Here is a 144,179-nt window from a genome sequence, read left to right as displayed (position 1 = left end):
ACAAGTATAGTCACTAGTATGAGCACTAGCTCAGGTGCAGGTGTTCTTGAAAATTTACAGAGTATGGAGCAGCAGATGCAACAAATTAGGGAGATGCATCAAGAGGATATAGAGGTGGATATTCCATCTTCTACAATTGGAAGGAGGAGATGCAAGGTTCAACATACACTCAGGGATGATCAAGAGTTTGTGGGGACTCCTAGGACGAGTAGGAGAGAGACAACTTGAGAGGTACACTAGGTACATGGAACTGGTCATTCAATTAGTTGATAGTGAGCCTTATAACTATTAGGAGGCCGCACAACAACAAGGGTGGCAGGATACTATAATTGAAGAGTATACCTCAATCATGTAGAACGATGTGTTGGAGGTTGTACCTAGACTAGAAAATAGAGCGGTGGTTGGATCATGCTAGATATTCAAGATCAAGCACGATGCAGATGGAAACATCAAGAAATAGAAGGCAAGGTTAATGGCCAAGGGGTTCTTTCAAAAGGAGGGAATAGATTATGAGTAGAGAGTCACTCATGTGGGCATGTATACCTCTATCAGGGTTGTGATCCCATTAGAAACACAAATGGGATGGAAGATCCATTAGATGGATGTCAAGACGAAATTCCTTAATAGTGAGTTATAAGAGGAGGTATACATTGAACAACCATAGGATTTTGTACCACACAACAGAGAATCCCACGTGTGTATATTGAAGAGAACTTTGTACGAGATCAAGCAGGTTCCCAGGGTGTGGTATGAGTGCATTGACAGATACTTACATGGCATGGGTTTTATGAAGCGTGAGGCAGACGTGAACCTCTACTACTTGGTGATTGGAGGTGAAGTGCTTATTCCTGTTTTATATGTGGACGACTTGTTCTTATAGGTTAACTGGGGATCATAGAGGAGTGCAAGATGGATCTTGCAACTGAGTTCGATATGAAGGACTTGGGGCTTATGCAATACTTTCCAGGAATGGAGGTGTGGTATACATATGGGGAGATTTTCCTTGGACAAGGGAAATAATGCATCAAGAAACTACGCGTGGGGCCATATGGCTGCAAAAGCTACTAGTAGCCTTCTTTGGTCAAAGGGTTGAGATGATGGTGATACATTGTGAAAATTAGAGTTACATTAGGCTATCTAATAATCCAGTGTTTCACAACATATCTAGGCATATAGACATCAGATACCATTTCATCAGGGATTCTGTTCAGTGTAGGATTGTTCAGCTACATTATATACCCATAGATGAGCAGGTAGTAGATATACTGACAAAGGATTTGGAGAAGGATGGATTCATATTATTCAAAAGTGAGCATGGCTACGTGCAAGGCCATATGGCTTCAAAAGCTGCTAGTATCCTTGTTTGATCAGAGGTTTGAGACGATGGTGATACACTGTGAAAATCAATGTTACATCAAGTTGTCTGAGAATCTAGTGTTTCAAAACAGGTTCCAGCATATAGACATCAAATACCACTTCATCAGGGATTTTGTGCAGTGTAGGATTGTTCAACTACATTATATACCCACAGATGAGAAGGTAACAAATATGATGATGAAGGCTTTGGGGAAGGTGAGATTCATATTCTTCAGAGACAATATGGGTGTTATGCAAAACACTTTCCTTGCTAAAAGAGAGTGATATTTTATGTAGCTCAGACAGGTGTGCTAGTCTCAGTTGGTGCCTATGAGGCTAACAAACACAATGGAGTAATTTTCTCCAATACCTATTTTTTTTTTCAAGGAAAATTACCTTAATTAGACTTAATTAGCCAAATTATTAATTTTCATAAGTCTAGCATAGGGAAATGTCTTAATTAATTAGGATTAATTGAGGTAAACCAATTTTCCTGTAGTGACTTCTAGAAAAGTCATTTGACGAGGTCAAGATGATCTTATCCATCAATTGATATTAATAATATCGTGGCAATTGGTTTCTCAACGAGAGATTATAAGAGGAGATTAATCGACATTTGGAGAAAATTTTAGAGACACAGATTTGCAGTGATAGCAAAGGCTCAGTAGTAGCGTGGAGGGCATTAGGAATAGGGTTTCAACAAGAAAATTGAGGAGAAAATTTCTAGAGAAATTCTTCACAAAGATTCCACTATTCCAAGAGAAGGAAGGAGGTTTAATCATTCTGCAAGAGCGAGGACGATTCAACTAGTGTGTGTTTCTAGTTTACCAGTGCGAGTTGCTAAAGCTACAGTTTGATTTCCAGTAGTTGGAGACAGTTTCTAGAGGAAAGTGAGTGAGTGTTGCTGGAGGCAATATATTTTCTATAACAATTTTCAAGAGGCTGAGAAAATTCCAGAAGAGGCCTTGTGCATTTCCAGTGAGTTAGTGCGAGTCACTGGAAGGAGTGTGAGTTGCACAAAGAGGGCCGAGTTGATTTGCAAAAAGAAATTGTTGATATCCAAATCATTTTTTTTTAAATAATGATTGTTCTTATATTAATAAAACTGGATTTTGGCCAAAACAAGTACATTCGTAAGCAACATCATGTTCATCTTCCTACAAAATTTCTCTGGCCATAGGAAGAAGATATTCAGAGATTTCTTGTCTATTTTTTCTAATACATTATTCTTATATAGTCTTCAAAAGGTCCCATTAAACATTACATACTTTCATTGCATTAAAAAAAAATGAGATAACTTACTAGTTTGCATCTTTTGAAACCATTTGTCCTACTTCATCCATCTCCACTGCCGCAAATTCTGCTGGCGTTCCTACATCCTCTGCTTCCAGTTGCACAGTCAATTGCTAAATGTGCAAGTGAACCGTATTCTCTTGAGCAGGAACGTCTTGAGCACCACTGTTGTGCTCATTATCACCATCCTCCCCAAGGCTAAATGCCTCCTTCGAGACAGAGACAGCTGTTATTTCCACCTTTTCCTCTGAGTTTTCTACCCTTCGATCTAAGTTCTTGATTTTGTTCATAATTACATATGAGGCAACCTGTACAATTTCCATTTCCTTCCTCAAACTTTCTAACTGGCTTGTTAAAATAGAGAAATGATATCTAGCTTCATAAATGATATGCCCTCTTGTGCGTGATATCATTTTCTCTATTTCATGTTAGATTTCCATATCGATTTTTCCAATAGAAGTGAAGGATAATAGTGTACTTGCATCTGCACTTCACTCATGACAAGACGACATTATTCTGATAAACCCCTAGTCTAAGATGTTGCATGATGATCCACTAACTGAGCTGGAACTAAGGGGCATGCTGAGGGAGAGGCTCAGGGACCACACAATTACGCATCTCACATAGTGAAGGGTCAGGCTGACTGGGCTTGAGGATTGTACAATTGAGGGATTCTAAGGAGTCGGGATGTGGGCTTGAGCATTGAGATTTCCCACTGCGGAGTGTTGTAAAGACATGGAGGCCGGATGATTGCACAATTATGCAGTTTGGGAGCTCAAGTTTGTGGTTGTAGGATTGAGACTGCGTAATGCACAGTTCAAGTTTAACTGGAGGGGCAGATTGCGCAGTTTTGGAGATCAGGGGTTGGACTTGAGCATTGAGATTGCGCAATGCATAGTTCTGGGAGGTAGAAACTGCGCATTGCGCAGTGCCAAGAGACAAGGTTGCTACTTGAGGGCTAATACTGTGCAGTGCACAATTCATACTGGCTGGAAGAGGCTGAGTGGACCGATCAGGGAGTTTTACCAATTTGACTAAGTGTCGAATCAGTGGAAGGAAGATTAGCAAAAGCATGACTCTAAACATGATTACACACTTAGATCACTTTATGACATAACATGGAACACTCATAACAAATGAAAAACATCCTTTCCTCCATGCAACAACTTTGTGATGACTTACACCGAGTGCGACACCAAAGATACACTTTGCGACAACCATGGCGACACTTGTGCGATAGTGCTTAAAACTTTGGAAATGAGTGCAATACATGTTTACATTGTAAGACCAACTCATTCACACAAAAGTAACCCCTTGAAACCACCAAAACTAGCTTTTGTTGATTGTGCGACACTCCACATGCTAAAAGATGACACTTTGATTTTCATGTAAATGGGACAAGGACACTTAGGGAAAACAAATGGAATAACTCTTAATGCTTGCGACGACATCATGTAAAGTCAAAGTAGGCTCCGAAATTTGGATGTAGGCCAAGATTTTGGAGGGTGTTGTAGCAAGGACAAGTCTTGCATAATATTAACGCCCATTGCCAAATGATGAATTTAAATGGAACATTGAAAAATGTTAAATGATGGATTCAATTTAGTAATTTACTTTTAGATTTACAATTTTAGATTGATGATTGCAAAAATTTCAAATGAGAATTATGATTCATAATATTATAATACGAAATGATGATCATATTTAGATGTACATTTCATAATTATTAAAATTTACTATTTACTAACTTAGTTATTGACGTATTGTTGAGATTTTATTTTTTATTTTTATATATTAAAATTTTAATAATTTTATATTTTTTATGACTCTAACGTCCCCTGTTTCCCCAAAATTTCCCTAAATATTGGGGTTGCTTATATATGTCCTCCTTATTCCTATCCCCACTCCCGCATGAGATCATATATGGCGAGTAGGCAAGCTTCTAGCTTTTCAAGATTGTACAACTGCTCTTTGAAAATCTTCTTGTTCCTGCCTATCCACATTGCCGAGCAAATAAGACTCAACAAATTCCATAACTTTTTGGATTTAGGCTCCTGGCACCATTCTTGCCATGCTTCATTCACCGATCCTCCTCTCCATCTGTACTAGATACCTAGTGATTAGCTCAGTGGAACATTGTTAATAACAAATTGTCACACTTAAAAAAAATGTCACACCGTTGATTGGTTTTTAAAAATAAATTAAATTTAAAATTTATGATTTACTTACACCGTTATAAAAAGTCAAAACAAATAGAAGACTAACATAAAAGTACGACAGAATCGGTCATGTTCATTCACATTAATTCTATCATTTTGTTTTGTAGAATAATTATCAAATTTTACTTTTGTAAAACTTCAAAATTGAACACGGGAGGAGGATGCGACTGATACGAGAGGATGCGCGCTGCTAGGGCCTGTGCAGACAGACAGTGCTGACAAGGGGAAATTGCAGGGAGCAGCCAGTGGAAGGCGGAAGTCGATTAGCTAGGGCAGCGAATCCCGCTGCAAACGCGTTTCAGGTTCCTGAGTTTTCAGTGGCAGAGCTGGGGTTAAACCCTAAAAAAAAGCCCTAAGCGAAATGGGAGAACCAAAGGGGGGGGGAGAGATCCCCTCCTTCAAAAACGTGGTAATAGGCGAGACCAGCGCAGGTGGTGCTCAGAATAATGAGAGGGAAAGTTATGCCCCAGTTATGGGCAATCTGTGGCAGAAAAGGATGAGAGGAAAATGTCTACCTAGGGCACAAAAACAACCAAGGTATGTCATTCCATGCAACAAACTGGAGGAATATAACTGTTACATGAAGGACCATGCCCTAATATGTAAGTTCATAGGATACTGGCCTTCAGAGAAGGAGCTATACAGATGGATCGACCAGAGGTGGAGACCTAGAGGGCATGTGGATCTCAAATTGGGAGCTCAAGGTTTTTTCACAGCGATCTTTACGAATCTGGAAGACAAGAACAGGATCTTTGAGGAAGGGCCATATTTCTTGAACAATGCAGGCCTGTTCATGAAATATTGGGAGGAGAGATACAGCCCAGAAAAGGAAAAACTGCTCGATGCCCCAGTCTGGGTTAGACTGTTTGGGCTTCCTGATGAATTCTGGGACCCTGAAATTTTGGAAGGAATAGGTGACTCAATTGGGAGCTTTGTTAAAATTGCAGAGGCTACAAAACGAGGTAAATATAATGCTTACGCAAGGATCTGTGTCTACATGAATCTGGCAGAACCCCTCCCGGAAAGCATTGAGCTGGAGTATCATGATGATGTTTGGAAGCAGCCAATAGATTACGAACACATCCCCTTCAGATGCCGCAACTGCCATGAATATGGCCATCTATATAGGCAATGCCCGCTGAATAAAGAGGAAGAGTCAAAGAAAGGTCAAGCGGATCATCAGAGGAATGCTGAGAGAATGGAGGAGTCAGAGAGAGGTTTTCAGCAGGTTACAAGGAAGAAGAGACAGAATAAAGAGGGACCAAAAACCTAATCTCAGGAGAAACCCAGCCACAAAAACAATCAAAACAAGTTTCAGGTGCTGCAGAGCGAAAATGAGGAATATGAAATAAATTTGGAGGACGATGAGGACCCTGGGAACACCCCTATGGAAATCGCCGGAGAGGAGAAAGGAAAGGAAAAGAACCCGAACAGAATCAGTAGAGAACGACCGGAGGAGAAGATGGAAGAAACAACAGTGGAATCCCAGATGGAAGTGGAAAACCAAACTGAAAGCGAAGTTGAAGAGGAGAAAATCATGAAAAGGTTAATCCAGGAATGGAAGTATCTTGATAACAGATTCATACCTGAAAAACAGAAACAGCTGTATAAGGAAGTATTCCAGAAATACAAGGAGAGAAAAGGGGAGCACCTGGATAAACAGGTAATGGCAGGAAGTGAACAGGGGACTGAAGCGGCGGGAATGGGCAGCTCTGGCAAAAACAGCAGGAAAAGAGGCCGGAAAACAATGAATGAAACTATCCAGACAGTGGGAGAAACGTTGATAAACTCAGGAAAAGTGATACCTCTGTCCGAGGTATTTTTCCCCTCCTTCCAAAAGTTTTAAATGATTGTAATTGGCTGGAATATTAGGGGTTTGAACAGTAAAGGTAAACAAAGGTATATGAAGGATAAGCTGAAAAAAGAGAAACCTAGCATCATGATTTTACAGGAGACAAAAATTTTGGTTCAGCAGCTTGAAGAAATAATTGAAAAAAGCAGATTGCAATACAAAGTGATAGGGCAAGACGCTATCGGTTCTGCAGGAGGTATTGCAGTTCTTTGGAATCCGAATGAGATCATCTTAGATAGCTGGACCAGCATGAGTAGAGTCGTTACTGGTCTGGGCAGGATAGTAGGAACTAAGGAACAGGTGGTCATTTCAGGGGTTTACGGTCCCCCTTCTCCTGGGGAAAAAGAGAATTTTATAAACAGTATAAAAACCATCCGCAGACTTTATCCCGAAGCTGCTTGGATCATTGGAGGCGACTTCAATTTGACCAGATCCTTGGAAGAGAAAAAAGGAGGGGTAAGGAAGATGGACCACTTCATGGACAGATTTAATGAAATGATAGAGGACTTACGACTAGTTGATATTCAGAACATTAATGGGATATGCACCTAGAACAACAGGAGGGGAGGTAAAAACCAAATTGCATCAAGACTGGATAGATTCCTAGTATCAGAAGCCATCATGAATAAGGATGTTTTTGTGGACGCCAAGATCATACCATCTCTGGGATCCGACCACTGGCCGATTAGATTAGAGGTTGATATTAAAAGGAATCAGGGTTAAAGACCCTTTAGATTTGAAGCCTTCTGGTTGAGGGACCTTGAATTCATCAAGAAAGTAGAAGAATGGTGGAAACAATGTACTGTTCAGGGCAGAGGGAAAATGAATACGTTCCAATTAAAACTGAAAGAGTTGAAAGGGAGAATTAAAAAATGGAACAAGGAGGAGTTTGGTAACATTCTGGAAGACAAGCAGAAACTAGAAGGGGAAATGGAGGATCTTCAACAGAAGATGATTTTGGAAGGTAGAACAGAGGAAAGCATCAATAGGGAAGGGGTAATCCTGGGCAGATTGGAAGAGAGACAGAAGCAAGAGGAAATCTTGTGGCGACAAAAATCAAGGATAAAGTGGCTAAGGGAGGGGGAAAGAAACACTAAATTCTTCCATCAGGCTATGATCAAACATAGACAGGGAAACAAAATTCTATCCATCAAAGACAAGAATGGGGAAAGAGTGGTGGAGAAAGCTGAGATTGAACAAGTCTTAATGGATCACCACAAAGAAATTTTAACTGAACCTCAAGCTGATAGAACGAGAGCCATTCAGGAGATCTGCTCGGCCATCCCCAGCTTGGTTACCAAGGACCAAAACAAGGCGCTGATGAGAGCTGTGACCTTAGAGGAACTTGAGGAAATTGTGAGAGCAATGAAGAAAGGTACTGCTCCTGGCCCGGATGGCTACACGGTGGACTTTTACCAGGCAGGCTGGCACTTCTTGGGGAGAGAGATTCTGGATCTAGTGGAAGAATCAAGGATGCACCAGAAGGTATGGCCTGCTCTTAACTCCACTTTTTATGCCCTCATTCCTAAAGGTGACAATATAGAAGATGCTAATGGCTTTAGACCTATAGCACTGTGTAATGTCATTTACAAGATTATAACATCCCTGATCGCCAAGAGATTAAAACCCCTCCTGGACAATTTAATTTCGGCTGAACAAACAGGTTTTGTGGAAGGCAGACAGATCCTTGATGGTCTAGTTGTAACTCAGGAAGTTATTCATTCCCTAAAAGTTAAAAAGCAAAAAGGAATGATGATCAAATTAGATTTGTCAAAGGCTTATGATAGGTTAAACTGGGAATACTTGGAAAAATTCCTAGAAAGGTTTGGTTTTCACAGGAGGTGGATTGCCTGGATCCACAATCTGATTTCTTCTCCACACTTTTCTATTCTAGTTAATGGAAGCCCCACGAAAAACTTTAATGCCACTAGAGGTATTCGACAGGGAGATCCTTTGTCCCCGTTTCTGTTCATTCTAGCTGCTGAAGGCCTGGGCCGCTTCATCAAACAAGAGAGAGCAGCGAACAGGATAAAAGGTCTTAAAATTTGGGGAAACAACCTGCCTTTAACTCATCAACAATTCGTTGATGATATTATGCTGTTTGGAGAACCAACGGTCAAAGAAGTAAAGCATCTCAGGAGAATCCTGGATCTGTTCGCGGAGGCTTCTGGATTGGAAATCAATAAAGATAAATCTTGTATCTTCATTTTCAACACAGTGGATCAGGTCAAAACCCATCTCATTAGATTACTGGGCTTTAAGAGAGGTGAATTACCTACGAAATATCTGGGTAATGTTTTGGACTTCACCTCTAAAAGGATGAAAAATTGGCAAGGTGTCCTGAATAAACTGAGCAACAGGGTTGCAAACTGGGCCTTCAGGGTTCTAAACATTGCTGGAAGAGTTGTTTTGGCCAAATCGGTCCTCCAGGCCATCCCCATCTACCCTTTATCGATTATGGCTGCCCCTGTAGGGGTATGTGCTAAGATTAGGGAAATCATAAGGAACTTCATATGGAGCGGGTCTGATCAAAAGAAAAAATGGGCCTTAGTTTCGTGGAGTCAATTAATGGAAAGAAAGGAGAAAGGAGGGTTGGGGCTGAGGGACCCTGAAGTTCTCAACAGAGTTTTGGGAGCCAAGCTGTGGTGGCGATGGCTCAGAGGGGGAAATGATCTCTGGAAAACCATATGGAAGTCAAAATACAGAATGCCTGACTCTCTGGTCGAGATCCTAAGACAGAAGGAAACTCCCAAAGGCTCCACAATTTGGGAATTAGCCTGTCAAAACAGGGATCTGGTTGAAAAACATATTTTCTGGGAAATTCGGGGGGGAGAAGAGGCCAACTTCTGGGAAGACAGGTGGCAACAAAGAGAAAGATTGAGTAGAATTCAGAACCTCAACCAGATCCGGGGCAGAATTGAAGGAGACAGAACCTGTGTAAGAGATTACTGGAAGGTAAATGATACGGAAGAGGGATGGAGAGTTTGGGTAGACCCGGTTGAGTGGGACTGAGGGCTTAGCACAGACCTCCAAGAAGTTTACAAGAAAGAAATGGGATCCAGGAAAATCAGAGCTCGTAATGGAAAGGATATCCTCAGGTGGGGGAACTCCATGAAAGGTTTGTTTACAACCAAGGAGGCTTACTACCTAATGGATACTCAAAACAGAGGTGACAGGAATTTGGATTGGAAAACAATATGGGAAAGCAATTGGTGGCAGAAAGTGTCCATCTTTGCTTGGCTGGCTTCAAAGAACAAAATCCTGACTTGGGATCGTATTCAGAAAAAGGGATTCAATGGCCCTTCGAGATGTTACCTGTGCAACAATGATGGAGAGACCAGGGATCATCTGTTGGTCAACTGTCCGTTTGCAGAGAAACTATGGACGAATACCAAACGAACTTTCAATAAATTTGGAATAAATATCAGAGAATTTAATGAGCTGGTTTTTCAATGGAGTAAGGAAACCTTTCAATGTAGAGTAGTCCAGAGGGCATGGAATCTTATCCCTGGATTTATACTCTGGATGGTCTGGAAGGAGAGAAATCGGAGGGTATTTCAGAATTCCGCTAAGGAACCAGAGGTAATCTGGGAACGGGTGGTCGAGATAATGCGAGAAACAATCTTAGTCGATAAGTGGGAGGGAGATGACTGGAAGGCGAACCAGGAAGAACAAGGAATCCTGAGCAAATTAAATTTAAAATTTGAGATGGTCCATTTTAATCATTCGGCTCGTCACGATATGAGGATTCAAAGCCCTGATAAATTCAGGTATCCTAGAGATCACTTTGTTAAGCTTAACTTCGACGGGGCCTCGAAGGGGAACCCGGGTGAAGCTGGCTTTGGGGGTATCTTCAGAGACAGCAATAACCAAGTAAGGTGGATATTCGCAGATTGGGGAGGAGAGATGACTAATAACGAGGCCGAGTTCTGGGCTCTGCATCAAGGATTACGGATTGCTGTTAGGAATGGCTACACCAATCTGGAAATCACAGGTGACTCGCAGATTGCAGTGGACATGTTGAGGAGGCTCAAAAACGGGCGAGGATGGGAGAAAGTCACTAATAGCTGGCGGACTGTGGGCATTGTTCAGGAAATTGCAGATCTTGTAAAACGAATTGAATACAGAATAATAAACCATGTTCGAAGGAGAGGGAATCAGGCAGTGGATTGGCTGGCCAATTGGGGTTGCAGGGGACGTGGCAGCACAATTGACAGTCAGTGGAGAGCCGTGGAGGGGAACAGGGAGTGGAAGGAGTTGGCGGACATCATAAAGGCTGATCATGATCAAGCCACCGATGAAAACACACGGATCAGTGAGCTGGATCAATAGTAGGAAGTGGAGATCCCGAATTTTGAACATGGTTCAATCGGGCGTGGATAAAGATATCATAACAGATTACAGGGTATATGATCAGAAGTTACGAGGTAGTACAGCGACGGCGGGAGGGGCGAATGGTCAGGAGTACACACAAGGTGAGGCAATTAATGCTCGAGACATTAGAGAAGATGGGAGCGGTTCGTCAGACTTCACAGCAGAGGAAATTAATAGAGGAATGATGGTCGAAGGCAGCGGCATACCGGAAATCTACCGGCGGCAATCGGAAGTTGAACCAAGGTGGTACCCCGAGGACAGAAAAATGCTATATATACAAAGCAGGATGAACGCAAAATCATTATGTGATTTTCTAATTTGGGGAGGTTCGGAGATTGCAGTTGAGGGGAGGCAGCGAAAAATTAAGGCCTTTGAAAACCAAGGATTGTTGCGCGACAGAGCCACGGGTAACATGGAAACCAGGCAGAAATTGAGAGGAGCAGAGGAGCAGCATAATGCAGAGGCGGAGAACAGGAGCCGGAAGGGTAAAGGCATTCTGAAGGTTCTGCAACCGTTCAAGATCTGGGATGTGGAAGATGACTCGGAAGAGGATTTGGCTCCTGGCGAAGAGAGTGAGCGCCTTTATCCTCAGGAGAGCTCTGCAGACGATGAGAATCCGCAGATGGGGGAGGACCATCCAGTGTCGTCGGATTTGAAGGCCCGACGGTATGGCTTGAGGAAACGAAGCAGGACTCCCAACAGAGAAGGGGACTCGGAGCGGAAAAGAGGCCGAGGACAGAGGAAGAAAACGCAGGAGGAGGGGGAGAACTCCAGGCAAGACCAGAATAAAGATAAAAGTCAAAGGAGGACTGTGAACCACAAGATTCGAAGGGCTGAACAGGCTTATCACCGCAACTCCAATCCTGTTGTGCGCAGAGTCATGCAGTATCTTGAAGAGGAATCGTTACAGGATCAATCTGCAGAGGAGATGGAAGAGTGGGAGTTTCTGCTCCAGGACCCTGGTCACACCAGGGGGCGAATGTCATTGTTCAAACAATCTCTGCATATATATTGGGTGATGAAGGGGCTAATGGCAAAGGCTCTTGAGCAAGTGGCAAAGGAGATGGTAGAGTTGGCCCAAGGAAATCCTGACATACGCAGAGAATTGAGATTCATACGCATAGCAATGGCGAGGCAGGAGGAGAAGCTGGATGCAGTCCAACAAATGCTGAAGCGGGACCATCCAGAACCAGCGGGAGCAGCCAACCAGCAACCAGATATGGACAACGATTGATATAAGACATGTTTAGAAACTGCAATAGTTTTTTTGGTTATGGCTTTTTACATGTTATAGATAGGGAAAAGCAAGTAGTGCAGATTAGTAGTATTAGTAAGTCACAAGACTGCCTCGTTTATTTAGCTAAGACTACCAGACTGTGGACCTTCTATTTTTGGGCTGCAATTAAAAACTATAGGTGGATTTCTGACCCGGTTTCCCCATGTGGGCGGGCTGCAACATGTTTGAAATGATGTAATGTTCTGTTGATCAAGTAATAGAAAGAGTACCATCCTAGCTTACAAAAAAAAAAAAACTTCAAAATTGAACACGTAAACTATTTGTTAACTGTTATAATCAATGCGCTAAGTGAAACCAAGAATCGCGAAAATATTGTGAATAAGCATCTTCAAACAGAGATTGAATTAAAAACAAACGTCACTCTTAACGAATTTCCGATAGTGTTATTTTCATTCATCCAATTAATTATTATTGAATTTTTTCAAAAATTAAAGTTAATAATAATTATTAATCCCCCCATCTCGCTTTAAATCTTAGAGGAGTTTCGGTGAAAAATATAACATCTCTGCGAATCTTTGTGCACGCGGCTGGTCTTCATCGGTATAATCAGGTTTAAGGAAAAATGTATGTTTTCTTACTTAAAATGCACGGAAATTATTTCAGGAACATAATTAAAATAAATTCCAATTTATTTAAAATATTTTACATTGTGCAAATTTTATGTTGAAATTATGTTTTACAAAATAAGTCTTAAAATTGAATTTTATGTTGAAATTATGTTTTACAAAATAAGTCTTATACATCAATTTTATGAAATTAATAAAAATAATTTTAATATGTTATTATAATTTTGTTTTAAGTATAAGTAATATTATATAATGTTTTAAAATAGTTTTTGTTTGGTTAAGAGTTTATTTTTCTCGGATGTAAAGAAATAGGTCACTGACCGAAGACCTAGAGGTATCTAGCAAGAGTGAAACACTGCCCTCTTACAAACCACCAAGGGGTAAATACAGGGGGCATGGTTTCTCTTGAATAATAATGATGCGTAAACTTGCTATTGTGAATAACCACCAATGATGGTTGTCCCCAATATTGGTTTGATCACTCAGTTATCATAGGTTTTCCATATATATATAAAGTTAGTGGTGATTTTTATAATGAAAAATAGAATATGATTTTTCAAAAATTTATCTATTTTATTTTTCATGATGTTGATGATGATTATCGTCCACTAAAACCTCGGGTGGCAAGGGGTTCTTTATAGCCTTGAAAGAAAATTGAAATAAGGTACTCTCTAGGTCTAGGATGCATGACCAATAATTAGGCCAAGTTACATGGTCTGCTCCTAACAAAGAATACGAGAATTTCTAATATTTTAATATATGGAGACTCGCTTCTAATCATCCAATACCTTCACAACAAAACCTGGCCCAGGGATGAACATCTAAAGATATTTCTCCGTTGACTCTCTCGATTGTTGGAAGAATTCACTCAAAAATCCTTTTATCATGTTCTCCATCGCTAGAATATGGAGGTTGATCTTCAAGCTAATCAAGCCTACCTTCTCAAAATGGGACAAATGGAAGGAAATAACATTCAAGGGTGGCGGACCCTGCCTTGATCCCCCTCCCAAGCTATGTCTTGCATCATTATCACAATGCACTTTGGTTTTAACTATCCACTCATGTGAACGATTAAGCACACTCTTAGAGGGATCTTCACGAGTTATGATAGACAAGACAACCAGGCTACCATGGCAACCTCCATCATTCATCTACATGCATCCCACTCGGTCACATCCTCCTTGCACACTTCAAGTACCATTTGTCGGTGGAGGCATAACCTCAACGTTTGTCCTCCACCTTCGATGGTTTTCATTCACCAATGCTTGACATTTATGTTTAGATCTTGATTCATTTACTCTGGTGCATGTGATCAATGCGTCCTTGGGTATAATTCAATGGCAACCCAACCCTGCAGAGTTCAAGGTTCACCCAAGTCTAGTTTTTGTTGGGTTCGAGCCATTCGTTTGTCTTTGGAACTAGTAAGCTTATGTCCTAGCTCTAGGAAGCATTATTTAGAGTTTCTCTGGTCTAATAGTTGGCTATAATGATCCAACGCTCACCAATTTGGTGTCTTTGAAGTGGCCATGTGGCTTGGTCTGAATGTTAGACTCTTCCATCACATTTCATATTCGGAATTCGTCCTCCAATGTCCTTTGTTTCCTCTTAATCAAAGCTTGTATGCTCTGTCTAAAAGTCTTTCCTCTTGTTTCCTCCTCATCTTCATCTCGCTTGTGGTCTAGAGCAGCTTGCGCAACCTCCTGGTTTTTTTTTCTAACCTCCCCCCCCCCCCCACCTAGGATGGAATTAGGCTTGCCCAATTATTGAATCTCCGTTAAGTTGCCTCTCTAAATGTTGTCCCCCTTTCCCTATCTCACTTTCTTGACACCCCCCTACTCGTCAGTTACTGCTCATTCTTCTCTCGAAACGTTTGAAATGGCCTCCCGCTATCGCAAAGACTTTCAGTCTCACAGTCTTGGCAACAAACCTCTACAAGACCCTATGCATATGGAAATTCTGCATACCAACCTAAAGCTCTAGGAATAATGGAAAACTATAGCTATGTTGCTAGATGAAATACAAGAGTTAAAATGCAGAATGTCTTTCCAAGATGACAAATTGGAAGCCCTCTGAAAAAAAATCACAAAACTTCAGGATCAACTGCCAGTCAATAACCATCAGTTCTCTGATTCTAGTGTCAATGGAAAGTTAACAGGAACCCCCCTTCCTAATCTATATTAGGCTCAGATGGAGTCACTCCTACAATTGTTTAATGGTTTCTTATTGTAAAATTTCATTTCTATTGGGATGTTTTTGCACGGTATATTCATGTTGTTATATATGTTTTTCTGTCTTTCCCAATAGCCTTTTTGATATAGTTGTTTTCCCCTCCCTGGAAAACAAGCTAATGGAAGCAACTAATTAATCAATTAATTTCAATTAACATTCATAATCACTAATATTATAATATATACTTATTATAAATTAAATATATATATATATATATATATATATATATATATATATATATATATATATATATATATATATATATATATATATATATATTCGCTTAAAACGAAAGCACGAGAAATCTCAAAGTACTTCCTTGCATTTCATGGATGGTAAACCATCGATCCTATTTACAAAGCCTCGCCCCAAGGGATTCAAAGAGAGTCAAATTCATGATCAACAATTACTGGAAACAATATCAAAGAACTTCATGTCTGGATCTAGGCGACTTGAACTAACCCTTAGAGCTATATATATACATATATGTAATTATAATATTTTAAATTTATTAAATAATTAAACTCTATAAATATAAACCTTTTGATATATATAATTATGAATATGGTATATATATATATATATATATATATATATATATATATTTGTGTGAGACGTTTTCATTTAGAAATGTGTTTATGGATATGGATTTAATTTAATTTAGTAATGTCTTAAACTTATAAATTTGTGATTAAATTATTTATAATTATTTATTATTTTTATAATAAAATTAGTAGTTTATTATTTATTATTATTTTTATAATAAAATTAGCAATGTTTTAATGTTTAAGGATGGTGGACCTTACCTTGACTCCCCTCCCAAGTTATGTTTTGTATCATTATCAAAATGCACTTTGGTTTTAATTATCCATTCATGTGAATGATCAAGCGCCCTCTTAGAAGGATCTTTGCAAGTTATGATAAACAAGATAATCAAGCTATCATGGTAGCCTCCATCATTCATCTACATGCATCCCATTCGTTTGCATCCTCCTTGCACACTTTAAGTACCATTTTCCGGCGGAGGAACAACCTCAACGCTTGCCCTCCACCTCCATTGGTTTTTATTCACCAATGATCGACATTTATGTTTAGATCTGGATTCATTTACTCTAGTGCACGTAATTAGAGAATCCCTAGGTATAATTCGATGGCAAACCAACGCCAAAGAGTTCAAGGTTCACCCAGGTATGGTTTCTATTTGGTTGGAGCCATATGTTGGCCTTTGGACCTAGTAATATTCTATCCTAGCTCTAGGAAACATTATTTGGAGTTTCTTTGGTTAAATAGTTTGACTATAATAATCCAATGCTCACCAATTTGGTGTCTTTAAAGTGGCCATGTGGCTTGGTCTCAATGTTAGGCTCTTCCATCACTCTTCAAATTTGGAATTCGTCCTCCAATGTCCTTTGTTTCCTCTTAACCAAAGCTTGTATGCCTTGTCTGAACGCCTTTGCTCTTGTTTCCTCCTCATCTTCATCTCGCCTATGGTTCAAAGCGGCTTGCCCAACCTCTTGTTTTTTTTGTTCTAACCTCTCCCCCCAGGCTGGAATTGAGCTCTCCAATCGTTTAATCTCAACTAAGCTGCCTCTCTAAATGTTGTCCCCCTTTGCCCTATTTCGCTTTCTTGACTCCCCCGTACTCCTCAATTATAGCTCAACCTTCTCCCAACAAGTTTGAAATGGCCTCTCAATATCACAAATACTTTCAGTGTCATGGCCTTGGTAACAAAACTCTACAAGTCCCTATGCATATGGAAATTATGGATACCAACCTGGAGTTCTAGGAACAATGGAAAACTATAGCTATGATGTTGGATGAAATACAAGATTTAAAGTGTAGAGTGTCTTACCAGGATGACAAATTTGACGCCCTTCGATAGAAAATAAAAAAACTTCAGGATCAACTTCTAGTCAATAATTATCAGTTCTATGATTCTAGTGCTAATAACATGTTCACAGGAAACCCCCTTCCTGATCTAAATCAAGCTCTAAATGCAGTCACTCTTACATTTTTTTAATGGTTTCTTACTGAAAATTTGCTTTTTGTTAGGATGTTTTTATAGGGTATATTCATGTTGCTATATAAGATTTTCTGTCTTTCTCAATAGTCTTTTTGATATAGTTGTTCTCCCCTCCTTGGAAAACAAGACAATGGAAGCAATTAATTAAATCAATTAATTTCAATTAACATTCATAATCACTATTATTATTATAATATATATTTATTATAATTTTAATAAAAAAATCATATATATATTCTCTTAGAATTAAAGTACAAGAAATCTCATAGTACTTCCCCACAATTCATGGATGGTAAACCATCGATCCTAGTTACGGAGCCTTGTCCCATGGGAATCAAAGAGAGTCAAAGTCATGATCAACAACTACTAGCAACATGATCAAATAATTTCATGTATGGATATAAACCACTTGAACTAACCCTTAGGACTATTTATGAATATGGATTTAATTTAATTGAGTAATGTTTTAAATTTATAAATTTGTGATTGAATTATTTATAATTATTTATTTTTTATAATAAAATTAATAATTTTTATTAATATAAAAATATATGGAGATTATTAAGTTTATAAAATAAATGAAAATAAATATTTTTTTTTTTATTACTTTATTTTTAATGATAAAAATGTAACTTTATTTACTTTATAACTTAATTATTTTTAAAATTTATTTTTCACTTTAAAATGTATAATAACTAGATAGTATACCATAATAACTATAAAATATTTATATTTCTGCTAAATTAAAGTATATACATATTATTAGATGGGGTGAGAAGTGATGCATGAAAGGTGCTCTCACCTCACTTTACGAGTGAGATAGACATGCCACCCTGTTGGAGATGATGAAGATATGTGGTATTTTAATTGAGATTAAGGGAGCAACATGCAAGGTAGTTATAGCTCCTTGTTATGTATATGGATTTCACTGCTGACATGAGGACTAGGTCGGATGGAAGTGCACTCTACTCATTTCCCATCATTTCCTAAGATGTACAAAACGATGACATTCATTGTGATCATTCTCGTGCCTTCTCTCATCTTCAAGCATACCACTCATGTTTTAGTCTAGGTGACTTTTTCCTACGTCAAACTCGCTTACGATCTTTCCTTTATTTTCCTACCATTGACACTGCTATTGGTCATGGATTCTCTGTGTTGTTGACCTGTATTAGTCCTTAAGTATGGGTTTGAGGTCTTTATCATTGAATTGGTAGCTGGTGCATTTTCCTTGGAGCACAAGAAGGTTAGGTTGAGGGTTTGTAGTCCTGGTGGTGTTGGAGGTCAAGGGAGTCAAGGTGGACCCAAATCCCTTTGCGTGCAACTACATCTACTATATTATTCAGGGAGAAATATCTAGTGGAGGTCCAGGATGAGCTTTAGGACTTTGAGGAGGATATTGCTATGAACAAAAACTACTTGTTAGTGTAACATCCCTCCAAGAATCACTCAGAAACAATTATGAATTGCTTAGTAATTAAAAAAAAAAACATGCATTATTCGTCACATCAACAGGATGACCCTTAAATTTTTACTTGTAGATTTAAAACACCTTAATGATTTCCAAAACACTCATTTTGTTTATCCCACATCAAGTAACATTGTAATGTATCTACCTTTTTAAATTTGGCTTAACACTCAAAATTGGGTAGACATTATATTGAAAAATTTACTTATTCACTTATGGACATTATATGGAAACTTTGTTTATCTATTCCCTTGTTGTTCAATGTCTCCTTTGACAGTTTTAGAGCTATGCCTATGCTATATTATTGTTCTAGCACAATCCACACTCATAGCTTAAGGATAAAGGTTATTGTTAGTATTAGTATTTTTAATCATTCATACCAACCCTTTTAACATTATACCAATACTTAATATATATAGTTTCGACCAACCTTATACTACCATATCCTGCACATAATATATATCCTTTGATATTACATTTGTAATGCTTCCCTTTGGTGTGTTATATATTATATAATATGAGGCAATTGTTTTTTATCCATAAAATCCATTACAGAGGCCATATGACATTTTGTCCACGTGAAAGAACTATGTGGAAGGAGGGTCTGCATAGCTCGTTCATACCCTAAGCATGTATCATTTGTTTCAATGGTGGTAATTTATCTATTCTAATCAATGATGGGGATGTACCCATTACCGTTAGGGTAACTACCTACCCTCAACCTCTTCGCCTTAATGGTGCTCTTTGTGTTTGAACCGGTTGAGAGCCAAGCTCTACAACCATGAGCTTAACTTAGTAAAACAAGGGTTTCTCCATGCATTCTAAGGATTTTCCACTGTGTTTTGATTTGTCTTGATAACATTTTGATGAGAACATAGGTTGTTTAGCGACAGAGGCAATGCTTACACACCATGTCCTAATTTCGACCCTGCACATTCTAATTACTTATTTTTTTGTACTATATACCTCTGTGCAATTTTTGGAAATGAATGGAATAGGTTATGAGAATTAATTTTCTTCGGTGTGGCGGTATACTTGTAGGTCAACCATGACTTCTTTTGAAGGTTCTATCATGGCGACCCCCTTTTAAAGAATTCAAACATTGCTACACATTTGTCAAAGGAATTATTTTATGGTAAATCCTCATAAATAAGTCCAGAATTTAAAAACCCTAACTCAGTTATTTTCTTGAAAGGGTCTCTTTCTATATATTTACAATATTGAACATATTTTCTACTATAATAGGGTAATTCCATGGAGATTCATTTACCCACCTCCAAGGTGAGATACTAGTTTGCAATAAAATTCCTTTTTATAATATTTTTATGAAGATATTCTGGGTAACTTGAGACTGGACTAATTTTTTTTATCTTTTTGTTTACAGGTTAGTCTTTGACCACACTTGGGGTTTTGTTCTGACACACATTTGAGGTTAATTACTTACATGGTTATTTATTTCTTCTTCAGACCTTGCAGGTACTCAATTTTTTTTACCCTTTACAAGTTCTCCAAACCATCTTTAGCTTCAACTTTGTCCACTGACAACACAACATTTAATTGTAATTAAGTTATATACAAAAAGGGTCTTAATGGCTAGGGTTTCCAAATTTTGTTGTATAATTTCTTGAGGGTTTCTTTTTTTTTTTTAAATTATTGGGTCAAAATCTTGGCCAATGTAGATGGAGTCTTGTAACATTTGTTTTCAATTAAGTATTTCCCCCTTTTTGTTAACCTAAATATTTCCTTCTCTATGATTTAAGTTGCAGCGAAAACATGCATGATTGAAGATGTAAATTTTTTCTTCCTTATTATAGGAAAGACAATTGTTCGAGGAAAGACACCTATATATTTATTTTCTTTTTGCTAATGTGCATGCTCATGTAATCATAGTCATTATTTTACAATGTTGTTATTTTTATTCCCTTCCTGTTGTAGAAATAACTCGAAATTTGTAGTTGCTAATGAATTCAGACTAAAAAAAATAGACACAAATGTATTCTACTCAATCTGCAGAAGGGAAAACATACAATAGAAACACATGCATTCATTCAATCATAATGAACACAATTTTTTACTGGGAACCCAACATGGAAAAACCCCTCATCTGTTTGTATTATATCAGATGAGAACAATGATCTATTACAATGAAAACTTCAATGCCTAAAGCTCAACCTGCACTGGAATATTGATCTCATTCTCTTGTACCCACACTAGCCAATACTTAGCCAAAATAGGCTTCCTTCTTCCTCTTATTTCCTTGCGCAATTATGAGGAAATTAGCTCATCTGCTACATGAAAACACTGTACACCCACTAGTATACAATAATAAATACATTTATGTCTTTTCCCTCCACTCAACTAGGAAATTTGAATTGCATGCATGACTAGGGATATTTTAAGTAAATTTACTAGTTAACTGAGAGATTAGTGAGTTAACGATAGTTACAACTACTCAAATGAACTACCACTGAATCTATTCATGAATAGAGCTCAAATAATTGAATTTCACTAACTATAACTCCACTAGATTGCTAGATATTAGCTATCAACTCATGCACAACTCTACTGCTTTCCCACAAACTCGAATTGACTGAGTTAACTAAATGACTTGGTCATGTCACTCCTGCTAAATGTAACTCAAGTCATCCTGCTGATGTGTAAATTTGAATTTCTCCTTTTGACCAAAAAATAAGTCAAATGAAGCCTTTTGTTGCTACAATTTAACACTCCCTCTTAGAAATAAAATGGTTTTGCACAACCCCAATCTTGCTCCTATGGAGGAATGTACTATAACACAACTAAAATTCCCTCTCACTATTATTGTTGCTACTACAACAACTACAACTCAGAAGCATCCAAAACAATGAATTAACTATGTCTCTGAGCTGCAACTATCTACTGAGTCTCTAATTGCAACTAGCCTCTGTAGCTGTTGCTCAAGATTTGACTACATCAACTGACACTAATCCTTCTATTATTGAATATTGTGGCTCCTTGTAGCAGGGGTAATGATCCATGAGAAGAGTATACTACAACTGCTACTTCTCTCCTATGGACCCTACCCAAATATTTGTAACTCTAGGACTAAGGTTCTACATCATCCCACCTCACTCCTGGAGGTATAGCCGCATGCATGGTGAAACCTACCTCTAGCTTGTAGATATTTTTAACTCGAACACCGATGTGTTTTAATTTTCTAGTAGAAACATGCTTCAAATATGCCTTCCCTCTATTGAACACCACAACATATCCTATGTCTTCAAGTAAAACTACAAAAACTATATTTTTCCTTAGGCCCGACACATAAATTACATTCTTTAGGTGAAGATGAGAGCCTGACTCCCTCTTAAAGGTGATAGTGTTAATGCCTTTGGTACTGTATCTCCCATCATCTCCAAGCTCTATGGGTAATTGTAGGTCCTTCTCCTCTAGGTTGTTGAAGAACTCCTTATTTCCTATCATATGATATGAAGCACCGGAGTATAGGTACCACTCACTCCCTCTTATTGTGCTTGCCATGCAAGCAATGAGGGTGAAATCCAACTCGAATTTTTATGTGAGAGAATCTCCTGTTGTTGTTGCTGCAGGTTCCTTACTGGATTTATTGTGTGGACACTTGGTTACATATTGTCCATACTAATGGAAATGAAAGCATTTAATTTTACTAAGGTATTTCTTCTTGCCATGGTTCTGGGTAGATTCTACCTCATCGTGGGACTTCTTGCCTTTGGAATTATTTCCTTTTCCAGTTAGAGCACAATCTTCTTCCTCATCAGATCTATATGTGACTCCATCTCTAGTGTTTCTTCTAATCTCCTCCTACACCAAGTCAAACCAAAGTCTCTCCCAATCTAGGAGGTTGTCTCTTCCATTAACTGAATCTTGATAGTTGTGTTGGTAATTCAGAAGACCAAGGAGTGTTAATATCACAAGTTTAGATGGTGACACAATTTCTCCTATTCCTCCAAGTTCATCTTTGACCTGAGTAAATTTGGATAGGTATTAAACAATTTTCAATTTTATTCATTCGAATGTTCTTGAGCTTATCTTTCAAATTATGCAATCTATTGGCATCAATGCTACATTGGAATAGATTTGTTAGGCTTTTCCACATTACATAAGCAGTCTCCTTTCCATGAAAATTCAAACCAAATGGTCTCTAACTCCCTCTAGGATAATCCTCCTAGCTTTTGCATTATCTTTCTTCCATAGAGCCAACTGTTGTGCATTTAATTTTGTTGGTTTTGGAATATAAATTTGTGTGTACTCCAATACTCAATTATCATCCAACACAACTTCCATTTTGTCTTTCCAAGCACATAAATTCAAAGTTCCCTCCAATGCATACTCAAGCCTCCATCCATTGAAAACATTGTTCCTGCACTGAAGAAATTGTTGCACTCAAATTCACGTACTTGTAGAAATCAAATTCCCGCACCACAAATATGCTATTCAAAATTTCTATCAAAGATGATTAGGAACCTGGTTTCTATGTAGTTTTCAATTGCTCTGATACCATGTAGAAATAACTCGAAATTTGCAGCTGCTAATGAATTCAGACATAAAACAACAGACACAAATTTATTCTACTCAATCCGTGGAAGGGAAATCATATAATAGAAACATATGCAATCATTCAATCACAATGAACATGGTTTTTTACTTGGAAAACCTAAATGGGAAAAACCGCTCCTCTTTTTGTATTATATTAGATGAGAGAAATGATCTATTACAATGACAACTTCAATGCTTGAAGCTCAAACTGCACTACACTACTGATCTTCTTCTCCTGTACCTACATTGGCCAATACTTAGCCAAAATAGGCCTCCTGCTTCCTCTTATTTCCTTGTGCAATTATGAGAAAATTAGATGATCTTATACATGAAAAAACTATACACTCACTAGCATACAATAATAAATACAATTATGCCATTTCCCTCCACTCAATTAGGTAGTTTTTATTGCATGCATGACTAGGGATATTTTTAGTAAATTGACTAGTTAACTGAGAAATCAATGAGTTAACAACAATTACAACTACTCAACTAAATGCCTAATAACTCTATTCATGAATAGAGCTTAGATAATTGAGTTTCACTAATTATAACTCCATTAGATTGCTTGATCTTAGCAATCAACTCATGCACAACTCTACTTCCTTCCCACAAACTCAAATTGACTAACTTAACTAAGTGACTTGACCATGTCACTCCTATTAACTGCCACTCAAGTCATCCTGTTGATGTGGAAATTTGAATTTCTCCATTTGACTAAGGCATAATTCAAATGCAGCCTTTTCTTGCTACAATTTAACACTTGTTTCCATTCATGCACACATGGATATTCTTTGCAGATTTAAAATGTGCACTATAACTTATGTATTGTTATGAACACATACTTTTATGAACAATATGGTCATCGGTGTCCATCTAAGGTATTTCTCTAAGGCCTTATAAATAACTTTGAAAGGACTACATAACTCTTGACCAGTCAATGGGGTCTCCCTTCCTCATCTTTGGCCTACAGCATGCTAACCTTTGAATCAAACTTCTACTTCTACTTAACAAGATTATTTACAATCTTATAATATATCTCTTTCTCTATAGTATGTAAATGAATTTAGTTTTTTTATAAATGAAATGTTACCAATTCATATTGTTTATTCACATATTTTTGTTTTCCTTGTTGCCTATGTAATCCTATATTTTGGTCAATCTCTCTTGTTTTTCTTTTCATATCACCCTGTATGATGAATACTAGGGTCGGTTTCAGGGTAGGTTTTCCTTTCCCCATTTTTGTTTCCTGGTAGGGAAATACTTAGTCTTTACCTGTTATAACCCCCATAGTTATTCATCTATTTGTTAAAAATTAGCTTTCCTACAGAAGAACACACACACACACACACACTCACTCACTTACTTTATTCTCAAAAAAATAGTAGGATTTAACCATTCGCTTTCTTGAATAAAACGAGGGAAACACATGTAATCATAATGAAATCCTACTTATTATTTCATAACTCTAAACTACAGAATTAATATATTTAACACATATTTTTCCAAATGTTCTTATACTTATCTAAAAATTCCTGGAAAGAGATTAAAGGTTATCATGCTACTTCCAACTGTGAACTACATTTTTCCAGTAGTTACCCCCGAGTTCTAACTCCTACGTGAAAAGGGAAAAACTTAGTGTTTCTTCCTCAGTTTACACCTCCTTAACCCCAAGAAATGTCCTGCTAATTTTGGATTCAGGTCCAATCTTTCTCTCCCACTGATGCCTTTTTTTTTGTTTTTTTGACAGCCTTAATCTCCCATAGTCCTTTTTTAAAAATAAAGTTCACCCATGACATTTATCTCCAATCATGTATTCCTTTGGTGGTCTGTTTAGCCAATAGTTCTCTCTATGGAAAAATGGAGGATTTTTTTCATTTTTGTTCCTATCCCCTTCTTGGGCATAACTAGTTCAAACTGTTTTCCTGGAAGTTAGGAGTCTAATTTCTCACATGATAGTCTTAATATATTTCCAAAAATAATAATACATGAAAGCAGTTTTATTTTTATTAATCAAAATAAATATTTACATTGTCATAACATATTACTTGTACCACTTGAATTTTCAATCACATGTCCAATATAAAAGCCATAAAAAGACAAATTTACTAGGAATATCACATATCCCCTCTCGTTGAAAGGGAACACAGTCCTTGGTTCATAGTTCCATTTTCCTTGAAACAACAATTTTGTTTTAATTTCATCCTCCATACCCTAGGTGACTTCCTCAGACCCAAATTGCTTCCATTACACTTTGACCTGGGTGATAGCTTGATTATGGAGTGTAGTTTCCTTCCGGTCCAAAATTTGTAGAGGTTCAACCTCAAACTCACCTTCAAGTTAGACCTATAAAACATTCCAATCGATAATATGAGCATCGTCATGAATATACTTTTTCAAAAGAGACACATGAAATACATTATGAATCCTAATGTGGGTTGTTATTGCTAGCTGGTAGGCCACTGGCCCTACCCTGGCTAGTATTTCAAATGGACCATAAAATGAGGGGCTAGTTTAGTACAATTTTCCAATTTTAAGGAACTATTTTTTCGGTCATTTTCAATAAATACTTGTTCTCTCACTTAGAATTTTCTGTGTGTCCTTTCTAAGTATGTGTAACTTTTTTTCCTATCCCACACTACTTTTAGGTTATGTTTAATTTTTTTCACCATCTGCTCCTTTTCCCATAGTATATCTAGCCCTAAAATAAGCCTATCTTTAGTCTGACTCTAACTTAAAGGGATATGACACTTCCTTCCATACATAACTTCAAAAGGATTCATCTTGAGTGATGCCTGATAATTATTATTATAGGAAAACTCAACTAAATGTAGATAGCCCTCCATTTCATGGGTTGGTTCATTACATATATGTGTAACATTTCCTCAAGGACCTGATTGACCATTTCAGTTTTCCCATCTATTTTTGGATGGTACATGGTGCTCAAATTTAGTTGTGTATCCATTCCAGTAAACAATGCCTTCCAAAAATTAAAAGTGAATTTCGTATCCCTGTCTGATATAACAATCTTTGGTATTCCGTGAAGTTTGAATTTTTTTCATGAAAACTTCTACCACCTTTGTAGCTCTATATGTAGAATGAACAAGTATAAAATGAGAAGCTATAGACAACTTGTCTATTACAACTATAATAGAATCATGTTGTTTTCTAGTCTTTGGTAATCCAATAATAAAATCTAACGAATTTACCTCCCACTTCCATTATGGTATAGGATGGGAACTCAATAATATTTTTGGGTGTTAATGCTCCACTTTTACCTGCTGACATTCTTAACATATTTCCAAGTACTCAACTACCTCCTTTTTCATACCAGGCCAAAAGAATTCATTTCTTAGAGTTGTGATAAGTTTTTGATAACCTAAGTGAGTTGAAAAGGGTTTTTTATGGTGTTCATCTAATATCAGTTATTTAATCCTGTCCACATCCGAAACATAAATTATTTGTTTAAATGTTAACAACCCATTTTCATTAAGCACATAATTTGGTTGTGTTCGATAGTCAACTTTAATTTTCAAATTTTCACAAATCTAATTATAACCTTTATCTTCTAATGTTATCGTATTAATATGTTCTATGAAATTTGTTTTAACACTACTTACTATTATGTCACAAATCCGCTTCAAACTTCTACAGAGTGCATTCACCACTTTGTTTTCTTTTCCTTTTATATGCTTAATGTCGAAGTCATATTCACTCAGGAAGGCCATCCATTTGGCTTTCCTGGCATTCATGTCAGGCTGATTGAAAAAATATTTTAAACTCAAATGATCAGTAATTAAGGTAAATTTCAAACCAAAAAAATAATGTCTCCACATCTTATATGCGTGGATGACTATAGCTAGCTCAATATCATAAACTACATAGTTTCTTTCAAGATCCTTTATTTTACGGGGCTCATAAGCCACCACATGATCTTCCTTCAAGAGCGCTCCCCCTAAACCTTCCAAACAAGTGTCAGTACAAACTACAAAGTCCTTATTAGGGTATGTTATTTTTAACACAAGTGCAACAATAATTAAATGTTTTAACTTTTCAAATCTCTCTTGACAATTTTTAGTCCACTAAAAGCTAACCCTTTTCTTCTACAGAGAGGTTATGGGGTAAGATAACTTAGAAAATTCCTCTATGAATATGCGATAATATCCTATAATAACCATGAATGATCTAACATCTGCCACATCCTTAGGGATTGGGAAGTTAAGAATGACATTTACCTTTTTGGGATTCACCACCATTCCATCTTTAGATATCACATGTCCTAGATATTGTATCTTATCTTGATAAAATTCACATTTGTTGAACTTAGCGTATAACTGATGTTCACGTAAAGTATGAAACATTATTTATAGATGTTTTTTGTGCTCCTTCAGTGTCTTTGAATAAATAAATATATCATCTATAAATATTAGTATGAACTTGTCCATAAATTTACTAAAAACACTATTCATCGAGCTTGTAAAGATAATAGGTGCATTCGTAAGTCTGAAGGGAAGCATGTAAACTCATAGTGTTTGTATCAAGTTCAAAAAGTTGTTTTCAAAATGTTTTCTTCTTTAATCCTCAGCTTGTGATAACCAAACTTGAGATCTATTTTAGAAAATACAGTTGCCCCCCTTACTTGGTCAAATAAATCATCAATTCTAGGGACGAGATACTTATTTTTAATTGTAAGTTTATTTAGCTGGCAATAATCAATGCATAACTTGAATGTTACACCTTTCTTTTGATAAATAAGAATGGTGCACCCCATGGTGAAACACTCGGTCTGATGTACCCATGTAATTTGATTTTTAACTCTACTAATTCCAGCACGCTCATCTAGTAATGTGCTTTTGATACTAGTGCAACTCCTATATATATATATATATATATATATATATATATATATATATATATATATATATATATATATATATATATATATATATATATATATATATATATATATATATATATATATATATATATATCTTAGGCAGAAAACTAGGAATCTCATTAGGAAATACATCTTGATAGTCCCGAATAACTTCCAAATCATTTAAGGATTTATCTTGTTTATCTTGTGAGTGGTCTTCCACTTGAATGGAAAACAAATGGCATCCTCTCCTTGCAACCTTCTTTAACTGTAAAGAAAATATTTTTTGAACAGAAATGGGCCTAGTTATGCCCTACACAATCTGAGTTTAATCATTATCTAGGGTGTAGGTAGCAATTTTACCAAGACAATTAATAATTTCCCTATGCCCCTCCAACTAATCCCTCCCTACTAGAATGTCATATGAAACCAATGACATAATGTTTATGTTCATAGTGGTTTGGTTCCCATTTAGAATAACAGGGCATGTCTTCACTCAATTAGTAACTTTTCTTTTTGTGCCAGCGGCCAACTAGACCAACCATGAATTTTTGTACTTTTCAGGTTTTAATTTACATTTTTCTACAATCACACGACTAATATAACTCAAACTGGCACCAGGGTCTATCAAAACAGAAACATATTGGCTTAAAATTTTACCTTCTATCTCCACCATGGTGTATTGATGTTCTTCGTGGCACTCTTCCAATGCTGCATTGATCCATGGAATATTCCCAGCCACCACATCATTAACGATGAAGGCCTCTTGAATATTTTGTAGATTCTACATAGATTTTGTACTGTAGGGGAATTTTTACAGAAGATGGGGTTCTCTAACATTTTAAGGATTATTTATCCTTCCAATTAAATACCTTATTACATAATTTTATCTGTTTGGATCCGGTTTGAGTTTGAGTTCTTTAGGTCTAATTAATACTTTTATTGGAATTTCAACTTTGGTTGCCCTTACCAAAATGTTTAAAAGGTCCATGTTTTCCTACTTTTCCACACTAGGAAAATATGTCCTTTCTATTAGGACATGATTTCACATTTTTATTTCTCTACATAGCCTGATGATAACATATTATTTCTTTTGTAATGGCCTCATCCATTGTTTTTGGATTATTGTATTCAATTTGTTCTTTAAAAGAGAGAGGAAGACAATTAATAAAGCGATGTACTTCATCTTTCTCTTCTCATATATATGGCACATATCTCAAAAGATGAGTAAATTTCATCCATTGACATTTGGAAAAGTTTCAAATCATTGAATTCTTTGGTCTTGTCATCAACATATTGTTCAATTAAATATTTTTCCCTTTAAAAGTTTTTAAAATTCCTCCCAGTTAACATTATTATTTTCTAAATTGTGCACTGTTCTGACATCTTCCCACCAGATGGAAGCTTTTCCCTACGGCTGGTATGCATCTAATTTATCTTTTGATTCAATAGAATCATCATAGACTTCAAAGTATCTATTGATATTAAGAAACAACACCTCTGCTACTTTTTTAGACTCCCCGTCATAGGTTGGGAGTCTAATCTTCTTGAATTCTCCTTGTAGTTCTATTTTTGGTCTCTTTCCATGCTTAAAATGAAATTATTGTGAATTGTGCTCTTCTACCTCAGAATTAGATTATTTACATTTAGCCATGTCATCATAATTCTTCTACTTGGATGTCTCTCATTGGTCCTCTTCCTCCATTATTGTTTCCACAATCTTGGGATTGGATTTGTCTGTTAGGTTTTAAGAAGTTTTTCTTATTTTTCACTAACTTTTACAAGCTTCTCATTTCCTACACAAAGGTTCACTAACTCCATCCTCATATATCTCACCATATTCATTAATTATGGTGTGGAAATGTGTGCTTGTTCACCCAAATGTACCCAAATCCCATATTCACCTATGTAAGTGTCTTCTTGAGGTTCTATTGTCACCTCTCCCTTTTGCTTACTCTTATTCTTCTTCTATGCAAAAACATGCATCCATTTTGTTAAACAAGATGGTCATATCATAGGCTAAATTGTTGCAACCTATTTTTATCTAATACCATATGTAACATCCCTCCAAAATTTACTCAGAAACAATTATGAATTCCTCTATACTTTTTTTTTAACATAATACCTGTATTATTTTTCACCCTTTAACCTTTAAATTTTACTTGCAAAGGTAAAATACCTCAATGATTTCCAAAAGCATTCACTTTATTTATCTTGCATCAAGTAACATTGTAATGCCGTTACTTTTTGAGTTTGGATTAACATCCAACTTGGCTGGACATTATATTGAAACCTTTTCTTATCCACTTATGGACATTATATGGAAACTTTTCTTATCCATTACAATGTCTCCTTTTATAGTTTCAGGGCTATGGTTATGCTATATTATTCATCTAGCACAATCCATCGTCATAGCTTAACAATAAGGGTTATTGTTTTTTTATATATATCTCATACTGATGCTTATAAAATTATTTCAACACTTAATATACATGACCTTATACTACCATAGTATGCGCATAATACACACACATATTATTTGATATTACATGTGTAATGATTCCCTTTGGCTTGTTATATACTATGTAATATGAGAAAAATGTTTTTTATCCTTGAAGGCCATCACGACACCTTGTACATACGTGGAGGCCATATGGAATTCTATCCACGTGAAAGAAATATGTGGAAGGAGGGATTGCGTAAGAATGTGTCATTTGTTTCGATGGCGGTGATTACTTTGGTCTAATCAATGGTGGGGATGTACTCGCCACTGTTAGGGTAACTATGTACCATCAATCTCTCCACCATAATGGTTCCATTTGTGTTTGAACCGATTAAGAGATGAGCTCTGCAACCACGAGGTTAACTTTATAAAATAAGGGTTTTGCCATGCATTCTAAGGATTTTCCACCGTGTTTCGATTTGTCTTGCTATCATTGTGACAAGAACAAAGGTTACACACCATGTCCTAATTTTTACCCTGCGCATTCTAATTTTTACCCTTTATAGGTTCCCCAAACCATATTTGGCTTCAACCCTGCGCATTCTAATTTTTATCCTTTATAGGTTCCCCAAACCATATTTGGCTTCAACTGTATTTGATGGCAACATAAATTTATTTTCAATTAGGGTTTATATAGAAAGGGCCTTAACCGGTCAATGTTAACAATTTTTATTGCATAATTTTTTGAGGGATTTTATTAAAAATATTGGGATGAAATCCTAGCTATTATAGATGGATCCTTGCAACATTCATTTTTAGTTGATGGTTTCCCCTTTTTTGTTAACCTAAATCTTTTTTCTCTTTGATTTAAGTTGCGGCTGAAACACGCATGGCCAGAGATGTAATTTTTTCTTCCTTATTCTAGGAAAGACAATTGTTTAAGGAAAGACAACTACACACTTATTTTGTTTGTGCTAATGTGTATGCTCATGTAATCATAGTCATGTAATTGTAGTAATTGATAGTAGATCCTTTCAAATTAGAATGAGTTCTCCTGGGCATCCTTCAAACCCCTTAAGCCTTCATAATCCTCTGCATGTTTAACCCTTAAATTGCGCCTTTAATTGAGATGTTGGGACCAAATAACCCCTGAAAAATGCCTCATTTTTTTCCAAATACCCCCTTGATATTGAGTTATTACATTCATAATTTTATATCATTATGTAGACCAAAACCTTTCATTGTAACCCTTCACTATAATTGTACCCTTTATCTCTTACACATATACTGAGGAGACTTAGTCTTATGGTCATCATGTATTTTCTTGTACTGTATTCATTGTAAAAGGAGGCCCCACGCTAAAAGTGATTGTATTCTTTGACTAATCATTTTTAAGGAACATAATTCATAACATTTGGTATCAAAACATACAAACCTAGGGTTTTGTTGCTTCAAACAAGTCATTGTAGCATTTTCATTATAGTTTTTTTTGGAAGCTTCAAATCATGAAATTTTGATACAATTGAGGAGATATTGAATTATATTTGGTCAAAGTTGTAGACTCGAATTTTCTGTAGTTTTAGAGATATACGCTATGGAAGTTAGGGTTTGTGATATTGGAATTTTTGCTATAGTTTTTTTTTGGAGAATACTAATATAGAAAAAATTTGAGGAGCTTAAGGAAGCATATTGAATTACAATTTGTAACAATATCATATTCTTCTTCACTATACTTTCGGAGATATACCTTGTGGAAGTTAGGATTTTTGATTGGTCTTAAAATGACTTCCAAACGATTCTTCTTGGTATTTTTTATCTAACAATTATTTTGGGAGGATTCAAACAATGAAATTTTGAGGTTGTTAAGGAGAGATATCAAGGTATACGTGATACATTTTTTAGATTTTTGTTCACTATAATTTTAGAGATATACCTTATGGAAGTTAGGGTTTGTGACTAGTCCAAATAACATCTTTTAAACGAGTCATCTTGGTAGACTTGTTGTAACATTTTAATAGTCAAATTTTAGATTGTGAATTTTTTAGTGTTTTGAGGAGAATACAAGTACCTTAAGTCAAAATTTCAAAATCATATTTGAAAAATTGGACACATGATATAATATACAAGTTCACTCTTAGGAAGAGGCCAAAAATTAGTAAGTTTTGGGAAAGTTACCATAAATTTCACTTGGCACACCAAAATTTGATTAGACCTATGGATTTGTAGAGAAGACATATCAAAGTACTACATTTCTAATTTCAAATTGACAAGGACTCAAATTTTAAAGATATACTAGGACAAAGGTCAACCATCTAAAATTTTTAAAAATTAGGGTTTTGAAAGGTATGTAACTTATAGTTGTCACATAACTTCTATTTGGAAGATACATTTTTGTTTATTCAAATTTTTTGATAAAGAGGAAAAATATGATCACTTTTATTTACACACATGGCTCCTAAGGGTTCTTCAAAATTTTCTTCACCACTTGAACTTCTAGAAATACCATCCATGACTCATGAAGAAATAGAAGATGTCCAATACCAAGTTCCAAGTTGGAAAGTCATTTTTCATAGGTGTGAGGATCAATACAAAATATGGAACAAGAGATGGATGGAAAAAAGGAAGAAATTAAATCTATCAAGGAAGAAATTAAAAATCCATCAGGGAAGAAATACAAAAAACCATGAATTCCATGGATATGCTTCTCCATAAGAGGTTTCATAAAAAATATATTGAGATGCCAGGAAATCATGAAAATAAGGAGAAAAATTGGGTTGAAACTCAATCACATATAGGGGGGGATTTTTTCACAATTGGAGTGCAAAAATATAGAATCCTAGAACCATAATCATGATTTTTCGATCCAAGATCCAAATCATTAAGGATCCAAGTCAACACCAAGGAACTACTTCATTTCAAAGATCGATATGAGGATGTTTGATGGTAACGATCCTATAACATGGATATTCCAAATCAAGAAATAGTTTGATCTACACCGAGTGATAGTCTTACAAAAGGTAAATATTATATCCATGCATTCTGTTAACACCCAGGTTGTTCCCTTTGACTCCTAAGGGAATACGGCCAGGGTAACCACTAACCAAGCTTTGGATTACAGGTTCTAGCCTACCTATAATCAGAGAGGGCTCTCTCTTTTAGTTTTAACTTTGTTTTTTGAAGATTTTAGGCTAGTTATGAGGTGAGAGTTTTTTTTAAATTTTGGTTGTCAGCTATTGTTCAAAGAAGGGCATGCAAATATCAAAGAGAGTTCAATCCATTGGGCATGTGGAGTCCAGAAATGAAAGTGTTTGCTATATGTGATAAAGAGAGGTTCACTGCAGGGCCAGATGGGTATTCATCATACAAACTTTGATTTTTAGAAAAGAGACAGTATAAAATTACACCAGGAAAGGCAATCAAGAGTTCTTTCACAGTGCAACACGAAATGAAGAACAAATCCTACTCAGCAGCAAAAGAGAATTACTGAATAAAGACTTATCATGTGATTAGAGCAAATAGGAGCATTTAAGAATTCCATAGTTGCAGCTAACCTTGAAGAAAACATATTTAGTAGTAAGGATTGAGTTTAGGGTGTCTTTAATGGACAAATCCTGAACTAGTCTTTTACCTTTCTACTAAGATTAATCACCATACATCACAGACATATTATACGAGAAATGAAACACAAATACAGTTAGAGAACACTTATTGTATCACGCCATAACACGAGAATCCTGCAGCAGTCAATAGTTTCATCACAGCACTTCCAAGCAAAACATTCCTTTGGAAACCAACAGCTCCTTTGTATTATATCTTTCCGAGGAAATACAACCGAGTTCTCTTGAACAAATCAGTAACAACAACCCCCAATAAACTGTGCGGGGGTGCATATATACAAAATATCATAGAAATATCTCAATAGTGATTTATTGCACAATAACTGCTCTTACCAACTTTCAAAGATATTTCTTACAAAATTAAAAGCTACTTTAATGAATATACAACAGCTGCTTGCTGTTTGTCAGAAGTTCTTGACTTTTGAGGGCAACTGGCTCTGCAGGGTGCTTTGCATTGATTCTGAATAATACGCCCTTTATTGCTCTATCGTGCTGCAGCTATCTCAGCCCCGTAATCTGCATCTGTCGGTGTTGCTTTAGTGGCCAAATTTGTTTGCTGAGTTGGCTCTGTCCACTCATCTCCAGTCATAGTGAATATATCAATTTTCTGAACATGATGACTTATGATTGATGTACAAAAGTTTGGTGAAAAATCTGTTTCTTCACAGCAATGTCTGTATCATGCTTGTCCACCATTCCTGAGTAGGCAACTGATGTCTCAAAATTGTGCCTAAGGTTTCATCTGCCTCAGTATATTTGTAGTAATTTGGAGGCACTTCAAATAGATGTCTAATCTCATTCATGATAAAAAAACAAATTCTCTATTCTGTCATAGAGACTCTGCCCAGATGCAGGCCCTGTTTCCTCTGGGGCACTTGATGCTGCAGTGATCTGATTTGTAGCATATGTATTTACCCTCTTGGCATAGTTTTCATGAGATAGTAATCTTCCTGCACTGTTTAGTAAGCTGGGAAGGCCTCTGTTATGCAATGCTGTAAATTTCTCCATGAACTTGTTCACCTCTGTCTGCATTTCCTGGCACCTTCTATCCAATGTTTGCACATGATTTCTCAAAGTGAGCACCCTTTTTACTAGTAAAATGGTATCAGTTCTATTAGAGATACCCATTGCTGCCAGCTGGGGGCCTGTGCGATTGTTAAGGACATTGATTTTCCTATTGGCTATCTCAGGCATATTGCCTAGAGATGCCCTTGCTCTTTGACTTTCTTTTTGGGCCCTGCCTATGAGATCTATATGCTCATGGATGGTTTCAATATATTGCCATTGATCTGTTATAGACTGACCAATATTGGCCCACAGGACTTTCTTGATTTCAGCCACAACTTTATCAAGAGAGAGCTCTTTCTCCAGTTCTTTTATTTTCTTCTCAAGAGCCCTTACCTCTCTTGTTTTTCAGCTACACTTTGCTTTGATTTATCATATTTTTCATTAAGTGTAGCCAATTTTTCCTTGGCCTCATTTAGTTCTGCCATCTGGGCCTCCAGAGCTTGAAGTTCTTTCATCATGTTTTGCATATAAAGGCTGGGTGCCTGTCCTGATGTTGTTGCTGGTGTTGAAGGGCCTGCCTCTGGTGTTTGTCCTATGGGAGGACTTATAATTTGAGGAGTTTCCTCAAGGTTAATTACTGGCTGAGGAGGCTGAGATATCTGCCCTCCTTTCTGCTTCAGGGCTGCCTGTAATGAACCCTCTGTTGCTATCAATCGTCCTTCTGTTTTTACCAATTGTTTGTGTAGTGTCAATAGCATGGCTGCTACATCTTGATCCTTTCTCTGTTGAGCAACATCTTCTGTTTGGGGGTGAAGGGTTGCTGGAATTTTGACCATCTTCCTCAAAGCTGCTATATCTTCCTCTTTTTTCTTTAGTAGTGCCTGCACAGCTTTGGGATCACTTGGGTCATGCCCAAGCTCTATAATGATATCTTCCAAAGACCTAATCCTGTTGTCTTTGGCTTGAGAAGAAGCTTTCTCCAATTCCAGTTGGGCAGTAGTATTATGGAGAGAATTCTGCAGTTTGTGGGCTAGAAATGTTTTATCTGCAAGAGTAGAGTAGACCATCTCACCCGTTTGCTTATGTAGCTCTATTTGGTCCATTGGGTAGATGTCCTTTGCAAACACTTCTAGGTTGGTTCTGATGTAATCTGCAGCTGACTGTGGCTGCAGCATAGTAGGCATGAAATGGCTCATGGTCATCTTCCCTTCTGTAATGTCATATGCCGACATGAGCCTCTGCTAGTTGGTGGGAGCCATCTTGAGTAAATGATTGTAAAGCTGGAGTCTGACTGGCTCATTCCTTTTCTTAATATCAATAAATTGCTGCTTAATGCTGGATTCTGCCCTTCTTTGCTGGCTTGAGGAGTTGACCTCTCCTCCAAGTGGTCTTTCTTGTTCTTGTTGGAAGGAACTGGCTGATGCTTCCATGCTAGGGGGGCCCATACCCATGGATGGTCCAATAGGCATCTCTTCTTCAGAAAAAGGGTTTAATATTTGCCTTTTCTCCCCTTGTTGACTTGCTGACGTAGTGAGGGGAGTTTCTTGCTGTCTGTCCCTCTTCCTAGTTCTCTCTTCATTTATTGGGGTTTGAAGTACCAAGGTATCCATTGCTGTTTCCTGCCTTGGAGGCACACTTTCTTGAGCCTGTTGCTTTGTGGATACAGGGGCCTCAGCCATTTCCTCTTGCTGTTCTACCTGTTCTTTCTGCTGTTCTGTTGTTGGGAGTGTTTGCTCCTGCTCCATTTCTTTTCCCTTTTATGTGCTAGCTGCTTGAGGAATAGTTTGAGCTGCTTGCTGGGGAGCTGTAGAGGATGAGGCAGCTGCTCCGAGTTGAGTATGAGGAAGAGAAAAAACCTGCCCACAATATTCCAAGTCAGCTTCCTTCTCAAGTTTCTTTGCTTCTTTTTGTGCTATTTCCTCTTTAGTACTTGCCTCTTCTAGAGTGCCCTCTTTCCATCTTAATAGATTTGCATATTTTTTAATATGAGGCAACCTGACATGATCATAGCTAGCCAACTTATATTTGACCCTTCTAAGACTAATGAAATGATTGGGATCATAGGGTATCCAGAGGAAATTGGTTTGCAACCCGAGGCATTGCAGGATCTTATCTGCTTCTTGCCATGCCTCTTCTCTTTTATTATAAATAAATGGGCCTAGCTGGTTTCTGACTTTGAGTTGTACCTTCTTATTTTTGCTGTGGAAATGGACCATGTCTGCATTTCCAAATTGTCTGAAATACTCTAAAGCAAAAAGTCTCATAGGGACATATCTTGGTAGCCTATATGGGGCTAACTCACAACCATATATTCTGATCACTGTATGGTGTTGGTAAAAGTACCAATCCCCAATGTTGTAGGCCTTTGAGAGCTGGAGGATTCTTTGCATCTCATCTGTCAATCTTGGAGGAGGAAATCTCAACAGCAAGGACATGGCTGGATGGATGAAAAGGTCTATGAATTCACAGTAGCTGTATGGTGAAAAAGATATGTGATGAAAGACTGAAGACCAAAATACCACAGACCTTTGGTTTCCCCGAGCATCAAACTTCTTGAGAGTAATAGGGAAGCTATTAGGCTGATAAAATAGGAACAAGTGATAGATGTAAGAAGTGTATCTAAATATCCTTTCCCTCTCTAAATTCATCAATTGCTCATGAATTTTATTGGCAATGTATGTAGCATAATCATAGTGAACAGAAGGAGGCTTTCCAGGGGAGAAGATAGACATCATGGCCAAAATAGTTTCATCAACATCCTCAGATGATCTGTATCCCAGGACATAACTGATCATATCCACAAGCATTTTGCCCAAGTCATTGAGATATACATTTCCAATAGGAGGAGTCCTCACAGTTTGAGAGCCTGATTGAATGAATAGTTGATTGATCTCTATGATTTGGGCACTGGACAACTTGCCTCCTTGCTTTATCAAGTCCATCATAGATAGAGGAGTCAATGGCTTTGTAGTATGAAAGTGTAGCATTTGATTTATAGCCTCAGGGGTGACATGGAACAAAACTGAGCCTGAGGGACTGAGGACAGCTCTCTGACATGGGTCATAGTTGGCACTGCATCTATGGATTAAATCTGGGAGGACATTGACTTGAGGAAGATTGAAAATGGGCAAATTGGAGTCCCAAATCCCTAGAATGTCATTTCCACTGAGATGTTGGGCTTTCAGCTCATTGAGTACATGAATATGGTACCTGCTGTACTCTGGGATTACTTCTGCCATCTGGTAGTCTCTGTCAGCCAGGGCCAGCCATTCTAGCTCTCTTTGTGGGGCATTTAAGGGTGCAATGTTCAATGCCACTGGAGTTTCCATGGTCAATTGATACTTTGAATTGTATTTGAACTTGTTTTTCTGGGCACAACAACACAGAGCAATGAATTTTGCAGGAGCAGGGCAATTTGCAAAGGGGAAGAGGCAAACTGGGGTGAAAATAAGTCAAATTGCTCCTAAGATAGATTCAGAGAGCAAATGCCGGGATTTGGGACTTGCTTTCCCGGTGAATTTATCTAGCAGAGGTTTGGATTTGCGAATGCGCAAACAGACTGCGAATTTGTGGAATTTCGGCACAATGGGGACTTCTGTGAGGGAAATTGGGCTTACAGAGTGGAAGAGGATCACTGGTTCATGAGAATTTCTTGAACTTATTGTGTTCTTCTTTTCTTAGTTTCTGCAGAGACTTAAGTAAAAAACCAGTCGCGGAGGGGATAACTTGATAAATACCTGGTGCAATCGGCCAATGGTGGAATAATAGGTGAATTGAGGGCGCCAGCAGCAAGGAGAAATCTTCAAAGTTGGCGGAAAATGACGTACTTTCTCATGCAAGAGCACAGTGCACAATATTGCAAATAACGCGAAAAACAGGTTTTTTGGGAAAAATAGTGAAAATTTGGCTTTTGGCGCGTTTTTTTCGGATGACGTCAGCATGACGTCATGGGTGGGGTCAGTACGGAGTGATGACGTGGCGATCTGTGAGTGGTCCGCGTGGATGGGGGACGTGGTGGACAACTCAGGGCGATGGCGGATGAAGCGGTGATGTGACGCTGAGGTGGCAGTGATGTATGCGTGACATGGACGTGACGTATGGCGGAGAAACAAAGGCAGTAAGTGGTAATTTCAGACCGCTTATTGTACGGGAGCGGTTTTGGCAGACGGCCTCCTGATACAACCTGGGAATGACACGTGTCCGAGCCCTGACATCATGGTCTGACAAATTTCGGGCGCTATCGTCCGGGCATCGGAGGCGGTCCGATATTGATGTGAGCCGTCGGATGGGAGGGCCCAGATCCGATGGACGACGGACTGTGGAGGTGCGGGATGGATACAGAGGGTCCTGGCGGCATTTAAATAATATTTCCTTTTGTTTTTTGTGGTGAGCGCGCCGATAGGTAAAACTTAGGATATATGACATTTGTGGGTTTTATGGAACAAACGGGTAAACGACATATTTCTTTATAAAAGGTGCTAGGGCTATTAAACCAACCAGTTGTTAGTTTAATTCCCAAAACAAGATATGAACACAATTTTGCACTATTGCCCGACTGTTTTAAAGCTATAAGGCTATATTTCCTAGGGAAGGGGGAATATATACTTTGGGGTTTTTTATATACAATAGTAATATGATGATAGGGAAAAGGGAATTAGGGAGTTAAGTAATAATAGAGTTAGTAGTTAGTATTGGATAGGAGATATGGAAGAGAGGAGGCAAACACTAAGTTTTTAGGGAACAAACTTAGTTAGGAGAGTAGATCAAAATGAAAAGATTTTTACACAGGAAATGTGGCTCTTTATGCAACAGGGATCAATAAATGAGTTTGATTTCTCTCATGAACCAAGGTGATAGTGGGATGTTAGCAAGGAGTTTGATGGGGAATGATTGGGAAGTTAGAAATGCTTCACTTTGTTGCTACAAAACTGCTGAATAGGAAGATCTGCACTGGCCACCATGTGTTTCCTTTGCTTAGGCCAGTGATATGAAAGAAATCATGCTTCTGCAACCCCATCTACCTACCCATTCTATTGCCTAGCATTTTTTGTTACTTCAAGGAGGGTGCACTTAGACTTGCAAACCCTCATGTGCCCTTTTCTTTTCCTTTGGCATTTCCTTTTGATTTCTATCTAAGGCTAGCCTTATTACTTCCAAGGCCCCAGATTAAGCAGTTGGGAACCTTCATTCTCTACCTAACTACTTATCTGCCAAGATTGAACATTTTGGACAGATTTCTTTCTCTAGTCTACAACAAAAATTGAAATATGGCATGACCCAGCTTAGACTGTTGGATCACCCATTCAGAAGTAGGACAGCATCAAACAACTGTAGGTAGGTGTTTTCCACAAAAATATGGGATCTTTGCATCACCAAAGTCGAGCATATTTGGCACTTCCCCTGCCAATCATGAAAAATGAAACCTATTGGTATAGGTAGCTAACACATTCAGAACAAGATAAAGTTGTATAGTATTCATAACTTTATGAAAGGAATATGGATTCTATTGTATCTTGGTTTATTTTTATGGAGGAATTGATAGCACATTATGGGGATATTAAGAGCAATATATTCCTTAGTTAACTGGTAAATATTTGATAAATAGGTCCAATTACATAGCACATTCAACAATTTCAAAATTTGATTCTCAGAGTAAAGAACATTTCAGAGAACAATTTCTTAGACCCATTTATGGGATCTTTAATGGAAAACATAAAAATTGAGATGCATCTCTTTAAACCTAAATCCCTAGAGAATGATTTTAATTTCACAAGGAAAGTTGAAAGTAAAAATATGGGAGAGTGGTCGCTAACAACTAAAGAGAACATCTTGCTCCTGCTCCAATCCTCACTCAACCAACGAGGTTGAAACCTCAATAAACAGATGAAATAAGAGCAAAAGGAAAATGTTTCAATTGTGACAACAAGTATATTAAGGGGAATAATTGGGACAAGAATAAATTCTTCTACATATATTTCAAAAACGAATAGGATCAAGTACTTGAACCATCATTAGATCTAGTGCTAGAAAAGACTACTCCAATAGTATCTTGTCATGCATTATCTAGCATTAGTACTCCATAAACCCTCAAGATAGAAGGATATATAAAGAAGAAAATGTAATATTGTTTGTTGATTCTTGTAGTACCCATAACTTCATCAATTACAAATTAGTAAAACTTCTCAATTGTTTTGTATCTCTAACCCTAGAATTTCAAGTAATGATTGCAGATGGAGGTACCATAGATTATTTAGGGAAATGACATAGTATTAAGTTGAATATGGGGAAGTATTTATTAAATAGTCCCATGATTGCAATCCAAATGGGTGGTGGTGATGTTGTATTAGGGGTCCAATGGTTACTATCATTGGGAACAATGACCTTTAATTTTCAAGATCTTTTCATGATATTTTCTTCAAAAGGCAAGAAAACTGAGCTTATAATTTCCTCCATATTTACATATACATCCAATATTCCATTTTTGTTGGTTAAATAAGGCAATCAATGACAATATCCTAATAGAAACTAGTTTACTAGAGATTAATGAGAAGGGAAAATCATACTAGAACAAAACAATCATTGAAACAAAGATCAAGCAATTGAGAACTTGAACAATTACTAAGTACCTCATTAAATGGAAGAACCTACTAGTGGCAGATGCAATATGTGAAAATGAGTTATTCACATAGAAGAAACTACATTTATTCAAGCATTAAGGATAACACTTGTCTGAATGGGAGAGGCATGTTTATTGAGAAGTGTAGCAAGAAAGGCTCAATTTGACTTAGCCTTGGTCAAATTGAGAAAATTAAAAATTTCCACATCAACAAACAACTTGGAGGTAGTTAGCTGAGGTGAAATGGATCTTTTCACTCAGTTGGCTCAGTAAAATAAAGTTAGAGGGCTTGGAGTTCATTCATGCATGTTTGATTTCTAATTTGTAGCAATCTAGTTCAGTTATTTCTAGTTGTACTCAATTAAACTAGTTCTAATAGTTAATAGAACGAGTTAGAGGTCAGTTGTGCAGTGGGACAATAAGCTAACGCAAAGAGTTAACTGGTCAATCAACCAAAAATAGCTCATGCATGCAAGGAATTCGAATTTCTCAAATGTGGTGGAGATTCCAAGGTAGTGTAACATTAGTTGTAGACTAGTATTTAGTATACAAGTATTACATGTAATCAATGATCAATCCGTGGGAATCATGCAATCATTTTGGAGTAAATTCCTAAAGAATAGGGGGGTTAATTTCCTCAAGATTTGTGCAAGGAAACAAGAGCTCAGGTGGGGGAAGAAATTGGCTAAGTATGGGTTAGAGCTTCTCATCGAGTAGAGATAACAATTATTCTTTTATAGGTTGAGCTCAGAGTTGGAGCTAGCAATTGTAATAAATTCTCTATTCATTTGATTAATCCAAGAAAACTTAGAGGTTTTTACCAGTTGGTTTCCCCTAGATACATCTATGTACTTGTGCACGTGATTGATGCATGCTTGTGAATGTTGTTCTAAATTGTGAATCAATTTCCACATTGCAGTAGAGTAGAATTGTGTCTCTTAATTTAGATTAAATTTCTTGAGTAGTTTCAGTTATATCACCAAATTTCTACATGGTATTAGAGCAGGCTTCACATTAGAGCAAGAATTTAGAATTTATTCCCCAAGACGTTTGAATTTGCAACTTCAATGTAGTAGGATTTCCTTAGAGTTGGGAGAATGGCCTTCAATGGACTGAGATTAGAGTATGCCTTGGAAGGTAGCTTGAATTTCATTGCCTGGAAGGATCGCATGGAGGCAGTGCTAGATGAAAATGCATTGTTGGAATATGTCAAGACAAATATTCCAAAACTAGGATCAACTAATACGTAGAACCTAGCCTAATGGAAGAAATATGTAGCCAAGGCAAGGAGAATAATCCTGGAGGGAGTGAGAGACCACATTGTCTCAAATCTCCATGGCAAGGAAAATCCTTTCACAATATGGAAGGCACTAACTGAGCTGTTTGAGAATAATAGTGACCACAGAAAATTGGCCTTAAAGAAAAACTTTAAAACATTAAGATGAAAAAGAATCATACTATTCTACCATATCTCACCAAAGTTACACAAGTTTGGGATGAGTTTGGAGGGGTTGGTGTGAATGTTGCAGAAGATGACCTAGTGAGCCTAGCTCTTCTAGTCTTTCCAAAATCCTGGCATAGTTACTAGGACTCGGTGAATGGGAGGGAGAAATTATTGAATTGGGAATGCTTATGGTCTGATTTGGTACAAGAAGAAATCAAGTGAAATACCAGAGATGGAGGTTCATCCAAGGGAGATGATGAAGATAATTTTGCATTAGTTGGGAAGGGAAAGAAGGGAAAAGGGAAGAAATCTCAAACCAAACCAAATTCTAGCCAAGGGGGAAAGAAGAAAGACTTTTCCAAAATAAAATGCTTCAATTGTCATGAATTCGAGCACTATGCTAAAAAGTGTCCACACAAAAATTCTAGCAAGAAAAACTCAAGAGGAGCATCAGGCAAAGCATTGGCTTCATGGTTTGAGTTAGGCTTCACCCTAATCACATGCATGACCAATGCTTTGATGGGGAGTGTGTGGTACTTGGACTCAGGTGCCTCGTTCCACATGATAGGGTATAGAGAGTTTTTTAGTGACTTGGAGGAGAAATATCTCTAGATGCATATTGGGCTTGGGGATGACGGAAGGTATAATGATACAGAGATTGGTACAATAACCTTAAAGAGGAAGTCGAGATCCACTCTTCACCTCAAAGATCTCATGTTTGTACCATGTCTGAAGAAGAACCTCATCTCTATAGCAATTTTGGAAGACCACAATTATGATGTTACTTTTAGTAAAGGGAAAGCCTTTCTGAGACACATAGATACTAGGCAGGTGAAGCAAATCGGGGTTCATGTGAAGAACATGTATAAACTTGATGTGGAATATTGCGTTGCACTAAGAAATAATGTAGAGAAAGTGTAGAGTTGAGATGTTGGTGAAATATGGCATAGAAGACTTGGTCATTTGCACCATGACACCTTAAAAGTATGCGACAAATAACTATTGGCCTCCCTAAAGGATCACTTGAGTAGTAGGATATCTACAAGGGTTGTACCTTAGGGAAATATTTCAAATACACATTCCATGATCGAGAAAACAAAGTAAATGCACTATTGGAGAGATTCCACTCTGATGTTTGTGGACCCTTCTTGATAGAATCCACTGCCAGACACAAATACTATGTTATTTTTATCGATGATTTCTCAAGAAAGTGTTGGATCTTCTTCATGTGTAAGAAAGATGAGACATTCTCAAAATTTTTAGAATTCAAGGCACTGGTTGAGAAAGAGACTGACAAGAAGGTGAAGGTTCTCAAGAGAGACAATGGAGGTGAGTATGTTTCAAATGAATTTAAGGAAATCTTTGCCAAAGAAGGAATTCGAAGAGAACTCACAACTCCCCAAAACCCACAACAAAATAGGGTAGCTGAGAAAAAGAACCAGAGCATTGTGGGAGTTACGAGAGCTATGTGACATGACCAAAGCATGCCACTACATTTGTGGGAAGAGGCATGTAACACAACAATCAACTTGTGGAACTAGATTTCTCATCAGATTCTTGGTATGATTACACTGGAGGAGGATTTCTCGGGGAGAAAGTTGGATGTGCCTCATTTAAGAATTTTTGGAGCCTATGTTTACTGCCATGTGTCCAAGATTCAAGGAAGAAACTTAAGCCAACAATAGAGTTGGGTGTTTTTATGGGTTACTCTAAAGCTCCACACAATTACCGGGTGTACTTAGCTTCCCTCAAAATGACAGTTGTGTGAAGGGATGTAAATTTTGATGAGGAGAAAGCAACGAGATGTTGGATTGAGAGGGAGCTTCAAATCCCACCAAAAGAGGATATTTTAGCTCCAAAGGAGAAGCCTTAGGAAGTTGTGGAGTAGCCACAAATGGAGAAGTAGAGAGGAGGCAAAGTGGAGACATCCATTAGAGAATAACCATCCAGAGAAGGCAGAAAAAAAAAAATAGGGAAGTTGAAAGACTAGTGTAGGATGCAAGGGAGAACATGGGAACTCCTTCAAATTTGCATGGGAAAAGGAGGTCACATGAGAGGTATACTGGTTACATGTCTTTAATTAATGAGCTTGTATAGATTGAGCCATCCCCTTTTGAGGAATTAGTTGAGCAACCAGTTTGGGTTGATGCCATGGTGGAATAATACAAATCCATCATGAATAAAAGTGTATGGGAGGTGGTGCCAAGACCAAAAGGGAAGTCATTGGTTGTTTCAAAATCAATCTTCAAAGTTAAGTATGCAACATATGGAAGAATATAGAAGTATAAGCCCAGATTTTTGGCCAAAAGATTCTCTCAAGTTGAGGGAATTAACTATGAGGAAACCTTTGCTCCCGTAGCAAGGCATTCATCCATTAGATAAATTTTGCATTGGCTGCGTAGATGGGGTGGAAGATCCACCATATGGATGTAAAAACAACATTTCTCAATGGTTTTATTGAGGAGGAAGTGTACAATGACCAACCAGAAGGATTTGAGACATTTGATCGGGAGTCTCATGTGTGCAGACTCAGGCGAGCATTGTACGGTCTCAAACAAGCACCCTGAGCTTGGTACACTCATATTGATAGTTATCTCACTGGATTGGGCTTCACCAAAAGTGAAGCGGATGTGAACCTCTATCATATTTTGGTAGAAGGTAAATTTATTATCATTGTTTTATATGTTGATGATTTAATATTGACAGGTGATGAGAAACTAATCAACTTCTACAAGGAGGACCTTTCAAGGGAATTTGAGATGAAATACATGGGTCTCATGTAGAGTCTCCAAAATGTATTCAAAATATCATCCATTTTCACCTTTATCGCCACCATTTCACTCACATGTCGCAACTCCATAGCCATATAATCTTTCATTAGCCTCCATTTTCATAATTATATGGGTTACCTTTGTATTTTCCAAAAGATAATGATTTCTAGTATTATAAATGAATTAAATGGTTAAAACTTAGAAAAATGACATATACTTGCTAATACTTAAAAGTGGCTTGATTTTTATGACATGTGTAGGTCATTTGGAAGTTTCCAAGGCACCCTTATGTGGCCTCCAATGCTAAAATTAGAATTCCCTTCAAGATATGGAAGAAGACTTGGATAAAGGTCAAAGAGGATATGTGTCTCATCATTATCTATTTGAGTGGTAACTCTATGAGATTTTCTAGGGATCTAGGGAGAGAATAATGGACCTCCATTAATGAGGTAGCTTCTTATGTTTTTGTATAAATAAGAGAGCCTCCTCCTTTCAAAGGCATGTGTAAAGTTGGGGAAATGCTCATGTTTTGAATATATAATTTGGATTTGGCACCATGCTCATGAGCAATGTTCACTTTGATTTAGTTATGCTTGCATTTGGAGCCTCTCAACTTTCCATCTCTCATGCTTTTGGATTGACCACCTACAATGTGTGAGATTTATTGTTTTTCATAGATTAAGATTTATTGCTTTCATAGATTCAGATTTATTTATTTCATATCTTTTCCTGTGTGAGAGGTTAAGAGTGATTGTTTTTATTTTCTTTCTACCTAAAATTTAAGAGAAATTGTTTTTATTTGCTTTCATATCTTTTCCTATGTGAGAGGTTAAGAGTGATTGTTTTTATTTGCTTTCTAAATAGAAGTTAAGAGCAATTGTTTTTATTTGTTTTCATATCTTTTCCTGTGTGAGAGGTTAAGAATGATTGTTTTTTATTTCATTTCTGAAAGAGTGGTTTACTTTTCAATTCCTGCAAGATTTAAAGATTAAGATTTCAATTCTGCATGCTATACTATAATTGTACTATAATTTCTTTTGAATTGATTGTTGAATTAGAATAGGTGAATTTTGTTTGTTGTTATTTGGTTTCATAGTTAGATTAATATAAATTGAAAGTTAATTTCTAGCATATACAGTGCACGCATGCTTCGCAAGTTTTACGAAACCCCCGGGTTGACAATTAAATGATAAGTAATTAATTTGCCTCAGCAAACCTCTATCATATTTTGGTAGAAGGTAAATTTCTTATCATTGTTTTATATGTTGATAATTGATAGGTGATGAGAAACTAATCAAATTCTCCAAGGAGGACCTTTCAAGGGAATTTGAGATGAAATACATGGGTCTCATGCACTACTTCCTCGGGCTGGAAGTATGGGAAGGTGATGGGGAATTATTTGTGTCCCAAGGAAAGTATGCCAGAGAGATACTATAGATATTTCCTATGGAGAGTTGTAAGCCCATGGAGACACCTCTAGTGACCAACTATAGTAAGGAGAATGCCACTTCAGGTGAAGAGGTTGATTCTACCATTTACCGAAAGCTAGTGGTTTCACTGATGTATCTTGTGAACACAAGACCATATATTCCCTATGTAGTTAACCAGCTAAGCCAAGCTATGGTTAGGCTGACCGAATTGTACTGGAAGGAAAAAAAGCATGTCTTAAGGTACCTGAGAGGCACTACCCAATATGGATTATAGTACATATGGACAGAGGGAGTGAAGTTGTATGGATTCATAGATGCAGATTGGGAAGGGAGTCCATCTGACTAAAAGAGTACATCAAGTGGAATTTTCATTCTTGGGTCCACAACAATTTCTTGGTACAACAGGAAGTAGAGGTATATGGCACTCAAATCAAAAGATGTTGTATACATGGCTGCAAGTCAAACAACACACGAGGCGATCTGGATGAGAAAGATAGTTGTGGGACTGTTTGTTCAAGCAATGGATCCAATTGTGATCCATTGTGATAATAATAGTTGCATTAAGCTCTTTAAGAATTTGGTATTTCATGATTGATTCAAGAATATAGATATTAGTATCATCATTTACAGGACTATGTGTAGAGGAGGATAATGTTGCTACAATACATTCTAACAGAGGAACAAGATGTTGACATCTTGACAAAGGATTTTTCAAGAGGGAAGTTTAATTTCACAGGTGTTGGATAGACGTGGTTGATAGTCCCTTTCTCGCTAAGAGGGAGTGTTAAGAAGTGTAACAATAAAGGATCGATTTGACTTAGCCTTGGTTAAATTGAGAAAAATCAAAATTTCCACATCATGAGACAACTTGGAGGCAGTTAACTGAGGTGACATGGCTCTTGTCACTCAGTTGGCTCAGTAAATTTGAGTTAGAGGGATTGGAGTTAAGTTATGCATGTGTGATTTCTAATTTATAGCAATCAGTTCAATTATTTCCAGTTGTACTCAATTAAACTATTTTTAACAGTTAATAGAATTAGTTGGAGGTCAATTGTGCAGTGAGACAACAATCTAACTCATAGATCATTCAGCTAACTAATTAATAAATGAAAAATAGCTCATGCATAAAAGGAATTCGAATTTATCATTTGTGGTGGAGATTTCAAGGTAGTGTAACATCAGTTGTAGACTAGTCTTGAGTTTACAAGTGTTGCATGCAATCAGTGATTAATCCTTGCAAATTGCACAACCATTTTGGAGGAAATTCCTAAAGAATAAGGGGGATAATTTCCTCTGGATTTGTGCAAGGAAATAAGAGCTTAGGTGGGGCATAAATTGACTAATTTTGGGTCATATCTTCTTTAAATTGAGTAGAGAGAACAATTATTCTTTTCCAGGTTGAGCTTAGAGTTGGAGATAGCAATTGTAATAGATTCTCTATTCATCTGATTAATGAAAGAAGACTTAAGGGGTTTTTACCAGTTGGTTTCCCCTAGATACATTTGTGTACTTGTGTATGTGATTGTTGCATGCTTGCAAATGTTGTTCTAAAATTTGAATTAATTTCCACATTGCAGTAGAGTAGAATTGTGTCTCTTGATTTAGAATAAATTTCTTGAGAAAGTGCAGTTCTATCACCAAATTTCTATAATGTTAAACCCTAGACAAGCCCCATGTGAACCCTAAACCCTTTATTTGGCCATATATATTGGGTTATTACATTTATATTAATATATTATTATGCATGCCAAAACCTTCCATTGTACCTTTCATTATAATCGTACCCTTAATTTCCTATATATACACCAATGATACCTAGTCTTAAGATCATCATATTTTCTCTTGTATTGTATTCATTGAAAAAAGAGGTTCCATAATTGAAGTGTATTGTTTTCACCAACTTATTATCATTTTTAAGTCACATGGTTCATAACATAATGTTTGTTGAGCATAGACATTTTCAAAAGTTTGCATTTAATTAAATTAAAGTAGCCAATAGACATGAGCAATTAATGTCAAAATAGAAGCTTATACTTGGGCTATAGAGAAAGTAAGGAGAACCTAAGTACACCAATGGAATAACATAATTTCCCTTACAATCATAAATGTGAACATACATTTTCTTAGTGGGTTACCTTTGTTGGTGGACATGCAAACGTAGGGAACCAAATTCACCTGAATCATCTTGAGACAAACTATTGTTAACTCTTTCCTAGTTTAGTTATGTTATAAATATGATACTTTTGGTAAATGTAATAAAAATAAATAGAAGGCTCACCCTCAAGAGAATGGATTTTAGATGATGGATGATTTTTATAAAATATCGCTGAAGAACTATTTTGAAAGTTAATTCAGAAGCTCTTTCGGAGCCATAAGCTTGTTGAATCTCTTAGAGTGGATTTTCTATCTCATGGATTGTTTTTCATATGGTGGAACATGTCTGATACTTCGTGTGTGAAATTTGGATTATTCTTCTATTGCATGTATAGATTACTTGAATGAATAAGTAGACATTTACTAAAGAAAATGATAAAACAAAAGCAAGCTTCATTTGTCCTGGCAATGTTCTTGTATTTGGAACTGATTATGCTACTAGGTAGGGATCCTGATGTCACCAAGTCATATCCTTGCATTATTTTCCATGAACTATTGTTCCTTTTGTTAGCAAACTTTGATAAAAGGAAGCACAACACACTTGCATCAATGTATAAAATAACTATGAAATGAGATTGCATAAAATAAGTAAGAGAATATAAAGTGTAATAAAATGCCACCATTTTCTATTTGGAGTGATCTTAGTTCTACCAAGGACAAGATATAAAACTTCTCTATAATATCAAAAACTAAATTAAAGCATACTAAATCTGAATATACAAAAAATAACAATCTATGTGAACGGAAATATCAAGAAGTTTATTCTATTCCATCATAAATTGGACATATGCTCCAAGATTCCTCCCTTTGGAATGGAGTGAGCACTCTTATTGATACAAAAAGTAAGATAAACAATAATAAATTCATATCCAAATATCTCTCATGTGCTTAGAACCATTTGATAATAATTAGCAAGTAATATCTCTAAAAATATTCCCACAGAACAAATCTTCGATGATTCTTATCTAAAGATACTTGAGTAGTCCTTCCAAATTGTCATCAAATCTTCAATGGTTGAAGAGGAAAATCGAATTTGGACGTTAATGCTAAACATTTGCATTGATTGAATCTCCAAATATATCTATAAAAATTAAGAAGGAAGTTTTCTTGTAATGTTATTTCCAAGATTTTGAATAGTATTAAATATCAACAAATGGTTCAATATCCAAAGGGTCAGTTTCTTCCAATTTTCTAATAAAATATCTAGATAGAGGGGATAAATTATTTTGAGTAATTAGCAACTAGTTTCTAATACATTTTTCCAAAATTTTCACTTATAATTTTGGCAAAAGGTGTTAAGAATGGACTTAACAAATAATATTTGTGAGTTCTAGAAAATTAATTAAAGGTATTCTTTAATATCCCATGAATAGAGAAGTTGTACCATAAGTTTACTATGTGATTTTGTTAAGCTCAATGAGGATATATCAAGAAATGTGATTCTTAGATAATTATTAATGTAATAGAAAAAAAATCATGAATTCTACCACACTTTCTGTTAGGACCCATTGACGGTTAACCTTGAGCCTTAATTAACAATTTTCTAGGTTGTTTTCATCCTGTGAGTTATCACCATAGTCAAAGAACCAACAACTATGTTTTTAATATTTTGGCTAATGTATGGGTTAACATGTTAATATTTTGGCTAATGCGTGGGTTCATTTTTTTCCATCATGTCCCAATATGTACTGAACAATGACATTCAATGCCATCATTATTGATCTTCTCTCTTCTTTAAGTATGCAACTTGGGTTTTAGCTATGGTGATGGTGGAAGTCAAGGGAGTCAAGTTATCTCTAGAGCCTATTTGAGGGTGAATACATATGCTACATTATTCAGGGATCAATTTCCAGTGGAGGTGTAGGATGAGCTTGAGGACTTTGAGGAAGATATTGTTATGGATAGGAATTTCTCGTCGGACTCTAAGGTGCACACATATATAAGAGATTGGGTGCCTGATATAGGACATACCCATGATAGACTAAACCAATACATGCTTACTATAGACTTATACAAGAGAATGAAGATGTTGTTGGGTCGACTTATCATGGGCAAGAATGACGCTAAGAAAGAAATATTGTTAATGTTGGACGAGGTGGTACTCCATTAGAAGGAAATGGGAGCGTGACTTAAGAGGGTTGAAGCTAATTTTTCTTTTGTCCCAACTTCAAGTGGTTGAAGCCATGGTAACATAACTCTTATCGAGGTGGATGCACCCACATCCCCATAGTTTCTCTAATGAATTATATTCCTCTGATTTCTTGGTATTTTGGTTATGCCATACCTTCTATGGATGGCATGTTCATCTTATTAGATAGTTATATGGCTATTAATTTAAGGCACTTGTATTTACACTATTCTATCAATATAGATTTTCCTCTAAAAGATATTGGAAATATATTTTATTTTTGGAATGATTCTCTATTGTTTTTCAGTGATCTGGGTTCCTATGTGGCAGGCCACTGGAAAGCAGGTTTTTGGGACTATTGTAATCCTTGGTAATTAATATAAATTAGTTTACAAAATAAAAAAGTTAAAGTATATACATATTAATTTTCATAGTTTTTATTAATAAAGTTATAAATAATTGTGTTTGGAAAAACATGTCATAAACACAATTTGAAATGAAGTCCCCGACTACTTACGATACACTTAATTTACACTACTTAGCTACTTAAGTTACACTTAATTGATTCAAAACGCATCAAGGCTAAAATCCATTACAAGGATATACTAATTATAAGTTCAACATGTCACACACAAAAATTTAACCAGGTGAGGAGGATAACAAAATTTCTCCTAGACACCCTAGCTACATCTAGTTGACAAACACAATTTGAGCCTAAATTTAAAGAATAACATTTTTTTCTCCCTATCTTTCTAAGTTACATTTCATTGACACTAACATAAATTGATTGGAATCTACATTAAATTTATTAAATCCTTACGAGGCTTTGATGTATCTTAGTATTTAATAAAATACAGATTTAAATTAAATCTATAATAACTAAAGTTGTGCCCCCCAAGGGGAAACTTGATTGGTTATCACCGCAATATGAAGTCTTTACGAATTTGGATGTTTAAGTTTCAAATCCCTCTTGTTGTATAGCATGGGACATGCGTGACAATGTGTATGGGTTCACATAGAGCTTATAATAATAGTGCTTAGAATCAACCATGTGTCATGCAAGACTATGAGATCCTAACAATTATCGATTCCTCTAGACACAATAATAATAATAATAATAAAAGTTGTGCACAAATTTTATCAAGTCAACTTTTTTATTTATTTAAAACCTAGCCTTTTGTTTTATATTATTATTACAAAATATATAGGACTCAGATTCTAGGAGGGATTTCCACAAGGGAAACCAAGCCCTCCTAATAGTCCAAAAAAAAACTTTCCATTGTAGAAACCAAGCTTTACTAAGAGTCTAAAAAAGTAAGAATGGAAGTAATCATAATGAAAATTGGAAATATATAAGTTTGAGTAAAATACTATGATAACCAATTTCTAAAGTTAGAACAAGCTAATTACCTTGAATAATAGTAATAAAACACATACATAATCTAAAGATAATAACTAAAAAACAATAAAGGAGGGGATGTACTTCTGGGGGGTTTTGGAGTTACCGCTTCCATCCATGAACCAGGCATCTAGAAGCTGAAAGTACCATCTAAATAGGATGAAGGTGAGAGTAGATCCTTTGGAATCAAAATGGGGTTTTCTTGGGTACCCTTTGAACCCCTCGAGCCTTCATGATCCTTTGCATGTTTTAACCCGTTCAACTGCACTTTCAATTGAGATGTGGGGACCAAATACCCCTTTGACAAATGCCTCAAATTTCCCTTTGAGTAGTGAAAGTTGTTGTCAAAGCTAATTAATCTTAAACCTCTCTAGAGAATTGGCCTAGGCTACCATGTCTTTCATTTTCCAATACATCTCCATCAATTTGAAGTACCTCGTCTCCTAAGTTTTGGAATTTCTAGGATCTTGGATCTAGACTTATGTCTTTGACATTAACCATTTTGATTCCATGACATTCCCCAACCATTGAACTTCCATGTATACCTTGTTTATGGAAACCTTTCCCTATAATGGGTACCTATATAGGAACTAGCGCTGAGCACACACCTTGTCCTATCCTACTTGAGTAGCATGTCAATGCTCAGATTCTTAGATTTACTGATCCTTGCACCTATGACAACTGACTTTCCAAATTGGATACCTAGTATTGGACATCTTCTATTTCTTCATCATTTATGGAAGAGATTTCTATAAGTTTAAGTAGTGAAGTAAATTTTTAATAACCCTTAGGATCCATGTGTGTAAATAATAATTCTCCTCTTTTACCTATTATAAAAAATTTTGAATCACCAAAATTAGATCTTCCAAAACAAATTATGTTGCAATTATAAGTTACATACCTTTCAAAACCCTAATTTGTAGATTTTATGAATCACTGATCTTTGTCTTGATATATCTTTGAATTTTGGGCCCTTCTAAATTTGGAATTTCATATTTTAGTGCTTTGATATTCTTCTCTACAACTTCACAGGTATGACCAAAAATTGGTCTACCAAGTGAAAGTTATGGTTCTTTCCCAAAACATGTGGCCTCTTCCCAAGAGAGAACTTGTATAGTCTATAATGTGTCTAATTTTTCAAATACAATTTTGAAATTTTTACCTAAGGTAATTTAGTATTCTCCTCAAAAGCTTGAAAATTTCACAGTCTAAAACTTCTTTCTTAAGAGGTTACAACAAACCTACCAAGATGGCTCATTTAAAAGATGATTTTGGGAGTAGTAGTCACAAACCACAACTCCCACAAGGTATATCTCTAAAATTATGATGAATCAAATACCAAAATTTTGATTAGCTGTACCTCGATATCTCTCCTTAACAAACTCAAATTTTCATTGTTTCAATCCTCCCAAAATATTATAGAAAAAAATTGAAGATGAATTGTTTGAAACCAATTTTAATACGAGTCACAAAGCCTAAATTCCACAAGGTATACCCATGAAATAAAAGTGAAGAAAAATGTGATATTTGTACTACTTGTACTTCAATACGTTTCCTTTGGATCCAAAAAAAAAAATCCTAAGATCCTCCACAACAACAAAAAAAACTGAAGCAAAAATTCTAATATCACTCATTTAAACTAATTTTAGGACCATTCACAAACCTAACTTCCATAGGGTATATATATAAAACTATAATGAACTAGAATACGAAATTGTGACCAAATATACTTCAAGATATCTTCTCAACTGTCTCAAAATTTTAGAATTTGAAGCTTAAAAAAATTATATAGAAAGTGAAAATTCCATAATTATGTCTTTGAAGCAATCAAACCTTGGGTTTGTATGCTTTGATACCAAATATTATGAACAAAGTACCTTAAAAATGGCAAGTCAATGAATAAAATCACTTTGAGGTTGGAACCTGCTTTTACAATGAATACAAGACAAGACAAACTTATGATGATCCTAAGACTAGGTCTTCTTGGTATGTGTGTGTGTGTAGTAGTGAAATGTTACAATGAAAGGTTTTGGTCCACACAAGAATATAAAAATATAAATGAAATAACCCAACATATAGGGCTTAATAATGGGTTTTAGGGTTAACATGGGGATTTTCCAAGGATTAACATGTTATATGTTTAAGGTCCTCTTAATGTTCGTCAATTTGCTTGAATTCTACTAAAATGGTTGCAATAGGATGGAAGTTGTTGGGTGAACCAAATGTAGGAAAGTGGAGATTAGTCATTAATTTATTGATTTTTTCCCACATTCTATGATATATTGACCATTCTTCATACATTAGTATTATTTCTCTTTGGCGAGGTCTACCCAATTTTTTGTAAATTTCTTGCATCCTTTTCAATCTTTCATTATTCAAAATTTTGGTTTGATGATCCTCTTCACCTTTTCCTTCCTAACTCTTAGTAAGATTTTTTGTTTTGTTTTGAGTAGCTTAGAGCCACTTTCCTTCCATTGAAATAATTCCTTATGTTCCATGGAAAAATATATTGTTTCCTCCTAAAATTCAACTACCTTTTGTAGATATGTGTCCTAGATTTCCAATTACTTACGATGTTCTTCCATCAAATCTTCTACAAAATTCACAAAACCCCCAACTCCTTTATCATATTAAACCTAGTGTTGGGGTGATTCTAACTACTCTCATGCATTCTCCAATTCCTTTTATGCTTGTTTTTCCTTGTCTAATGAGCTGTGGGAAACACTTATACTAGCCTATACCAATTCAATCATTAAGGCCTGCTTGGCATTGAATAAAATCTCCTTATATGTGCAAAACAAGACATTTTCTATAGTTATTTTCCACTTCCTTTCCATTATTTTGACAATGGATTGTGTTTTCTGATAATAAGTAGTGGATTCCATAGTTATAACTTATTCAATTAATTTGTAAGCCCATGATAAAATGTTCTAAAGGTTACCTAGGGTGTGGAAATGTTTCATCGCTAGTGTTTAGTCCTTATTTGTTGCTTATGTTTCTCAGGTACAGGTAAGTTATTATATAGGTGTTTTCTCTCCCAACTTTTGTTGTGTTTAGGTTGCTTCTTTAGAATCTTGTGGCACTAAGGTTTATTGATAGTCTTTCCCATTGAGAGTATCATTGAAAAGGATGTAATATTTTCCACCTTATCATTAGAGTAAGTGTATCATCCAATTTTAGTGTACAATCTAACAATTTAGCATCTCCTTCACCTCCCCATGAAACATTGGCTTCAGTTGATTATTTCGTTTTTTTGTATTTCACCAATATTGGGATTCTCATTCTTAATAGGAATGTCAAATTTCTCTTATTTTTCTTCATGAGTCAGATCTATGACATTTTGGGCACTATTGAACCTACGATTTTCCTAAAAAGAAATCTTGCTCATGCTCCTTCTTCTCTTATTTTTCCTTTTGGAACTCCACAAACTATGTTTTTGTTATGAAACCAGATCATAAAATAGAAGAAAAGATAGATCAATGACTTCAAAATTAGCCTCTTCGAGGGGGAAACCTCCTTTCCATCACATAAATAAATAATTATTGGATGATACAAATGATAAGACCTCATTGGCATATATAGGAGTCTAAGGGGTCACAATATAATCAAAGACTACATAATAATAATAATGTAAGGAAACAACAATAACAATAGTGGCCTTCTATGGGCACAACAATAACGATATGGGGGATACATGGGTACACCAATAAAAATAGGGCTCTACACTAAAATTAACAATAAGGGGGATACACTAGTATTATAGGGACCTAACATTCCCCTCTCCTTCAAAAAGTTATGTCCTCAATGCTTGAGTAGTTTCGGATGCTTCTGTATAAAATTATCATCCTCCCATGTGGAATCTTTAGCATGTAAGTCCTTCCACTTAATGAGATACTCTGGAATTAATCGATTCTGTATCTGTTGGGTTATTGTTTCCATGACTTCCTCAGGCTCATATATTATTTTTCCTTCTTCATCAAGTTTTGGCAACATTGTTTGAACTGGGAGGTTGTCACTGATAACCTTCTTTAAGCATGAAACATGGAAAATTAGGTGTACTCAGGAAGATGTAGAAAACTCCAATTTGTGTGCCATAGTACTAATCTTTTGCAACACCTTGTAAGGACCATAATACTTGGGTGATAATTTGTTATCCTTCTTAGCTTGCTTGAGGGAAATTTGTTTGTATGGTTGTAGCCATAAAAATACCCAGTCACCTACATCAAAACTTCTTTCAGTGCGACGTTGATTTTCCTGTTGTTTCATTTGATTATGCGACAGAGCGAGTTTATCCTTTAAGAGTTGGAGAACTTATTGTCGATGCTCAATGTGATCTTCCAATGCTTGAACCTTAGAATTTTCTCTTAGAGATGATGTGATGGATGATGGATGATATCCATAAAGTACCATAAATGGGGTCATTTTTTATGCAATATGGAAGGAAGTGTTATACCACCATTCAGCTGGAGGTAACCACTTGACCCATTGTGATAGTTTATTAGATACAAAGCAATGAAGATATCCTTCCAAACATTTGTTCACTATCTCAGTTTGTCTGCGAGATTAAGGATGATAAGATGAGCTATGAGCTAATTGAGTACCAAGACAAGAAAATATTTCGTCCAAAAATTTCCAGTAAGAATGGGATCTTTATCACTTATAATAAACTTTTGGTTTCCATGTAGCTTTTGAATTGTTTCCATAAATGCAATAACAATTGTATTAGCTTTAAAAAAATGAGATAATACACAAAAGTGTCATACATGGTAAGTTTATTAACTACCACCATGGTGACACTCTTTCCTTCAGAATTGGGTAAACCTGTGATAAAATCCATTAAGACCTCCTCCCAACACTGACTTGGAATGGCTAAAGGTTGTAACAGACCTGGGGTCTTAATTGTCTCAACTTTAATCTTTTTGCAAACCAAACATTCAACAACAAACTTCTAAATATCAGAATAAGGCCATCCCAAAAAAAATCCTTCTTGACCCTGTGGTAAGTTTCTAAAAATATTGAGTGCCATCCTATGGGGGAGGTGTGCAATTCCAAAATAATATTTTGTTTGAGTTGGGAATTCTTACAATGATATAAGTGATCTTTCTACCATAATGAATCATTTTTCCAGCTAAATGTATCATATGTTCTGGGATCTTGCTGCAACTTTTGAATGAGTTTCCACACCTCTTCATTGTTCTTCCATTCATCCCTTGCTTCGGTTATCCAATCAAGTTGAATAATAGAAATGACACAAAACAATGCTTCCACATCCTCATTATTTCTTGAGAGTGCATCTGCAACAACATTTTTCTACCCTTTTTTGTAAATTATTTCAAAGTCATAATCCAAGATCTTTGTGACCCATTTTTGTTGCTCTTCTGAAAATAATCTTTGTTTCAAAAAGTATTTAAGACTATCATGATTATTTTTTACCTTGAAGTGTCTTCCCATTAGGTAAGGTCGTCATTTCTTTAGTGCATGTAGTATTGCAAACATTTCCTTCTCATAAATAGGTTTTTGTAAATACTTTACTTTGATTGGACAACTTTCAAACGAAATGGGTCTTCCTTCTTTCATTAAAACGACACCAATTACATTTCTCGAGGCATCACATTCCACAATAAAGGTTTTTGTGAAGTTTGGCATAGCTAAGAATGATGCTTTGAACATTTCCTCTTTAAGATGTTCAAAGGCCTTAGTTGCTTATGGAGTCCAATAAAATGCATCTCTCTTCAATAGTGTTGTTAGAGGTTTTTTTTTTTCTCTCATAATTCTTAACAAAATTGCCATAATTCCCTCTCAACCCGAGAAATCCTCAAAGATACTTTATGGTTGTGGGGATTTTCCGTTCCTTAATGGATTTAATTTTGTTAGGGTCCACCTTAACACCCTCATGAGATACAATACGACCCAAATATTCCACCTCCTGTACTCCAAAGAAACATTTGAAGGTTTTTGCATATAACTATTTCTCCTCCAATAGTTTGAGCACCTTGTCAACATGTTGAACATGATCCTTTACAGAATTTTTATAGATTAGTATATCATCAAAAAATAATAACACAAATTTTCTAAGGAAGGGTTTGAAAATGGAATTCATCAAACCTTGAAATGTGGAAGGTGCATTAGTAAGGCCAAAAGGCATGACCAAAAATTCATAATGACCCTCATGAGTTATGAATATTGTTTTCATAATTTCTTTAGCCTTCATTCTAATTTGATGATATCCTGAACAAAGATCCATCTTCATGAAGTAAATTGCTCCATGTCATTCATCCAACCATTCATCAATGACATGAATAGGAAAATTATCTTTAATAGTAGCTTGTTGAGCTCCCTATAGTCTGAACACATACACCATGATCCATCGTTCTTGTGCACCAATACTACTTGAGCAGAGAAATAACTCTAACTAGGTTGAATTATAGTGGCCTCTAGCATTTCTGCACTCATATGTTCAATTTCACTATTTTGGGCATAGGGATATTTGTAAGGCCTAATGTTTGGAGGAATACTTCCTAAAATCAAATGAATAGCATGATCATGATCCTGAATAGGTGGGAGGCATTTGCGAGTCTCAAATACCTTGGAATGATTGTTCCAGATGTTTTGGAGATATGGAGAAATAGATGATTTCGATGTTTGAACCTCTAGTGAGCATAATTGTGCAATTATGCCCCATTGTTATTTCTTCAGAAACTTTGTCATGTCATTAGAGTTAATTATCTTTCATGTTTCCCTATGATGCCCCTTAATTCAAATTCCTTTCCTTCCCAAAAAAAATAAAAAAAATAAATAAATAAATAAATAATCAAGAAAATTTATTGAAAATTATAATCTATCGTCCCCAAATATTGTAATCATTGAACTCCTAGTACACCATCATCACCACCCATTGGAGTGGAAATCATTGGACTATTCAATACATATTCCCCCATTGTTAGCTTGAAATTATGGCACTTTTAAGAGCAATTTATAGTTCCTTCATTTGCAACCATCACTTGACACTTTGGTGCTAGATATAAGAAGCAATTCAATTCCTTGGATATATTACAATGAATAAAATTATGGGTTTGTTGTGCTATTCAACAACCCCCCATTTGTTAATAGTAGTAGTCAATATTACATTAATAAATGGGGACCCTTTAAAAAATCCTTCTAAAAATAAGTTAGCATTTAGGCATTTTCCTTATTAAATTTGAAATAAAACAAGATATCAATCAAACATCTTTTCAAGAAACTAGTAAATGTCTACCATTCCTGCATATCGAATGATCAAGCGTGATTTAAAGCCTTGCTAATCCACCAAATCTAGCGAAAATCAATCAAAAGAGGACTTTGTGCTAAAACACTTCGAAACTAGTACGCTTCTTATATAAACTAAGTCCTAAGTCATTTCTTATTAAAACTAAGGCATGCATCACATATCACTATTTATAGAAGGCGCACCTTAATGAGTTACCTTAAAATATGTGAGATACGAAATTGCGATGACATCATTTCCCTTATCGCATCGCATTTCAAACATTTAAAAGAACACCGCAAACTTACCATCTGTCGAGATTATGAAATGCGATTGAGACTTGGACCCACTCTCGAGATACTTTACAAACAAGTATTTAGGTTCTCTACTTAATAAAAGGGGCTTTACATAGAAACCTGACAAATAAGTTAAGTTTTGAAAACGATAATAAACAACCTGCATTTCGCATCTTGCAGAAACTAAAGAAACGACAAAGAAAGTGTATAAACATAATGTGATAATGCGATCTGCGATATTGCTTTGCAAATTGTAAAATCAACATTTTCACAATTTAAAGGCTCACCACCCTAGAAGCTTTCTTCCTGACTTATGATGTAAACATAATGATCAATAAAGCTAAGAGATAATGAACCATTAGTGGCCATTTAATAAAGGTTAATGTCATTTATGTCTGAAAAGCCATTCAACGTGATATGATATCTTCTTACTTGCGTTCAAATAAAACTCCTTTCTTATCACCTTTTTAAGTTATCTGTATTATTCCATCTTACGTTCATTCTTATCTCTGTATATCCGATAGCTATTGTTTTTCTCCATTTTCAGGAAAAATCCACAGAAGGAGTCTTTGGGAGCAATGGCAAAGAAGGGAAAGGTAGTTGCGTCTGAGAAATCAGAAATGACTCCTTTATTCACAGATACTACATGCAGTAGAGAAGGAGGAACCTCTACATGGGAAACCATGTATGATTTATTAGAAGAAGAGGAACCAAGACCTCTGGAAACAAAGGTCACAACTGACAGTCATGTTTCCTTAGATGCCTCCATTTTTTAGATGGCATGCTCATTTCTGCATCACATAGCCGCGCGCCCAAAGATAATCCCTTATACAGATATGGTCAAGTGGATTATTGATCAGGCCAATATCTCAGACAAAGAATTTAAGAATAACATCCAAGAGGTTATGGGATCTTTTTCGCCAGACAACCTATGGCTTATGTACCACCTACCAGAGCCACAAATGATCTACAACAGACAGTTTCTTGAGAAGTTTGCCAAAGAAAATGGGGACCCAGCAGATGTCACCCAGACCTAGTCGAATAATGAGGGCAAGATCAAAAAGGACAAAGTGGGTATGTACTCTACTGCATCTATTTCTACTTCCCATAGTTTTGTAGCAACCATAGTTTTGTTTCCATTAATAGATGCAATTATAAATGCAACCATAATGTATTGGGCCCAAATTTTGTCTGATAATTTAGCAAAGGAGATAATGAATTATAGGAGAAAAAGAAGTATCTCTTCGAGGGTTTACCCTCCATTTTTTATGAGTGCCTATGTGATGGATGCAATCTGTTTTGGTTCAAAATTTCCTATCATGGGATGGAAGTGGACTATGAAGGATCCACTTCCCATTCATATATATCATAAGGACTTGTGGGAGTCTCAGTTTCCCTGAAATTTTTACAAAATTTGTCATGGAGTCATGCTGCCTATCCATAAACAGGTTTACAACCGAAATGCCCCTAGGTTTTCTAAGGAAGCCGAGGTAGATATCCTCCCAGTGGCCAAATGGTTTGGGGAGGAAACATTCACATATATCAGAGTATTTGGGAGCATTGCCTCACCACATGTCCTCCCATACTATGTCCCCGACAAATTGATGGCTAGAGAGATAGCCTATCAAACAGTGAGTGAGGGTGGGTTGAGCAAAGGATTAAAGGAAGAGAAAAAGGCCATTTGGCCTACATTTCCATTGCAGTGTGGAGAATTTGCACTGCATGATCTGGGGCATGCATTCAAAGAAGCAAAGATCATGCAATCTCTAAAATTACCTAAATTCCCAGGAAGGCAGTATGACCCAAATGGCACTGCCAAAGACTTCACTACCATGGTGAAAGTGAAGGTATTTATTCACGAGGAAGATGCATTTGATGACATCTTCCTACAAAAAGAAACATTCACAGATGTGAAGCACATGGCATCATTACTTTTTGACCCAGAATATCTTGAAGCCTTTCATGAATACAGAGAAAGGAGATTGTTAAAGGTCCCATTGGACCAATTACAGATTGAGCCAATAAGGGAGCTAACTCCCAGCGTAAGCCTAGAAGAGAGCTCCAGAGAAAATTCTAAAGATGATTCCAAAGCAGAGTCCCAAGAGGAGTCTATCAGGGAGTCAGAGAACTTAGAGCCATAGTTACAAAATGGGGGAAATAAAAGTAAGGAATCGGAAAAGGTAGCTAAGAAAACCTCGGCTAAAAAATAGGCTGAAATTCACTCCACCTCCACCCAGTCAACAAAACCACCGGCGATTGCTTTAGAGAAATAATGGGAGCATTTTAATAAAAAGCTCCATACAGAGGGATAAGCACCTGAGCCACAAGCTCCACAACACAAAGCAACTCAAGAAATTACAGTAGAGAAAACTTTAAGTACTCAAGAGGTAGAGCACATTCCTACCACTCCTACCTCTGAAATTGTTTTGAGAATTGAGGAGATTCCTCCTTTAGATGTGTTTTATAGCCCAACCCACAAAGTTTTCATCAAAAGGCAAAGAAAGAAGAGGATGTTGGATGCTACATTTGCTACTACTCCCGATAATCAACCGATGGATATTGTCGGGAAAGATTCACCCATCGACCCATATGAGAACCTTACTAGGCTGTTGGAGTTTGCAGGGGCCTATGCTACAACGACTATTGATAAAACAAAAAAGGTACAAATGTTGCTTAGAGAAAAGGAAAATAAAATTCTGTTGTTGAAACAATAGTTAGAGCAAGAAAAATCTAACCAACAAGTGGAATTGCAAATAGCCAAGCTCCAGCAAGAATTCGAGAAGATGCAAACAAAACATCAAGCCATCTTAGCAAAAAAGGAAGCGCAAATACAAGAAATAAAAGATAAGTATAAGGACAATCCAAATATTGATCAGTTTATAATTGAAGCACTCAGCCTTAACTCTCAACTAATGCACCAAAAAGAAATTCTATGCCAAAAGGTCTTGCAGTTGAGTCCTTATTGTGAGACTAGTGACAAGTTAACGAGTCAAGTCGTTGACATGAGACTCAAATATGATGAAGTCTTGAAAAGAGTTTCCGACTTCATCACTTGGCAGAATTTAGAGGACGGGAGAAGGGCCGATTTTCCTATACTGGAGGAGTCACATAAAGAAATTCTATTTGCAGACTGGGATTCTCGGCTTAGACAAGCAGAAAAGGCAACATCGGTTGCAGTAGTAGCAACAAACAATGTTATTGAAAACATCAATGAAAATTTACATAACACAAACCTGGTGGCAGAGTTTGCACCAAGTTTCCTCCCGAATGTCAAACAACTCAAACAACAGTGGAGGCAGACAATAGGGGAAAAAGAAGAAGCAATTAGGTAAATGACTAGGTTAAACTGGGAATCACACTGACAATATTTAGTTAAACCTTACAACCAGTGGATGACTGTGCGATGCCTAACCTCTTCCACGCAGAAAATGGTGCCAACACTGACCGATGTCATGTTCACTGTGCAATTGAAATCTGCAATCGATTGACCGACACAGGTCAAACTAATGACGAACATCTAAGATCTCAAAGATCAAACGCAAAGGAGTTAGTCACCATGTTTCATTTCTATTTTTATTTTGCATAATTTGAGGAGGGTCGTTTAAACCTTCTCAACTATTTTTGTAATAATCTATTCTTAGGATTTATAATTTGGTATTTAAACCCCTCTCATGCATTTAGAGAGGGGTCCAAAATTTTTATCAGAAACAATATTCAAAACATGCACTTCTGCCCTTTGAGGAAGTTCTGGTGAAATGAATGGAACAAGATTTATTTTCATCTCATCTGGCATATTCTACTGAAATTGCACTTTTGTACTCTTAGATGGTGTTGGATTGATTGGAAGTAGGTCGTTATTGCTGAAACACATGAGAAAAACTTATTACAAATGGTACTTTTATCTTGCGATTTTGTTTTATTTATGTATCAAGCAATAATTTTTCTTCAAATTGTTTATTTATGAAAGTTTAAATCTTGGTTAGCATTATTGCACTTTTTTATGGTGATGGCCTAAATCTTATGTTGAATACATGAATAATTTCTTATGCGATATATCTTTCACAATCGTTTCGGCTAACTATTTATCCGAAACGATTATTGTTAAAACGATTTCACTTCTTATTGCAGTTGAATGATCTTTATTACCAATTTCTCTAGGACATTATTGTAGATCGCATACTTCAATTTTATTCCCAGGTATAATAATAGCTAGACAGTGTTTAAATTAGGATATATGCATGTGATTATTAGTTTAGATTAGATTAATTTTAGCTTAAACATTCCTCCGAACTATCATATATCACCCCATTAGCACTATCATAATTTATATTGGGAAACTGGTCCCATTATCCCTAGTCGGAGCCACTACACCAAATGGAAAAGGAGCTTCCAACCAAGGTCTGGACCGGGTGGTTTTCCTCCATGTTGTAAGCAACGATTTTTGAGGCTTCAACGGGGTACTACCCGAATCAATTATCACTATTACCTTTTTCTTATTAATATATCCTTCTATCTTGAGAGTTTGAGGAGTTGTAATTCCTGCCAATGTGTTACAAGATATGTTTGGATTCATTTCTTCTTTCACTGAGGTTGGTTCTTGGTGCATATCCTCCTCTTTTGATATTTCTTATTCCCTTTCTTCCTCCTCTCCACAATCTATGTAAAATAATTTCTTCTTAGCACACTTATTACCTTTAGTGTATTTTATATCACAACTGTAACAAAGCCCTTTTACTCTTTTTTCACCCAATTTTTGTAGTGTCATCCTTGTAGGTCGTGGAAGGCTAGGAGAAATAACACTTCCATCTTTATAGTTGTGAGTGGTAGACTTCATTTTTCCATAAATTTTCTTTCAACTTTTCTTGCCACCCTAAATGCCTTCTCCAATGAATCAAGTTCCCAAAGGCAAACCTCATGTTGGATGTTATCCTTTAATGTCCATATGAAGACATCAATCCTATGCTCCTCTAGAATATTAGTTACCCTAATATTCAATTTTTGGAAGTCCTCAATGTGCTCCACCATTGAACCCTTTTGATTGAGATTTATCAATTGGATAAAGAATGTATTTCTCTTTGTATCCTCATAATGTGCTATCATTTCCTCCGTAAAAATTGACCAAGTGATAAGTGGTTTATGAGAACAAAGCCATCGATACCATAAAAACTAATTAGGCTCTAAATATAAAGATGTAATGCATACCTTTTGTGTGTGTTGCACATCATGGAGATCAAAATATTGCTCCATCTGTAGTATCCATTATTGGATCCTTTCCATCAAAATTCCTCATATCAATATTTGGAATGTGGTGGGTCTTAAGCCCAACATTGGAGTCTTTAAAATCATAATTCATATTCCTTTATTCCTCATCATGATTTTCATGGATTGCCTTGTCACTACTTGAAAGCCTTTCTTGTAGAAACTTTGTTAAACCTTCCTTCAAGCCTTCCATGTTTAATTTTAACCCTTCCACATCCCCTTTTATTTGTTTCTCTAAGCCATCCATCTTAGAATTCATCACTCCCAATTCATTTTTTGTTTCTCCTTGGGAGAGTGAAATTTGTTGCACCTGGTCCAATAACTTTGATATATCATGTTGCATTTCTTCCTCTTCTGCATACGTCATATTAGAGATTTCTGGTTGCTTACTGGGTGTGTCTATTTTTTTGTTTAGAAGCATATTGGAATTAAATAATGATACCCATTCTTCTCTATGCCCTTTGAATCACTTCAAACTGATTTTTCAAACAAAAGTTATGCAAATTAAAAAAATATACACACATTTTTGCTTGTTTTTTGGAGGTAGATATTGAAACTGTTGTATCTTTGTAATTTTGACTCTCCAAGGTCTGAAATTTCACCCCGTGGTATCCCTCTGAGTCTTGTTTCCAATGCCATAAGTTAGACCAACATTGGATTCTTCAAGGCAAAGTTATTCCCAATCTCCCACAATGACTTGATTATGGACTAGTTCAGTAGAGCGAACTTGTAAGGAATTCCACGTGTCATTGTTTCAACCTTCGACCCTATAACCGATATACAAAAGAACTACAGTATATGAAATTTTAGTAACTTTTTATGAAATTCAAATCTGAAGCTCGTATAGGAAGTTTTGACGATTTTCCCAAGGTTGCTTGTTTGAAACTGAATTCTGGAGCATGTAAAAACCCTAACTTCTTCAGACCATATCCCAGAAACTATAGTGAACCAAGATCCGAAATTATTATAGGAAGTTCATCAAGATTTTGGATCCATGTGGTCACAATTTCAGCTTCTGATCCTTCGTATAAAAAACGTTATATTGAACATTCCAATATGATTTGTTTGAAGTACCGAAACCCTAGAATCCAAAGCTATGACTTCAAATGTTATGCAACCAGATCATAAAATAAAATAAAATATAGATCAACGCCTTCAAAATTAGCCTCTTCAAGGGGGAAACCACCAATAAATCTCATACATGAACAGTTATTGGATGATAAAAATGATAAGACCTCCTTGGTATATATAGGAGTCTAAGGGGTCACAATATAATAAAAGCCTACATAATAATAATAATGTAAGGAAACAACAATAAAAATATTGAGCTTCTATGGGGCACAACAATAACAATATGGGGGATACATGGGTACACCAATAACAATTGGGGGCTACATGAATAATAAAAATAAGGGGGATACACTAGTATTATAGGGACATAACAATCTTTTGAACTTATACCACTTTGGGATTTCTTTTCTTATATAGCGAGATTGTTTGCAGCCCTTTCTTATTCTTCTAATCGTATACATGAACAATAACAATAAGGGGGATACACTAGTATTACAGGGACATAACAATCTTTTGAACTTATACCACTTTGGGATTTCTTTTCTTATTTAACGAAATCGTTTGCAGCCCTTTCTTATTCTTCTAACCATATCTTACTTTTTTCTTCATTTTCTCTCTTTCGTGTCTCTAGAATGACACTTTTTCTCTTATCTACATCAACTTCTAGTCTTTTTTAGGTGAGTAATTCGTCGACAAATTCTTCCTCTCTTTTTTTCTATAATTTCTCTACATTCCACTATAGCTCTAACTCTTACATACTTTATTAATTTCATCCTGGATGACATTTTGTTTGGCCTCCTCTCCCAGTCGTGTTTCATTGGAATGTTTAGCTTCCTCATCCTTGTTGGTCATAGCCCTTGGGCTTATTAATTCAATTTTTTCTTCTAATGGAAAATATTTAAACATAGTGAAGTTTGGGTTATCTTTCCTCTTTATAACATTTTACCAATATTATGCATTTTCTATGAAAAGTAACTCTTTTTCATGCCTCATGAGAGTATGGGAAACTCAGGGATACTTATTCAACATGTTTGAGGACTAACCCCTTAGGATAATGTCTCTTGAACCTACCTATCTGAACCTATATTCGAATTTCACTTGTCCTTCATATTTTCCTTGTTTAATATCTTTGACAAAATAATGCCCAATATAAAAATTATATGGCAAAAATATCTTGTTTTTATCATTGAACAATGTGGTGTAAAAACCTTGCATGATAGTCTCATACCATATTTCACCCATGACTAACTTATCTGGAATGTAGATAGGTAGGAGATGGAGTGGACCAATGGCTCCATATATTCCAAGATATGTGTGATCCTCTTCATACCAATTCCTTATCCATACTATAATAGTATTTTCCTTCTTGGACAATGCAGGGCATCCTTGCCAAAAAAACAAGAGTATGTAGAGGTGCTAAAAATGGGTCATAGATTTTAGAATAAGACTTTTTTTATTTTTTTCCCTAAAATATTGAAAAAAACATAGAAAAGGGGATTTGAAACTTCTTGACTAAGTGATAACCCCACAAAATCATTCTTTGCACATATTGCATCAAGTAAGTATGAAGCCATGTGAAAGGAAGATATTATCCGTGATTCGAGATTTTGAGCTTGTTCAATACTAATACTAATCTACTTGGAGACTATTTCTCCCGAATTGAACTTCTTCCCTTACATGGCTACAAAGTAAGCCAATGATACCCAAGCCTCTAAAAATGGGGAACAATCCTTTTCTCCATAGAGCCTACAAAGTAGAATCATGAGGTACACGTAAGGATCCTTTAGGTTAGCAATAGGTACCTCCAAAACAGTTGAAGAATTACTTGTCTTCTTTCCACCAACTAGCTAGGTTTTTTCTAACATCATATTTATGATAGAAATCCACAATAATTTATTTATTTAATAGAAAATCAACATTTCAAATTTATAATAAATGTTGAGTTCTTAAGGCAAGAAATTCTTAATGCATTCCCCATTTCCATTCATGATTGCACACATTTCACAGTTATTTTATTTGATAATCCACTCAACTACTTGCATGGAAGGGAAAAAAGTTGCTCATGTTGTAACTAAGTGTAACCTGGAGTGCCCAATGAAGTTGAAAACCTAGTTTTCTACTACCTAAAGGTTGAGGTCACTGTATGGTGTTAACTCTAGATATTCTCGATCTTTGATTTTGATAACTAATTCCTTTCATCATGGGATCTGAATGGTTGCACCAATGCTTGGCTTTATATCCCGATATACTGGTATTTGTGTGGTCAATTTTCTCATATGAAGTTGAATGGCTTGTTCATATCCCTACATCAGTTGCCTCTCTCCTTCATGTAAAACAATATGATTGAATGTTTCCATTGGTTCTTTACCCTAGCAATTTCTTTGATGAATTGCAAACATGGTTCTTTGTCGGAGGCATTTTACGTGTAATCATCAGGTCTATGCATAATTATCCTATTAATTTGAGAGAATAATTATGTAAGAGAAAGGGGCAGAGAGAATTACCTTATTTTGAACATATTGCTATCAATAAACTAGAGATTAGGGGCTTTTTCTTGAAACTGAAAAAATAATAATTAGGCAATTTGTTCACATATACTAGTATTATGGTCACTCACTACCTTAGATTACTAAAACTTGGTGGTTATCACTTCAATGACTAAATTCATCATGCAAATTCCAATTTATAGTGTGAGGGTGCAATTTGTGGATAACGATGGTCATAAAAGCCTAATCACAATGGCTAGATTTCAAAATATTTTCATTTAAATGTAAATCTATATGTTCAAATCACCATTAATGCTTGATCTGATGTATATTAGACAACAAAGCTTGGTCTTTGGTAGATTCAAAAAAAAAATTGGTTTTCTTTCTCATGTCCATTGACATTTAGGATAGTGGTTAGTGTATTATATCTTTTGGCAAGGTCGAGCAAATTAGAAAGGCATATTCTAAGGAATATTCCATATAAGGCTCGGTGCACTTTGCTTCTCCCATAGGAATTCAATGGATTTAATGAGGCTCAAGTTTTAACAATGTGAAACACTATGCCAATTGTCGATGGTCGACATTTGAGTGAAATTTTTGAGACAAAAATTACATTATACATATAATAATGTTAATTGTATGGAGAGATGAGATGGTTGGTGATGAGGATGACGAGTGTCCACATTTTACAGTGAGAGGTTTATGTTATTGCTAACATGGACTATACAAACAGGAAATAAACATCATCCACATGGCATAACCAATCAGTAGGATCTTAGTTTTCTTTTCCTAAACAAATGACTAGGATGTCTTTTTAGTTTTCTGGTGGAGGGTCCATTAGCATCAATACATAAATTTGTATTATTTTTTAGCATTCAAAAGACTCCAATGAAATTGACAATTTTTTATAGGGTTCTATTTTGAAATTTTGATGATTTTGTCAATCATCCATAATAACATTGTTAATCAACAATTTTTTATAAGTTGTAATCATGGAAACTAAAACATTGTTTCGAGTGCAGATGAATTTATTACCAATCAACACCTTTTGTGATATATGTATTGAATCATTCAACGAATTTCTCCAAAAATTGATGACTTTATCAACAATTAGAAAAACCCTTGAAATTACCTTATGGCACTTACATAATTTTGTTGATTGTTGATGGTTTCATTGGCACCATCTAGAAGATGATGCATTATGAGCCTCATTTGATATTTTCTATTTCTTTCTTGTTACCTAGGAAGGGAATGAAAATTTTCTTATGGTTTTCTAGGGTGTTTGAGTTCAATTTGCATATCTTCCAAAAGAAACGGGTATGTTCCCTAGTATAACAGTCAAAATAATACCATAAATATGGCAACAGAAGATGGTTCCTTAAATTTTAGGAAACCAACATAGATCCATCTTAACCATGGATCTAACATGAGTCGACAGGAATCAAAGTGCAAAAAACAATGTCTATTTTTTTATTGTTTAAATTATATTTTTGAATGTTATATAGATTACATAACATGTGCATTGAGCTATTTATCAACACATTTTTGTTATTAATATATTTTTAAGTATACGCCAATATTAATTCATATTAAAATATTCTATTCATAACTCACATTGGATATTTTATTCTATACAACACACACACACACATATATATATATATATATTTGGTTGATATCACTTGTTAAAAATCTTATTCACACATTTTTTTTTACTTCTAATTACTTTACATGAAATTATATTAGGTCATATGGACAACTAATTGAATATGCATAACATATTTTTTTTCTTTTTAATTATAACCGACATTACTTTTCTACTTGGAGAATATATTTTTTTTAAAAGAGACAAAGATACTTACGTATTACCTTCACACGAAGCTGTAAAATGAGTCCCTCGACTTAGTAATTTGAACACTGCATTAAATACTCAACACGATGTTATGTTTCTATATTTCTATTTGTGACCAATTTATAAGACATTGTCCTTGTGCTAAAAAAATTGTTAATAAAATCCCCTATAAGAACATTCACCTTCTATGTTCCTAATACTTTGAAAAGAGAAGAGAAATCTATAAAAATATGCAAAAAAACCTCAATCACGACATTTTATATCCTCACAACTACCTTTATTACATATTTTACAAATAAATATCTCCACACACATATATATATTTATAATTATAATTATAATTTACACCAATAAATTTAAAATACCAAACACATTTTTTTTAATCAAATATAACAAATATATTTTAATTTAATTTTCTCCTATTAAAGACCAAGGAGGGATCAAATACTATTAAATCTTTTAGCTAAGAATTAGTATATTAAAGAAGCAATTACTGATTTTATCCTCCGAAATTTATAAAACAGCTTGACTATATTAGCAAACTTTAATAACAAACAACCTACAACTAACTATCTTAGTTGAGGATTATATGTGCTCATGGGCTAACTTTTCTTCTCATTATTGGACACTCATACACGTATAAATTTATTTGGCTTTATTGAAGCGATTAATTATCTCAGGCCTGCCTCGATTTCACCTTTTCAATGGAGTACGTTTACTAGCTATCTCTTTCATGGGACAAGGTTATTTGCAAAAGCTATAAGCTAGCATATCTTTGCATCGTTAAATAAAGCCACTTAGTAATGTTTTAGCTCCTTTTTTTACTACATAAGTTTGCTATCCATTTTCTTAAATCTTTATCAAAGTAAATATTAGAGTAAATAAGGTCTATTTCTTCCCATAAATCTCATAAAAATTATAAAAAAATTAAGCATGAACAAAGATATTCCATGATATAAGACTCGTGTAGGATGGAGCACTGCTTTTAAAAGTTTTTTCCCGTTATAAATTGACTTGATTCATCCAAATTAAAAACTTAAACTTTTTTATAATTAAATTTTGACAATTAAAAGAAGCTTAAAAATCCAACCATGGATGGTGCGATTAAAAGCCAGTTTCAAATGTCAAGAATGCGACAAGTAGTAAGCATAAGAACTCTCAGTAAGAAAATACATGTTCTGATTCCTTAACCTCGCAAGATCCTGTGCAGCGCACTGTTGATACACCTTTGCCCTCAATGGAAAAAAGCACTCTGGCTATGGATATTGAAAGTTCATCAACACTAATTGTGGCTACATCCAGTGGGAAGAAACGACCTCATGAGTATGATCATTCAGATAGTGATAGGGATGTCTCGTGCTTTGAGGAGGCAGTAGCAATGGAGTTTTCTTTGAAAAATGAGGATATGGCATTATCCTCAGTTGTAACTTATCAATCTGTAGGATGAGTAGATGTCCATAAGGGAAAGGGGAAAAAATTAAAAAAAACTTTAAACACCCTTGGTGTTTGAAATCTGAAGGAATCTTTCCACGTAGGTTCATAGGTAGAAAAGATGCTTAGCTCCCAGGTCAATTTATTTTGGTTTGTTGTTTACTATATGTAATTATTGTAATCTTTTTTACTATCAATAGAATATTATGAATCAACTTACAAAAAAGAAAAACTTGCAAAAGAATCTTATATTTCACATATAAGTCACTTAAAACAAATCATATCATCCTTCCACTACCTCTCCACTCATTAATTCCTCACCTCTTTCTCCAATCATTATATCAGATTGATGCGGGTTTGAATGGTTCAAGTTTTGTCTTTTTTAGGTGGCCGCATATACGGGAACTCTGGGAGGCGGCCTTGACATCCTCTTTGGCATCTCGTTGGTCAACATTATGGTGTTTTGTTTTCGCGTGAACTTTGGTCTTATTATACACAAGGATGGCTTAATATGGTTCCTCACTTTCTCTATAACTTTCCAAAGTATTTAGTGTGTTCCAAATGTGGAAGTATTTATTTTTTGTCTTCTTATGGACTACCTCATGGTTCTGCTCTTGTTATCGTCATTCGAATTTTGTAATGTGCATTGTTATGGTTCAATCTTCTTTTTGTCCTTTGTCTCTATAGCGCCTTAGTCTTCAAGTATGATTAAGTAGAAATGGTGCTCTTCTTGTTTCACCTGGTTGAAGGCATGCTTTCCTAGGTTTCTCCTTTTGGAGTATTGAAGGCTATATGTACTCAATGTAATACTTCCTCTTATTAATAGAAATCTTTTGTAGAAGCTTATAAAAGATAATTAAAACAAATCATATATGAGTCTCTTATCTTAACTATAGATATTCTTATCTTGATTATAGATAAAACTTAATATCATCAAATAAGATTTTTCCTTTAAATATCCTTAGTCTAGATTGATGGAAACTCTAACTTTTTGTATAATTGAATTTTAACAATTGAAAGAAACTTGTAAAGGAATCTTATATTTCAAATACAAGTAAATTAAAAAAAATCACATATAAGTCTCTTATTTTAATTATATATACTCTTATCATGATTATATATAAAACTTAACATGAACAAATTATATTTTTCCTTCGAAGAAATATATTAGTCCATATTGATGGAAACTCTAACTTTGTGTGCCATTAAATGTTGACAACTGAAAGAAGCCAGCAAAGGAATATTATATTTCATATACAAGTAAATTAAAATAAACCACATATGAGTCTCTTATCTTAATTATAGATACCCTTATCTTGATTATAGACAAAAAATATGAGATTTTCCTAGATTTTGACAACTCAAAGGAATCTTATATTTCATATACAAGTAAATTAAAATAAATCACATATGAGTTTCTTATCTTAATTATAGATATAAACTTAATGTGAACAAATGATTTTTTTCCTTTGAATAAATTTATTTATATTCTATATGAGGAATATTCATGTTTCAGTTCTCGAGGGACTCTTAAACAACAAAACCTGAAGTCATTACAAGGATATACTCATTATGACATCAAACATGTCACATGCATATTTTTTCTTTGAAGAAATATATTTATATTCTACATGAGGAATATACATGTTTCGGTTGTCGAGGGACTCTTAGACAACAAGGCTCGAAGTCATTACAAAGATATACTCATTATAAGCTCAAACATGACACATGTAAAATTTTCCTTTAAAGAAGTACCTTTATATTCCATATGAGGAACATAAATGTTTGTAAGGATATAATCATTAGGATCAAATCCATTACAAGGATATATTCATTATGAGCTCAAATATTTCGCATGTGGGAATTAAACTTCGATGGGGAGGACAAAAACAGATCTACCAAAAAAATTAACTACATCTAATTGACATGAACAAATGATATTATACTGCAAGAAAAGAAAATTACTAATTGAATATTTGTTGTCACCCACATGTTGTGATTTCATATAAATTACTAAATTAACCTTAGTTGTGTGTGTGTGTGGGCGGGGGGGATCTATCTTGACCATGTATTTATTAAAATTTGAGTGGAAAGTATTAATTAAAAATGAATCAGATAGCTTGGATGCAGTGCCATGCCCTCGAGAAGGAAAGAGGCATGAGAAAGGCATTGAGGTGGTGTTTGAGCTCATAAGCATGGCATAAATGGTTAACAATGGTGTGGTTCTTTAGAAATATATGGTACTTTCCACGTATGGGATCCCTTACCCATTACTTCCAAAATAGTTGCAATGCACTCCCATTCTTGGGAATGAGCATGTGGATGATGGCCATTAACAGCCTGAGTGAGGGATCTAGCCAACACATGAGGAAAAGAACTCCCATTGGATTTCATCATAGGATTCATTCTATGATGGGACAACTACCATGAATGGGTTATCATATTCAAAGATGGAGGTAGTCGATGGGTTTAATGTTGGGTGGGTAGTGCCTACTTTTAGACATGGTATTTTATTCCTTCTTAATGAACACTCTTCTAAAATCTCTCTCTAGATACTCATTCTGTTTTTAGTCTCCCCAACTTGGTTTAAGAGGCTCTAGGGGAAGATTTAGCTGGTGTGAGATTGGCTACAGGGAAAGTTTGGTATTTGAGTTACTTTATTGTAAGGAATTTGGTAGTAATGGCGTCTACTCACAAAAGAAACAACAAGGGGAAAATGTATATCTTGGGTTATCAGGACTAAGATTAAAAAATGTGGAACAAAAAGGTGGAGGGAAACAAGGAAGAAATATAATCTATCAAGGAAGAAATAAAAAATCCATTGAGGAAGGAATACACCAATCCATGAATTCCGTTGAAAAAATTCTCTCTGAGAGGCTTCATAAAAAAGATATGAAAATCCCAGGAAAATAAGGAGAACAATTGCGTTAAAACTCAATCACATATTGGGAGTATTTTATCACAATTGGAGAGCACAAATATTGAATACTAGAACCAAAATATTTATATTGCAATTGGAGATCCAAATCAAGGATTTAATTCAACACCAAGGAATGACTTCATTTCAAATATCGATATGAGGAAGTTTGATGGTAACAATCCTATAACATGGATATTCTATATGGAGCAATACTTTGATCTACACCAAGTAACGGTCTTACAAAAGATAAATATTATATCCATGCATCTAGAATAAATACCAATTTGTATGGTATTAATGGCTTTGTGAAAGGAAAAATGATGATATTGTATATTGGTCTATTTTTATAGAGGAATTGAAAGCACATTATGGGGATATTAAGAGAAATACATTCTTGAGTTAATTAGTAAGGCTTCTGAAAATAGGCCCAATTACAAAGCACATTTAACAATTCGAGAAGTTGAGTCTCTGAGTAAAGAACATTTTCGAGAACAATTTGTTAGACCTCTTTACAAGAACTTTAATGAAAAAATCCAACATGAGGTGCATCTCTTTGAATCTAAATCCCTAGAGCATGCTTTCAATTTGGCAAGGAAAATAGAAAGTAAAAAGAATGGTCACTAAGAGTTGTAGAGAACAACATGCTCCCTCTCCTATCCTCACTCAACAAACAAGGTTGATGCCTTTGTAAATAGATGAAAGAAGCGAAAAAAGGACTATGTTTTTTATTGTGGCAACAAGTATAGTATGGGGAATAAATGCGAGAAGAATAAATTCTTCTGCATAAATTGTGAAGAGGAAGAATGTCAAGAATTGGAACCATCACAAGGTCTAGATCTAGAAAATAGTACTCCAGTAATATATTGTCATGCATTGGTTGGCATAAGTGCTCCATAAACCCTCAAGATAGAAGGATATATAAAAAAAGCAAGTTAATAGTGTTGATTGATTCTAGTAATACCCATAACTTTATCAATTACAAATAGACAAAACTTCTCAATTGTTTTGTATTTCCAACACTATAATTTCAAGTAATAATTGCATATGGAGGTACTATTAATTTTCAGTGAAGTATTATATTAAGGTGAATATAGGGGAGTATTTATTGGATAGTACCAATATTGCAACCCAAATGGGTGGCGCTAATATTGCATTATGGGTTCAATGGTTACAATCATTGGGAAAAATGGTTATTAATTTGCAAGATCTTTTCATGGGATTTTCCTTGAAAGGCAAGGAAATTGAGCTTAGAATTTCTTCCATCTTTACAAGAACATCCAATATTCCATGTTTCTTGGTTAAATACGGTAATTAGTGATAAAATTACAATCCAAACCATTTTACCAAAGATCAATGAGAAGGGATAATCATACTAGAACTAAAAATAATCCTTGAAACAAGGATTAAGCAAATGCGAAAGTAAGTAGTTACTAAGTGCCTTAATAAACGGAAGAAATATTGGAAGAGGCAACATGTGAAGATGAGTTATTCATGCAGAAACAAGTGTAGTTAGTCAAATGTTAAAGAAAACACTTGTTTGAAGGGGAGGGGCATGTTAAGAACAAAATCAACACCATGTTAACCCCTTCTTAGGCCCTAGATATTGGGATATTACATTCATATTGTTATATTGTTATGTATTCCAAAATGTTTCATTGTACCCTTTCATTATAATTGTACCCTTTGTCTCCTATATATATACCAAGGAGACCTAGACTTAGGATCACCATATCTTGTCCTCTATTCTATTCACTGAAAAAGGAGGTTCCATCTTCGAAGTAAATTGTATTCACTAACTTCTTATCATTTTTAAGGAGCATTGTTCATAAAATAACATTTTCTGAGCACATACATATTCAAAAATTTGCGTTCAATGAAATTAAAGCAGTCAATAGACTTAAGTAGCTAACACCCAAACTAGAAGCTTATACTTGGCGCTGCAAAGAAAGTAAGGAGAACCTATATAATGTACACCAATGGACCAACATAAGTTCCCTCACTGTCATAAATGTGAAGTTATGTTTACTTAGTGGGTCATATTTGATGGTGGACATGCAAGCCCTGGGATGCCGAAGTCACCTAAGTCATCTTGACTCAAACTATTGATGACTCTTTCCTAATTTAGTTTTCTAATGAATATTCTATTTTTAGTAAATATGATAATAATAAATAGAAGGTTTTTACTCAAGAGAATGGTTTTTGGATGAGGCATGATTTTTCTGAAATTGAACTGAAGAAATACTTTGAAAGTTAATTTGGAAGATCTTTCAGAGTCATAAGTTTGTTGAATCTCTTGAAGTGGATTCATTGTCTTATGGATTGTTTTTCATATGGTGTAACATGTTTGATATTTCTTGTAATATTTTGTGTGCAATTTGGATTATTATTCTATTACATTTATATATTACTTGAATTATTTAGTATACGTTTACTAATTGAATGAATGAGATACCCTATAATTATTCTTCGTGTATTATGGATGATTATTTTCTTGCTTTAGTTGAACATTTATTTTATTTTTCATTCATTTAATTATTTGTATTTTGGTTAGAGTGTTGTGCAAGTTTTTTCTCCTTATTTCAATGAATTGATGTTTGTTATACAAAGTTGTAATGAGTTTTCCTCATATATGGAATTGTTGTTAGAATAGTTTGTTTATTTCTTTTTCATGCTAATAAAATAAAAAATAGGAAAATAACTAAACCTCAAATAGGAAGGATTAATCACTAAAGTCCATTGAATAAGTAGTTGAACTTTTACTTATGGAGGATCATTATAGACCAAAAAGGGAAGAGTTTGATTGAGCATCTTCATTATGTTCGATCCATGCAGTTGAGTGAGGAATTCAACCCCCTCATCACATAGCTATCTCTTGCTAGACATAATCCCTCCCTTGAGAAAAGTATATTTCAAATATGCTTAGTGTTCCAGGAGGATATTCTTTTCTACCTCATAAGTCATTTTGTCCATGGTGAGATTTCCTTCCCCTTATGAGTGGAGGGGAGGGGTTAAGAGATTTCTTTAGGATTTCATCTAAGGATTTAGAAGATTTAGAGTGAAGCCTTGCTATTGGCTCCAATTATTGTTCCTCTTTCCATTCTACCTACTCTATTTCCTTTGTCTCAGTTTCTTCCTCCTTTGTTTCCTAAACATCCTCTTCTTCCTTCTCTCCATCTTTTGCTTCATTTTTAATTAGATCATTATGCTTGATATCTTCAAGGAATGGATGTATATCATTGTTGGAGTATGATGATGTGGATTTGGGATCAATTGTTTCCTTTTTTATTCCTTCTCCATTTATTCTAAGTTTATTTAATGCTCTAGATTCCCAAGAACTTCAAATTGATAGTTTTCTATGGTGGGAAACCATTTTAGGTGTTTTCGACTGAGAAAACCCCATCTAATTTAAAAATATAATATATTTTATCCCTATCAAATCATAAAATACTATCTTTTGTTTTTATGAAAAAAATCAAAATATTTAAACATTAAATACAAAATAACAATAAATTCAAAATAAATGAGAAGACAAAATTTTGATAATAATAGAACTACTTGGTTGTCTTCTCCTGTGTCTACAATACTTTTTTATTGGACACCCGAGCCTTGGTGTTCCATACATTCATTAATGGTGAGCCAATGGGTTGACGATCATCATGGCAACAATAGCCAAGAGAAGTAGGGGGTTCATGTGCTCATTTATGAGTTGAGGCCTCAACTTAGGCGTGTGCAGAGAAAATTCTTGAGATGGGGTGTGAAGATATTTGTGAGTTAGAGGTGACTATGGTAGTGGATCATGTATGCACACGAAATTCAAAGGTCATGATGTATATAATAGACTAGTTTCCAAACGTGGGGCACAACTGGGGAAGATAGAAATATTAGCTCCTGACCATTGAACTCTATTGGAAATTAAAAATGTTGTTGGGGAAGGTCATCATGGACCAGAATGAAGCCAAAGAGAATATATGTATATTTTCTAAATTAGTGATACAATAGAAGAAGATGAGGATTTGGTTCAAGCAAATTGAATACCGGTTTCCCCATGCCCCTGATCCAAGTGGTTGCAACAAGGAATGCCTCAACCCAATTGAGGTGGATGGTACAAATTATCCTTAGTTTTTATGACTTTGTTTTCTCAGTTTTGTTGGTTTTTCTGTACAGCTAGGCATATGTTTTATGGTAAAAAAAACTTTCTTAGAATGCATTCTATAGATATGCCTAAGCCCAGTATCTCTTTTGTTTTCAATTTTATCCAACTTTGTCAGTATATAACTCTTGGTTTCAAATTTAAAGTATATTTTGAAACAAAATCCATATTACCTTTCCATTGGTCTAGTTTCCCTAGTGGCATAATGATAGGTAGGGCTTGAAAACTAGAATTTCCCGATATAATAGAAATTTAGCTTACAGGAAAAATAATATAACTACTTACTTAGGCCTCGTGCCAGCTCATTTAGGGATGGTCATGTTCTGAAGTATTGTGTAAAGTATGATATCCAAGATTCAAATCCCTTCAATTAACATATTTTTGCAAAAGAGGCATACATAGGCATCTAGAGTTTATAGTTGTAACAATCCAAATCAACCTGATGTCATGCTAATACCAAACTGGCCTAATTGTCAATTCCTCTAGACACAAAGAAAAAAAGTAGTATAACTACTTCAAATATTAAAAAAATTCTAAATAATAGTATTATATGATCACAATGTTTTTCCCCTTTCAAATTTTCAAGACAATTCCTTGTATAAATAATATTTTTGCATAGATACACAAAATCAACTTTTTGTGATTCAAGTTCCTAGAGTCAACTCTTTCTTCACAAAGTTATCAACATTGGATGTCTTAAGAAACAAGTGGACCATTTCTTCTCGAATTATGGGTATGTTTTGGAGTGTTGACATGTTTTGCAAAGTGGAACTCTAACACTTAAAAATGGATCTCTTGACCAATTTATCATTTACGAAATCAATTATTAATGGGTTTTGATGATTACCTTAAAGTGGTCTATTGTAATAGAGTTGATTATGATCTAAGAGTATATTTGAGTGTTTTAAGTAGATATTAGTATATAATGCCTTAGATATGGGATATAGTATCCAATTATACAATACCTTAGTTTTGGGATATATTTTCCAATTATATCGGGCCTTAGCTTTGTTGAGAACTTGATGCATGTGAAAGGTTGTGCCCTAGTTTGGTTGTCAAGCATATATATTGCAAATAAAATGTGTTATAAAAGAATAGTAACAAAAGCTCATATTTATAGACAAATAAGGTGCACAAGTTTCTTCTTCTATTTTATCTTTATACATCTATATAAATGTGAATAATAAATACATATATCAAAGAATCTCAAAGGGAGACATAGAGAAGTAACCTTAAACACCTTTTGTAAATATATTTAATCATTAGAAAAACATAGGAAAACAATATAAACTAAAATTCAAATAGAGTTAGAGGTAATGCTTGATAATAATTTTGTATCCTTTGAAGACAAGATTAGAAACAAGTAGAAATAAGAAAGTCATTTTGCTCCAACCAAAGTCACATGAGGCTAAGAGGGGTTCACATAAATATGGTAAGTCTTGGCTAAATAATTAGAGAATAGAGGAGGTTACTCTCGCAAAATATTGATACCAATAAAATCACTATCGCATCTAATTAAAGGAGAAATTGTGGTGCAATAAAAAAATAAATAATAAAATAAAATTAAGAGATGATAAAAAAAATCAATAACCCCAATTTAAAAAATCAAATGTATCTATATGTTATAGCTAGCTTAAAGAAGGAAACCAACATTTGTAAAATAAAAAAGAACTCGCATGAGATCCATAACAATATAGGGCATTTGGCTATTCTTAAATGTGGTAGAATGAAATAATTTATCATGCTTGTGGTAATCGAAAAATTAAGGGCACAAAAATTATTTTCTTTTTAAATGTTTGAGATACCCACATTTAAACCTAATCTTCAAACTATTTATAACAATACCAACCTTCCTAACTTGTTTACCTATAATAACTATAGAAAATTAAGAAACATTATTTTTGATATTTTTCGATATACAAATAAAATTTTAAAACAAATCCATTAATTCATTATCATTTTTTTTTAATACTATAAGTCAAACTAATAATAACTATCCATTATTATTTTCATTATTATACACTATTTTTTTACCAATTAAACTTATGAAACACTTAATTTTCATATATATATATATATATATATATATATATATATATAACTTTTTTTCCGAGGAATGTGTAGGCAAAATAGCCACTCCTCCCCCACCCCCTCAAAACTCTCCTCCTATACCGAAGAAACCAAAGGAAGATACCACCCATATATCTCAGCGGCCCGCAGAAAAACAACCAGAAACAGCCATATGAAGTGGCACGAAACGATGCAGAGATAGACTCCACACCCCAGTTCCCTCAACGCTCCAGATAACTGCAGAGGAGTGCTAGCATTCGACCAAAAATAGGACCAAAAGCCTCAGCAGGGGAAACCATCAGGTCCTAGCCAGAGTAGAGGCAATCCGGGGGCAGAGGCGGCTAGGACAGCCACCTCGCCCCCAAGAGGAGAAAAACTAGAGACTAGAAGCACTCAACACCCGCGCCGCGGCTCAGATCCAATAGCGCCAAAGGCCAAAAACCTTGGTATAGTCCGCCAAAATAGAGCAGCGTGGAGAGTCGAGCAGTAATCCGCCGAGAACCACGAAGAATAAACCCACGCCACTACCTCCTGACTTAATGCATGAAGTAAGTCCCCAGGAACTCTTCAGATGATCTCAGAATGCAGGATGTGCGGACCTCCAAAACCTGGAACGTCAAAGCCGAAGTCAAGAAAAAGGAATAGATCCGCGCTATGGAACAACGGTTCGATTCAGCAGGAAGGAGAGAAGCCGAAGATGTCCCCGCCCAAGGCAGAGCAGGAAACCGCAGAATAGAGGTGGCCCTACTGCCGCAGGCGCAACAACGACAGTAGGTCAAAAAACCCTAACTCCTCCGCAGGCAGAGCTCCTTACTCAGATCCAGATCATTGTCGGGTGATCATATATATATATATATATATATATATATATATATATATATATATATATAACTTATCCTAATACATTATTAATCAATAAATTTATAAAATAATTTTATAATAAAAAATAAGAAAGGATGAATACTATTTTATATTGATTTATTCATATATTTTTATTTTTATTTTATATTTTAAATTATTGGCCTATACAATTTGAGTTGGCCTAATAGTTAAGAGCATATGTTTCTTCCTAAGAGTTCATAGATTCAAAATTAGAGGAGGTAGAGTATGTATGCCTTCATAGGTGGGTCCCTTGTTCCACAAACAAGGGGATCCCATACACCAATGTGGTGTCTCGGTCCCTTGTTCCACAAACAAGGGGGTCTCATACACCATTTTAGTGTCTGATTTAATCGTGATCTTAAAATTAAATAATAATAATAATAATATAAACCTTAACAAAAAAATTATACTTTTATCTCAGTGATATTAAAATATATAAATATTCATTTCATAATTATTCTCCATGAATAAAAATATATATATATATATATGAATAAAAGCCTTAAATAACATATTTTTGATACTAATTATTTTAAGACCATTAATAAAATATGAATATTGTTATACATTGGTAAATTATGAATAATATATACGAATAAAAGTTTTAAATAACATTGTTTCTGATATTAAATATTTTAAAACCATTAATAAAATATGAGTACGGTTGGACATTCATAAAATATGAATTATGTAATATTTAATTTATATATTTTTTCCTTAAAAGGGATAAGAGAAATAATATATTATTTCTTGAAATAAAATAAAAGGATAAAAATATTTTATTAAATATTATTTAAATTAATTTTATTTCTCAAATACGTGTAAATATTTTTCATGATAGAGGAAAGCTAACTTTAGAAGGTTAAACTTTTTTTGTCATATACATAAGGGCTCTACATCCATTAAGATGTTAACATAAGAAATTTGCATATAGATACCTTGTCCTAACAACTAAACGATAATCAAACAAAAATACTTACAATTTATTACATATAAAAATTTTGATGTATTTATGTTAGCGTAAAAAAATATATTTTGAAAATCATTAGATATTTTTCCATGGAAAATTCCCTTAAAGAGGAGATTCCTCATTTTCAGTGAATGATAATAGTATAACACGTATTCCTAACTTAGAAGAACCCTATTTGATAAGAACCTATGACATCTTAGTGATCTTTGCCTTGAAACTAATTAGTTCATCCCAATTAAGCTAATCCACTGCACTTGATTTTGTTAACTCATATATGTTCATTTGTAAATGTTAGTTTGGCAACTCAGGGACAAACTCCCTCCTTTGGAAAACCTTCCTCATTAAGAAAGACCTTTCCTAGCCCTTTGAAGCATTTAATTTGGTTTAGAAAAAATGTATTTTTAATATGAAAACCCATATGCGCATGAAAGGACACGTCAACCTTAAAGGGAAATTGGACACTCTTGGAAGCCTATAAATACAGGGCAAGTGAACCTCATTTGGACATCATCATCAAGCATCTTATTCTTCTCTCTTCTCTGATTTGTCTCGCACAGGTCTAAGGTTGGTTCAAAAAATTCGTTCGTACATATATGAAATTCTAGGGTTCAAGTTCGCACATGTGAATTAGGGTTTCTGGTCTAGGGCCACAGAGTTGGAATAGGGAAATATCCATTGTAGCTGCACGCACGATAAACTTCTCCCTGTGGTTGGAGAGTTGTAGTCGAGCGCATGGTCACTAGCTCCGTGCGGCTATGACATAAGGTTTTGATAACAATTGTCTGTAGATTTTGACCATTGACCACAGGCTGGAAATTTATGCTATGAAGCAGATTTTTCTATTGGGATCATCTCTCAGATATTGTTTGGTTTTTTTTTTGGATAGTTTTGGTGATTGAAGAATTGGACCATTATAGTCTCTCTTTGTTGAACATTCTATGACAATCTAATAAGAAGAAGAATTTGAAAGGGTTTTCCCCCTTGTGGGGTTTTTCTCTGGTCTCTGGCCCAATCATGGTCTCTCCATTTGTGCATGCTTTTCTTATGATGTTCCTTTTATTATCCCACTACATAATTGATGTCATTGTTCATTCTACATAATTTTTGTTGATGTTATAATGATAAGGGGTGAATGCAATGCAAATGATGAAAAAATTGTGAATGCAATTATCTAAAGCAAAGAACGATACTGCCCTTAGAAAAATTAATAGTAAAAGAAAAAAGAAAAAATAAGAAGTATAAGGGCTCACATACCATGCTTATCCACTAGTGACTTATCATTATTAATTTATAATAAGTAAATATAATACATACATATGTAAATTGATGGTTTTTGTTTAATATATAATTATTTGTACTAATGAAAATGACAATTTGTACTAGTGCAACATTATTTTTGTTAACATTTTAATGAAATTTGTTTATATTTCATTACACACTTAAGCAACGAATAGGGGTGTTGGTACCTTGTTAGACCTCACAAAGCTCTCCATTTTCTTCCATGAAATATTTGAATCGAAGCATTTGATTGCTAAGCAGATAAATTATTGCTAAATTGAAAAGACTTGATGTGGTTTGGTCTCAAGGCCTTTCTATACTTAGCAAAATAACATTTATTAATCAAGCTAACCCTCAGGGACATGAAACTTATATATGATATGAAAAAAGTGCAATGCATTATATGATATGAAAATAATAAATTACATTCATTACTTGTGTCAAGGCACAAAACAATACTATAGACTACAAACCCTTAACCACAAATATTATACCTTTGGAATTATCATGAAAAGAAGAACACCAAACCCACAACTATTAAAACTTAGATACAAAATTATGTTGCCCTTACAGAACACTATTCTCAAAAGGCCATTTTGAAGTAGAAAACTACCCATTATCTGAACTCAAAAAGAAACTGGTAAAATGTCAAAAATAAATAAATAAAAGACAAAGAAAGAGGCACGTGTGTTACATAAATTGAAGGGAGGATGTTCTACGTTGCACCCCCATTGTCATCAAGTAATTTCATCATTCCAACCACTAGATGCAATCCTTTAAAAAAGGAATCAAATTTTGAGTTATGTTCCTAAAACATAGATGTGAAAGGGAACAAAAATAAGTTCCTCCTCATAATTGTGATTTGATTCACTACTACTTGAAGACCTATATTTTCTTTGAGTTTTTGGAATAAAGCTAATTCATTGTTACTCTGGAGTCCCTGAAGACATATATGCTTGTTTCATTCCCCTTGATGGCTAATCTAAGTAAAGCTTCTAATGTTTAAAGTTCACTCAAATATTTTTTTAATCACCAAGAACTAATGAGAAACAAATATAATGATAGGAAATCCAATAAGAACAACCCCTACACCAGATTTGCTTGGATTCCTTGTAGAATTATTATTGAAATTCCTTGTCATCAATCAATAAAGGATCAACTTAATGCCTTTGATTCTCCTTTATACAATCACTATATTCTTCAAGGTAGAATTTTACTTTATAAAATGCTTGTTCCAAAGGAAAACTAGCATTTTGGAAAATAATTTCATGTAAGGACCTCCAAATTACATAGTTGAAAAATATTAGAAAATATATAAACTCCCAAAGTCCTTTGTCCTCATAATAAGATTTGAAAGTATCTATTAAAGAATTTCATCTCCACCTGTTAACACAATTCAAGAGAGTCAAAGAGGCTATCCATATGAAAAATTTTATAATTACCTCAATATTTCACAACAAGAGTAACCAAATGTATTATGTATTAAGTTTTCAACTTAGGTCCAAATTCCATGAAAATCCATGCATTGTATGTGCAAGCTCCAGGTTCCTGGTTTTCTACTAGTTTTTAAATCATTCTCCTAATTAATTGGAAATTAACACTTGCATAAGTCAAATTCTTGTAAATACTAATCTATTGCCAACATTCAGGAATTTATTAAGTCATGGAATTCAAATAGATGTTGATAAAAATGAAATTTAAGAATAATCTACCAAAGTACCCATCACTTTGTTCCCTTGGAATGAGCTCTGCCTCCCATAATAGGGTACTGAGTTTAAAGTACAACAACATAAATCAAATAAAATCATACACTACATAAGAAACTTAAAAACTACTATTTACATGAGAATAATATCTCATGAAATTGTATGCCATGCCATGATAGTTCGGAATATAGACTCTAAGTGTCCTCCCCATAAAACATAGTTGTCACACTATTTTATATATGAGCTTGCTTTAAACATAAATATCAAACACCTAGATAGAAATCCACTTAAGGGTAAAATATTCTCAAGTAGTTATAATAGTTTACTAAATTTAACTACTAATAATTAAACACATAAATAGTTCTGTGATTCTTGCTACACCCATAAATGCATCCAGGATGGTGGTTGATGATGCTTTTTTATCCATGGAAGAACTAGTTAGTAGAATATAGGCTGAAAATAGATTAAAAAATTCACATGGCTTAGAATAATTACATTTGGATCATGTGGGTCTACAAGCCATGGAAATGTAGCATGTCGATATGTAGCACATAGATCTATAACAAACAAATATATCTGCAACAAACAATTTTGCAACAAATGGACTTGCCACAATTTGTAAACTAATCCTTTATTCAAAGATAAATATGAATATAGACATATCCTAATGTTTAATAATAAAATCAAATACAAAAATTGGAGAATGTAATGAAAAAAACACCTCAAGCCTAAATCTCACATTTGAGCATAAAAAAAGATAAATATGAGGTTATGGGTAAGTGAAAAGGGCTTATAAATAAGGGAAAGAGGGTGGAAAAAAAAGGTAAAATTGTGACTAATCACCATAGTTATTTTGAAAAGTGACATCCCAAAAAAATATGATAAACATTTTCATTATGTTCACGACATAAAATGTATATGCTAAGACTTGCTTTCCCTCATTTGAAGGAAGTTTTAGGTGGGCACTTAGTTCGAAAAATCCAACTAGAAATATTTTTCCTTCATCTCCACTCCTTGCATCCTTAAATCCACAACAACTAATGAGGCATATCCTAAGCTCACAGTATAAGCTCCCAATGATGGATTTTTTTTATCATAGTAATTAATGAGCTCTCATTGCTTCAACTTACTGGTAGTATTAATAAGGGGCTTCATATAATCATTTGACTCCTGTTCCATAGGCCCACCAGAAAAACATCCTTTGTGGACTCTTAGGACACTTTCTACAAACTGACCTAAATAAGAGCCAACACATCACTAATAATTTGGATGTTAAGATAGGTTAGATGCTCATAAGGAACATGGGAGAGCTTGAACTTACCATTCACACCAACATATGAATCAACTCCAACACTAAATCACATACCATTTACAATCCTTCATGCCATTCAAGATCTTGAGATGTAAAGCTTCAACTAGCACTTCTGCACAATGGAGAAATTTTGATGACTTGTAGATTCATTCCTTATCCACTCTTTAGAAGAGAGTGGATTCATATACTTTGTTTACAAAATATTATTCCAAAGGCGTATGTTAAATAATCTCCATAAGCTCTTAATTGTTAGGGCTTTATTGAAAAGTTATATATTCTTCAATCCCTAACGACCTATTTTTTTTTAAGTTTTTTCTAGTTTATCCAAGACCTTGTGTCCCAATATTTTCTCCCTTGCCATAAGAAATTAAACACTTTCTTTTTGACATACTTTTGTATCCGTAAGGGATGCGTTCTTTGGAATGCCAATATACCTGGGTTGCCTTAATGGTGGACTTTATAATGTCAAATGACGTCCTAACAATAACCATTTGTTCACCAAAACTCTATCATTTTTTCAATCTTATTGTAGAGCCATACCCAATTATTGAAACCATAATCATTCACCTTTAGATTGAATGCCATATATTTAATCCTTTTTAGTAAGCTACTCTAGCCCTCCACTACATTATGTAAGACTAGTGATGAATTTTGATCATTTATCTTCATAGTTGTTGCTTTCATATATAGCTCTAAAATTTCATGGAACAATAATACATAATGTATAGATCCATTCCCAAATAATAAACATAATAAAAAAGAAGAAGAGGAGTTAAGATTTGTTGTCTTTCTATTTTTATACCTTTAAACCCCCTTTATCTATAAGATATCAAATATTTTATTTATCCTTTTACTACAAAAATAAAAAAGAAAGAGGATAGGGAGACACCCCTGTCATATCTCTTTGGGGTGATTGAAGAAAGAAATTGATGGCCCATTAAATAGATTAGAGAGCAATAATTAATTTAAACAACCCTTAGCCCAACTAACCATTGGAAGACTGGACCTATAATGTATGAGGAATAATCTTAGATATAACCATGAAACCTCATCATATAACTTTGATGGATCCAACTTTATAATGAAGGCTAAATTTTTCTTTGTTTTGGCAGAATGGAGCTTTTTGTGCCAACCCCCACACCATAATGAATTTGGATCCTATTGAAAAATCTAAATTGTTAAGAAGAAATGGCTTTGGATAGAATAATATTTATCTTGCAATTAATTTTTCTATGTTTTTATAAATTACATAATGATATTGGCTTGAAATATTCAAAAGCATACGGATCATATTTTTTGGGGAGCAAGGATATAAAAGAAGAATTTCATACGTACCTAAGACATTTCCAGAACTCCTAGATTTGTTTGTAATGGCTAGCACATACTCCTTACTCAGCTCATACAACCTATATAACTCTATAATCCAACCATCATACTAGGTATTTTCTCTCACTGAAAATAGGATAAAATATCCTTTATATCCTCCTTTTTCATAATGTCCATCAAATGTTCATTTTGAATTCCTTCCATAAAGGCCTTGAAAAAAATTCACTCTTTGCAACATTGACTAATTATGGATCCCTTAACACATATTGGAAGTCGGTTCCCCCCACTTTTGATATTTCTTGAAATATCTTCACTCTGCCTCCTACTAAACTTTGAATGCCTCATATGCCATCCATGCTTTCCCTCATGTTGGCATAATTATGGGAAAAAATAAGTATTATCCTTTACATTTTCTATCCCTAAGGCCTCACTTAAGTCTTCATTGAGTGTATTCCCAATTCTCATTAGAGCCCTCTTTTGATCCTTCAACCTACTCAAAGATAAATGCTCATCTTCATAAAAAATGCCTATGGTATTTTGCACATAGATTTGAATTTTATGGTTTTCCTTGCTTGTAAATCCATGTGGGAACTATTTTATTTTTCTCTTACACACTTAATGATTATTTTCTTTAATTTTTTCAAAATATTATTAATTTGAAACATCATTGATTCTCCATTGTTATTACTTATGCACACCCACCCCTTCAGGGCCATCTCCTTATAATAATCATCCTACAACCAATTATTGTTCGATTTAAAAGAGGCTCAAGGCTTGCAATAATCATTTTCGATTCGTAGGAAATGGGCAATGGTAAGAGAAGTCTCCTTGACCAACCCATGACCTAACTCTTGTTGTATTTAAAAATAATTTATTTAAAACAAAAAAGTATGTCAAGTCTCTTGGAAATACTATCATCCCCTAGGATGTTATTTTGCTTTGTAGCAATCAATTTCATATGTTCCATATCATAAAGATTTACTTGTTCAAATTTGTGGAAAAAAAATGTGAGAGAATTTGGCTTGGCATCCCTACCCCACACTTCTCCTCTTTTCATTGTCAAGTTTATATCCCACACCAATTTTGATGTTACCACTTCTAATATAACCCAGATTGAACCATTTTCCCTAAAACTCCTTTATATTGCCATATGGACCATATAAATTAAAAATATGGTAATAAGTACCCAATTGTGAAGATTAAATTTCAGCTTTGATTCCACATGAATTAATTTTGAATTAATAATCATCACCTTCCAGTTTTTTAGAAATCTTACTAGATATCTAACTAGATTTTCATACCTCAAGGATGATGGCCATTGTTGGGTAATGTGGAAGGTTAATTGTTATGATGTTGATATAAGAATCATGATGCAAACCAACATGAATTATAAATAAGTGTTGGTTCAGGAATCGTGCAACCACTAAAAAATCATTCATGCACTTTCCGATTGTGAAATCATGAAAGAATTTCGGCATCATGCAAGAAAGTGACTGTTGATCGTTGAAATAGCTTGAGGTGTTGAACAATTGGGGAACTATAGGTTGCAATAAGACTAAGGAATACTATGGAACCAATGCGGATTATGCCTTCTTCTATTAAAGAAATAGAAGGGACAATGGAATATGAAATGAGCCTACATCTTTTATAGGAAGTTGGCTTTCTTCCTTTCTTGCAAAAAATCAATATCTATGATTCATCCATTACCTGGCCATTTGCGCTAAATTTTGATGGAAAGACAAATATTGTGGGTTTGATGAAGTTTGAGGTCACGGAGCTATTCATTTCGTAGGCCAATGATCTACCAATTACTGGTGAGCAATGGTTAAAGAAGGGAGAATTATTGAAAGATGTGTGGTTTAGGTTATTGGAAAAGGTTGATTGTGCAGTCGATTGGAAGAAGGGGGTGTTGAGGAACGAGATGGTTGAAAAGTGGTGAAACAAAAAAGTATGTCAAGTCTCTTGGAAATACTATCATCCCCTAGTATGTTATTTTACTTTATAGCAATCAATTTCATATGTTCCATATCATAAAGATTTACTTATTCAAATTTGTGGGAAAAAAACGTGAGAGAATTTGGCATGGCATCCTTACCCCAGACTTCTCCTCTTTTCATTGTCAAGTTTATATCCCACACCAAATATGACGTTATCACTTCTAATATAACCGAGATTGAACCATTTCCCACAAAACTCCTTTATATTGCCATATCGGCCATATAAATTAAAAATATGGTAAGAAGTACCCAATTGTTAAGGTTAAATTTTAGTTTTGATTCCACATGAATCAATTTTGAATTAATAATTCAACACTTCTTATTTTACCCCATTATCAAACCACTGGACCTATGCTCCAAATCCAAAGTTATGAATCCCCAACCTTTAAGCACACTTTTCAAGGAATCAATGGCCACATTACTTATCTCCTTTTTTTTTACAAACATACATAATATACGTTACAAGTTACTACTAATATGTGGGCTACACCTTTTTTGTGAGAGCACCCACCCCCCAATATTCAGAGATAGAAAATCATATCTTAACCATTTTAATAAATTCCCTACTCTAAGGGTGTTCTTGATTTTGATTTATTTACTCACCTTGACTTCATGATCAACTTTTCCTTAGCTAATAGAGTGAAATACTTCCTCACTTGTGAATCCCATATTATTGGGTCACCACCATCTAACTAAATTCCTCCTTTTACCTCTACATCTTGAGAGTAATTTTATACCACTTTAGAGGATCTTAAGTGTTACCTTGTCTCCTTTCTTGCTTCAATGGGCCCATTTAAAAATTTACCTCACTAGATTCAACCCTCTCAAGTAAAACCCTCCTATCACTTATCTTAGGGGAAGAATGAATCTCATTACTACCTCTATCTTTTGCCTCCTTTTCCAAATGATCCAATGTAACTTCTTCTACATTTTTGCTTCTTGGATGGAAATATTTATGACTCCCAAAACTATCCTAGGTAAGTTTTTGATTGACATTGTGGTTTTTTCCTCCTAAATTTAATGAAACACAAGTCTTGGTTTTTTGGGAATGATTTATCCCCTAAATTGGAATAATTTCTCCAATGAATAACTTTGTGAACTCATCAACACTTTCTTTATTTAAATTTACTAAACATTCTAATTCATGGTTTAGGTATCCTCCCTTCTAGGTTATATAATGTGCTTAGTGTTGGATTGAGGTTTCTTTCACCCTAACATTTGAATCCATAATTGCCACCAATGCTTTCATCTTTCATAGATGTAGAATGTGACCTCCAAATAGTCTTTTCCTTGAAGTAGTGACATCTTCCATTCCCCAAAGGGAATCCATACTTTAAATGTCCATACTACTGACACCAATGGTAGTGAAAGGGGATATTCTGATAAACTAAAGGTTGTATTACCCTCCACCCCTCCTACTCAATTTCCACTTAGGTTAGAAGGCTTATCCTAATATACATCTCAATGAACATTTTAACTATAATTATGTTGGAATATGCATGATGTTGTGGGAAAAAAATGGGTAAATTTACCTATGAAATCCCCCATGTCCATCATTATATGATGGTACCATAACTTGATTGGAAGGCTTGAAATTTTTCCCACAAGGCTTGTGAAGACACCGATTCAAAATTTAGGTTTAAAACCAGTTCCCATTATTTTAAAGATAGGTGGGAATTACTCCAAAACATATGCTTGGATTTAATGATCTTCAATATGTCTCTCCTATGTGGACATAAATGTGATCCAACCTTTAGTTGTGATATGAAGACTTGGAGGATACCCTAGTAATGTTTTACAATAGTGGTTGATCCATTCCCAAAGAAACTTCTAAGATATACTCCCATGAAACTTTCCAACTTGGGCTTTCTTATAATAGTGATGGAGCTCCTCCAAAATGATTTCATCACCTACTATCAATTTCAACCTATTCTCTGCTTATTTTACCAGCCAAGGCCTCTTTTCTTGAGCTTTGAGTCAATGCTAGAGTTTTTGAGATTATAATCAACACAATTCTTATTCAAGATCCTCATGTACCCTTCAAATGTTCTTTTAGAGGATACACATCCAACTTAGCGTTTGTATCCTCTTGGTTGTCATGAACAAAACAAGCATGAGAAGGTGATATTTCTTTGGGAGTGATCACTAATTAGAAACATCATAATGCGATGGTAAAGACCCATATATAGAGCCATATACTCTTGCTTTCCACAGATATTTTTTTTGGAAGCACTTTTGGACTTTTGGAAAGTTCATTTTTGGAAGTTTATTTGTTTAACAAATTCTAAAAGGTTGGTTGCGGGGACCAATTAAAGTCTCCAAAGAAATAAATTGGATTAGACCACCCATTTGATCTAGGAGTAAATCTATGACTTCAATTGAAAAACGATTCAAAATTCTCATGTTTAGAAAAAAAAAGAAACTAGGCCTAGAGACTTATAATAATCACATAATTTAGGAACTATAAATGTTGGAAAGATGAAATTAAGCCTCAACCTCTCCACATGATTAATTAAATAATCAATTAGCTCTTTATCTTATGTATGTGTATAGAGAATTAATTAATCAATTAGCTCTTTATCTTATACACATTTATCTTATTTATGTATATAGAGAAAGAGTCAAATATGTCTAGATGGAGTGCCTAGAGAGGAGATATCCCATCCTTCCCACTCAGATTCAAATATTGTTTGTCCATCCTTCCCACTCAGATTCAAATATTGTTTATGACATGTTACAGTCTTCATGCACCAATTATTGTTAAGGAAAGTGGGGTTGAAAGTGGTCACAATAATTTTCATAATCAAATCCATAGAATACTAATTTCATGAAATATTGGTATACTCAGCATAGTTAAAAATATTCTTAAAATTATAGACATCGATAAACCCCGGGACCCACGGGCAGAGACATCGATAAACCCCGGGACCCGCAGGCGGAGACCCAACGAAGGTTCAGATGCAAACCTCCGCGCCACCACCCATTGAAGTCATAATGGCAAACTTCCCTGGAAAAGAAGGAGAACATCCCATCATCGAACAGTCAATACGAGAATGGGGTACAAGAAGGCCATTTCCGTCCACCTTCTCGCAGAGCCGTACGTGGAGATTACCGCCCATAGAGCTTCCACCCCCACAATAAATAAATAAAAGGTGCCTGCGAGTAAATCGACCAAAAATCAATGGAAGGTTGACATGAATTCACCACTTATATAAACAATAAAGTAATAATAAATTAATCAACTTATTTCCTCATAAAAATTTTTTATATAGTAAATTTATTTTCTTATAAAAAATTACATATTCAAATTCAAAAAAATCTATATATTTTTGAACAATCAAATCACTGCACATAATTCCTTCTCTAACCCACTTACTAAATATCTCGTACTCAGATCACACATTATAGCTTTGAAAAGAAAAGGAGAAAATGACATTCATTCACGGATTAGCCACGCACTGGATCCGCTGCAACGTACATACTTCCTCTGCAAAGTAAATAACACGTGAACCGCTTCACTTTAAAGTACTTCCTGCAGACACCGTATCTACATCTATATATATATATATATATTGCAAGTTTTAGATATGATTAATATATATGAAGTTTGGAAATATATATATATATATATATATATAAAAACAGCACACATATAATAATGTTAATTATATTATTTGACAATAAAATACTATAAATAATTATGATTTTGCTTTATAAATAATAACTAAGTTTGTAGACTTTTAATGAGGTGATCTTGATTTTTAAGGGAAAATTGTAAATATAATTAATTGGATTGATTTTCAATATTTTTATAGCCTTTTAGTTGTTGGTGGATTTAAATGGATTTTTTTAGGTTTTTAATGAGATGATGTTGGTTTTTAAGAAAAAATTGTAGATATAATTAATTTGATTGATTTTCAATATGTTTTATAATAACGTTTTAGTTGTTAGTGGATTTAAATGGATGTTTAAGGTTATTTTAGAAATAATATTATTAATAATAAATTTATTGTTTTTGGATTTTAATTTTATAATATGTTTTTTTTTTGTTATTTTTTAGTTTTAGAAAAATTAATGTGGAAAAAAGGAACCTAGTTAAAGAAAGAAAATCTATGATTTATGTAAGGTTTATATTTTTATATATAATTCATTCTTATTCAATTTATTATCGTAATCTAATCCAAAATTTATATTAGAGGTATTATTTTTTCATTTTAGAGGTTTTGGAATTGTTATAAAATGTGATTTCAATATTTTAATATGACATTTTTTCCAAGAGGGTGGAAGGCGTATTCCTTTCTAAAGATAGTATTCCTTTCTAGAGATAGTTACTACCATTTTAACCATGGTACTTGTATAATGTTTTTCATTATTGTTTTATTCATAGATTTTTTTTGTTTTTTTTCACTACATCTTTTTGTTTATTTTCTATGGTGATGTTATCTCTCAATTTGTCTTTTTGTTTATTTTCTATGGTGACGTTATCTCTCAATTTGTTCTTAATATCATCTAGATTTGTTCCATTAAGGTTATCGTACAAGGAGTTGGATCTAGAATTGATTGGGCCTAGTGAAAATATTCCTCATTTGTTATAAGAAGTATCACATGTAAGTGGAAGAAAAGGCCTAGTACAATAAGAAAGCCATAAAAGAGATGGAAGGACTCATGTACATTCAGAATTTCTCTCAAAGAAAATAAAGCAAAAGATTAAATTAAGCTATTACTCTAGGAATCCCCTCAACATAAAAAGAGTGAAATGATGGATCACATCTCCTAGATCTTCCAATGACTCCCAACAAAAATGGAGACACATTTAACGAGTAGTCATTTTGGAGGAATGATGTCCTTGAAGGAACATGCTAATTTTGATATGTTGATATTTATGATTTTGAACCCAACTTTTGTTGTAAGTTGGTGGACCAAATAAGAAAGTCAACTAGTAGACTAAGAGATTTTGACTAGTTTCTAAGGATGAATGGAGTGGTCTCAACCAGGTTTACTATAATTGACTAGGTGGATTAAAGGCTAGGAAATATGGATTGTGTAACTTCTTTGGTGTCATTTTGAGTAATCAAAGTTAGTCAAATCAACCACTTTTTGAGGATATTAGTTATGTACTCAAGTATGTATATAAATGGTTTATGGATCAATCTAAATAATGACAAACTTTATGTATAATGATCTTTTTTTCTATATTTTGTAAACACCATCAATCCTTGTTGGTTATGTTATTTCCATATTCATAATACACATGATTTATAACATGGTTTTCGACTCTAGATTATGAGGATCCTGGCTTGATTATATTCTTGCAAGGCATTTTGGATGTTATCACATAATAAAAAGATTGTGGATGGTATATGTGCTCTTGATTCTAGTCTAATGGGAAGTCAAATAAGCACACAAGAATATGGTATGATACCCAATAAATATCTTGGCACAACAATGAAAAATGTCATGCTAAAAAATGGTTGGTGCTCAAGCTAAAATTCTCAAAATATTATCCATCCTCAATGCCACTAGAGGCCATAGATTGGGTAAAATGGAACATTGATCCATAATCTAATGTTACTATTTCCACTAAAAAGGTTCATAATCTAAGGAGCTCGTAGAAGATGATCTCCTCCTCCACTCATAGATGTGGGTGAAGCAGACATTATTACACTTCATTAATTTTATAATGACAATCATAAGAACATCATCTCAATAGATATGATTAATGAGATGAAACTTTTACTGACACTACACCCCATGTCATACACCAACAATTGGATAAACCAAGGGTGAGACATATGCATTAATTAACATTCTTACTTGTAATAAAAAAATCAAACCCTTCAAAGTTGTGATATTGTGTGATGTTTCCTCGATTGAATTTATGATTTTCTTTTAGGGTATCATATATGTGGAATTGCCATCTTATTTAAAATTTTACACCTTGTAATGTCATTGCCATATTTGTAGATGAAATATACATGATACCAAAGGTAACTTTGAATATCATGATCTCTTTAATCACTACTAAGTGGTACATGAACATGTTTTTTCATATTAGGAGATATGTCTTATTCATGTCCTAGTTGGAAGGAGCAAATAAACCACCTCCATCATCAATACCTCTATAAGGTATCCCTATTTTCAACAAAGATAAGTAGTTTAATTAATATAAGGATACAAATATATCTTCATCTTACATATGGGAATGCCTTCACACCTTCAAGTGCAACATGTAATTGGCATGAAATCATGCATACCTCTACATAATGGCCTTTTATGTAGAAGCTTTCTTATATAAAATCACAAATTGAAGAGCTAAAATAGAAATTCCACATTTGACCAACATCCTTACCTTGTGATAGGCCTATTATAGTGGTTTAAAAGAAGGACAAGTCATGGTGTTTTTATTGACTACATACTACAAAATCATAGTGAAGAACTTATATCCCATCCCTATAATTGGTGATATGCTTGATCAACTCAAAGGTGTTAAGTTTTTAGTGTTTAGTCACACCCTTCAATCTGACTAATGTGTTAACAAAATTCTTGAGTGTGATGGATGACACACATTAGCCATTTACTAATTCTTTTGTGTAATATACTTGGAAAATATCCACACGTTTAATAGAATCTAGGAAGATCACATAAATCATATTAAGTTAAGTGTTGAGCAACCTCTGACAACACGACTTATATGCCAACTTGGATAAGTGCTCATCGAGAATTTAATAATTTGGGTACATTGTGGATGATAATTATGTGCATATGGAATCCATCCAAGATCCAAGTCATATGTGATTGTTCAACCCCAAATAGACTAGTAGAAAACTACAACTTCTTAGGCCTTGCCAACTTGTACTGTAGGTTTGTGTTGGAATTTTCACATATTGGTTGGCCCTTGAGCTAGGTGACTAAAGGTGCAACAAAGACTAAGTTTTCTTGGGTCAAGGCACGATAAAACCATTTGAGGAGTTGGAGCATCACCTTTGCTCAGTTTCTGTCCTCATTATTTGAGATTTGAAAAATTCGTTTGAAATTGAGATAGTTACCTTAGAGTGTGTTCTCAATACAACCCTCACTAAACATGGACATCTGGTGCCCTATGAAATGATACATTTTATGTTTCAATTTCAATATGCCTTACTTATTTCAAGGGGATATATTCCATTATACATGCTTATCGATGGTGGAAGCATTATCATCGGATGTTAACCATCATCATCATCTCAGCGGACGTTAACCACCATCATCATCATTATATTATGGGAAAGCAAACAATAATCCATACGACTTATACGTTGTTGCAATTTATGCAATGTTAGAACAAATTATAAAACAACCAAAGTAAAAATTGGTCTACATACCTTCACAATTCCAACTAAACATTAAGTAAAGTAAAACACCAACCAAGTTGCATACTACCTTATTTGACATCTAGTTGTGGTATAAACATAGTTATCATTTACTATGGACACAAAACCTCATAGCGGCCCTAGATGTATGGAAATGACCTTATCTTTTCTAATACATATTAGTAGTCACATGTAAACAAGATTCAAATTTCACCTCCTAATGGGCTCCTATGCCACCTAAACATCTTTGTGTTGGCGAGTGCGAAAGATGATTTGGGAGGTGCACTATTGTGGGCTGGAAGGGAACTTTAGGCAAGGAGAAGACAATGGTGCAAGGCTCTGACATGACATTAACAAATGTAATAAATCACACTTTGCATGTTCTCTTCCTATTGGGTTTTTCTAAAACGAGAACAAAAGACACGTATATTGTTAGAGATAACTATTACCATTTTAAGCATTATATATGCATAACAATTTTTTGATGTCATTTCATTAAAATAGAAATTAATTTTGACTATATCTACTTATTTCCTTTATATTTAATGTTATTTTTAATCCATTCCCACTATAATCCATATCACTTGTTAATATATAAATATAAATATTTAGATTCCTTATATAAGGCTTGTGTCATGATCTAAGGCCTTATGTATGGCATGTGTGTTCTAAAGGTAAGTTATGGAGCACAGATCTATGGGCTCTGGTATTAAATAACAAGCTAGGCCATGATATGCATGTGTTACAACTATTTATCTAAACATGGACCATAATCCTCTCATGGTATTAGGCCTTTTGGTTGGATTATGAATCCTAAAATTGGTAATGGTTAGGATATAAATCCATGTTTTTTATCATAACCACTATTAGGTTATAAGACTCTCCTAAGATAAATATTTCTTATATAAGACATGTCATGATCTAGTGCCTTGTTCATGACCAATGATTCCTAAAATAAATGGTTAAAGCTTTAATCCTTGCTTTTTGGCCCTAAACCATAGCTTGGATCATAAAATCCATTCTTTTTACATTTGATTATTAAATTTTTTCTTATATACTTTTTAGAGTCAAATTTTCGTTTTGTAAAATATCTCATGATTTAGGGGAGGTGGGAGCAGGAGGGGTTCTATTTTGCCTTGATGGAGAAATATAGATGAAACTTGCTTGGGGAATAGTCATTGCATGAAATAACCAAGCAAAATCCCGAACTCTATGGCAAGGACTGAAGATAATATTATCGAATGGGTTGTGACAAATAAGTGTGTTTGGCGACTCAATGATATTTATCCAAAAATGCCATAAAATTAAAGATCACTTGGAAGAGGATCTACAACCAATATTTTATCAAATAAGGTTTCTTATGGAGAATTTTGAGAAAATTGACCTTTTCCATGTCAATATGGAAAACAATCAACCAACTGATGAACAAGCTAATAAAGGTGTAAACCTTGATCAAAGGGTGTTAATTAAGGACTAAGGTGATCCATTGATTTCTCATATCCCATGATATCTATCATTTCAAGGATTAAGATTTTTAAGGTAATTAATAAATTGGAATTAAGGGCTGAATCAACCGTCATTAATTTCAAGACTTGGAAGGCTCTCATTGAATGAAAGAATTGGGAGAAGGATCTTTTTAATCAAATGTCCAGATGGGAACATAAGGCGGATGATGTCATGATAAAGGCCAAGTGGATCGCCTTTGGAATAACATTTAATCCCCACATTAAATTTGGGATGGTTAGTACTACAATTGAGTTGAAGTAGTTAATTTCGTTTGAGTTTGTGATCAGAATGACTGATATAGAAGTAATTTTTCGAGTTAAATCTAAGAAAGGATGGGACACAAGCATTAAATGGGAAAGAATCATACCTGGAAATGATTCAGATCATGGTAACCATTTAAAAGAATGCCTACAAATGCTGGAAATGTTGTTAATTCGAATCAAGGGTTGAGTAGTCTACAAGATGGCTTCCTTAAGCAGGAATGGCATCAATAATATTTCTGAGAAGCAGTTGGCAGTGCTAAAAGAGGATCTCTTGGATCTTGTAGCAAAGGTTGGGGACCAAGTTGTGTTAGAGGTCTGCTCTCATTTTGCTTTTGTTTCTAGTTAACTTGGAGAAATTCGTGAGGACGTAGAATGTCTTCAACTGTCTGTTGATCATCTGATTACAAAAATGGAGAACCTTGATTTAAACATGGACATCGTAGAAGTGGTTGTGGAAGCATTCACTATTGGAATTCTCAAAGAAGAATCTGGGTTAAATGAATCTCATCCCAATGACCAGGTTGCGTCACGGGTGAAAATGTACTGTGAAGTGGCAATGGAGGACCCTCTTCAAATGGAAGTTGACCAAGTTGTGCAAGATGGAACTCCACTATTTGAGAATGAAGGCAACAGGTAGCATTACTATCAAATTTATGTTTTGCAAATGTTTTTTAATTTTGTTGTATATAATAAAGTCTTTTTAAGACTCTATAGGCTCAATATTGTTAGATCTATAGTAAAGAAAATGCAGAACAAATGTCAGATGCAATTTGAACAATTTTGGAATGCCTTTGAAAAAGATCATCATTTAAATGTAAAATTGTTAAGCCGTTTCCAGTTCGATTAATATAAAGCTACCCATTTATATATATGATTTGATACCTAAAAAAAATGAAAAAAATGAATAAAACATAAATCCCAAATTTGATAACTTTAAATTCACAAATCATGTTTAGTTTTTAAACTAAATGTTATTCCTTTAGTACACACTCTCACACTTTTTTTTCTTTCTCTTTGTTTCAAATTATTCTCTATAATAACTTTATTTCAAATTTATATATAATTTTATGAAATGCCATAATTTTAAATAGAAAGCATAAATATCTTGCATTATAAAATGATTGAAATAACATTCGTAATGCATATATCTTGGAATATATCTTGTGATGATTTCCTGTATATAAGTTAATAAGTTTCAATTTTTTAGGTCTATATTATAAGATTTATATTGATAATTTAAATTTATTATTATTTATATATATATTTTAAAATTTATTTTTCATTTATGATATATTGATATTGATATGATAATGAATATTTTTTTGTAATGGTTTTAAAATTTGATATTCTTAATAATGGTTTCAAGTCTTGTTATGTATATTAGTTAGAATTGATTTTTGAATTAGTGACCTTAATATCAATGAATGCTTTAATAACACACCTAATCACTTTTTATTCAAAGTCTTATAGGCTCTTTTTTGTTGGTTAGGTCGGTAAGGCTACCCATGGATTTTGAAGTGATGACCTTAACATCAAGGAGTGCCTTAATAGTTAGTCGAATCACTATCTATTCAAAACGCCATGACAAAAACTTATATATTTCTCATATAGAATATAAAAATATTTATTTAAAAAGTAATTATGTATTTTTTTGTAAGATAAGAGAATTTATATTACTGAGAAAATAGATTTACAATATTGATGGTCTCTACTAGTCCATCACTAGGGAAACCAAACTAGTGGCACAAACTCAAAAATTTAAGATTGTTTCTATTGTTCATGATATGCTAAGATGATAAAACAAAACATGCAAAAATTTCTACGCAAAGAGTATTATATAAACTAAAAGACACTACCACATTGAAAAATAAACTACTAGGCAGAGCACAAACCACAAATTCTCTCATTCAAGTGAATTGTGTGCCCAATCTAGCAATTGAGGATCACCATTAGTATTTGATATTGAGGGGTCTGTGCTTGTGATCCACTTAGTTAGAAGAGTGACCTTCCTATTAATGTTGTCCATTATTTCCAGGGGCTTATCCATGTAAATTACAATTTCCTATTGAGTGTCAGCCCTACATGTGAGAACTCTTATCATGAGAGTTTTTGTGCACCAATAAATGTTGATGGTTTGCATATAAGCATATGCTCTGACCATAGTGGAATTTACTACATTAGGGATCCAATCTCTAGTTTCCCACTCCATGTATGTGTTTGGTAAGAACCTACAAGATTATTTGGCTTGCTCCTATACATTAGATATTTCCCTTTGGATAGCTTCAGCGATGATATCCCTATATCTAACCATGGTTTCCTTGGTAGAGGATTTAGCACGGGTGCCTCTAAGGGTTGGGGGATGAAGTCAAGAGAGTGGTGGGGGTGGGGGTGGGGGGCGGGGGCCGAGTCTTCCTATTCTACCATGGTGAGATGGTCCAACAAGATGACACCTCATCATGGTGGTGAAGGGGGATGCAACAAGAGAAACTGGGGAGGGAGGGATGAGTCGAGGTAGAAGAGAGCGGGCAAGGATAAACAGTGAAGGACTGGGTGAGGGATGAAGGAACTAGAACAAGAGATGAAAGTAGAGAGTGTTGGGCTAGAACGACAGGGGGAGCCAATGATAGGACCAAATGACTTCTCTCAATCACTTTTTTCCTCTATTAAAAAATCCTTGAAATTATTACTTGGAAAAAAAAAACTTATTAATAAGATTCGTTCTCAATTTACATTGTATAGGTTCCCATAATGGATGAGAAAGTTCCCACAATATATTCCGTTTAAGCAAAATATTATGCTTAATATTTTGCAAAATAGATACAAATGGATTACTGCCATGTAGTAATATCTCCGAAAGAGTATCTAAAAGCATATTTTCAATATATTTACACCATGCAAAGGTAAAAAACCAGGGCATATATGTTTTGAACAAATCCCATTTTGAAAACATACTATCTATTTGAGAGATCCTATAAATATTCTGTTCCTCTTTAGATGAATTAGAAAGGGTACTCCTTCCATCTATGTCTTCGTTTACTATTTTGTTTTTTGAACATTCGGTTACAAACCAATCTTGAATATGAGGAAAAATTTCCTTGTTCTTATTGGAAAACATTTCAGATAGTAAATCATCTTGATAAGATCGAGTTTGAATAAGACCCACATTTGAACTGAAACCCCTTTTAAAGCACTGATCAAAGTTGTTTTCTTCTGAATCAGATCTTTTAAAAAAAGGTTGGCAAAAAGTTTTTTCAAAATTGACTATTTGTTCTTTTGTTAAAGGCGTTGTAGAAATCTCTTCGATCGAAGAAAGATATCTCTTTTCATGAACGAATGGATTCAATCGAGTTAGTAAATTGAAGGATCTGTACAAAACATAGATTAATACAAACGTTTGGTCACCACTTCGTTTTCGTTTTAAATATTTTTTTTTTTCTCAATTAAGACTAACCTAAGTACCCACGGGGGATTTGAACCGGTGACCTATCGCAAGGAGTGCCTTAACAACGCACCCAATCACCGTCAATCCAAAGCCCCGTGGGCTCGTTTTAAATATTTAGGTAATGGGTTCAATCCATTTTGTTTAGCAGAAAGATGGGTATTCCTTGCTTTTTGTCAGAAGATTACCTCTTCACAAATACTGTGTCAAACCAACCCCACATTTCATGGAAAACCTTTCTCTCTCCACTCAGGATCATTACTTTCCAAAGGGATTTTACTAATAGGTCCTATGGGAACTGGCCGATCCTATTTGGTCAAAAGTCTAGCAGCAGACTCATATGTTCCTTTAATAAGAATATATTTGAAGAAGCTCTGGTATGGTGAGTATTTAGATTACCCTGTTGAACGTATTCCTACTGAGTTTGATCCTTTTGTGAAAGACAAAATGGAAGATTTCCATATTACCTTAGAATTGGCGAAAAGCATGTCTCCTTGCATAATATGGATTCCAAACATTCATGAACTGAATTTAAATGACGCAACTAACTATTTATTTGGTTTTGGCTTCACTGACTTGTTCCTTAGTGTATTAATGAACAATCTCTTTAGATTTAGAGATGGTGAGAAAGATTCTATGAGAAATATTCTTGTTATTGCTTCGACTCATATCCCCCAAAGAGTGGATCTAGCTCTAATAGCTCCAAATCGATTAGATCGATCGATCAATATTCGAATGCTTGTTATCCCACAAAGACAAAGGGAATTTCCTATTCTTTTATGTAGCAAAGGATTATATTCGGGAAAATTTCCCGATGAATTTGGATCTATAACCATAGATTGTGCTGCACAAGATCTAGCAGCACTGGCCGATGAAGCCTTAATACTTAGTATTACTCGAAATAAATCAGTTATAGACACTAATACAATTCGATCCGCTATTTATAGGCAAATTGTTCATTTACAATCTATGGATAATCAGGTTGGATCCAGTCAAAATGACGAAAGAATTATCTACAAAGTAGGAAAGGATTTTATACAAAACACGCTTAGAAGAAATTCTCCCATGAATCCTCTATCTACCAAAAAGGAATTATGGAAGAAAAGGTTTTGTTATTTGTTTGAATGGTATTTAGAACCTTCGATTGCCGAAACAACTATGAAGGAATTGACCATACTTCCCCAACCTTGAAAGAGTGCGTAATAGCTCACTGATCGAGCGCTCGTGCGCCGAAGATGAACGAGACTAAGCGATCTGCCGAAGCTATGGGATGTAAAAATACATCGGTAGGGGAGCGTTCCACCTCAGAGGGAAGCACCGGCGCGAGCAGGTGTGGACGAAGCGGAAGCGAGAATGTCGGCTTGAGTAATGCAAACATTGTAGAGAATCCAATGCCCCGAAAACCTAAGGGTTCCTCTGCAAGGTTCGTCCACGGAGGGTGAGTCAAGGCCTAAGATCAAGCCGAAAGGCGTAGTCGATGGAAAACAGGTGAATATTCCTGTACTACCCCTTGTTGGTCCCGAGGGACAGAGGAGGCTAGGTTAGCCAAAAGATGGTTATCGTTCAAGGACGCAAGGTTACCCTTTTCAGGGTAAGAAGGGGTAGAGAAAATGCCTTGAGCCAATGTCCGAGTACTAAGCGCTACAACGCTGAAGTAACTCATGCCATACTCCCAGGAAAAGCTTGAACGACCTTCAACAAATGGGTACCTATACCCGAAACCGACACAGGTAGGTAGGTAGAGAATACCTAGGGGCGCGAGACAACTCTCTCTAAGGAACTCGGCAAAATAGCCCCCTAACTTCGGGAGAAGGGGTGCCTCCTCAAGAGGTTGCAGTGACCAGGCCCGGGCGACTGTTTACCAATAACACAGGTCTCTGCAAAGTCATAAGACCATGTATGGGGGCTGACGCCTGCCCAGTGCCAAAAGGTTAAGGAAGTTGGTGACCTGATGACGGGGAAGCCAGCGACCGAAGCCCCAATGAACGACAGCCGTAACTATAACGGTCCTAAGGTAGCGAAATTCCTTGTCGGGTAAGTTCCGACCCGCACGAAAGGCGTAATGAGGGAAGAAACAACATAAAGGGGGTAAATCAAAGAGAAATAGGCGAGAAGTAACCACCCACATATACAAGGCCAAGGATGAGGATGGAGATCCATAAACCAATGGAGCTTACATAGGACATAGAAGTAAATAAAAAATGTTATAGATTCAAAATGGAATAGCAAAGAAAAGGCACGAAAAGGACAAACCTAAAAGATAAAGTTGCGTGGAGAGGAGTGATGAACAAGAGTGAGGAGAAATTGGAGTTGTCAAGATTAATGGCGATAACTACAGCCTCTATATGCGTGTGCTATATGAAACAACATTGGAAATCCAGAGTTGCAAATCCTGGTTGTACTCTTCCATGGCTGGTAGATTATAAATGGATTTGAGCACTTCCTGTTCACTGTGTTATGGCCTTCTCCCCATTCCTCTGCATAATGATCTTTCCCTTGCCTATATTCTTCCATGATTGAATTTTTGGGTCCTCGAATATACAAAACACAACACTAGTGTACCTTCCCAACTCGTCACATGCTTCCTCTTTGCATTAGAGCAACAAACACAAACTTACCATCTTTGTATCATTCTTTGTGGTAGTAGGGTGGCCATACATGTTGCAAAGTAAAGACAACCTACTCCCCTTCATAACTTTGCATTAACATCATTCCTAGTGCTACATTACATGGAAAATGAGCACCGGATGCAAAATTTATGTATTTTTTATATTAAATATTAATAAAATTTTAAATGTATATTATAGATTTAGGTTTATTTTTAACTTATTAAATATTAAAAATAAAAAACTAAATCTCATTCTATTATTATTTTTACATATTATAGTTATTAAAATTTAATATCTATTTTCATTTCCTAATTTTTAGCAATTTTATTAAAAAAATATTTTTATTAAAATTATATAATTATTTATATTAAATATTTTATATCCTAATAATCTCCTCAACTTTAACTTTATATTTTAACTTCTAAAACTCTCCTCGAATTTAACTTTAATGATGGAGAATAACAATCGTTATGCTTCAATCAAATATTTTAACTTCTAAAACTCTCCTCGAATTTAACTTTAATGATGGAGAATATCAATCGTTATGCTTCAATATGTTTTATTGGAAGGTATTTTTATGATGGATTATTATATAAAAAGTTATTTGTATAGGTCAATCCACTTATAAGTTATACTCATCCCTATCTAAAAACATATTATATAATATATAAAAATATTAATTGAATTTTTGTTAGATGATTTTTTTGTTAGATGATTTTTAATTTGTAATATTTTGTAGAATTTTCAAGTTTTAATATAAGAAAAAATAAAAAATACACATCGCATATTATATTATATCTATTTGTTTATTTATTTTTAAATTGTATTGCATATCAATTTTGAAGTATTAATGTTAGGTGAGAATAGGTATAACATCTCAATATGAGTGAATAATTGCATATTAATATTTAAGTAGTACCTTTACATATAATTGATGTAACTTAACATCAATTTAGTTAATACAAACTAACATGATTTCGTGTGATGCTGTATTTATACATGTGGCCTATTACATGTGAGGAATTGTTTTGGAAAATATTTTAGTGGATCTATTTTAGTCGGGTAGAATTGGCATTCAAAACAGGATTGGTATTTAAAATAGGGTTGGATATGGGAAGAAGAAAGTGATACAAGTGGAAATGGGTGGTTACCTGTTTATTTCGTCTGGACTTCTAATTGGTTTTATCAATTTTCTTGTTTCTAACTTAATTTACTATTTTTAGCAGTTTTTTGGGTCCTAAACTTCTATAGTTGTTTTGAACAAAAGCATCATCATCTAGTCATTGATTGAGCACAACACTTATTTGAAGGGACAATTCATGTTAAACCCCTAAATCTTGGACTATTTCATTATTATTGTTATATTATTATTGGCATTATGGGTTGAATAGGCTCATTATTTGTAGTTGTATCTTTTATATCCTTATATACCAAGGAGGTATATATTTATAAATAAAAATAAAAATTCATTTCAAATTATAATTATAAAAATATAATAAAAGTTGTTTAAAAAAAATATTATTTGAATTTAAAATATTGTGTGTGTGTGTGTGTCTTCTATTCTTACCAATTCCACCATAAAACCCTGAAAATCCATAGCATTCTTGGTAGAGCATGATACTTGTTGTGGGGAAAAATGCCTATGCAGGACGATCCTATCCACCTAAGGTGTGACAGCGCCTTAGCAACAAACGAATACAGCTATTATGATTTCTTCCTTTATGAAATGTGAAAGAGGGGAGATTGGCAGACTTACCATTGTCTTCCGGTTGTCCCTCGATCTAGATCCTCTTCTCTTTGTGTGTCCACAGCTACTTGTCTCCTCGCTTGCTCAAGAGAACAGCTGCTTGAATCTCACGAGATCACAAGAGAACAGCTACCTGTGACAAGAGAACAGCTACTTGCGACAAAAGAAGGACACAATACAAAGGCAAATATACATGTTCATAAATGATTCAGGATTAGAAGCAAATCAAATATACTAATGCAATCATACAAAATACACCAGCATATAGGAAAGAATCAAGATAGCTTTATTGATATGTAACAGTGTTCAGGAAGAGATACAACCCATAGGGCTCCAATCCAGCATCTCCTTCCCAGCAGAATGGAATTCCTTCTTCAGCTCCCTTCAAAGCATTAAGCACCCAATGTTTCCAGCCACAAACCAACAACAATTCTTTGCATTCACAAAATTCCAGCCTCCCTGATCTCATGTAGGAGAGATCTATATATAGGGATATTGGAGAGAGGATGAGTCAGCTTGAGACTGGTATGAAACTGACTAGTGTCCTCTCCCTCTCATAGTTCTTGAGTCCACTTGGAGGTTCTTGCTTCCACTTGGAGATTTGGAACCTCTTACTCATCACCAGTCGAATTCCCTGATCCAAGTGTCATTTTGGAAGCTTCCTGGGCATTGACACCTTGAGAAATGACTCTGCCACTTGTCCAAACTCGCTCAGCGCAGGTAGCCTTTGTTGCAGTTGACATTCAACGCAGGTAGACAGTGGAGCAGTTGACATTCAGCGCAGATGCTCAGTGGAGCAGTTGACATGATCCAGAATTGGCTTGTTTTTGAGTGTTTTCAGGTGGAGAACTTCAGTGAATTGCTGTGGTTAGTTGGCCTTGTTCCTCTAGGGGTAGGAACAACATGTTTAGGGACTTTGGATCCCTTAGATTATGGACATTTCATGCTCAATGCTGTAAGGCACAAAAATGTCTATAACAGTTGCCCCCTAAAGTATGAGGCCGTTTATCGGGTGAAATGCTTTATCTAGGAGGGTCCGAAGTTCATCCATCTGCTGGGAGGAGACCTGTAATAAAATACAATACAATACATTATGATTCATTCTGCTTTCATGATCTAGCTGAGGCGGGCATTCCCATGCTCAGCTTTATAAATTCATTTTTGTACATAGAACAAACGATCGTCTGATGGTAGACTGATAATTTTGGCGAAATTATCATCCTTTGAGTAGGATGATCATCTGCTGTAATGATGTACATGTCAAATGTCTTTATTTTTCCTGAATATATATCGCAGCCCGGATGGATGAAACTAGATCCGGGGTCTTCAAACTCGTTCGATCTTCACTCTAAGTACAAGTCGATCCATGTGAGAATTGCGCTGAAGTCGAACATGGAAAGACATCGCTTGATTACCGGTCAATGATGTAAACCGTTAACAAGCGCGAGAGGAATCACCGATAATGATAATGACCCTCAAGGTACTGCAGTACAATTCACGTGGTGTGAATAAAGGACTTGGCGTCGAACACCACGCAAAATCTTCTGGTCGAAGGTCATTAATGTATACCTATCGCCGGAAATGAGAAACTTGCCATTGAGGCATGCAAGCTTCAAAGTACTGAAGGGGTTGTTCCTAGATCAACTTCTTGGATAATGAGCTGATGTCGACAAGAAGCGATCCGTCACAGGAGGGCCTTAATGAATCCCACATCAGTGACACGGAACGGAGCTAATGATTTTAATGGAGGTGAAAACGATCTGTGACATATGATTCAGGGTGGCGGTCATGAATGGATGAAGGATAATGTATGGCAGTGGATGGGACCCGGTTGACTCTTTCTGAACGACTTCTCTTGAACATATGGCGACACTGATGCGATGGATTGGTAGCATTACCCCAAATATGGATGGTATGGCGAGACCATGGTGATGTGACCGGTGAATGAAACAACCCAACCCGAATGTGGTACGGAGGAAAAGTATCATGTTCAAGAGCGACCTGCTACCATCAAAGTTTTCTTGATTTTTCCCAATTTTTCCCCAGTCATTGCTGACCAGTACCTCTTTATTTTTGTCAAGCTTGAGGAGGATAACATATGCTTGTTCTATAACCTACCCTTCGGGCAAGCCCATCGCTATGTTTTAACGAGCCTAGTGATAGGGAAACTCGTTCTCGTCTAAAGACAAGTTTGTCACTATTTAATAATTTTAACGAGTCTAACGACAAGGATAACTCGGTCCTTTTCATTTTTAGAGAGTCTGAAAAGGTACATAAAGTTAACTCCAAAATTCCTTTTTCGTCATCTAATCCCTTAAGTCCGAAAAAGTATAAAACAATACAGAAGGGATGAGTTTTCGATAATTTTAACGAGCCGAATAAAACAAGCTCTCGACCTTTTTGTGCAATAATCCCTCAAGTCCAAAAAGATTAAAATCTAGAGGAGGGATAGCTCTTCCGGTCACTTTAACGAGCTGGAAGGCCAAAACTCGGCAATCTTTTCATATTTTATGAGTTAATTGAAAAGAGCTTAAAGAAGACTCGTCTTTTGAAGAATGAGTGATAAACAGGGATAGCAACTGATTCCAGGTACAGGTTGGAATTTTCCAATCACGGCAGTGTCACAAGGATGGCTAGGTGAAATCACTCTTCGCAGCTGTTCCTCAAAATGGGTAAACAATCATATGGGGGTGAACGATCGGCCAAATGAAAAGTGGAGGTGGCAAGTGCAAACACGACCAAGGTTTTTATGGCTGATAAATTTACGATCACAGTGGTTATTTACCGGGATAGGTTCATTTTTTAGTTAAAAATGAGCTTAAACACTGGAGGAAACTCTGCTCACTGCTTATATTTATTTTTTAACGAGCATGAAGACCGCGTTAAAACTGCTCGGATCTTGCGTTTATTTTTTAACGAGCATGAACTTTATGCTAAAACTGCTCGATTACCCAGTCATAAGATAAGAGTGTCTCATGAAAGATCCCATTTTTTATAGAGCTTGCGCCTTACCAAAGCTATGCTCACTCTCCTTTCTTTATGCAAGTTAGGAAACGGCTAATCCAAAAAACAGATAAATAACCGCTCTTTGCTTGCACTCCAAAAGGTTTGCATGCCCCCAGGTATAAAACAGAGTTTCAAGGTTACCTCTACTTACCCTCCGCCAAAACATTTGTTTTAATCGAGAGAGGCTTACCTCTTTCAGGTTACCCAAAGATTGTCTCGTTAATCTTTCAAACAAAACACTTCCTTGGCAATGTCTACCGAAATAGACAAGGGTGAATGACCATTGTCAAACACGTAACTTTGACAAAAGAATCTTATTCTAGAACAACCCCTCTTCCATCCACGGACGGGGTACGGACTAGTCATATTCTCCCGCGGAAACCTACCCTATACCCAAAGTTTCCCTGCCGAAGCAGGCCAGGATGCATGCCCCCTGGGTTCCGGTCATATCCTCCCAGATTACTCGCGCTCATCAGGAGGACGGACCGTGGGTTGAGACACTTCTTGCATGAATAGACCATTTAGGGATGGCACATGACTATTTGCGATGCGTGATCCAGGAAACGAAAGTTGGTCTACGAGCTTGACCATTCTTCCTTCATGCGGAAAACACATTACTCTAAAGAGTGAGGAGACTACAACTCCCATGCAATATATATAGTCTCGTCCAAGGAGTAGGTTATAATCCAAGGGTCCTTGAACGACCATCACGTTCATTTGAACGGTCTTCCCTTTCAATGTTATAGGCACATTGGGGAGGATCCCTAAAGGTCGACTGGTTCCTTTATCAAAACCTGACAGATTTCTCATCTCAGGTAAAAGCGCTGGCGAACCAAGTGCTTTCCAAGCAATAGAGGAAAGGATACTCACAGACGCCCCCTCATCAATGATAGTGCCAACCATTACCATTCTATATATTTGACAAATAATTCTGAATGGTATACTAGCTGGCAACCGGGGTCTGGCTAGTTGGTTCCAATCAAAGGACACAACCAGGTTGCTTGGTGGTGGGACCAAATATACGGCCGGATAGCGCTCTGATGAACTTCCTTCCTGCGATAAAGGAATGGGGGCATTGCCCCCTTGATCATCAGAGTCAGTGCTGATGAAGAGAATCTGGACGGTGTCGTCTTGATTCTCCTCTGTGATGGTGTCATTCGAAGATGGAGCCTCTGAAGGAAAAACCGGGTCAACTGCCGTATCAACCTTTTGACTTTTGTCAGGCATGGATCCAGACGGTTCATCTTCAATGACAGGCACTTCGGCTGACCACCTAAGTGGCTCAGCCGGATTCTCAACTAGTGAGGGACTTGGCAGGAGTCTTTGATATCCAGGAGGGAGATTCGCTCGTAAAATCGGGCGATCTTCCAGAACTCTTTTTTCCTCGTCTAAGAAGGGACAACGGTGGATGGCGTGATCACCTTCACACAGTCTGCAGGGAAATTTAGCTTTCCCGCTCTGTCCTGGAGCTTCACTCCCACTAGTTGACGGTGAGCAGTCGACATGGCTATCAGAGGTCGATGCTACCGAATTGTGCAGACGGGGGGACCAGTCTCTTAGTATCCGCGGGATACAGGGACAATCTCTATGGAAGTGGTCTCCCCTGCATATGACGCATGGCGATTTAGGCCTTACGAGTGCGGTGTGTGGATTTTTGTTAGATGACACTTGTTTGCCCCCAATCGCCTTAGGCTCCTTCTTCTTCTTCTCTTTCTTCTTCTTCTCCTTCTTCTCCTTAGGAACCTGGTTTTTAATTCGACCAGTTCCGTCAAGCGAAGAGGAAGGAGGGGAGGAAGATGAAGTTGAAGGCTGGGAGGCAATTCTTGTCCGATCTAACTGTTGACTCGACTGTTCAGGAATGGTGGTATTCTGAACGACATTGGTTGAAAAGAGCCAAACTGGTAGGCCAATTGTCAGTCCTGGAAGCGACAATGTGGCCATGTGGGGCGCACCAACATCTCCCCAAGAGGAGAAGGGACTAGGATTTCCACCCAAGGGAATTCCTTGGTTGGTGTGCTCCATCTTTTCAACCTAAAGATCAACGCAGGATTAAAGGGTGATTGTTCCGTTTAAAATAAATCGTTAACGACGCTTTAGACACAACTTGCTTTTTCAGTTTTAAAGAGTTGAGAAAAAGCTAAAGATGACTCTAGTCTCCTTCGATGTTTTAACGAGCCCGAAGTGACAAATGCTCGGATGGACTTTTTCTATTATAGAGTCTGAAAAAGGCCAAAAGAAACTACTCTGGAGATCTAGGCAGAGGGTGTGCCAAACTTTTCGCAAAACCACAGAATACTTTTTACGGTACGGGTGGTCGATCTTCGTGAATGCTGTGTTCACTGCATTGCGATCAGTAGGGCGGCCGACACGGCTTCCTAAGGATAAAGGATATATGCCTATATGGGTCTCCCAATATATACGCGACGGTACGTGGGAGCACAAATCCGTACTAGCGCTACCGTCTCTCAGGAGGAATCACCCACCTTCTTCGAGATCGACAGTCACTAGGCTTAACGACGCCGGAACACGTCTCTAGCCTAGACCTCTATGTTGTGCGTTATGTTACAAAGCGTTGTTAGGTTCATTCAGTTTATTTTAGGTTGATCTTTTTAAAGTTTGCCTTTCAAGGTTCACCACGAGATGTATGATACAAATTCCTAAATGCAGTCTAAGATGATAAGCAAGATTTATTATCTTTTCAACTTTGAAAATCCTAGCTACTAAGGGAAAAGAATAACATTATCTTTTCTCAAAGAGCAATTAGCACACTCTAATGCACTTTCCCTAAATCCAACATGCAAACTATCAAATGCAAAATGCACAATGCATGTGTTTGTTTTCCACTTTCTTAGTATAAATGCCTACAAAGAAATCTTTTTGCACAACTTTGAATTTGCTTTTAAAATGATCAATACAAACAAGTTCACTCTTTCGAAAACAACAAGGGTAGAAGAGATTACAATCACTTTGCTACTTTCGAAATAAAGACTTGTTTTGACACTTAAAAGACACAAATTCAAACCAATAAGCAAAAGTAAATCTATAATCAATCTGCAAACAACCAACGAACTCTCTTCTAAGATTACAATCAAATCTGAATCAAAGGCTTCAGGATGACTATTTTACTCATGCAAAGGAAGACTGTAAATGACGCCACAAACACATAAAAACATTCACAATCTTTTTGTGCAAAAATGAGGTGGAATCTAAGCAAAGAAAAGCTTATCAGACTGGTACCTATGCTGGTTAAAGGCTGCAAAAACAGAGATCAAAACAGGGCAACAAAGGACAAAGAACCCCAGCTGCACAAGGCCACACTGGTTCAGCGCAGGTCCAACACTGTCAGTTTGACATTCAGCGCAGGTAGCCCCTTCGGGACCTGCGTTGAAATGCAGACTGCCTTCACAGTGTCTGCGCTGAAAGAGAAAACTCTCATTTCCCTTGGTTTCTGGGTCACAAAATGCTCAAAAATCAACTGTTTCAGGCCAAATCAGAAACACAGGCAAGGTATAAACAGAGGGATACTTTGATAGGGTACTAAAGACTATCACAAGGATCATCAAATCATTTGTGGATCTAGTTTAGATCATAGACAAGTCCAACAACTGGATCAAAGCAGCAACTTTTTACTTTGCATCCGGGAAAGATGCAGTTCAATAGTTGCTGTCAAGTCTATGAAGTAAACAAATGATGGAAACACAAATGAAATGAATAAACAAGTTCTTCCCCAGCGGAGTCGCCAATTTGTTGTGGGGAAAAATGCCTATGCAGGACGATCCTATCCACCTAAGGTGTGACAGCGCCTTAGCAACAAACGAATACAGCTATTATGATTTCTTCCTTTATGAAATGTGAAAGAGGGGAGATTGGCAGACTTACCGTTGTCTTCCGGTTGTCCCTCGATCTAGATCCTCTTCTCTTTGTGTGTCCACAGCTACTTGTCTCCTCGCTTGCTCAAGAGAACAGCTACTTGAATCTCACGAGATCACAAGAGAACATCTACCTGTGACAAGAGAACAGCTACTTGCGACAAGAGAAGGACACAATACAAAGGCAAATATACATGTTCATAAATGATTCAGGATTAGAAGCAAATCAAATATACTAATGCAATCATACAAAATACACCAGCATATAGGAAAGAATCAAGATAGCTTTATTGATATGTAACAGGGTTCAGGAAGAGATACAACCCACAGGGCTCCAATCCAGCATCTCCTTCCCAGCAGAATGGAATTCCTTCTTCAGCTCCCTTCAAAGCATTAAGCACCCAATGTTTCCAGCCACAAACCAACAGCAATTCTTTGCATTCACAAAATTCCAGCCTCCCTGATCTCATGTAGGAGAGATCTATATATAGGGATATTGGAGAGAGGATGAGTCAGCTTGAGACTGGTATGAAACTGACTAGTGTCCTCTCCCTCTCATAGTTCTTGAGTCCACTTGGAGGTTCTTGCTTCCACTTGGAGATTTGGAACCTCTTACTCATCACCAGTCGAATTCCCTGATCCAAGTGTCATTTTGGAAGCTTCCTGGGCATTGACACCTTGAGAAATGACTCTGCCACTTGTCCAAACTTGCTCAGCGCAGGTAGCCTTTGTTGCAGTTGACATTCAACGCAGGTAGACAGTGGAGCAGTTGACATTCAGCGCAGATGCTCAGTGGAGCAGTTGACATGATCCAGAATTGGCTTGTTTTTGAGTGTTTTCAGGTGGAGAACTTCAGTGAATTGCTGTGGTTAGTTGGCCTTGTTCCTCTAGGGGTAGGAACAACATGTTTAGGGACTTTGGATCCCTTAGATTATGGACATTTCATGCTCAATGCTGTAAGGCACAAAAATGTCTATAACAATACTGAACCTCCTCTCCCACTCACTCTAGATTTAGTTGGTTCAAAATCTGGCAACCATGTAATGAGCCATTGAAATCGACACTCTATAAGCTCATTTGGCCTCGAGTTCATTCAATATGCGTACAATTTTAGGTCTCCAACATAAAATTGAAGTAAAATTTCCCATTTTTGTGCCTTGGAATCAAACCTTGGACGTTGAGAGTATTATATGAGAGATGGTGGTAAGCACTCCTCTATAGTTTCATAGGATTTTATTATTGCCAATGAGTTGTGTTATAGTTAGTATTTTCATACTGTCATGAGTGATCAAAACTCCTCTTTTATATCATATTAGTGTCACATTTCGAAATTTTTATCATTCCACCCAGGTCATCATGTAAAAATTTACTCACTGATGGTAACCCTAGTAAAAAAACCTCACTCACCTACACTCCATTTACCTCCCTTGACCTTTTCCCATGGACTCCTAGTTATGTTACCCTACATTCCCCAACTGCCATGTCACCTCCTGCATCCGCATCTTTCATCTGTCTCATGATAAGTGAAACTATGCTTTTTCTTACATGCCACATTGATTTAAAACATGGTTTCCAAACCAATGAGGGCGAATTTTCAGAAACTGAAAGAGGTTTTTATTCCAACATCCTCGTGTACAAAAACCTCTCTCCGTTTTCTAACAACTATTATGTTTTGGGATATACATATGAAGATTTGCAGACATATTTTCCCAAATTTTCGTGTTTAGCCATACTTTTGCATAACATATTGTGGCCAATCAGAGATGAATATTGAGAAACTAGAGGACACTTGTGTTCTTGCGATGCCAAAGTACAATAACCTACTTCACAGTTTACACAACTATTATAAAATTGTTGGCATTATGGTACAGGTGTTGTCCTTGATGGCAACTCACTCAGAAGTCAGATTATAGTGCGGTAGGTCAATAGCAAAGAATTAATGATTAGAGAGAGGTATATGTAGGTTCATCTTGACAAAGGAGCATATACACGCAGGTTAACAGACCAAAAGGAGCGTATAACGTACAGATGCACTTTCACAAAAGGAAAGCCGCGTATATCTTGAAAAACTAAGTTTTGGTCCGAGGTATTTGGTCCATGGTATTGGTCCAAGGTATTTAGTTTGAGGCATTGACCCCTGGTATTTGGTCCAAGGTATTGGTCCTAAGTGGTTTTCGTCCATGGTATTGAGAAAGGCCTAAAACTATAAAATGAGGAGAAGATCATTAGGCCAAGTGTGCAAGTATTGAATAGCTGATGAAGCGTGAGATCCAGTATGCATGTTATGGGTTTGTGATGCTCTGCTAAGGATGCACCTATGTGGCAAATGAAGGTTGATGGATCGGGATCATGAAGACTAAAATGCATTATCATTATATGGTATGATCATGAATAGTTCAAATCTAAATACTGACACATGTTTTATCCTTTATATACGATGATTTGGGTATGTCTGAAGTAGAAAATTGTAGTTAAGGTATAAGTAATTATTTTCAAATCAGTACGTTGGTTCCCTTTGGCAAAAGGGCGTATACACTCTGTTTAGACACAACCAAGTAGTGTATACCTTATGAACTTGATGGTTGAAGTATCAGTTGCTTCTAATTGTTGTTACAGAGATCTAGGTTCTGCTCTCTGTTCTGGTGACTGTGTTTTGTTGACTGAGTGATTCAGTTGTGGGTGATTCAGAGAATGATGATTGGTTAATGCAATGGTTGTATTGCAGTGGTGATTGATTTTGAGCTTCAATGTTGTTGATGGGTCCAGTATGAAAATTGGATGAAACGTGGCCTTTCAGATTGTGGTGTTGTGTTCCAAGTGTATCCATTCTGAAAATTTATGAAACATGGTCCCTGGAGGAAGAGAGAAGGTCGTAGCCTTCAGTAGGCCAGCGCCTACGTACTAGTAAATATATCGGCTAGTACAAGAGCCAGGGGGTTGTAGCTCCCTTCCAGTAGAAGCTGGAGAACGAGAGAAGGTTGTAGCCTTCTGCAGGTGGGTTCCTGCGTACTGGTATGAGTTTGTGCTAGTACAAGATTTTAAACAGGTTTTTCTTATATTAAAGGAAGACAACAGCAGGTGGTTTTTGTCCTGCATTGGGTTTCCACCTTATATCTTGGTGTTCATGTGTGTGATGATATGTTCTGTTTTTACTGCACTTGGTTTTTGTTTATATGGGTAATGAAGTTCTGATGCACTAATTAAAGATCAACATATGATGAATTAACTGAATCATAAGTTTGTTGGATATATGCTAGTTGCATTAAACACAATTGCATGTACCTGCGAGTTCCCTTAACTGAAGTAGCATATATGAATCTGATTATGGAAATGAAAAATTTATTGATTTTCTAATACTGATTCACACCCCCCCTCTCAGTATTATTTCCAACAATTGGGATCAGAGCAGGTCCTTCAGAAGAAGCTTGATTGCTTGAAGGGAGATCCATCAAAATGAATAATCAAGAGAACATGGGATCCATCAGACCGCCAATCTTCGATGGGAGCAATTTTGTTTATTGGAAAATAAGAACCACAGGCTATATACAATCGCTTGGAATGGATGTTTGGGAAATTGTTGAAAAAGGATATACATTTCCAACAGTGATTCCTACTAATACGGAAGGTAAAAAGGATTATGAAACCAATGCCAAAGTTGTCACTATTTTATTAGGAAGCTTAAAAAGTCAGAGTTTTTCAAAGTCATACAGCTCAAATCAGCGAAAGAAATATGGGACAAAATCATTCTAATCTACAAAGGAGACTGTCAGGTAAAACGTGCTAAGCTTCAAACTCTCAGAATTCAGTATGAAACTCTTAAGATGCATAGTGATGAAAGCATAGCCAATTACTTCCTTCGTATAGATGAGATTATCAATTGTATGAAGAATTTGGGTGAAAAAAATTAAGTTGTCTTAATTGAGAAAGTTTTGAGATCCTTTTCCGCTAAATTTGAATCCAAAGTGTCTGCCGAAGAAAAACAGGATCTGCAGAATCACTATGACACAGCTTCACGAAATCTTAACTACCTTTGAGATGAGAAAAGGAGGACCATCAAATATGAGAGAAGCCGCATTTAAAGCATCAGCAAAGGGAAAAGAAAAACTCTATGAATCAGGACACATTTCAGAAGAAGAAGATGAGGTAAATTTTGTCAAGAAGCTTCAACGAGGTTCTAGAAGGTTCAAAGGTAAGCTACCATTCAAATGTTTTTCTTGTGGAAGAGTTGGTCATTACGTTGCTAGATGCCCTCATAACAAAGGAAAGATGTCTGAAGAAGGTAATAGAAGTTATTATACTCATGATGATAGTGATGGCTTGTCAAATAGTGATGAAGACGATCAAGAAATTAAACTACTCATGGCATATGAAAATAATGCTTCAGAAAAAGGAATATTTCCTTAAAGAAATCAATCATCTTAAAATCAGTTTGGCAGAAAAGGATACAATCATAAACACAGTGACACATCAACTCACTGAAAAGGAAAAACACAATGAAGTGTTAGAATGTGAAGTAGTAAGTCTAAGAAAAGGACTTGAAAAGACAAAGACTCTAAATATTAGATTTGCTAAAGGATCAGAAACGTTAGATGAAATCCTCAAAGTTCAGTGTTCGCCCATTATAAAGACTGGTATTAGTTTTCATTAAGGTGAATCTAGCTCACAAGGTGAGGAAAGAAACTCCAATGAAAAATCTGAGATGCTCCACAAGGAAATAAAACGTCAACCCCATCAACAACCAAGGAAAGAAATTAGTTGAAAAAAATCTGTTACTCCTAACTGTGGAAGTGATAGTCAATTATTTCCTTCAAGGAATGATGTTGAATGTTTTATATGTCATAATTTTGGACATGTTGCAGCTAGATGTAGAAGTAGAATGGTTCAAAACCATCACACAGAAATATCATCACATTCTAGGTACTTTAAGGGATATTGTTTTGCTTGCAATATGTTTGGTCACAAATCTATTGATTGCAATAAAAGGAATATGAAACATGTAAGATGTTATGCGTGTAACAAGTTTGGACATAAAGTAAAGGAATGTAGGAGCAAATTTCGGACATCAAATCAAAAGGAGCATACATCATCACAATCCAAGGTATTGAAGAAGATAAAATTATTGTCAGAAAGATGTGGCATAGCTCAGTTTGCAGACATAACAGACCCAGGGGAAGCTGAAAGTGTAAACCTTCAATATTCCAATTTTCATACGCAGCTATTATGAAGAGAATTCGTGTATATACGCGAGTTAGATGTTGCACAGTCGCGTATATGGTGCTCTGAAGAAAAAGCAGCAGGACAGACTCAGGAAAAAAAGTCTGATATGGTTCGGTCATGGTATGTGTTGGTTGGCACAGGTTCAGGGGGAGCATATGCTTCTAATAATGCATTGTTGGCATTATCTTAGAAGATATTGATACAGATCCACATAGTTTTTTTGATTCAGGTGACTCCTTTAATGATGGAAATATACAAGTTGTTGATCCTGATGCTGCTGATGGTGAAGATCATATGGTGTATAATAGTTGTTGATGACTATTGTGATCTTGTTTAGACTATGCATGTGCTCAGAGGGAGCATGGATGGATTGGTACATCTTGGCATGTACAAAGGGGGAGCTCAATCAAAGATTTCAGCATGTACGCAGGGGGAGTATGGGAAAAATAATGTATATCAAAGGGAGAGAATATCTTGGTCTGCACTTTGCCCTTGATGTCAAAAGGGGAGAGTGACTTGGTGTTGTTGTTGCCATCAAGTCCAAAGGGGGAGATTGTTGGAATTATGATACGGGTGTTGTCCTTGATGGCAACTCACTCAGATGTCAGATCATGGTGCAGCAAGTCAATAGCAAAGAAATAATTATCAGAGAGAGGTATATGCAAGTTCATCTTGAAAAAGGAGCATACACACGCTGGTTAACAGACCAAAAGGATCATATAACATACACACACACTTTCATAGAAGGAAAGGTGTGTATATCTTGAAAAACTAAGTTTTGGTCCGAGGTATTTGGTCCATGGTATTTTGATCCATGGTATTGGTCCAAGGTATTTAGTCCAAGGCATTGACCCCAGGTATTTGGTCCTAAGTGGTTTTGGTCCATGGTATTGAGAAAGGCCTAAAACTATAAAAGGAGGAGAAGATCATTAGGCCAAGTGTGCAAGTATTGAATAGCTGATGAAGTGTGAGATCCAGTATGCAGGTTATGGGTTTGTGATGCTTTGCTAAGGATGCACCTATGTGGCGAATGAAGGTTGATGGATCAGGATCATGAAGACTAAAATGCATTATCATTATATGGTATGATCATGAATAGTTCAGATTTGAATACTAACACATGTTTTATCCTTTATATATGATGATCTGGGTATGTCTGAAGTAGAAAATTGCAGTGAAGGTATAAGTAATTATTTTCAGATCTGTACACTGGTTCCCTTTGGTAAAAGGGCGTATACACGCTGTTTCGACATAGCCAAGTAGCGTATACCTTATGAACTTGATGGTTGAAGTATCAATTGCTTCTGATTGCTGTTACAGAGATCTGGGTTCTGCTCTCTGTTCTGGTGACTATGTTTTGTTGACTAAGTGATTCAGCTGTGGGTGATTCAAAGAATGATGATTGGTTAATGCAATGGTTGTATTGTAGTGGTGATTGATTTTTAGGTTCAATGTTGTTGATGGGTCCAGTATGAAAATTGGATGAAATGTGGCATTTTAGATTGTGGTGTTGTGTTCCAGGTGTACCCAGTTTTAAAATTTATGAAACGTGGTCCCTGGAGGAAGAGAGAAGGTCGTAGCCTTTAGTAGGTTGGTGCCTATGTACTAGTAAATATATCGGCTAGTACAAGAGCCAGGGGGTTGTAGCTCCCTTCCAGTAGAAGTTGGAGAATGAGAGAAGGTTGTAGCCTTCTGCAAGTGGGTACCTGCATACTGGTATGAGTCTGTGCAAGTACAAGACTATAAACAGGTTTTTCTTATATTAAAGGAAGACAACAGCAAGTGGTTTTTGTCCTGCATTGGATTTCCACCTTATATCTTGGTGTTCATGTGTGTGATGATATGTTCTGTTTTTACTGCACCTGGTTTCTGTTTATATGGTTAATGAATTTCTGATGCACTAATTAAATATCAACATATGATGAATTAACTAAATCATAAGTTTGCTGGATATACGCTAGTTGCATTAAACACAGTTCCGTGTACACGCGAGTTCCCTTAACTAAAGTAGCGTATATGAATCTGATTATGGAAATGAAAAATTTATTGATTTTCTAATACTGATTCACACCACCCCCCCGTCTTAGTATTATTTCCAACAAAAATGAGAGATACATGTAGTTCTTTACAACCTATTTTTCGGACTGTGTAAAGTCCCGTTTCAACCACCTTTTTCCAGAGAATATTTGGAATAGCTAGAGCTAAATTTTGGGAAACGAGGAGAGGTTTATCTCAATAATATATTTATCTACAATAACCTCTCTCACGTTTTACATATCTATCTTAGATTGAGATATACAAAGGGATGATTGGACCCTATTTTGCAGGATTTCGGGAGGAAAATGTTCAAAGACAGTTAGCCACCTCATCAACTAAGAGTTGCAATCAAATTCGAATTTCTCTTCCTTGTCAACAAAAATCCATAATGATAGTGCCAAGTAGATACATTAGTTTTTAATGTCCTACATTTCATTTCTATTTGTGCAAAACAGTTTAGGATATTTGTAAAAAGATCTTGATATTTTTATCAAGATATTTTAGTTTAGAATTTGTATAAATACTTCATCATTTGAAGTAAGAAAGGGTTGCACTCAGTTAGATGCTTTTGCTTTGATTGGACATCATTTTGTATCAGTTTAGCAGGAGATTAATGAAAAATTGCAGCTATTTCTTTGGGATCCATGTGGTATGATGTTTAGTTCAGTTTCCTCTTTTGTGATCATATGTTAGAATGTATTGTTGACTCTATTTCATCATTTCATTGCTTCTAAGTGGATGTTTTCAAGTTGATAGGCAGAACCCATAACATTAATGCTCTGCTTTGGGAAAATATTCACAGTTTATGTTTTCTTCAGTTTAGGAAGGATCCATGGTGATCACATGCTCTTCCTAGCTTCTCACTAGTCTTGAAACACCTCACCCATCAAAACCCTAGAGTGCTAAGCTTTATACCTACCTTGCCCCATCGAACACCCTGCAATTCTGACCTAATTTCCCTGCCCTAACTGTTCAGCTCCTCTTGATCCAACAAAATCATTTAAAATCAAAACCAAACCTTGTGCTACTATACGTAGTCGAAAATCATTTTCTTGATCTAGTCATATTTGCTGAGATCCTTATGGAGAGAGCCCTCTCCTATCCTAGTAGGGCTAGCTACTTGGCTAAGCGTGGTTTGTGGTTACCCCATCATTGCCTTCTTTCAGCCTGAGGTTCAATCCAGGTGATAACAAGTTGTATTATGCATTGCAGGCCATGGTGAAATTTAGGTTTTTAAATTAGAATTGGTTATGTGATTTATGGCCTCCTTATTAGGTTTTTAGAGGAATTTGTTGAGTGTTTAGAGCAATTTCCTTTCAATTGGATCATAGAAATTTATGTCGAAGACCTAGAAGTCAAAGTGCTTGTTGACACCTGTGAAGATGTTTATGGGGGATTATAGACTCTAAGGACCTCAGACACCAAACTCATTATAAACATGTTTTGTGAGGTTGAATCTTCCCTTATGTATTTAGTTACCTTACCATTTGTCTTGCGTTCACTGAATTAGATTACATTTGTACTTGGTACAAGAACTCTTAACCCTTGGAATGTACTACCACCCTAGGTGGAAAAGAGCTGACATAGAGGTGCCAAACCTTCACCAAGGTGTTCAAGCTGAACCAAGGATCTCTATCTCAGATTTTGATTAAGATTTGAGTTCGTTGGGCTTGATGGGTGGCCAGTTAATAAAGATAATTGGCCCATGAAACCTTAGAACCTTCATAAGGCTAATTCTTAACATTATCGCTAATGCTGGGAAATAAATAGGTTGAAGTAAACTGTCAGTTCCACTAGTGGATAATACCGAAATGCAGTGACCAAACCCAATTATGCAATAACCTAACTTAATTGTGCAATAAAGACCCTAACAATGAAATTATATACTTGTAGAAGGATTGTATGACTTAAGTTAATATTCAAAATATTTCCTCACTACTCATGCCAATATGTGTAAGTATGGATTGGTATATTGTGCATATAATTAGAGTTTTATTTAACAAACTATGATGTATATGTGCAATCAATCATTAAGTTAAGTCACTAGATGTGGAGCAACTCATTATATGTCACTGTGCATAGATAATAAGTTAAAGTGTGTGATATAAGTTGGCATTCATACAAGAATAATAAATCCTATTATGTTGTGCATAGGCTTATCAAGATACAATCATCGTTCTAGCCTTTAATATGTCAACAATTCATCAAACCGTGAGAAAAGTATCAAACCCTAGATCATATGCAACTATTAAAACTTGGTTGAATCAACCAATCTTGCTAATAAATAAAGATTTCATATGTAAATTGAAGAAAAATGTAAAATTTGTTTTACGACCAGTGTGTATGTTATTGACTGGTAAGATGACCAAATTAATTCATGACTTTTAATGTGTTGTTGGACTAATATACAAGTGTTCTATAAAGAGGCTTGAAACAAATAGTATTTTAATCTTAAACAAGAGATTAATATATGAGAAATAGTATAAAATAAAGGGAGGGGCATATTGTTCTATTCCTCCTACTCTAAACCTCAAATAACATTGTCTCAAGCAATTACAGGTTCTAGAACTTGAAATATAAATGTCACAACAACTATAAGTTTCAGAACTTCAAATACCAATGTCACAACTACAATTTCCAGAACTTCAAAATAGTGATGTCACAAGCAACTACAATTTCCAATGTGATGTTATGTCATTTAACACGAATTACCACAGTTTGTTAACATTCAAATGAGAACATAGATCAACACTAAATATTGTTAAACAAATAAAATGTAACAAATACCAATGCCAAAGAAATTTGTTCTGCCACGAGAAATGTTTAATCCAACCCCTACTGACGAGATCTCAACACGATTTAACAAAGAGAAGTAAACTAGAATGAAATCACTAAAAAAAATAGGATACATGAGATTTTGTCAATTTGGATTGGTGGGATCTTACCACTCCAGAGAGAGAAGTTAATAAGTTGAAATCACACTAGGAGATGCACCAACTATTAATATTAAATTTACATTAACCAAAAGAAGAAATTACACAATTACATGCTCATACCAAAGCCATAAGAATGTTTACTAATACTGATAAGAAAGTGATATGAATCTTGTTATAAAGGTCTCACAACGTCATAACCATATCTCACACTTAATGTTTTTACAGAGTTGAATGCCTAATATATAAGAGAAATCCATAATTAATTAATAAGATCGACCCTCTCATCTCTAGGATCTGAGGACGATTTGTTACATTTTTTTCTTAGAAGTAGTTGTACAAGCATATATTCTATATAAAACCTGGAACAAGGCCTTGATATGCATCTTTGGTGGTTAGAGGTTCAAATCCTTATGTATATGTTTAGCAAATCATTCTTGTCTATATCGATTCTATTGAGTTGAGTCCTCCATAGAATGACCTCGATTAAACCTTCTCAAGTTGACTAGATATACTTTGGGATCCATAAGCATTAAGAGCTAACCAAAAAGGCTACAATATACATATAACATCCTCAAAGGTAATACTACCTACAACAACTTTTTGTATGTCTTATCATGGTAACGTTTGGGCCAAAAGAAACTAAGTGCTTCATATATCTACCATGAACATTTTTATTTTTCTTGTCATAATTTTTCACGAATGTTTAATTCCAATCAATATAAAGCTTCTCCATCTCAATATATAGATCCAATATGATTGTTTCTAACCAATATATTATAATAATATTACCATAATTTAGAAAGGGAAGATGGGAATCTTGTTACTATAGAAAGCATTCCTTCTAGGCATATGGTTAATGCCATAGTGGGATATCCCCATGTAGTAATGTCAAAAAATGAGCAAGAAATTGACATGTGTGTTGGAATCAAAATGAGTGTCCCCTGGATAGAGTGATTAATGCACTTGTTATACCAATATCTTCTAAAAGTTGTAAATGATAATGTCCCTTCTCTCTAACAAAGGAAAAAAATGCATGGCTCTCTACGAAAGAGGTAAATGCATGAAATAAGTAGTGTAAAGTAACTTATTTATAGCCAAGTGTTTACTATAGGAAATAACATGTTTTTTAACATGGGTGAGTCATCATCATTACTAATGGTCTTCTTCTCAATGTTAGTGAAAAAAAGGCATGTCTCTTTGTTGAAATGGGTGAGGATTTCCTTCCATTATAGTTGGGGTATGAAAAAAGTACTCAACACCAACCGAGTAACATTTTTAAAGATGGCCAATTGATTACATTAGTTTTTTGGTGTTGTTTTCTTATATCGATCTAAAATAAAATGAAAATCATGTAAGCTAGAGTAAAGAAAACAAGAGTATTCAAATTTTATCATGGTTCTTATATGTTGTGGTTTCAATTCAATTCATTTGTTATATATGATTCCTGAAAATTATGCCTCTCTATATAATTTCCATTCCTTTAAAATAAAGAAGTGTGTACATATAGCATCGACGTTAATGCATTAAATTCATTTTTTAAATCTTATGATTTCATCTCCTCCTAAAAGTGAATCCAATGAAGAAGGAAGAAAAAGGGAACAAAATGGAGGAAGACAAATGTTGTTGGCATACATATGTATATATAAGAGATCTCTACAAGTTTTGTGTTGTTTCTTCTTGTTCCATCTCCATCTAGAGTAATGATTCCCAAATGGAACAACACCATCCATTTAACTTTTATGACCTTATGTTGTTGCAAAAAATGATTTTTGGCATTTGATATAATTATTTCTTAGTCTTTATCTTTTTACATTTGATATAATAACTCTCATATTTGTCTCATATTATCTTAAGAGAGTTAAGGGCATGGAGGATGGATTTATGTCAAAATATATCAATAATGTGATTTAATTTCCTAGATATAAACTTACTATAAATTATGTAAAATAATTTGAAACCAAGATGAAATTTTAGAAAATAATGTTAGGGTGAGTATATAAAGAGTTTCTAGATATAAAATCACTATAAAATATGTAAAATAATTTGAAACCCAGATGAAATTTTAGAAAATAATGTTAGGGTGAGTATATAAAGGGTAAAAATCCAAAGGCGAATGCTGAGGAAAGAGAGGAAATGTAAAAAGATATGTTGTAAAAAAAATAATAAATAATTAAGATTAAATTAAATAAGAATATTTTTTTAATTGCAATAAGAAATTTGTATTAATAAAAAATATGCAGCCAAAACACACAATTGGAGTATATTAGAATGAATGCTACAAGGAAAATTGCTTCAATGGTTCTAAAAGGAAACTGACAAAATACCATCCTCCTTCCAATAAAATGATAGAGGTGAAAGATCCAATACTAAACCTATTATAACTTAAACATATTGCTTTTTTATTGCAATAGGATATCCTTACAAATTGTTTGCACAAGATGATGCAAAAACAAAACATTCCTAAGATTTGAGTGAGACCAAACCCCCACTAGATCCACAAGAGGAAAAAGAATGTTGGGCACCATATTTTTGGGAATTATTTCTTTGATATTTTCTATTTATTGTTAAAGGAGAGGAGGAACATGGATTTTTTTTAAATGTCTATATAGGAATTAGAAAAAGAGCAATAAATGACTACCTCCTCTTCCTCCATTCCCACTTCTTCCTTTCTTTCAAAAACAAAGTTTTTGTCATTTTCCCCAAATAAAACCTCTGCCTTAATGGGTGAATTGATGTTCTGTGTCTACACTTGATCTGGATGAGACCTCTTATATAGTTGTTTCTTTTTCTTCCTTGAAACTTGTTTGAATATTCCTTACTCCTCACAATTTTGAGAACATGGAGCTAGGAAATAAGGAAGCTAGGATGCTAGAGCATGAGGAAAAACATTCGCAAAGTTCCCATACTCATGGAAATAATTGCATTTAAAAGGAACCTACTCACAATATAGGGCCTAAATATGGCTCTAACCCTCCAAGTGAAGTTGAATTTCCTTAGGGAGTCCTTTTGAAAAATCCATTTCAACACAAATTTTGGCAAGAGAAGATATTATCCTTGGTCTATGTGAAAGTAATATAGTGGCTGAACTTATCTCCAATGGATTTAAAAATGTCATCGCACCCATAAATAATGGGAGGATGTTGCAATCTAATCTAAATATGCACAAAAGAAATTTCCAAGTTGGGATTTAAAACTAGAATCTAGTGGGTGAGAAACATTCCCCTAGAGCCCATGAAATAAGGCTTAGATCTATAGATTAGATCCATGTTGTCTCACCTTTAACCTTTTCTATAGTGTAAAGTGTAAATAAGCGCATGTTCTACCCAATTGTTAGAGCTCCAATAAAAAATAAAGCTATAATTGGGCCAAAGGCCAATATCAATAATTCATATTTCCTTAAGGGTCTTAACATTCTTTTTTGTTGAAGAACAAAACCCCAATCAAAGAGAAGGAATTACATCCACCCATTTTGCAAATTTTCTTGGCTCAAGACATTTCTGACTCACTAAACCACATGTAAGAGTGGTCTATGAGATTGGAAAAATTACCCATTGAATAATTCTAGGAACTCTTCAAATCAACTACTATGGAGAAACAAACTCTTGAACTGTGACTACATAGAAATTACTTGCATCAATTAGGATCTAGAACAAGGAGGAGAAACCTATGTAACTCAGGGGAACATGCAAGAAATATGAACTAAACCTAGCCAGCAAGAGGTTCAAATGAATTAAAAGATATCTAAACCATAATTAACATGAAGTAATCGAAAAATCCTGCAAACCAAGCTAAAGGAGGTGATGGGAATCCTACAAACCAAGTCGGGGTGATGGAACAAATATTTCAGACTGAGTCAAGGGTGTAAACTAAGATAACCCTATGCATACAGAGATCATACATTTTCCCTCCATATTAGTGTTTGAATACTAGACTCCTATTTATGAAGTCCTAAATTAAATAAGAATATTAAATTCATGAAACATTACAAATTAATGATTTATGATTGATGTTAATGGTAATTAATGATTGATTATTGATGCTAATGAGTCTTCCAATGAGATTTTGATTAGAGTTAAGAAATCAATCAAATATTTTTATTTTGTAAATTATATATTAGAATACAATTGATGTTGAGTCCATTTAGAGGTGGGATCTAAGATTTATCCCTATCAAGGAAATTTTCTAGATTTTAGGGCATAGGTGGAAAACTAAATGCTAGCCATCTTAGCCCTAGTTTAAATAATGAAGTCAAATTCATCGTCGAGGCTAATAAAATTCAAATTGTTTCCATGAGTTCTACAAGAGTGTTATGATCTAGTCTTAATATTTTATAACTCAATTGTAATATTTTTGAAGATTACCTTCTAGGTCTGACAAAATCCCCCTTGCATTGTTCTTGTTGGATCTCAATTAGTTGTGACACCAAGAAAAATACCACCTGGTGCACCAAGGTAAATTACAATTTTAATTCAATACTCTTAATTTTCTTCGAGGATTCAATTCCCAATGATCTTTGAGCTACCAAATATATGATGAACCATATTGTGAGTCAATGAGGTTCTCTTAAATTGCTTCCAACTAGATAACCACCTTGAAGTATCTTCAGAGTTATTTGGATAGAAATAAGATGCATGTTAAAGGCCATCAATTCACTAAATTCTTCTCTCATTCGATGGACTATAGGTGCAACCAAACATGTACCTATCAAATATATCTTTGTCGAGTGAGGGAAGTTTAGGAAGAGTGGAGGAAAGTTAGAGATCTATTACATCTAATAGACAAAGATTAACTAGAGGTTAGAAGATCAAAAGAAAATTCTGTAGACATATGGAATTTTTTCTTGTTCAAGGGGGACCATTTTCTTATGATTATGAAAGAATAGACAACATCGAGTTTCCCTTGAGGTATAAAAATCTATTGAAACAATGGGTACCCAAGGACCTTACTCAAGAAAAAACATTTTTTTGTCTCAACGAGAGGATATATCAAATTGCTCCATCATTGTTACATGGTTCAGGGATATTTTCCATGGATGGCATAAAGTTTGTTTACGGTGGATTAATTGAATTGATGGAGTATGTAGAACCCTATTACAATTACAATGATTGGATGAAACTAGTCTAATATATGTGAGGTATGCAAAGATACAAAGTCACTGCAAATTATATGCAACTAAGAGAAAACTATAAAAATAAAGGAGCATCTATTTATATTGACAGAAGGGCATTACGAATATTTCACCATTTATAAATTGTTTACAACCTAGGACAACAAATATCATATTTGAGGGACGTGAAGGAAATCGTGAATTCATATGTGAAATAAAATCAATAGCTGCAGGAGAAGAGTTGTTGATCAATTACAACTTGAATCGAATAGATACGGTCAATATTGCTATTATGGGGGTGGTATGTAATCTCTCATTAATGATTCTTATATTTTTGTTGATCATTTAAAAGAACTAGTTCCATGAAAGAACTTATGAAAAAAATAGTTCCATGGCCTACCCTTGAATTACATATTTATATTCTAGAGATAAAAAAAATGAATTTGATGTTGAAGTTTTGGGGATGTCTGGATGCGATTTTTAGCTACCCACTATGAAAATTTCATGGAAAATGAACATCATGTGACTAACTTATCAAAAATTTATATCTATTGTCATTTTGCATTTTTGAGGGGAAAATAAATGAAACTATGGATAACATTTTTATAAGAATGTGTATATATGATCCAACTAACCAAATACCAAATGTGGTCTTCATCTGATTTATTATGTATTTATTAAGGCAAAAGTTATATTATAATGTGGCAAGTTGATTTTGGAAAAGTGCCAGAAGATTCATAATAGGTAAACAATTAACAATTTCAATTTATATTGAATTCGAAATTTGATTATTTGTTTAAATAATTGAAACAAATTTTCTTTTATTGAAATATGTGGTCTAGGGGACATGACCTTGGTGATTGTGATTGGTTTGATGAGGACTTCTTCAATTCTCCCAACCCAATCAAAAAGCTTTTGGTTAAAGCGAACAAAGAACTTGTTCATTTGATTCTCATTAGAGATAAAAATCTTGAGATTAAACATAGGATGGGCATCTTGAACGAAGATCTTCAGAGATATCAAGTAATAACCATATTTTAAAGTGGATTTATTTTATGTCATAAGTTGAATTATGAAAGTTTTTTTTTTTTTTTTTTTTTTAACTTTTACATTATCTAATCAAATAAGCATTTTATTTCTTATATAGGATTTTTGGCAGAGTCACCACAACGATCGGCCACCACAAGCTAGAATATACCTATGAGGTTATTTGCTTCCGAACCTTCAAGTGGTCATAGTCCCAATATTCAGACTGGGTCCACACCTTTGGCTCCGGCCCATGAGCACATGCCCCTAGAGGAAAACACATAGCCAACTTCTGGAGGTGGTGACAGAGGTGACCCTATTGATGGCACTATGGGTTTATTTCCTGAATCGTCACATGTTATTAGCATAGGGATAATTCTATGCACATTATTGTTGAATGATGAAGGAATTCCAGTAAAAACACCAAAAATCCTAGGTAATTTTTAATGTTTTAAATGTTTCATGTTATCTATCTCAAACATAAATCATCTAGATTATTATTTTCAAACTAATGATCATATCTTTTTGCATGTAGGAATCAACTTGTTTTATAAACACATGAATGAAAAATCACTGTTGATTTTTGGTTCCACCATAAACAAAGGGTGGAAATCCCAAAATTCTGACCTAAAGAAAGAGCTTGTGGACTAGATTGAAGTTCTATTTGGGGTAGATACATTCGATAAGAGTGTGGTCACCTCCGCTATCAACAACTATTTAAAATATATATGAGACCTGCATAGAGGTCACTTGGAAAATAACTCTAGGTATGATAATTTTCCCATGATTCCTATTAGGGAATGGAAGGCCCTCATCACTAACACAAAGGAGAATAAATTGGAAAGATAAGGACAAACACCACCAGGTGCACCAAGGTAAATTACATTTTCCATTCAATATTTTTAATTTTATTTAGTTTTAAATAAAATTGCGGTATATGACATACATGAAACTTTTCATAGGCTACTTGACACTTTGAAATCCACCAAAGTAAGGCTTGAGAAACGTGGGCAACACAAACTAGGCTAGGGTGAAAATTCAAAGTTACATGCCTAAGTTGTAAGTACCCAACCACTTAACAATATTATTTTTTATATTTCCATCTAAATTGTTTGGTAATTATGGTAGCCAATAACAAAAAACAATACTCTTACACATTGGAGGAAAATGAGTTCGGAACACAAGGCACCGGGGAATACTTATGTCTTGATTTCAAGTTCTACAACAACCTTTAGCTATTAGAGAATTAATATTTATGTGAGGGCTAAAGAGGAGTTGGAGTAAGAAGCTAGGAGATGTTCAATTGTAACTCAAGATAAAAAAAACTTGGTTGATGTAATGTGTCTCTTGTTATGGATGCAAATCTATATGATTTTCCCATCCATTATCTGTGTATTTTGTCTTTTATGGAAAAAAAATGAGAGATATAATCTTCCTTAAGTATATTAGATTATATCTAATAGTATTCAATATTCATATTGCTTTAAAGGGATTTATATTGGTGTTCTTGTTCTCTTGTGTGTAAGAAGAAAGTGCTAGGAGATGGAGCTAGATCTTTTGGGCTATATTAACGAATCTTATGCAAGGACAACTATAAAATAAAGGGCATGATACATATTCTTCATTCCCTTAGCATGTATTAGGATTGATTGCATTGGGTATAATGGAAAATTGCATTGTAGTTTATAGCACATTTTTTCTTTGATCAATGTAATATCTAAGGGAGTGCTCACTTTTCTACATGAATGCTTGTCCTTAACATATGTGGCGAATCCATTTGGGAAGGATCTAGTATTATTCATTAGGTTTCAAAAATCCTTTGTTCTTTGCTATTTTTTACTATGTTTTTCATCTTTTTATCATGTTGAGTTACTATTAGGGTGTTTATATGCCTAAAATCTCTCATGTCTACACTATATTTGAGTGAATTTCTCAACTTTTAAGCATGATCATGCCGATTCTTGAGAGGTAGAGTGATTGATCGCATGCTACTACATTAGAAATATGTGAATGCTCCTACTTGATTATCGGTTGTTGTACTAACAATAAGTGATTGCCTCCTATAGAAGGATTTTTGGGATTTTTTCCCTCTTTCTTCTTAGATATGTTTTTCCACACAGTTTTAGAGGCTATTTTTAATTTTTTAATAGATATTTGACTCTTGGATGGGCCTCTTATTTGATGTTTGACTATGCTAATAAGTGAAATTGAGGTTTTTCTCACTTTGAGTGTTTTTTTTATGTTTTAGGTTGCTTTAGCTTGCCATCTAGTGAAAAGTGACTTGGGAAACACCTTTGGAAAGTTTGAACAAATCAAGTTGTGACATGTAGATCCCTTTCGTCTGTTTCATGATTGATATTGGAATATTTTTGTGTCACTTGAATATTTCTTATGAATTTTTGGGTGATCGTATCTAGCATAGACATTGGAGTGTGCTTGTGAATATCTCTAACAATATCATCCAACCCTGAAACTTCATAAATTTGTTGGTTTGATTGGTAGTTTGTTTTTCTTTATTAGACTAAGAGAACATTTTCATTTTAGAATAAATAAAACATAAAAGAACTTGAGGTGTCTCTTTGTAAGTTTCATTTTTGAAAATATCTTCTTTTGGGGGTTGCATAAGAATTGTTCTGGCACATATTTGATGGTTATTAAGAGAGTGTGAGGTTGTTATTTTATTATACAAGGTTGAAAAAAAATCTCTTCCTCCCTCTATATAGTTTTCATTGAAAGAGAAAGTTGTGTTCATTTACATTCATTATTTTATTCATTTTGGATTGGAAAGTGTTTTTGCCCCAACAAATTGCACACGTAGACTTAAAACCTCCTCCAAGTGGACATAAATGTCTAAAATTAGCATAGCTCACAAGATACCATGGTAAAAACCCTGAACAAGTGAAGTCCCACTTCCAATGGCCTTCAAAAGGGTTGCTTCAAAGGTACAATTCAGCCCACCAATCAGTTTTAATATTTTAGGTTTAGAGACTTGGTAGCTAAATTCAAAAGTTCTTGGGTTGATTTCCATGATATTTTCTTGAGAAAATAGGCTGAAAAGAAATAGCCCATTCAATATATTTCTCATTTTTATGCTATAAAAAGAGGGAAAGATGAAAATATTGTCAATATTAAACAAAGGTCTGAAATATTGTATGACAACATGCTTGTAGATAGAAAATTCTCCAAAGATGTTACTAAATTGTACTTATAACTACTCATCAAAATGATATTGCTAAAAAGGGAAGTCACCAACTTTAGAATAGATATATATGACACTAGAGAAATAGAAAACAATGTGTGAGCTTGTGGAAAACTAATTGATTATATAAAGTAGGAGGAGTTGATCTTAGTTAAGCAGCAAATTTAAGAAGAACAATAAAACCCATATGTTTGTCTTTCTCTAGTTTAGAATTTTGAATGTCAACAAGATCCTTACCTCCTCAGGGGAATGGAAATAGTAGGTATTTAGATTCTAAATAAGAAATTTCCCATTTCTTATGCATCTGAAAAATTATCTAATAAATGATAATTTCTTTATATATTTTATTGATAATTTTCATGATGGTAGTTTTATAAATGTCCTTGATAAATGATTTCAGGAGGAAATGAGAACTTTGTGCATAAATATGAAAAAATGTTATCACAACAAAAATTATTATGATAAGATTCAAATGGAACCTAGTATTCCTTTCAATCAACAAAGCATGAACCAAGGATTTCTTTGTGAAGATTCCACCACTTACAAATATTTCAAGAAATCTATACAAAGACTTAGCTATCCAAAGAGAAGAAATTGCGGAAAATGAAGAAAGGTATGCACATGATATTGTATTTTTCAATAGTCCACTTATTGTTGACAAATGTGAATGTTTAGATGATGAAGGCATATTTCTTCCCTCTTTTTTTGATGATAAATTTATTGTTTCAGCATCCATAAAGACTTACCTTTCAAGGGAACCATCGAAAATTTAAAGATGAGCATATTTCTAGAATTCCATCTTTAGACATCGTTATTAATGGACTAGGTTCCAATGTGTAGAGAAATTATGTTGAAGGGTTACTAATAAAGGTATTGCTGCCACTTTTTATTGAAGATGTAAAACTAGGGAATCTTGAACAAGAATTAGTAGGTGTAATCAACATATCAACTTCTCTAGTTAAATTACAAATGGAAGAATCATACCTCATCAATAATGTAAAGGAATCAAAATTTTCAAAAAGGAAGCTCAACTTTTTGAGTTAGGATGACAAACTTGTTAATGGTCAAGGGGTCATTATTTGCCAATATGAGGTTATGTTATTAATTTTCTTGGAATCACTAGATGGAGTAATGTTTTCATCATTCCTTCATTTTAATTATGGATTCAAGCATGTCAATTTCTAGTTAAGAATATCTTTATTCATCTTGATAGCAAAAGATGAAAGAGAGAATTTTGTCAAACAAAAAAATGTTATCTTGGTTTCACTAAAAATATGGCCTTACATGATTGATGAAGAAGAGATGGTTAGTTTAGGAGTTGGGTGTACATAAATAAGATCACCAAACAAGAATTTGATTTGTAGTTTTATAGTAGTTGTATTTCAATAGTTTGTATAGTTGTTTTCAATTAGAAGAGAATGAGCAAGGCTTTAGAATAAACAATATTATAAATTCATATCACAAAGGTTTTAAGGTGGGTACAATAATTTAGAAGGATTCATAAAATAACTAGAGCCAAAGTTTTAAGGATTAAAGACACCTAGTGTATGGGTTCTTAGTGCCTCACATGGAGACATTACCCTGAGTTAGAGCCAATTTTGTAGCTTACAATGTTCTTGCAAAATTGCAAAGAGTCGCCTATTTGTTGACATATCAAACATTTTGTCAAGATTACTTAGGAAGCTCGTCATTATATACAACATGAGTAAATCCCAATACTTTTGCTTCCGATTTTTCATTATTTGATGGTCAAAAGTATTTATTGTGGTGGTTCGACGTTCCACTTAGTTCAAGTTTTCATTTTTGGAAAATATATAAATATATAAGTTTCCACTAGTTGTCAGATAAATATATCATGGTAGTACATGGTAAAGTGGAAAATATGGTAAATATTGGATATCACTTGGATGTAAAAATGATTTTTGTAACACATGGATCTATGGACCTATCTCGAAGCAATGTTTATGCATAGGTTAAATACATACCCATCAATTCCTACAGGTGATTATGCTAAATCAAATTTGAAGCTCCAAAAATGTGTTGGGTTGCTAATATCACATGTGGGCAAAGATATTTTTGAATATTTTTTTCTTAAAAAAACTACCTCATCATTCTTACAACGAGTGTTAACGCCAGTCATGCGATGGTATGGAACCTATAAATGTCACAGGGAAAGTGTTTGTCACTGGTATGCAACAGTGACAAAACATCATTGAAAATTGCCTCGACTTTTATTGGTGTTATAAAATATGAACACCATGTTATCTTGAAATGAAAGAAGCTTACATTTATTCCACTTGTAAATATATTTTAACAAATTAATGTCCATTTGTCAGCTAGACTATCTCTCGAAGAGATACTCAAATATAATAATAATAATTGTGTGGAAAATTCCAATATTACATTTAATAATTATTGTAGTACACTTTGGGAGAGATATAAAATTCTTTTAACTACATGAAAATGAAACTAGCCAAATAAAAAAAAACAAATCTATGAATTGATAGCTAACGTCATTTCAAGATGGTTAGCATCATTATAAAATGACCTTCTATAAGGCCTTTTCACTATGCAAGTGATTTATAAAATCCATACTTTCACTAAGAGTTAAACCATTAGTTTCCAAATAAATACATTTCACCTTTTAAGCTAGCATTTTGCATTCTCATATATGCACTCCATGGTGAAACAATAATAATAATATGGATTTGAGTAGTAAGAATTATCAAGCTCATAGATGAAGTACTTATGCATATTAAAAACTAATTATAAAATGTGTATACAACAACATTATTTTAGACACAACACAAAACTTAATTCTCTTGAATTGGATTGAAAAATGAAGAAAAAAATGATTCTTGATTAACAACTAAGAATAGTTTTTAGTTTTATCAGAGAGATTTGACACTTCCCTCCTACTCCATGCTAGTTAGTATTGAACCACTCCCCTCATGCCTTGTTGGACCTCCAAATTTTGGTTAGCTTTGGCTTTCTTCACTTGCATCTTGTTCTTGTTTGGAGATATGAACTTTTTAAAAGGCCTCTATGGGCCTAATATTTTCCATATGATCATTGAAAACAAAGATGTGCCAAATACATCCATGTTTCATGATCATCAATTTCGTTAGACGTTAGGGATGAAATTCCCCTTTAGTCATCTCTATTACTTTGGTTTATTGGGGTTCAACTATGACAACATGTGAGTCCATCCAAAGTAGAGCCAACAAAGTTGAGCAATAATGAAAGGAACCTGGCATGGGAGAAGAGGGTGCAAAGTGAACTTCTTCTTAAGACTGCAAATTCAATCCCTCCCCATGCTACATGAAAATATAGCTCTTGTGTAGGCTTAGATTGATTATTTTTAATTCACCATGTGATCCCAATCCTCAATGACATCTAATCCAAACAAGTAATTGAGGTTTTTTGAAGCCATGGATGACACCTCTGATCTACCATGGGTAAGCACTAGAGCCCCATTCAACGCATCAACAAAAATTTATCTCGCTTGGAGCTCTTCAGTAGGGACCCTGGACAGAGGCTTATTGAGATTGGGGTCATAAATGTTTTCCCTATTTCTGAGGACTTTAATTTCATTTCGTTAGAATTATTTTTAGCAAAATTATGTCTCAATATCATGGATTACTATGAATTCAATGTTGCTTGCATGGTTAATGAGTAGCCAAAGGATGAATAGACTTGATAAAACCTCATGTCAAATACCATACTTGAATTATAAACTTCGATACCAAAGTTTAAACAACAAAAAAATGGTTTAATAATTATATAACAAAATCTAGTAGCCAAAACAATACATCATGTTACATCAAAACATAAAATGGAATTAAAAATAAAAACACAAAAAATAACCAAAAAAATACGATAAATTTATATATTAATAATATGTTTCTTCTAAATAAAATAATTTTTTTTATCATAAATTTTAAATTATTAATTATTATAAATTAAATTAAATTTTGAAAAACAATTTTTTACTTTATAAAAATTACCAACTTTATCATATACCAATTTAAAGTTTAAAATCCCTCTTTTTTATTTCAAAAGTTTTCACCATTGCATTTTCATACACCTTATAACTCCCAAAATTGTTATATCTTTTTTTTGGTAAGCCAGTGCAAAAGGATTTCTAGCTTCTACCTAAGATTTTTGTTCTTATACTTCATTTATTAAGTGCAACGTTGGGATTCACTTCATTTTTTTTTTTTTGGGGCTATACTTGTTTAATTTATTAAGTGGATGATAAGTCAATTATCCATGATGGCTTTAGATGTCACCCACTATCTTACATACACATTATATATCGTGAAAAGGGTATATCCAAAAGGCTTCTATCTAACTTTTTTTGTTTCCTATTATTTGAAGCATTAGGATTCAAGTCAATTTGTTGGTATACTTGTTTAATTTATTGAGAGGATGACATGGCTTGAGTTCATAAAGTTATCATATGTGTGTCTCTCTCAGTTTTAGAAGAAAGAATGAAGACTTTACCTGAGTAGGATAAAGACTTTACAAGTAGAAGATAACCATCTTTGGATTTTATTTTGTTAGTGGATACATGTGAGTGGACCAACATTATAATATATAAAAAAAAAAATCATGGAAAACCTATTTTTATATCTTTTGTCGGTGGATACATGTGAGTGGACCAACATTATAATATATAAAAAAAATCATGGAATACCAATTTTTATATCTTTTAATTATACCTAACTTATTAAATTATATAATGCTATAAACATGAGCCTTCCGTCTACATGTAAATAAATATTTATTAAAACATATGTTTTATTTTTTATTGATTATGTGAATATAATAATCCATCATAAAAGTGTTCTCAAAGATAAATTTATTGCAGGATAATCGTTGTTATTTCTCGTCACACAGTAGAGAAGATAAATTTTATATATACACACATGTGAGTGTAAAGTTAAATTTTGTTAATATAAGTAAATTTTAAGAGGTTTGTTTTGTAAGATGGTTAAAATTTAAAATTTATGATAATGAAGAGGATGTATCAAAAATATTTAGTTATAGTCTAGGTTTAGTGTGATCCTTGAGTGATTTTGACGGTTTAGATACTCATGGATTACAATTTCTTCGAACATAGGCTAGTTCTGCAAGTCAATAATACACTAACAAACTAGAATGAGTAAATAAATAAATAAATGTTATATACTTTTTATGTGTATTTTTAATTGGTAAAACAAAAAAATTATATTTCCATTACAAAGAAATTTTCCAAAAGAAATAATGTTTGTATTGTATTATTTGTGAATGAAGACCAAATTATCTATGGTTGATCTACAATGATTCTAGGGCTAGAGTACTTATTTGTGGGGATTATCACTATAGTGTGATTTATATACCTACGATGAAGATCCTTGTAAAATTATTGTCCTTCTATGGAAATATTGATTATATATTTGATGTGATTACCCTATGGGTTAAAGATGTAACACTCGCATGAAGATCTAAAAGAACGAATGTTATTGTCTACACAACCGTATTAGAGTAGATCTACACTAACTTCTTGTGATGAGGTATATTTTAGCTTTGTTTTGATTGTTTGTCGTTCAAACTTTTTCATAAATCGTGTGTATAAGTTATTCATTTTATTTGTTTTTCAATATGAGCTATTTGCCACAGGTTCCAAAACTTCAACTTCTAAAGGCCTAACAAAGTAACCTTAGATAATTTTTATGAGCATATAGAATCATTAGAACAAGTTAGAGAAGAGAGTGAAGTTAAACTTCAATCGAAGTTAGAGGAAATGTTTGATAACAAATTTAGATCATTAAAAGATAAGATATAGAATAGAATATTAGGGCTTGACACTCAATTGTAGAAAATGGAGGCTATTTTACGGGTAATGCAAAAACAGGAACAATCAATCCAAGATGGAGAAGATGAAGAAAATTGTAATATGAGAGACAAGTTTAATGAGATGGCAGAAAAAGTTTACTCACAATTTGGCCCAAAATAGGTTGGAAAATAAGTTGGATATCAAACCCATTAAGGAGGAAATGAATAAGCTAATCAAGTTGTATTATGAGCATACTAGAAGAGCCTTGAACCTCATAATATTTGGTATCAGACAGTATAAAGACAAGGACACATTGGGAATAATAAAACAAGAACCAAAAAATAAGTCATAAATTTAAACAACTTACTTTATAAAATAAAAGAGGCTTGGAAAAATAGTCAAACATAAGGATAGGTTGATTTGTGTCAAGGTAAGCTATAATGACCATAAATATGCCATACTCAGTAAATCTCGAAGCTTAAAAAGGTCAGGAATATTTATAAATGAATAACTCATTCCAACAGACCAAGGTATGTTAAGGAAGTTCAAAAGGTAAAATAAACTAGGAAGGAAGGAAAATAGGAAATAATTAGAAATTGAAAAACTATTATTATAGATAGAGAACAAAATGATAATACTAAATAGGAACTTGGGACACTCAAGATCCTCTCTTGGAATTGTGTGTCTTTCTATGGTGCAAAGGTCCTATGTTAAGTTGGCTACCAAGTGAAACTGATATTATTTTTCTAGTTGAAACTTAGGGGCATAAGGAGCCCAAGGTACCTAACATAGAAGGATTTGTCTTATGGTCAACATGGAACAAGAAATCCTATCGCAAAGGGATTTGAGGCATATCTTGTAACACAGGAAAGTAATATCTATCCTCACATTAAACTTCATAAGATAGGCCCTCTCAAACATTACATTTCAATAGAGATTTTAGACATTAATGCTAAGATAATTTATATAACAATATGTTATTCTGCGCCTATTAATTCTATTTTTTATAAGAAAAATAATTTAGATAAAAGTTTTCCTTGTAGTACCCTAGAACAAGATATTTATAGTCTAAAAAATGAAGGTCATATCCTATTTTTGGGACACTTTAATGCTAGAACTATAACTTATCAATTTATTCATTCAAACAATGATTCCAACCCTAATCCTTTATGGCTAAATGAGTACCTTGTTTTAGTTAATAGATACAAAAGAAACTTTGAAGACTTGACCAAGAATTTGTTTGGTATTGAGCTAGCCAAGCTTTCTACTTCTCAACATTTAATAATTTGCAATGGTGTAATGAAGTGGACGAAGTCCAACTAGATGACTTGTATTCATGGGTTAGATAGTATTTCCATCGATTGTGTGATATATAATATCCCCACTTACAACCAAATAGTATATTTTGACCTTCTAGATTGTCAGGCCAGGCAGTAACTCCATAAGGCAAAAATGATTCGTGTTTCATATTCCGTTGGGTAGGTCTTCATTACATACATGAGGGAGATACTGTTCAGTTCATCTCCTGATGACTGTTCATATTTCTTATTTATCTATTTATATATATTTACCCAATCACAAGGATTAGGTGTCAACATTCCCCCCCTTAATCTGAAGGGATGTTTGTGAGTCCAAGCATCATTCTGAATTGTTCAAGCTTTTCTCTTCCAAGCGCTTTGGTGAAGATGTCTGCAATTTGCTCATTTGTGGAACAATGATGGAGATGGATTGTTTTGGCCTCAACATGATGTCGAATTAGATGATATTTAGTATTGATGTGCTTCATTCGATCATGGAACTTTGGGTTCTTGGCCAACTTTATTGCAGAGGTATTTTCAATCATGAGTGGAGTTGATTGTACTTGTTTTACCTGCAAATCTTCAAGAATTTTGCTGAGCCACACAATTTCTTTTGTTGCTTCAGCTGCTGCCATGTATTTTGCTTCTGTTGTGGAATCTGCTGGAACTGATTATTTGCGTGATCTCTAGGAGACAACTCCTGATCCAAGACTCATAGCATATCCTGAAGTAGATACCCCAGTTTCTTTGTCTCCATTGAAGTCTGAATCAGAGTATCCAATCAAGCTGAAGTCGTTCACCTGTGTATACTTGATTCCAAAGTCTTGAGTTCCCTTCAAGTACCTTAGAACTCTTTTTGTAGCAGACCAATGTCCCTCACAAGGCTTTTGCATAAACATGGAGAGGATTCCAACAAAAAACCAAATGTCTAGTCTGGTAGTAGTTAGGTAGTTGAGGCTTCCTACAAGCTGTCTATACTTTGTTGCATCCTCAAATTCTTTTCCTTCAATAGATGTGAGCTTTAAGTTTTGTTCCATTGGAGTAGTAAGAGGATTGCACTCTGTCATGCCAAACCTGTTCAACAGATCTCCAAAGTATTTATTTTGAGAAAGAAATATGGACTTTGGATGTTGGGTTACTTCAATGCCAAGATAGTAATGAACATAGCCTAAATCAGTCATTTCAAAACTTTTCCCCAATTCCTTCTTTATGGATGCAATGTAGCTTTCATTGTTCCCTGTCATCAAAAGATCATCTACATATACCACAAGATATACAACTGTTTTGCCAACTTTCTTGATAAATAAAGTTCCATCATCAAGATGATAATGTTTAAAATTGAGTTTCAGAAGATGCTCAGTTAGTTTTTCATACCAGGCTCATGGTGCTTGTTTGAGGCCATACAAGGAATTCACCAGTTTGCATACTTTATGTTCATGTCCTTTCACAACAAATCCTTCAGGCTGGGACATAAAAACATTATATTTTAGATCTCCATTTAAAAAAGAAATTTTTACATCCATTTGGTGGACTTTCTAACCGTTCTGAGATGCTAGTGCAAAGAGTGTTCGGATGGTAGCCCATTTTGCTGTGGGGGCAAAAGTCTCCTCATAATTGATCCCTTCCTTCTGTGCAAAACCTTTTGCCACAAGCCTAGCTTTGTGCTTGTCAAGTGAGCCATCAACTTTATACTTGTTCTTGTAGACCCACTTGCAGCCAATTGGTTTGGTTCCTAATGGAGGATCAACCAGCTTCCAAGTGCCGTTCTTTATGAGGGAATCATACTCCTTTTGCATTGCTTCTTTCCATTCATCATGAGAAGCAACTTCTTTGAAGGAAGTTGGTTCAAAATTTATAGACAAGTTCAATTCACAATCATAAGAAACATCCATATCAACAGGTGAATTAGAGTCATCCACATCACCTCCATTTTTCCGGTTTGAATTTCGAGTTCCTGTCTTTCCAACCTCATCAGGATGAACACTTTCAAGTGTCTTTGTCAGCCACTTTGGGGGACCTTTTTTAGATGGTATAGGCTGCTCCGTTGATTGAGTTGGGACTGAATCAAGATTGAGTCTCCCAATTCTATCAATCACATCACTTAAAGCATCATCTGTTGTTGGAGTTTCATGTGGGGGAGAGTGTTCTTCAGAAGAAGATTCCACATGTTGATCTAGTATAGGAATCCCCCCTTCAAGATGTGTAATCTGATTATCAAATTCTTGAAATGATTTTGCTTTTGCGAATCTATCCAAGCGATCAAGTTGCCACTCAACAACATTGTCAGTTTTGGATGATTCAAGAAAAATTACATCTCTAGATACAACAAACTTCTTATTTACTTCATCATAGAGGCAGTATGCTTTGGAGGTGTTTGAATACCC

Source organism: Pinus tabuliformis, chromosome 5_2, assembly GCF_031772625.1.
Source record: "Pinus tabuliformis cultivar Carrire ecotype Pingquan chromosome 5_2, CPIR1, whole genome shotgun sequence".
Classification (NCBI taxonomy): Eukaryota; Viridiplantae; Streptophyta; class Pinopsida; order Pinales; family Pinaceae; genus Pinus; species Pinus tabuliformis.
This window is presented reverse-complemented; position numbering follows the sequence as displayed.